Genomic DNA, 144,179 nt, shown 5'->3' with positions numbered 1-144,179 from the left:
GTAGGTGTAGACTTCTGAATTTGGAGAATATATATAGTGACAGATGAAATATCCATCTTTGCTGTAATTCTGTGACAAAGACATTATGTTCATTCAGCAGAATTCTAACAATTCTGTACCAGAATTCTAAATATCCTTATAGTATCCTTTAGTTACTACCAACATATTGATAGTATAGATTCATACTATCAGTATGTTGATAGTAACTAAAGGATACTATCAACTTCAGTTTTCATCATAGTGTTTGGTATTTTAATATACTTGAACATTTACACTGCAATGTCAGATATATGAGCAATGTGCTTTGATGGGGCTAAACAGCCTTGCTGACTCATCAAAGCACATGTGTCCTAGAATACCCAGACTAAACTATGAAGCTAATTTTTGTTTATGCCAAGATTGACTTGTGTAGAAACTCTGTTTGCAAGAGGCCAATTTCCAAACAATAATTTAGGAGTAAATGAAAGGAAGGCATCACACCTATCATTGTGAGCACTGTTCATCTAAAACCATATTTACCAAAAAAAAAAAAAAAAAACCCAACAAAAACCTGATTACTGACACATTCTGTCTGGGATTCAGAGACTGTTCAAGTTCAGAGGAATTAGGAAAGATCAAGCAGTTATCAGCAAGCAAAGGTGTAATCTCCGGGCGTCTTGTGTCAGGATGGTCAAATAACAAAATAGAGACATACAGTTTTGTCTTCAGCGCTGGAGAGCTTTTTGTGATGCAGGATTTTTCCCCATGGCAACAGTTCCCCAGAAGACTTACCTGTGAAGCATACTATATCAGAACAGATTATATGTATATATGTTTGATGTTAGAATAATTCCACTAATAGAAATTTGAAAGAATGTGTTTCTTAAAATAATCAGCATTGAAACAGCAAAGTCTATGCACCTAGGGCTATCTTGGCGGTGCCAACCTATCCCAGCCCCCCTTTTCCTGGAAAGAAAGGGAGCTGCTTCTGGAAGTCTCCATGAGTTAAGTAGCTGTCCCCTTACACCATTTAGCATTTTTTTTGCCATTTTTGGGAGAGAGAGTCCCCTGGAGAGTGCTCACAGCAGAAAAATTGGCCCCTCAGACCAGACAAAGTTGTCCATCCTCGCCCTAAACAAACCCACTACATTCGGATGAAATAAGATTCACGTGTAGTGTGTATTAAAAAGGAAGACTGAGTGTGGTGCATCTTATCCTAATGTTAGACAGTAAAACAACTTGAGCTAGCTCTGGTTCAGGTGAAGATGAGAGTTGCTGCAATAAAGAGTGGTAAGATAAGAGAAAGACCGGTCATGAAATGGACTGACTCAACGAATAAACCGATAGCCTTGAGCGTGCAAGACCTGAATCGGGCTGTTCTTGTTGAGATCTTTGGGAGATCATTAATTCTTGGGGTCACCGTAAGTCAGAAGCCACTTGACTTCTACTTACTACTTTTTACAGACTTATTCCCTATGAACTGAAGGCATCATCACCTCCAAAAGAATTAAGCATGCAAAATATAAAAACAAATGAAAAAATCTGAACATGAAAAAAAAACAGATGAAATAATCTGAATTTTTTAAAAGAAAGTCAAGGATTTTTAATATTTTATTTCATTTTCTTTTTGCAAAGAGGCAAACAGAAGATGTGAGACAGAACTCAGCAGATCTTTCTTTCCTAATGTGTTCAGAGCAGCGCTGCTTTTCAAGGAAAACCATCTCTACAAACAATAAGAATTGCGGCTGCGTTTGTTCATTGTATTATATATTTGGTTTGTCCTTGTTATTTGTGGGCTTTAAATTCTTCCTGGTCTTGTCCCATATCTCCAGAAAGCTTGCTCCGGATGAAGGAGATCTCTAGGCATCTCCAGAACATTGGGGGAGGGGGGATGAGGACCAAAAAGTTTTTAATTGCTCTGAAATGGCTGCAGCATGGCTGATGAAGTCAAGCAAGTTGTGCAGCGTAAGTTGTACAACAGGATTTCAGCTATGGAAAGCCTTAGCCTCCATAATGTTACTTAAACCTTCTTAAAGCCATCTAAGTTTACAGCTCTCACTACCTCCTGCAGTAGCAAATTCCAGAACTCTGCTGTTATTTACAGTATTACATTTATGCAGGTGTAACGAAGCAATAGGATTCTGGCCAATATTCTTTTTTCAGGACCAATGACCAGAACTGTACACAATATTTCAAGTGTGGTCACACCATATAGTTGCATAAGAAGCAGAGTACCAGAAGGGTCAGTCCTGGGCCTGGTGCTTTTCAACATTTTTATTAATTACTTGGATGAAAAGATGCAGAGAATGTTTATCAAATTTGTGGATGACACAAAATTAGGTGGAAGAGCTGATACCTTGAAAGACAGAAACAATTCAAAAAGATCTCGATAGACTCAAACGCTGGGCTAAAAAAAAAACAGAACGAAATTTAACAGGGACAAGTACAGAGATGTACACCTAGGAAAGAGGAAACAAATCCACAGTTACAGGATGGGGAAATACCCGGCCCATAATTAGAGATGGGCACGAACTGGAAAATCAGTGGTTCGTGATGGTTCGTGGTTCATGGCGACCTATGAAGTGTGAACCATCACAAACCTCCGATAATGAACCAGTTCATGGTTTGCTTTTTGGAGTTCGTGTCGGGGGTGCTGCCTGGTCCTGCCACCTCTACTTCTTCTTCCGCTACCACGGAGACAGTGGCAGTCCTGCAGAGAAGCCAGGTCTACTGTGCATGTGTCCGCCTATCAGCTGTGCAGCAGGCACATGCTTGGAAGGCACCCTAACTATGACACCATAGAGAATAACAAATTTATCATGGCATAAGTTTTCTTGGGAAAGAGTCCATATCATCAGACTTGAACACTGTCATACTCTAGCAAAAAAATGACTCCATAGTGAAACTGCTACAATTAAATTACATTCAGTTTGACCAGGGTCCAAATTTAATTCTTGATTCTTAAATCCAAATTGTCACTCTTACTACTGGTTATTCTGGGAAGTAAATAAATAGTTATACTCCTTTTTCCTCTATGGATAAACTGACTGGCCTTGAATTCTCTACATTGGAATTGTTCCTGTCCAATTTCAGACAAATAGGTGAAAAGCCATACGTATGCATTACACATCTTTATTTTTCTTCTCTTTCTCCCCTCCCCCCCCAAAGGAAGCTACTGGTTGTTGTTGGGGGTTTTTTTTGGTTTTTTTTAATTCTTGGCAGGAAATTTGCAGCAGTGGTTACCTCTTCTGAGTTGGCCAAAACCCACATTTTCAATGAATAGATAAAAAAGCTCTGTTGCAAGATCTGTTTTTACATTTTCCATGTTATATTCTTCTATCCATCTGTAGCACATCTGGAAGTTTCTGATGGCTAAAGATGGAAACCACAATAATCCTTAATTCTGGATGTTCCATTCTGCCTAGCCCTAAACCATGCCAACTCTGAAGAGAGTGCATTTATGGATGGCAATGTTCTCCCTAAAAATGATGTCCCTTTGAGGCATTCAAGGTAGCCTGAGAATGGTTCAAATATGAGGAATGGAAAAGCAGTACTTCCCATCCATACCAGCCTCCTGCACTGAGCAAAGGATAGGGGTGAATGACGCCGTCCCACCCCACCCAGTTTTATAATTCTGTGAAATGTAGAAGATCACTTTTCTCCTGAGCCACAATGAAGTTTACTCTTTGACTGCAAAGGGCATCATCCCAAGGGAATCCACCCGCAGTTTTTCTGCATGAATCAGTGATGGGTATGCATCTGCTCCTGGAACCTCAGCTAATCCCTCTCCCCTGAGGCACATTAGGGGTTCAAATTCCCTATCTCTGGCTCCACAGCCTGGTGCTCCAACCCACTGCGCTACACCAAACTCTGCATTCCCCGTAGAAGCTAAAGCAGAAAAGCAGAGATGAGTCTCGTGTGACAGGATCATTTTAAAACAGGCCATTTAAAAAGATGTGCCTTTTTCCAAAACAAAATGTCTAAGCATTTCAAATGATAGGTATGCTTCAGTGTTGGTTGTTGCCTCCTGATTTTTAATAGAGGGTGACCCATTAGGGTATATGGGACGTTGCCCTCCCACAGGCTCAGGGCGCAGCTTGCTAGCCAGCCTCCTTACCTCCAGACTGTATGTAAATGAATACTTCCTTGCTGTCTTCTTTGCTCACCTGCCTGCTTCTGTGTGTCTACCTGTGTGCTGGAGAGATAGAGAGGGGGTGGGAGGGAGACAGAAAATGAGAGAGAATGTGCCTCTCCATGGCCATGCTTTCCTGTACAGATACTCACTTTCACCCAAGCTCTGCCCACCACTGGCTACTCCACCCCAACAACCACGAAGGGCACCACTTAAAAGAAGCGCTGTATTTGGCTTTAACAGCACTGAATTGCAAGCCAAGGGTTCGGTTGTTCAAGTTTTGCCATGAGTACGGCTCCCACACACATGCGTTCCGTGGGGGGCAGAAGGGAGAGAGAAGACATCCTTGGGATTCCATCTTATCGAAAACCATCAGGTACGTTCAGGCATTCTCAAGTGCTGGCTTTGCCAGAAGGCAAATAGTTGTAATAGCTGATTTCCAGCCATTTGAGCAAGCACCTTTTTTAAAAATTTATTTTCACTCTATAGTGGTTCCTAAAAATAGTTTCAGAAACCCTTTTTTTAGCTTTATGTAGCATTGATACAGCATCCCAAGCTGCTATCACCTCAAGGTGACTTTATTATGAATTATGAAGGCTTCCTGAATGTCTTGCTACCTATCTTGTTTTTAAAGTAAAACCCCCTCCCTTGAATATCTAGAGAGGTATACAAGCATTTGGGCTTGGTAATAGTTCTGGAGAATTGACTGATTGCCATGTTACCTTGTGAGGGCACTTATCACCGTAAATCCACCCACAAAGGTTTTTCCTCAGGATAATGGTTGTTTTGGTGATTCATCATACAGACCCTGCCCTTCCTTATTTGCACAAAATATCCTACACCCTGCAATAATTTCTGGGTCAGGCTCCTGCCACACATGTGATTTCCTTTTGGACACCAGAGACAAGAAAAGATTAAGTTAAAGGTTAGGCCTCCCTAGGTCAACGGAGCTGACTTCAACTTCTAGGGCCATTTCAAGGACTACTAATAGGATGTTATCGGATCAGTGAATATTCCCCAGGGGTCTGACCGGCTGATTGTCTGCATGAGGCAAAGTTTACTGTTGTCTTACTGAGGGAGGAGAGGGGAAAATTCGTACTGCTGTTGTGCTGGAAAATTTCACTGTTTCTGGCTCTAGTGGAAAACAGTTATCACTAACACATCCTGGCATGTAATTTGCCTCATTTATTATTGTCTCACATTGGGTTAGAAATGCACAGTAAGCACTAAGGTACTTACAGAGGGCTGCAGTTCTGGAAGGAAACATTGCACAGAGATGCCAAGAACTTCCAATTCCTTCTACCCACCCCCCAGCTCCTCCATTACCCAAACGGAGGCACACCTTCGGAGACTACAAGCAGATATTACTCAAACATTAGGCTGACACAGAGAATGACTAAATCCAATAAAGAGAACAGTTTTTAAAAAAATAATTGGTAAACTTGGATTCTGTTCCCGTTTCAATCATGTATCAGTACAGAAAGGAGGAAGGGGAAGAAGAACAGCAGTTTTAAGGTTTTAACAATCTGAAACAATCAACAGAGTTGTATGCTTCACAGTCCAACCCTGTCTCAGTAAGTGCCATGGAATTTGCTCCCTAGTAGGCAGGTCTATATTGCATCCTTCCTTTACTGGTACAGATAATTAAAACTGTGGTTTCCATGTTACAATTCCTGCCCAATCAACTCTCAAAACTGAAAAACAGGATCAGTTCTAGGAATGGGACACTGCGAGCAATTGTCCTGGCAGGAAATACATGGAAAGGCCACATCAGCAAGAGAGTCAAGATGGATAGACAAGGGCTGCTGCACAGCTCCCAAGTCTCCCAACCCGTGAGTCCTGCTAATACACCTAATAAGAAAATGGAGCATCCACCGTGATGTAGTGGAGGGAGTCAGGAGACCCGAGTTTGACTCCCCGGCTCTATCATGGAAACTTACGGAGTGGGGAGAGAACTAACAAAACCACTCCTTAAACACCTTATTTACCTTGAAAACCCTATTAGGGTTGCTCTAAGTCCGTTCTGACTTGACGGCGCTTAATAACAACAACGAGAAAATACACAGAACAAACTCAGGGCCCTTCGAAACAAAGCATTGGTTGTACATTATGTGCATTGATGATACTAGTATTTTCCAACCATCCAGATGACTTGAACCAAGTTAACAATGGTGGTAAAGCACAACACATATTTTCCCCCATGCTCTCTTCCCAACAATCCAAAAAAGCTCCTCAACAATCCAGCAGAAGTTCATCTCTAGGGTTTCCTGCAGATTTTAAAAGCAGAGGTTTTGAAAGGCAGCTGATTCTCAAAGAGAGTGAGCAGCTGGCATACACTGCCATGACAATCATTCAATTTAGCATTAATGTTCTAAAAGAAAAGTAGGAAAACGATCCAGCAGACAACATCATATTAATGTTTTTAAGGAGTTTTGAAGAATTTTTGCAAGCTTTTTGAATGATATTTAAAATTATATTCCTTAAAGAAACACTGATTTTATATGACAGGAGAGAAGTGGGTTAGCGTCAATAGAAAATCCAGTTAATGTCTACACTTAAGTTGTTGCTGTTTTGACTTATATACTAACCCATAATCTGCCATTCTCAACTTTAAAAATGTTTTTGCCATGGCCATAAACACAATGCGAAGGAAATATAGGCCGGATCAGGATTCTGTAAGTTGTATAACATACCTTATAAGTTGGTTTGTGAAGAATTGTTTCCGGACTGTGCCCCCTTTTCAAATGTGCCAGCACACACACTCCATAGCCATATTGCCCCCCCCCCCAAGAATGGCTGTGCTAAACCACTGTCTGGGTGGATTACAACATAATTATGCAAATAACACTTTGCTTCCCCCTCCGCCTTCCGCCTGCCACAAGCTAGGTACCTACTGGCTCCGACTAGCACAAAGTTAGAAAGGAATGAATGCTCCATCTAGACAAGCACTCAGTTAAAGGAAGGTAATGCCATTTTGCTGGGAAATGATTCAGTTAAACACACTTCAGACTCACAAATCAAAGGTGTTGCTCATGGCATCATCGTTGGAACTTAATCAGAGCTTAGAAAAGTTCCTCTTTGGATTACAGCTCCCCAAAACCCCTAGATTGTGTGGCCACACTGGCTGAAGGGCTTTGAGAGCTTTCATCCAACATAGGTAGCTGGGTGAGAGAGGATACCTGGATGCAGAGTCACCTGCCTCTTGTCTTTCCACCATCAGGCGAAGACCTTCCTCTTCTAGCAAGCTTTTGAGCAGTAAGTTGTCTCAGGAATGCTGGCTTTTAACTTACAGATTTGTGAATTGTTTTAAATGGTTCTTAAACTAGATTTTTAAAAATCTAAATGTGTTTGTTTTTAAAATATGATATTTATATAGCATTTTTCAATCTATTGTGAGCCACCTTGGGTACCCTATGGGGACAAACGTGGCATATAGAACGAATGAATGAATTTATCTTTTAATAGTTAACTTATTGTGTTTTTAAATTGTGTGAATTTTAATGTTGTGAGCCACTTTGGGTCCCTTGCTGAGAGAGATGCGGCAAACAAACAAACGATGAGGTTTGATTCCTTGTTGTGCATCCCAAGAGAAAACCCAGCCTACGTGGCCTTAGGGAAACTGCACAGTCTCAGGGTACTCCCAAAGTAAACCCTGGAAAGGATTGTTATAGTAAGTCAGACAGGACTGCAGCTTTAAACTTTGTTTGTATTAGCTAATAAAACATGAAAGAAGATCCCAGTACAAACCTGGTTTAAATAAGGAGAGAGATCTAGGACTTTGAAGTTTCCAGTGTCCATCAGATGGCACCCAGTTTACTTGCTCACAGTCTTCCCTACTGAGGTGAGTTACCCAATAAATTTTGTTTACATTTATTTATTTTATTTAAAAAAAACTGTTTTACCTGTACATCTATAGACGTGAATTAGTATACTCAGGTTCCATGCACATCAGTGGCTTCTTTTGTCTTCTCCGTTGGTGATGTGTAAGTGGCAGTCTAATGGGGGAGCCACAAGTAAGAGGGTGCAATTGCACTCCCATTCTCCTTATTCATGGGTTTTTCATAGGCTGGCGATCATGAGAACAGAACACTGGATTAGACAAGCTTTTGCTCTGAATCAGCGTGGCTTTTCTTATGCTATGTCTTCCAACCTGCAGCTCAAGATACAGTATGAAGTTAGGACTGTGAGGTTATTTACCTGCCAGGAAGCTGGGTTTCTGGCTGAAGAGCCAGAGGTTGGGAGTTCGATTCTCTGCCTTGCCTCCCCTAAGAGCCAGCCTCTGTAGCCTTCCCACAAGAAGGAAATGCAAAACCACTTCTGGACACTCTCTATCTGGAAAAGCCTGAAAAGGGTTCCCATAAATCATAATTGACAACATACTCACACACAGGGAGAGAAAGAGCATCCAGCGTGCACAGTTCTTATCATCTAGCTCTGAAAGCTACTTAGGAAAAACTAGTAACTGCAGGCATCAAAGCAGCCAATTTAACACTGAAGAATCCCGTTTTTACACTAGCTAGCACACACTCACTCACACAAAGGAAAACTACAATTCGCACAACGCTCTGCTGTTCAGGAGCCGCCCATTGGCTTTCGCAAACGAGAGACCTTGGAAAGCGAAAATAGAAGAGACGCGAATGACTGCCAAGAATCCCGGCAATGGGGCGGCGCATCAAAGCGGAAAAGCAGAGAGGAGAGCCACCGAAGGCTGGGTGTTTATATAGAGGTGGTTCTGGCTCCTGTTTGCAATTTATAGTTTTTACCAGGGAAGAGAAGGGGAGTAGAGAGCGGGCAGCAAGAGGTTAAAGTCCAAAGAATTGACAGATCAAAGTGTCCATGCCTTTGCAGTGCCTTCTACTGCCCTAAATTGGAAGCAGATATATACGTTTTTCCATAAACCAATTCATTATATTTTGAAAACTGTTTAATGACGTGGGAAAGAAACATGCAAGGGTGCTTTGCTGTATTCTGTATTTTAATCATGTTTACTGTGTGTTTTGTTGTTGCTGTTGTAAGCAGCTCAGAGTGGCCCTGAGCAGTATGAAAAATAAATAAATAAGACAGATTTCAATGCGTTGGTCACTTTAGTCTGGTTCAACATGTAATAAGGTAGTTCAGTGGCTTAAGCATTTGGCTGCAGGGCCAGACATTGGGAGTTAAATTGCCCACAGTGCCTCCTTCACAGGGGCTGGACGAAATGATCCATTGGTCCCTTCTAGCTCTGCAGTTCTAAGATAAGAAAAGCAAACATATTTTAGCACCTTAAAGATCAAAAGATATATTTCAGTTTTTCAGAGATAGTTATGTTAGTCTGTGATAACTTATCAAACCAAAAAGAAAATGAAAAGAAAACAACTGATTTATTATGTTATTCATTTCTATACTGCACCATCTAGTGGCATGCTACTACTTTGGGCAGTTTCCAGCAAAATCATAAGCAGAAGCATAAAGAAAACAGCCACCCCCACTCCACAATAATATTTTTTAAAAATTACTTATGGAACACACAGGATGGCAGTTCCAGCCAGAAAGTAATAAATGTAGAAAATTGAATACAAAAATTAAAAATAACAATGGCAAAGGAAGAATGTCCTGTAATGCCTCTCTGAGCAGCACAGGATATTGCGCTTTCTAAATGTAAGGAGGGTAGGGAGCTGGTGCACCTCCGTAGGTAGCGCATTCCACAGAGAGGCGGCCACCACCAAGAAGTCTCAGTTCCCGGTCAAAGATTTACTGCCTGCAATGCCCTCAGCATAAGACTGATACCTGGACATACTCAGATGGGTGATAGATCTTAGGGATAGGTCCTCTGACACGTATCAAACTCCAAAACTCCCATTCAGGACTTTATATGTAAGCATTAGTACCTTGAATTTGGCACAGAAGCATAGAGGCAGCCAATGCAGGTGAGCCAGGACTGGGGATATAGTATCGTATCTCGAGGTTCCAAACATCAGCCTGGCCACTGCATTCAGCTGCAGCTTTCGTACTGCCTTCAGTAGTAAATCTTAGAGACTACCAATATGCGAATCAGTGTTAAGCGGGACTTCCTGTCTAATTAGGACTGCAAGTGTGCAATCCACCAAAGTTGGAAAACGATAGACCTGGCCACAGCCGAAATGTCTCTCCATTGAGAGGGCCAGGTCCAGAAGCACACGGATTATGAACATGGTCCTCAACGGGGAGTGTAACACCATCCAGAGCAGGAGAAAGCCCCTTAACTGATCAGGGGCCCCTTCTAACAACAAGCTCTCAGTCTTGCTGGGATTTAATTTCAGCCTCGTCCAGTCCATGACTGCGGCCAGGCAGCACTCTAACGTTGGCACAGCTTCCCCTAATGATGAAAAGGAGAGCTAAAATTGTGCGTCATCAGCATGTTGATGACATTGCACTCCAAATCTCCAGATCACCTCTCCCAGTAGCTTCATATAGATAGATGTTAAACAGCATTTGGGAGATGATCAACCCCTGTGGGACGACGCCACGCTGTAAGACCCATGGGTTCAAAACAGCATCTTCAAGCTCTATCATCTGGACATGGCCAAAAACAAACCAGGGCAAGAATAATGCTAGCCCCTGATCTCCAGATTTGCTAGGCAGTCCAGAAAGATGCCATGGCCAACAATATTAAAAGCTGCTAAGGGATTCAGGGCGACCAACAAGGTTACACTTCTTCGGTTGGCATCCCTTCAGAAGTCATCCAGCAGAGCGACTGGAATTGTCTTAGTCCCGTGGTGTGGCCTAAACCCTGACTGAAATGGATCTTGGTGTCCTCCAAGAGCGTCTGCAGCTGATCTGCCACCACCCCCTCAATCATTTTTCAAAGAACGGTATGTTGGCAACCAGACGAAAGTTGTTTGAATCGCCCTTTGCCAAGGTGCTCTTAAAGACTAACTGCTGGATTTTAATGTGAGTTGTTTCGGGCAAGGCCATTCCCTTGGATTCATTTCACTGGGAGCTTTGCTACGAGTGTTCCTGGTGGCAATTCCCACCTCTGAGAAATGACTGGAGAATTTCTCCTTCCCCTGAGAAATTCGGTGCAGTGGTGCCCACAATTCCCTACCCGCAGGCAGAGCGACTACAACTCCCATAATGCCCAGCCAGCAACGGCATGGGCTATTCCAGGAGCTGTGCAAGCTCCACTTGTAAAGCTGGACTACCCGTCCGCCCCCCCCCCCCCGCGCGCTTGACGCCCTTGCGTTGTTCCATACAAAGAATGAGGAAGCGCCGCAGCTTCTCCTCCGCCGAGCGCCCGGAGGGGAGACGCGCCACCGCCGAGGGAGGCGCCGCCCGCTGGCCTTCTGACGTCCCTTCGCCCCGCCTGTGCCGGAGTTTTCCGGCCCGCAGCTACGCCGTGTGGGCCGGCGAGGGAAGCGCAGGCCGGCGGTTCGGGTGCTGCGGAGTGCGGAGTGCGGGGACGGCCCTGCGAGGAGGAGGAGGAGGAGGATGAGCGCCGAATCCCTGACGGTGGACTGCATCATTCACATCTTCTCCTACCTGGAGGTGCCGGAGCTGCTCCTAGCGGCTCAAGTGAATAAGGTACCTACCTGGCCAGCCCCCGGCGCTACCGCTGACCCTTCCCCGCCCCTCACCCGCTTTTGTCCCTGGCGGGGGAAAGATCCGGGGTGCCTCGTCCCCTTCCCTGCCCGCCTGCTCCCTCCGCAAAGGCGGGAGCAGCGGCTCCCTATTTTCTAAAAAAAATAAAATAAAAGGCCCCGCACTTTCGCAACGTCGTTCGGGGATGGGGGGGAAATGAATAGGCTTTTCCGATCGGCTGCAGCTCCGTGGGCAGGGCCGTCCTTTCCCTTGTCCCTTCTTCTTCCTTCCTGTCGAGCTGGATCCCTTCCTTGGCATGTAAGAGTAGGGGCGACGGGAGAAGTCCGGGTCCCGAAAGAGTACGGACACAAGAGACGCGGCCAAAGGGTGCGTGGGTCGTGGGAGTGGAGCGGCGACCCCGCGCCCCTTTTTTTTTTCTCTCGCGGGCAGCCTCGCGCTAAAGCAGTTCTTGATAGGACTGCGTGCAGGATTGGGCACCCGGCGACGACGGAGCAACCAGGCGCGTTGATGGACCGGCGAGAGAGAAAAAGCGAAGGGGGTGGAAAGGCACCTCCCGCTTCCGGGGGCCGAGGAGGCTTTTGTTTGTCTGCCGGACCCACCTCGGTTGCCTTCGAGTTTGACTCAGGGCGGGGGGGGGCAGCTACAGGACCACCACCACCCCCCAGCGAAGACTAATGATTTTACTCGGTATGAGCTTTAGTGGATCAAAATCCACTTCCATACACTAAAGAAAACGGTTAGTCTTGAAAGTGCTATATTTCACCTTCACCTCCGCCTCCCTCCGCCCAAACATGACTACTGTACTTCTTTGGAAATTCCCTATCAGTGTAGCTATGTCTTTTGGAATCCTAAATTCATGGTTTTGTGAGAACTTTAGAATTTCCCCCTACAAACCCCTTCTGGCGTGGTACAAGGGAGAGCAACAGAGCTTGCTAAAAAGATACAGTAGTTCTGAGTACTGCACCAAACTCTATATGCCTAGATAGAGCCATGATAGTTAAAGTGGAATCAAACAGCTACAATTGTGTAGCATAGATGTTGTTGTTTAGTCCGTGTCCGACTCTTCATGACCCCATGGACCAGAGCACACCAGGCCCTCCTGTCCATCTCATCCTTTGGGATTGGCATGTAGACGGATCTTTTCCAATCCTCTGGCCACTGCTGAATTTTCCTATAAGAAGTTGATGATCTTAGCCACAAGCAACTCCAGGTCTTGTTTTTGCTGACTTTATAGTCTCTCCATCTTTGGCTGCAGAGAACATAATCAATCTGATTTCAGCATTGCCCATCTGGTGATGTCCACGTGTAGAGTCCCCTCTTGTGTGGTTGGAAAAGAGTGCTTGTGATGACCAGCTTGTTTTCTTGACAAAACTCGAATAGCCTATACCCTCTTTCGTTTTGAACTCTAAGACAAAACTTACCTGTTGTTCCTTTTATCTCTTGACTCCCTACTTTAGCACTCCAGGCTCCTATAATGAGAAGAACATCTTTCTTTGGTATCAGTTCTAGAAGGTGTTGTAAGTCTTCATAGAATTGGTCAATTTCAGCCTCTTCAGCATCAGTGGTTGGTGCATAAACTTGTATTATTGTGATGTTGAAAGATCTGCCTTGGATTTGTATTGAAATCATTCTATCATTTTTGAGATTGTATCCCAGTACAGCTTTTCCCATTCTTTTGTTGACTACGAGGGCTACTCCATTTCTTCTACAGGATTCTTGCCCACAATAATAGATATGATAATCGTCTGAATTAAATCCGCCCAATCCTGTCCATTTTAGTTTACTGACGCCCAGGATGTCAATGTTTATTCTTGCCATCTCCTGTTTGACCAATCCAGCTTACCAAGGTTCATAGATCTTACATTCCAGGTTCCTATGCAGTATTTGCAGCATCGGACTTTCCTTTCACTTCCAAGCGGGTTTGCAGCTGAGCATCCTTTCAGCTTTGGCCCAACCACTTCATTAGCTCTGGAGCTACTTGTGCTTGTCCTCCACTCTTCCTCGGTAGCATGTTGAATGCCTTCCGACCTGAGAGCTCATCTTCCAGCGTCATATCTTTTAGCCTTTTGTTTCTGCCCATGGAATTTTCTTGCCAAAGATTCTGGAGTGGCTTGCCAGTTCCTGCTCCTGGTGGATCGCGTTTAGTCAGAACTCTCCACTATGACCTGTCCATCTTGGGTGTCCCTGCATGGCATCACCCATAGCTTCTCTGAATTTCTCAGGCCCCTTTGCCACAACAAGGCAACAATCCATGAAGGGGTAGCATAGATACTATATTATTATTCAATATTATTATTATCATTCAATATTATTGTGATGACAGCAGAATTCAGCATTTTGTAAGCCAGCTCAAAAAATAGGGTGCCCCCCAAAAAAAACATTAATACTTGTTGAGAAACGGCCCTGACCATTGTTTTGTGTTTGGTTGAGAACTGGTTAAGTGATGAAATAAGCAGACAGCTTCTGGGATTTTCCCTTGTGTGGTGTCGCTTTGTGAACAGTAGTGAGCAGAAGAGAGTAGACCATCTTGACTGCTTTGTTGGTGTTGTCACCATTCAGACTACCGTTTACTATATAAAGCTTGGCATCCTTTTTCCTGCTGGCAATGCAGGCACAATATTGTGCAGCAACACTGGGACATTTCCTGGATTTTTGAATCATGGGTACAGAAACACAATATCCCATATTCATAAACCAGAGGTTTTTTTAAAAAAAGAATATATGTATTAGGAAAGGCTTCATCAGATGAATGGTTATACCAGCAATATTACCAGTAACATTATCAATGTGTCAGTGATTCATATCAGTGTTTAAGGCAGAAGTCTTAGAACGGTGAATGTGTGTGGGTGTTCATCTGTGGGTGAACTGTAATTTCCATGGTCCCTCTTCCCCAGATTATACAGGCTGGATCTAATAGCAGATGTAGTCTAGCAACAGAGGGACCACTCTGTACCCACCCAAGCATCTTTTTTTCTTGAAATATTCTGCAGTAGCAAAGTGTGCTTAAACTATCTCATGCACGCTTGTCTGGTAGTAAACGTGATTAAATACTCTCGGACTAATAGTTGTTTCTGACTCAACAGACAACTCTACTGTATGAATTAATGACCTGCACAAGGTCCTATTGTTAACAACCCTGCTCAGTTCTTTAAAAGTAAAGGCTGTAGTGTCCTTTACTGCAGTGGTCCTCAACCTTGGGCCTCCAGATGTTCTTGGACTTCGACTCCCAGAAATCTTGGCCAGGAGAGGTGTTGGTGAAGGCTTCTGGGAGTTGTAACCCAAAAACATCTAGAAGTCCTAGGTTGAGGATCACTGAGTCAATCCATCACAAGTTTGCTCTTCTTCTTTCTATCATTACCCCTTTCCCAACAGTATTGCCTTTTTCACCCAGTTGATTCTTCTTGTGATCTATTCAATTAAGGAGAATCTTGCCATTTTATTCTAAAGTAGCCCAGGAGCTTACTTATGTGTAAAAAGGCATATGACTGAACTGTATAGGTGCCAGGAATTCCTGCAGATTCGAGTCTTGAAGGCATCTATTCTGGGAGCCTTTTGAAACTGCTTCTAAAAGCCGTTGTTCTTTCCCCTTTCAGACATGGAACGAAGCAGCAGAGACCACATTTCTTTGGAGGTGAGTACTTCCCTCTCACCTTGCATTTAAGAAATATGAAAGCAAAGCATTTGAGGTTGTACACCTTCCTCTTCCCCATTCTTAACATCAGTTGCTGGGGAGCATGTGTAGAAGGTTACCACTGCCCTCACCTCCTGCTTTTGGGGTTCTTAGAGGCATCTTACTGGCCACAGTAGGAAACCGGATATTGGACTAGATGGAGCCTTTGAGAAGATCCAGCAGGGTCTTCAAGAAGCCTATAAACAATATGTTAGAATAAAAGCCCTATCTTGTTATTATTCCCCAGCTACTCAGAAACATGGGTATACATTGGAATCAAGGGAGGATGTTCCCTGCTGACTCCCTATTTATTTATTATTTTAATTTACACACACACACATTGTACTGTGCGTCTGAATCAGGCTAACTTGCTACTGTGCAGCTTTGCTTCTCCCTCACTGGAAAAAAAATCATGTGGAACTCTTAATCAAATATTATAGGAGGAACTAGAAAAAAATTAAAAGACAGTTGTGAAAAACAAAAACTGGTCTCTGCATGAATCAGAATTTTGACTGAGAGCATGGAAAGGAAAGGAAATACTGTATATCTATCAGTGTTGTAAATTGTATGAATTTAAATATATAAACAAATGTGTAAGTAATATTGTCTCTGTTAATGTTAATAGAAATATGTGTCTAAGACGATGGGCTTTTTGCAATATATCTGTGATCCCAGGAATGCAGACCTGGAAAAAGTACTACCTCCATCGCTCTAATCTTGAACACAAGATGGCATTGGGAAGGCCTTCAGTTGACTATACATGTAAAGCTCTGCGAGGACATAAAGGTATGTGAAGTGCAATAAAAAGTCTAGCATTTAAGTTGCTAGAACAGAATACACATACTGTCCTTCCTAGAAGTGCACACTATGACCTATTTTACATGTCACAATAAACCATGATTCCTCTTGTAAGCAATTGTGGTTAAACAAGCCATGTACCTTTTCTCCATGATTTATTTATTGTGATATCTGATCACTCTAGCTTGTTTCTCCTTGCAACAAGCAAAAATAAAAATGTACAGCAAACCATGGTTTACTTCTCTGTCTTGTTGAGGAAGATTAAACTATTATAGTAGATCTGGATGTCACGATAAACCATGGATGTTGTGGATAATTGGCAATTCCTTTTTGGTTAGCAGAGTACAGTATCAGGTGCAAATAACAACTGCACAGAGAAAGCATAAGAGAATAGCTCAAGTCTCAGAGCTCCCCCCCTTCACAGTAACAAACACTTTATATGTTCAAAATCACCCTGGAAGCATTTCAAGTAGAAAAAGGGGGAAAGTATCTTTACTTACAATTGCAATCAATAGTTACCAACAAAAGAATAAAAGGAAGGCTGCAGTCTCCACACATGTGAAAAACTGCCTCAATAACCGCATGGTCAAGATTGATCAGGAGCAGAGATGGCAAACAAAGCAAGCAAGACAAACAGGAAGAAGAGGGGCAGAACTACTGGACTTTTTATTATATGCTGGAGGTGGGAAACAAGAGTTCTGCTAATTGGTTAGTGGCAAAAAGAGACAGTCAGCTTGTAAGAGCTCCCTCCTATTAATACCCAGTGTTAATTGCATGAAAGATTGTTATTATTCCAACACTTCAAGGTTTGTTTGTTTTTTTATTTTATTTTATTTTATTTTATTTGTACCCTGCCTATCTGGTCATTGCGACCACTCTAGGTGGCTTCCAGACAAATAAAAATACAAAAAACAAATACATATAGCAAAATAAAAAATATATAAAGCAATAGACAATAAGCAATAAGCAATAAACATATACTTCAAGATGGCAAGATGACAAAGAATAAATGGAGAAAGAAGAATTAAGTATTATCTGGAGGGAAGGTTTGCTTAAACATCCAAGTTTTTAGTTGGGTCTTAAAAATACCCACACAAATCTCTGGAGGGAGGTTGTTCCATTTCCGTTATAAAATATTGGCAAACTAGTATTCTCATGAAGTTTTATTTAAAAAACATTTGAGAACAAAGACCTAAATCCAATTACTTAGTCCAAATCAGAGTCGATTGTTAAACTAGTCATTGAATCATAATAATGTAAATTCCATTAATTAAATTAATCTTTCTTAATAGGATTACTAATTGGATTCAGGCTCAATTGTACCTTGAGACTAGGGAATCCAAGGCAACATTATTTTCAGCATTTGTCATAGCCTGTCAAAACCTGTTTTAAACAACAGTTTGGTATGAGAGCAGCCAGTTAGCAAAGCCTATACAGTGGTGCATCACTTGACGATGATAATCCGTTCTGTTCAAATCGCAGTTAAGTGAAATTGTCGTCAAGCGAAATTAAAAAAACAATTGAAATGCATTGAAAACTGTTCAATGCGTTCCAATGGGCAAAATACCTCATTGTGCAGTGAAGATCCTCCATAGGGCGGCCATTTTCCGGTGCCTGTTAAGCGAGGAATCTGTCCTAAAAACAGCGGGGAGCCATTGTGCACAGTGGGCGGCCATTTTGCAACCCGCCAATCAGCTGTTTGGAAATCATCGTAATGTGAACAATTGGTTCCCAAAGCAGGGAACCGATTGTTGTGAGGTGAATTTTGCCTATAGGAACATCCTTTTGCGATCGCAATAGCGATCGCAAAAAACCATCGTAAGGCGGATTCGTCGTTTAACGAGGTAATCGTTAAGCGAGGCACCACTGTATACAGCATGGCAGTTGTCTCAGCCATTGTTTTCTAAAGTGGCCGACATCGTGAAGCATGCTCATTTGTAGGATCATTGAAAGTCAGAGATGACTTGACAACACACAAGAACAATATAAGTATGAATTATCATCAAGCAGTTCTTTGATTTATACTATACCTGTACTAATGACTGGACTCAAACTATAATCATTGGCCAAAATCCTGTACCATAACAATGGTACAGGATAGGACCAAAGGATAGTGTCTTAAATTGCAGCAGCTAATTAACATGTCCTCACTTGGCTTCCCCAGTGCTTACCAGTTGGGTTGCTGGGCTCATGAACAAGACTCCAAGTACAGTGGTGCCTCGCATAGCGAGGTTAATTGGTTCAAAAAAAAACATCGCTATGGGAAAACATCGTTAAGTGAAACGTGTTTTCCCATAGAGATGCATTGAAAACCGGATAATCCGTTCCAATAGGAACGGATTATCCGGTTTTCTCCCCCACTATCGGGCGCAGCCCTTTGGGAGAAGCCTCGGGGGAGGGGGGGAAGACGGCATCGGCTCCTGCCTTCTCCCCCACCACCTGGCTTCTCCCAAAGGGCTGCCCCGACTGTGCTTGCAGCAGCGGAAGAGGTGCCCGGTGGAGGAGAAGGCAGGAGCCGATCTGTCATTTCTCCTCCACTGGGCACCTCCTCCGCTGCTGCGAGCAACTTCGGGGCAGCCCTTTGGGAGGAGCCGGGCTGTGGAGAAGAAAGGGAGAAGCCCATCCAATCTCCCCTCCCAACCATCGGAGTCCGGCCATGCCTCCCACCCCCACCCCCACCTCCTGCGGCTTGAGAAGGGTGGGAGGCATGGCCGGACTCCTCGGCAGGCACCGCGGCTCCGATCCGATCGGAGCCGCGGTGCCTGCCAAGGAGTCCGGCCATGCCTCCCACCCCCACCCCCACCTCCTGCGGCTTGAGAAGGGTGGGAGGCATGGCCGGACTCCTCGGCAGGCACCGCGGCTCCGATCCGAGCCGCGGTGCCTGCCAAGGAGTCCGGCCATGCCTCCCACCCCCACCCCCACCTCCTGCGGCTTGAGAAGGGTGGGAGGCATGGCCGGACTCCTCGGCAGGCACCGCGGCTCAGATCAGATCGGAGCCGCGGTGCCTGCCAAGGAGTCCGGCCATGCCTCCCACCCCCACCCCCACCTCCTGCGGCTTGAGAAGGGTGGGAGGCATGGCCGGACTCCTCGGCAGGCACCGCGGCTCCGATCCGATCTGAGCCGCGGTGCCTGCCAAGGAGTCCAGCTATGCCTCCCACCCACCCCCCACCTCCTGCGGCTTGAGAAGGGTGGGAGGCATGGCCGGACTCCTCGCAGGCACCGCGGCTCGGATCGGATCGGAGCCGCGGTGCCTGCCGAGGAGTCCGGCCATGCCTCCCACCCTTCTCAAGCCGCTGGGGGTGGGGGTGGGAGGCATGGCCGGACTCTTCGGCAGCCGCCGCGGCTCAGATCCGAGCCGCGGTGGCTGCCAAAGAGTCCGGCCATGCCTCCCACCCTCCTCAGGCCGCGGGGGGACGGTGGTGGGATCCATCCGGATCCCCCTACCCTCTCCCCGCGGCTTGGATCCGACCCGCGGCAGGCTACCCCATGCATGGTCGGACTCCTGAGAGTCCGACCATGGCCGGGGAAGCCGGCCGTGGGGAAGGGGAATCCCAGCGGTGGCCTCGGAAGGACCCTTCGGAAGGGTCCTTCCGAGGCCACCGCAGGCATTTTCCCCCAGCTGAGCTGCGGGAGCACTCCTTCGGAGGCTCCCGCCGCTCAGCTGGGGGAAAATGGTGCCTATGGGGAAAACATCGCAAAGCGATTTTTCCCCATAGGCAACATCGTTATACGATCGCAAAAGCGATGGCAAAAATGCCATCGCTATGCGAATTCATCGTTAAACGGGGCACTCGTTGTACGAGGCACCACTGTACAAACTTGTTAATAAGCAGCAATTAGCTGTTATGTGTTATGCCCTTTTCCTTCCATTGATATAAATGTGGAAGAGAAATTTGACCATTCTACCTTAAAACTAAATCCAGTGAAATCTATTTCCATGTATATATGTTTAAGAAGAGCCATGAGGAAACATAGCCAGACTGTAGGTGTGAGGATAATGTGTTACATATATGACCAGTGCAAAACATAGATAAATCAAATATGTACTCTATGTGTAATACAAAGTGCAGAAACTACAGTACTGTCCCCCAGCACCATCATCTGGACCTGATCAACCAGGTAGGAGGGGAACCACAGTAAAATGGTGCCTCCCATCCAATTTGTCCAGAAGGACCCTATGGTTGATGGTGTCGAATGCTGCTGAAAGGTCCTGGAGAATCAATAGGGATGCATTGCCCCTTTCTCTCTCCCAGCAAAGGTCGTCAGAGCGACCAAGGCAGTTTCCATCCCATAACCTGGCCTGAAACCTTATTGAAATGGATCTAGATAATCCGTTTCATCCAGGAGAGCCTCGAGCTGCCCAGCCACCACACGTTCCAACACCTCGCCCAGAAAAGGGAGATTCGCCACTGGTCGATAGTTGATCACTAGACCTGGGTCAGATTAGGCATTTTAGGAGTGGGCGAATCACTGCCTCCTTTAATGGGTCAGGGACCACTTCCTCTCTTGAGGAGTTGATGACCTCCAGGATCCAGGTGCAACCCCCCCCCCGGCAGATTCCTTTGTTACCCATGATGGGCAAGGGTCGAGTTGCAAAACGCTTACCAATCATTGCAAAGTGATGTTTTCCCATTTAAAACATCGTTATGCAATCGCTTTTGTGATCGCAAAAACTCAATCGCTATGCAGATTTGTCGTTAAACAAATCGCTCGTTAAGCGAGGCACCGCTGTAGTGGCAGAGTGTCCAAACTTTACCAGGAAATGGTCCGACCATTGAGAGTTAATTTTTGATAAGTGGAGTAGATTCTCTCTTGTGTACTGTGTATATCTGAACTCCTTTGCAATTCAAGATGTAGGCATGTTTACCAATTTAGCACTATTCTAACACTATTGTGAATTACTCTGAACATTAGATAAAACCAGAAAGCAAGTATCCTCCAGATAGCTAGTTCAGTTTTCATGGTGAAATGGTGGTCATTCTTGTAGTGCAGCTGAAATGAACTTGATATTCAACTCCCAACATGTTTTTGATTTCTAGAAATTATGATCCAAACAAGGTAATTGTTTCTCTGAAATTTTGTTATAGGCGTGATAAATGCTATGGCTTACCTGTCAGAGAATGAGCACACATTTGCAACAGGAAAGGTCAAGTCCATTATGTGCACCACATCTTCTGATGGCACTGTCAGAGCGTGGAATGTCCAAGAGGTAGGATGAAAGGGTGTGTGTAAGACGAATGCCATGATCCTAAATGTAGCAACATTTCAGATGCATGCAAATAAATATATATATATATAATATATATATATATATAAAAATATATATAAATATAACCAGCTTGCACTAATGTTATTTGCTCAATTACTACATATATTTATAGAGTGCTGTTGTGTCAAAATATTAAATGCAGTTTATATTTTAGAAACTTGCTTTTAAGAGGCAGAATTCTAAATGTATGCGAGGGAGGAAGAAAGAAAGCCCATCCAGGTACCCTACATTTTATATTGTTACATAATGAATTTACATAAGACCAGGTGGAGTTGTCACTACAGCAAACAATTCTGGTAGAAGAGCAGCAAAATGGGCAGATGGTTCCAGATACACAAGTGGAAAGTTGTTCTGTCTCTGCCTAGTAGAATAGTTCCTAATGAAGACTGTTCTGCAAAATGGAAGGTATAGATGATTTTAGGTGGGTGGAATGGAGAAACAACCCAGAAATGACTAGGCTGAATAACCCTGAGTGGGCATCATCCAGATATGTGAGGCTGCTGCTGCCAACAAGCATGGCCAACAAGATACTGGGAACTTTGTTTAACACAGTGGGAGAGTGCTGGATTGCAGGAGATGGCTAGGCCAAGGAAAAGGATGTAGAGGATGTTTATGCAAAGAAGCAGAAGTGATCTTTGTCCAGCTGGCGTCTTCTGTGTAACAGTAGACACATAAACATGGCCTTAAAATTGCCAAGAGTTGAATAGTCTTCACCAGGAAATTCCTGTAGATGGAGCAGTACACAGCGAGGGTGTGATGTGCATTGGAATCAGTGTATTTCATGAATTGATGGATTTCATATTAAACATGTCAAAATGGAATGTTACTTAGGACAAGATGTGTGGGTGGTACAAATTATTTGCTGTTAATTCAGATACAAGCTATGTGAACAACTGCAGATGAAGAGCAAAACTGGTGCGGTAGATAACATTAAATGGAAGGGCAAAATAATAAAATTAAAACTCTAGTTGTGTATTTTTAAGGCTGTTAGTATGATAGGAGAAAGGTACTGTTTTCCAGCGGCTTTGCTACTTCATAGAAGCTCAGTTTCACAATATTGTGCTTGTTGTGCTGTTGAATGTCATGGCTGTTGACCTCTGGTGTTGCTTACCGTAGTTGCACTTCCACTATTCCACATATACACTTGTGGTGGGCAAAGTGTTGCACTCAAGATGTTGCCTGACTGCAACTCCTTGCATGCCTTACTGTTGGCTTTACTCACCAGGCCTGATGGGAGCTAAAGTCGAAACACCTAGACAGCTACACTTTACCCACACCTGATGATATGCTGGGAGGTTTTAATATTTTTGTAGTTTGGTGCCTCCAGAATGCCAACCTGGTCTCTCCATCCAAATCCAAGGAAAATGTTTTCTATTTCATCTCACTATCTGGTGTTGATAGGGTCAAGTGCACTCAGTTAGTTGAAAAGAAGATCGGACAGTACGGATTCAGTTTATGCTTCAAGGTGACTACATTCCCATTAATAGATTCAGGTTCACAATTTGGAACTGATTCATCCCTGAACTTGAATGATTAAGTTTCAGCAGTGCCCAGGTTATGGACAGTTGAGGCTTGACCACCATTCCCATTCTTGGACAATTTGTATCTAGTCAAAGTGACACATACCTGAATTCCATCCTGTGGGGACTGCTGGAGTATTGTATATGGGTTACCTTTCAAGAGTGTTGTGACCAGGAATGGCTAGAGGAAGCCTGTGAAACCTCTTAATAACAACTTAATGGGCTAACACACTTTGGTTGCCTGCCTGACCTTAGTCTCATCATCATGGAAAGAATAACCTGATGATGATGCAATAAAGTGTCTTTTTGTAGCCTCTCAGACAAATTCATTTTACTTTTAGGCAGACTTTTGCCATGTAAGCTAGTCTGTTGTTGAAAGGAAAACTCAGGTGCTGGCTTTACCTCTTATTTACTGGTGTGTTTTTCTTTTTACTTGACTAGTCTTTATATTATAATTAGGATTTTGTTTCTAATTTTCTATTCTGTTGTTTTTTTTTTAAATGGAAGGGCAGGACATAAATACAATAAATAAATGGTGACAGGTTCCAAAAAGGTAAGGAGGGATTAAGGAAATGATTGGGCAACTTCTTCTAAAGCAAAACATTGCTATTGCATTTCCCTTTTCAACAAAGGTGGCTAATAAGAATAGAAACTAGAACATACATTGTCATGGTAATGTTTAATATTTAAAAATGCACACCAAATCCAGACCATACACTAGAAGGAAGTTCACATTTTAGAAAAATACATATCAGCTAGCACAATTTTTAATTTGTTATTATTTTTGTCAGGGTACACAGATTTGGTCAAGTCTACAACAGGAAGCCCCACTCATAAATATTATCACATTTCCTTCATATAAGCGAGCAGCTACCATAGACTCTCAGGGGATGATCAAACTCTGGCATGGAGATACGGGGGTACAGCTTGCTACATTTTCGGTGTCATCCACAGAATGCTCTATGGTTGGCTACACGATTGACAGTAAACCATTCCTGACGGTGAGTACAGCATTAACTGAACTTCCCAACAGGTGCCCTGTGGTCAAATACCTACTGAAAACAATGCATTTCAAAGATGCAGAAACATAAGATTTGATCAGATCAGGGTCTCCTTGTACCACAGGTATTAGAGGACTTACATAAAATTGGCTGTTTACTGGTGGACAATTCTGCTTTTTGTCCAACTCCAAGGTTTTGTAAGGAGATTTAAGAAGCCTATAGTATCTCTGAAAATGCTGAATCATTAACCATATTTTTAAATGCCTCCCTTTGGTTTAGGTAGGCACTGGACAAGGTGTACTTTACACATTGGGAGCTGCTGATCTCAGCCAGATTTTACGCTCAAAAGTCTTTCAGACTGGTGGCATAGACTTGTCGCATTGTTCACCAGATGGGCAGTGGATTGTTATTTGCCCAACAGATCCTGCCTGTTCACTCAAGGTAAAGTTATGCTAATGTGTATTTGGTGAGTTTTAGTTTTCAGCCAACACCTTGATGAAGGGAAACCTTGCAATCTTGGTACACAGGAAAGACTAACTGCTGCTCAGTCAGCAGATTAACTACTAGTTCTTTTTACTGGGCTTTCAAAAGCCTAAGAAATTCCAACATCTCAAATACAATCATGTATTTCACATACTAATCCAGTCTGGGCCTGAGAACATTCAAACTATCAAGTCTGGAGCATGAACCTCACACTCAGTATTTGTCCTTCTGCTCCTTTTGTTTTCTTTTAAATCCAGTTGGTTAATTATGAAGTGCAGGTGCTCTTCATGGCAGTCCTCCTGGCTGTACCACAAGAATCCAAAATATGTAGCAAAGACAAGAATCTTGTGCAACCTGGAAAACTCAACTTTTCTTTGACAATATAAATATACACCAATTCCTCTAATTTAGTTTAAGCTATCCTTCTGGAAACTTCTTAAGGAAGAATTACTGCATACATATGTGCCAGATACCATTTCTCATTTTTCAGTTCTAGAAATGTGGTTCTTAACAGTGGCCTAGATGCAAAGAGCCATGCTACTAACTTCACCCCCAAGCTGGCACATCTAAAACACAAGCTTCCAGTGCCACTTAAGCAAATTACTTTCAAGTGACAGTCATAGGCCCTCTGAAACTAAATGTTGAAAATAGCTCAAAACATAGCTTAGTGGTAAAGATTCCAGGTTTCATTCTTGACATTTCCAGACATAGCTGGTGAAAACATTCACCTACTCTTAGATAATCGTGTATAGACAATACTGAGAAGGACCAATGGCAGTTTCCTATCAAGTTATGCTCAGATGAAATTGGAAATAAAAGTCCTACATGGGAATGTCCAAGTACACCTAAAATGGGTTTATGAATCCTTTTTTGTTTGTTTTTTGTATACCAGGTATTTTACACACATTGTGCAACCAATCCAGATGATGAATTGATGTTATCTAGTCCTTTACCAGTCACAGATCACCGACTTGTCACCTGCTGGTTACCAGCTGAACCAGCAAGAATAGCCATAATGCATGATGATGGGATGAATTTTCGTATTGTGAGCTTTGATATAGTCATTGAGAAGAAGTCAAAATATAAAAGAAATATTGTAGGTACTTATCTCCATATTATTGTAACAGCAAAAGTGAAGGCATTCTGCTTATCCTTTATGTAGTAGTAAAAGTAGGAGGCATTCTAAAGTGACATTTTTCCTCTAAGTCACTCATGCCAAGTATCCAATATTAACAGCTGTTTCCAATCCTTTGCTGATACTCCATAGGTAAAACCTGTTTCAATAGCTTCCCAATTTTAGAATAGTATACTGTAGTTTCTTAAGTTTCTGTACCTTTTAAAAGGTACATTAGTTTGACAAAATCTGGGTCTGGTCAGTGGTCTGTGTGTACAACTTGATGCCTTCCTCCCCCTAGTTCTCTCTCCCCTCCCCTCAAAAAAGTTTGCACCAATTTTGAAAGGCCTTTTTTTAGAGTATCTCATACAGGTCTTGCCCACGTTCTGTGTAGCACAATGTTATTTCACACTGTGCTGATTCTGTGAGGACTTGTTTGTCCCTGGATCCTCTGAGCTTTGGGGAAACAGGTCAGGGTAAAATTTTTCCCATAAGATGACGTAGCTGGTTGAATACCTCAGTGAATTAGGTATCTAGCTACGAAGACAATGGTTGGGAGTTCATTTCCCCCATTCTGCCTCCCAGGAGAAAATATCAGCCTATGGAGCCTTGGGCACACTGCACAGTCCCAGGGTATTCTTGTAAGAAAGTAGTAGTAAATCATTTCTGAGTAGTGTCTATCTAGGAAACCCTGGCAGGTGTTACCAAGTCAGAAATGACTTGGTAACACATACTTTAATAGGTTGGTTTACGGAAAAACTCCCTCTCTCCACACACACACATTCCACTTTGACTATAACTCTCAAAAGATGATAATGAATTAAATTATTAGTATTTAATGCCGCAATACCTGTTAGTTTTGCTTTTGCTATTCACGCTGACATATTAACACATTCAAAACTACCTATTAGAATAATGCCAGAACAGACAGACAACTGCCATTAGTAGTAAACAAAGCCCTATACCCAGTGAGCAATTAGTTCCAATACAGAAGCGGAGATAATGTATAGTGGTGTTGCTGCAGTACTAGTTTGGGGAAAGGTTACAGAAAGAAAGGTGTTCTAAATGTCCTTTTTCTTCAAAAGCTCAGCAGGTTGCAAACTTCACATTGCCAACACAAGCACCATGGATGACAGAGAAGATCATGAAAGGATTTGGCAAACAAACAATTCTTATTGCAGCTGGACTGGAGCTGAAATTATACTCCCTGACAGGGACTGAATTAATGGCTTTCAAGGATCATCATAAAATTATTACATCAATCTGGGTGGTATAGTCAAACGCTACTGTTATTATCAATACTTTTTGCACACTATTCTTTATCTAAAAACATTTACCTCCTATTCTTGGTTGCAGGATCCTTTTCATGTTGTCACATCATCAATGGATCTCTCACTCAGAGTATATTCATGGAAAAATACCAACAAATCCCCTTCATTGATTAGTCGTTATCATTTACTGGGAGGGTCACACCGATGGTCAAGGTAAGTTCCCATTAAAAATTAATTTCAAGTTCCCTGTTGTCTCCAATTCTGATCTTTTAAGGTGACTAAATTACTTAAATGTACATTTATTACATTATCTTTCACACAATACCATAATGCAGAGTACCCATTTATCTGTGGGTTCATGACACCTACAGGAACAGAATGGCATTATGCCCAATCTCTGTGAGCAAAGTTGCACCCTACCAACAACTGCTGGTAGCAGTATGAGGAATGGTTGTGGTTCTGGCAACAGTACAATTTAATTCTAGTTCTGTGCCATGAATGATAAGCATCATTACACCATAAAAATTGGTTACACTTCATACATCTCACAAAGCAGGCTTTTAAGGTACCACAAGTCTTTGTTGCTTCTAACATGTAAACTCCACATCAAAGAGTAATACCTATCATATCCACAGTACACATGAAGGGGTTTCAAAGATGACTGCATACTATGCTTCTAGATGCTAATTTGAATGTTTCTGATGTCCACTAATTTCTTAAAATTCAAAGTAGGGAAATATGTTAAATACTTAATATAAAATTATATCATAAAAGCAACACTAAAAGAATGATAGATGGAAGTTCTGATGTATAAAGAAACTGGATTTGTTTTTTCTTTAATTGAATCTACTCATACAAAACCTCACTTGAGTAAAAGTTCATGGTGCATATGTACTCTTCCACGCATGATCCTTTGCTTTTAAGTCTTGAGCCTGTAATCAAACATACAACCTTATACTGAAACTAGGCAGAGGACCCACTGCAAGCACTAGAATTTAGTGTATCACCCTACTTTACTTTGTTATCATATATATTAACTCATTAGTTTTAAAGTAGGGCAAAACTAAAAGCATGTTTATGCCAGCATATTATTAACAGTTCCTTAATATAGAGAACATGTAATTTAAAATGCAGTAATGAACAGCATGAATTGGTTCAACATACAAGATTGTTTTGCTGATTACACAAATCTTTTTTTCTCTACTAGTGGGTTTAGAAGTGTGGCTTGCGATGATGTGAGCATCGTTGGCATAGTAGCTGGAACTGATGGGACAGACATTTTAAGAGCATACTCCTTTAATTTGTAAGATTTAACATTTCTATTTTACATTTCATATATTGGTTTTGTTTGTGTCATTTATGTTAAATCAAATCCATCATAAACTGCATTTGCTGAAAATAAGAGCATGCACTGAATTCAAGCTTTGTGATTACTATGTTACTGATAATAAACTATTATATATGAGTGGTGGTCACATGCCTTTTTTCTGATCTTCAGATACAAATAATTTAAACAAGTTCAATCCCTATTATGGACCTAATAGAACCAGTCTCACTCCTTCACAAGTGTGTCATAGATAATAATATATATGCAGCATTTCCCAAATTCTAGTACCGGAACACACAGTGGATACCCAGGAACCCAGAAAATATTACAGAAACATATGTAGAGCTGTTTCTATTGTGGGGGGGGGCAGCAAAAAGAGGGTTATTGCCCAAGGGTGAGACTGCAGCTATTCAATTTTGTCACTGCATTTCACACCTGCATGACAATTGAAAGTTTCAAATATTAAGTACAAAATATTAAGAGATAGCAGACAATTGAAATGTTGAAATCTGCCCTCTCACAGCTCATCCTTGCCTAACAAAACAAACAGAATGATATTTGACAACATTCAGAAAGGAAGCCCACATGCAAATTCACCAGCAATTAGAATAACTGCTGTAGACACAGGGAAAGACATTTAAAAAAAACAGCAAATTACAAAGCAATTTTGGTATACCCAGTTTGAATTTATTCTGCACCTCTTAAATACACAAGAGCCGATATTACTATTGCCTTGTTTGAAACCATCCCTACCTTCTTTCCCACCCAAGATGAACATCTTTTAAATATAGTGATGCCTCGCAAGACAAATTAATTCATTCTGCGAGTCATGTCGTATTGCAAAATTTTCGTCTTGTGAAGCGCGATACTAATGGTTGTGCGATTTAAAATAAACCAAAAAAAATATTGTCTTGTGAAGCATGGCCATAGAAAAAATCATCTTGCAAGTAATCAAAAATATCGCAAAACACTTTCGTCTTGCAAGTTTTTCATTGTGTGAGGCATTCGTCTTGCGAGGCATCACTGTACTTTGTTATGACAGAATTCTCTTGGCAAGAGAGCAAAGGATACACGTTGTCCAGTATAAGAAACTTTTAACAGTTCACATGTTATCTGGCTTACTCAAGCCATGGACAAAACTTCATAAGTTCTACAAATTTTATATAACAGCCTAATGGAAGGAAGATTTATATTGAAACTGTGTGATCCTGTTGTAATATTAAAGCCCTAAGAAAGGCAGCAGGTTGTATAGTTAACTCCTTGGGGGCAAAACCACTGCCCTAAAACTATGCAACCTACTACCTCTTCCTAGGAACCCACTATGTCTTCTGCAGTTCTTCCAATAATAAGTATATGAATAATGTGTATAAAACAGCCATAATGAAAAATTCCTTTTCTAAGGACAATGAAAAGTTGAAATAGTTGCATCTTGATTGTAGCAAGCATACTACAGCCTTGAGTATCTAGGGTTAAAATGGCAATATCCATTAAACCTTTTTAAAAAAAACAGCAGTTACTCTATTCAAGCCACATGGCATTTACGTTTGAAATATAGATAAATTGAGAAAATCATGAAGTAATTCACTCATGTTCTCCCTGTCTGTTCCTTCAGTAGGAACAACTTGCATGAGCACAACGAGCCTTGTTCACTAATAATAATGTGATTGCATCCATGAAGCAGTTTTAGTTATACAGATGAGTTTTCTTCAATATACAAGTTTCAAAAGATGACTATAAACATCAACACTGAATAGTAGCCCTGTCTTTCAAGTATATTTTCCTATATAACAAAGATTCCTGGTCATTTACTAAGAAATACTGCAGAAATTTTACTCCTCAGGGAAGGCAATAGATTGTATAGTTATCTCCTTAAGAGGGCAAAATAACTGCCCTACAACTATACAATCTACTACCTCAACCTGATAAGAGAAATTTAAAATATAATTCTACCTACACTTAATTTGTACTGAGGGTCCGCTTTCCTTTGAGTTGGATCTTGAGAACTTGTTTAACAGAAGAGGAGCATCCTGTCATCTTCCCCATCTGTGCCCCATGAAAATCAGTCCAGAGACCGTCCTCAAGCGTATGGGGACACTGAGCCAGCAACAAGAGAACTGGCCAAAATTGAGCAAGTCACCTTGTGCAGGAAGATTTCATGGCAGTTCCCCACAAGTCCATACAATTCAGGAACATTTATGGCCTTCCTATTTAAAGACACCTCCTATTACAAAAGGATACTGATGCCGTCGATGATTGTCTGCTTCTTTAGGAAAGACAGTAGACTGTATAGTTATCTCCCAGTGGTGGGTATGACCCTAAAACTATACAACCTACTACCTCATCCCACAGTGCAGTATCTACATTTAAGATGAAGATGGCTTTTAAGGATCAGTGATTCTTTTAAGTTTGGCAATTCAAGGACTTCTTCTGAAAACTTTGGCACAATACTCTTCATCCTGCTCCATGCTCAAACCTGAAAGGAGGAAGAAAACTGAATGAAAACCCTTCTCCAGAAGTCCAAATATTATTTCAACAATAATAAAATCTTGTATTATAAGACTACTGTCATGTAAAGACCTAGAACCTTTTTTCTGAATTTGGAGTAGTTAACTCTAGTTCAACCAACATTACCCTCACATTTAAATTCCACATACAAGGATGAGTGCCCTCTCCCCTGCCATTCTTGTCAATCTCTGCAAATGAAAGGCAATTACTGCAAAGGGGAACATTAGCTACTCGTGGAAAATCTCCTTCAGTATTTAGACTCCTTGGGAGGAAGGGATTTTATTATTTCGTTATTTTCTGACATCTGTTAGCACTATATGCACAGAGAACTCTTGATAAAGGCTATAGATTAAAATGATATAGGACGAAAGGAAATGCTGGCAATGAAGAATCTTGCCAATGAACTGGACTCCTTAGTACTACCTGTATTTTGAAATGCAACAGCCTGAATACTGCCAAGCACAAATGGAGGATCAAGTCTTGTGAGAATAGCAATGTGAGATAACATATTTGCACAATCACTGCCAGCATGCAAGCAGAAATCTGTTATGAACTGTAAGTGCAAGTCTGCTTATACTTGCCCAAAGGTATCCTCAATACCTGCTTCTAGCAGTGGTAGAAACATCAAGCCATAGTTACTACATCCACCGCCTAAGTAGTTGGACTACAATATATAGAATGGATTAAGCATACTGTACTTGCCTTTCCCTTGATAGAGACCAGGAACCTGTATAATATACATAGGTTTTAATAACCAATATTGTTGCCAACATTTACAAGTCTCCATGAACTGTAAATCAAAGACGAAAGGATCTTCCCTGCTCAACAGTCAAGAATAATTTATCCCAAATTTTTAAACTGTTGATATTGTACCCAAGTGGAAACAAGTCAAATAAAGAGTGGTACAGCCTGGTACTTCACTGTCTACAGATGAGAAACGGGTTTGACTTCTTTGGCATTTTTTAATTCTTTAGAATTTGTGTTGTTGTCCCATTTGCCTCAACTTACAAGTAACTACATTAGAACATTAGTTCAAATCCATTTTTACATTTTGTAGCTAAAGCAATCAGATTTTCCTACAGAACCTTTTATTGAAGATCAACACATTCAATAAAGAAGAAGCCAACAATATATGCCTTATAGTAAAACAGAGACTACCTGTTTCTACTTCACTCTGTGCATCCCTCTCCCCAAGATCTGCTGGGTTGGAGAACCTTCCAAAGCAGATCAAAGGAGCAGCTCAAGAAACATGGGGGAAGCAGGGAAGAAGAAACTCACTGTTAACTCTTTTACTACATAAAAAGCTAAGTCTCAAACTTACAGATAATTATGCTCAATAGCTGAATTTCTTCAACATGGGAAAAAACCCACATTGAAATGGAAGAAGGAATCCTGCCTATTTGGTCTATACATTAACAAAAGATATATCTGAAGTAAAAATGTTTAAAGCACTGTTGAATTGTTTATATCTAAGTGTTTTCTGAGAAATTACCATTTCATGGCGCTGCCTGAGTTAATTTGCAAACCAGTCAGAAGTCATAAACCTTCTGATCAATACAATACTAAGTAGCTGCAGAGAACAGAATGTTGCCTACTGCCCCATCACCAGGTTTTTGTGACTGCAAGATATCTTCCCTTCTGGACTTTCAGCAAGGCACTAGTATAATCACATTCAGAGCACTCCAGAAAACGTAGCAGGCACTTGCAGCACCCCACCTTGCAAGGTAAAAACAGTGCTACTGAGAGAAAAGGTATGTCATTCCAATGCACAGGAGGCATTAGCACCCAGGACCTCATGACATGGACAAAATTTGACTTGACACATTCATTTACTACAATTAAAATTAAATCTAACCAACTGGGACCTAGCTTGCTAAAGCTTTGCCTCGCCTTAGCATTAACACAATGTCTGCTGAAATATGGATTAAATACTTATACTACTCTTTTGCAGTATGAAATACAGAAACTTAAGTACCTTTCATTCAAAAATTCAAGACCACTGTTGACCCTCCCATAGCACCTACAGCTCAGGTTCTTGTTACACCACAAAACTTTCGTACCCTTAGAGGTGGAAATGTACCAAATACCCTGTATATCATTTTCTTAAGATCTACTTCTGAAAATTGTCCTAAAACTTTAATGCATCACACTACAGTGTCAGGTATACAGAAAAAACAAAATAGATACATCTGCCATGCAGACTGGTTTTTTTAAATCTAAACATTTCTACTGCAATATAGCACTTCAGACTGCACTCTAACAATATAAAATATTTCCAACAGTTCTTCCTATAGCATTCAACTGGCTCTGCAGTCAATTTTTCTCATTTAACATTAATTAGGTCTGTTTTCTACTGATAACATGGCAAATTTCTGGTCCAATCAAGAAAATAGATGTAGCTTCCCAATATAATGTTGAAATCTAAATATTAAATCAGATTTTAAAGGTTCATGCTGTCGTTAGTGCGTGCATATTTTAGATTCATATCCCACAAAGCTAATTCCTGAAAGTTATTCTGTTTGGGCTTATTTTTCACTTATCTCCAGAATTACATTCCTTTCTACTTCCTATAACAAGATCTACCAAACACCCCAGTTTCCACCCCTCCCCACAAGACAGACTGAACAATTTGGCAAAGAGTTTCACAAAACTTGTCAAGGATGAACAAGGATTTTAAACCAAAAGCTTTCCCAAGCACTTTTTCTTATCCTCTTTAAACCCAGCACATCTGAGATGAAGATTTTCTCTTTCTGTTTTAAAGAAAGGGATATTATTTTTACAGTCTGATGAGATTTGTGTCATACAGTACTGTATAAGGTACATTTCACAAAGGTAAGGCCAAGAATTCATTTTTACCTCCAGAGTATAATCAGGCAGCACTAAAACAGGAAGAATTGTATGGATCAAAAACAAGTTCCTCTCAAATCATAATTTGAAAAACTTAAAGCTTCAGTCATAACATGGAAGCTTGAATCTGAAGATTAAGCAGTGTCAGAAGCTGCAATCCTTAAGAAAGGCAGCAGGTGAAAGAAATACTCCACACACCATTCTAACCTTTGCCCTTCCAGAAAGTCACAACCGACCCTTACTCAGGAATAAGGGTCTCTTAAGAAAAGTATGATATAAAATCAAGCAGACCACCACCTTTCAGGAGAACATGGAGGCAATTCAAAAGTTACACCGTTTTTTCCGAAGCATTCTGGTGATACTCGACAACTCCTACAAGTCTCAGAAGCAGCGCCAAATGCTTGCTTTTAAGGGGAGAACCTCTTAAAGACCCGCTTACTGGCCAATAAACCCCGGCTGCCTTTCTCCAAAGGATCTCGGGCCTCCGCCTGCCACAGCAGCCACCAGGGAGAGCGCGCGGGAAGGAAAGGCGCAGCGCCTCGTGGTGAGGGAGCCGCTTGCCAAGAAGGAGCCCACCCTCCTTTTCTTCCTTCCTTTCTTTCTCTCGCTCCCTCTGGCCCTCCCACTCACCCAAGCCGGTCTCCAGTAGGACTCGGCTCCCCTCCGGGCCCGAGGCCGCCCCCGCCACGGAGAGGGACCAGCCCGGCAGCAGGCCTTCCCTCAACCCCCCCCCCCTCAAGGGCCCTCCGGGCCGAAGCGTGAGAGCCAATGCGCGCGCTCGGCTCGAGGAGGAGCGCGAGGAGGAAACAGCGACGGTTCTCGGCCGGCAGCAGGCGGGAAAAGAGGGGTGCCTCGAGCGGCGGGGCGGGGCTTAACCCCATCTCGCCTGGGAGTCCCCGCCGCGGCATCCCTTCCCGCCCCACCCCCTTCCTTCCCTCCATCCCTCCCTCCTTCCCAGCCAAGGTCTCTCTCCCTCACCCGCCATCGCTACCTTGCTCCCGGAAGTGACGCGAACCCTACGGGCAGCCTTCTCAACCTACCCCAATGTGGAGCGGAGCCCGGCGCCCAATCAGGTTCCGCCAAGTGGGCGGTGTTTTTTTCGGACCTTCAGGTTTGTCAGGGAAGGCGCGGCGAAAACGGGGGGGGGGGGGGAAGGGAGGTCGAGAAAGCATGAAGAAAAGATCTAGATCCAAAAGATGAAAAACGGGGACAAGTCTATGCCTAAAGGAAGAAGAGAGGCAGACCGCGGCAGGGGTCAAGAAGAAGCCATTCAGGCCTCCACCCTGTATCCTTCCGAATCGCCTCAGTGATAACAGGAGGAGCCTCGGTGGATTTCCCGCGCACGTCAAACGAACCGCCTCTCTTCCTAGATAAGGGCTGGTTTCTCTAGGTTATTTTTAAAAAAGTTTTCCCGCCCGCCCATCACACACACACACCCCTCAGCGTCCCACGACCGTTACCTGTACCGGCGTCGCCAGCTTAACACAGCAGCCTCCAGAACCCGGATGGAGCCGTCGCCTTCGGTAGCGGCGATGCTCCTGCAGCAACCCTACCGCCTTTCGCCGCATTGGATCACGGGAGAAGGGGGGGGAGAAACACCCCAAATCACAGTCCCTCCTGCCTTCCCGAAAAGAGAAAATGGGAAAGCCCCGCCTTCCCGCGCCGGGTGACGCCTTAAAGGCTGGGAAGGAGCCGGCGCCTTCTCATTGGAAGAGAACGAACCGCTCGGCCCCAGCCTCTGGCCTCTGATTGGCGGCGCAACGAGGTGCTCCGAAATTCCCGCCTCTCTTCCCCCCGAAGCCCCGCCCCAGAGACGGTTGCCGCTGGGAGTCCCTGTTCCTTTCCTTGCCCGGCAAGCCGGCGGGGCTTTGGCTCCTTCCCTCCTCGTCTCTATGGGGAGGAAGGGACGGCAGGCAGGCAGGCGCGAAGAGCTGCGCCATATTCTGTGTAGAAGGTCTGGGGTGGGGAGGTTACTCCCAAGTAAGGCTACCTCAAGAGTCGCTGGGTAGACGTTGTTGGGCGTTGAATTCCTCGCTGTGCCTCCGGAGAGAAGAGCCAGCTGGTGTGGTGGCCTCGGGCAAGCGCCAGGATTCCCTTCAGAAACAGGGGATGGCAAAGCCTAATAATAATGATAGGCCTGGAAGGGACCGTAGGGGTTATGGAGTCCAGCCCCTGTCGAGGAGGCACAGTGGAATATTGAACTTGCCTGCTTAAACCACTGAATTATCCAGCAGCTCTTCTGAACGCTGGCTTCTTAGGAAACCTTGAGGAGCGTCGCCAGAAGTCAGAATTGACTTGATGGCACGTGATGATCATGTTAAGGATGCAAAGCCTGACCGAGGGAGTGCTGACTTCCTTTCAAAAGGCTCTGCTTTCCTGAAGAGCAAGACAACTGGTGCTAGCTTAAGTGTGAGTGTAAAATAAAGCTCTGGATTGCCTTGAATGATCTAGTGCTAAATTGAGCTTCTGTACTTCGGAAGAAGGTGGAAGTCAGACTGCAGGCATTTAACTGGCAGCAAACTTTGTGATGTTCAGTGCCAGGTTATTTTGTAATCTCTCTTCAGTGTTGCAAAAATTTCCTGTACCGTCTCACGGTGAGCCAGTGTAATGTAATAGATAAAGTGTGAAACTAGGATTTGGAAACTTCAGTTCAAGTCCCTGCTTGGCTGTGCAAACTACAGAGCATGGCAGTGGTAAACCACTCCTTGAACCTCGGAAACACTGTTAGAGTTGCCATCAGGAGTAACTTGATAGTATGTTGCAACAGTAAAGTCCAACAAAACAGTATAGTAAAATATCAAGTGTCTTTGCTCTTTTCCTTGGCTCCAAATGTAGTTACAGTGGCATATGCTTGGTTTTTTAAAATAGTCATTCCCCTTAGGCTTATACTGTAGTTTGAAAGACAAAACAGAAGAGTGGGGGAGTAAACCCAAGCATCAGTTCTTAAAGCTGCAGTTCTTGTAATTGGTGTGAAAACAGTTTAGCCTGAAGGAATAACTATAGTTAAGTGTCTGTGATGGACCCAAGTTGTTATTTGAAGAAATTGTAATGCTGGTAGCAGTAATAGTTTCCAGCATAATGGCACCATCAGTACTGATTGAATGACTATCTTTGAGGAGTAAAAAGATTCTGACAGCACAAGTATGTTTAGCAGAAAGTCCCACTGAATTTGGTGTTTCTTTCTGCAAGGCAGTATGAGTAGGATTGTTGACTCTGTTGTAACATATACTTTGGGTCCAAGCAATTTAAAAATCCGTATCTCCCCATATGAGCTTTCCGGGCCCTTAAGATCTTGCAGGGCCGTGGTGGCGCTGTGGGCTAAACAGCAGAAGCCTGTGCTGCAGGATCAGAAGACCAGCAGTCATAAGATTGAATCCACGTGACAGAGTGAGCTCCCATCGCTTGTCCCAGCTCCCACCAACCTAGCGGTTCGAAAGCATGCAAATGCAAGTAGATCAATAAGGACCACCTGGGTGGGAAGGTAACAGCATTCCGTGTCTAAGTCACACTGGCCATGTGACCATGGAAGATTGTCTTCGGACAAAACGCTGGCTCTGTGGCTTGGAAACGGGGATGACCCCTAGAGTCGAGCACGACTGGACAAAAATTGTCAAGGGGAACCTTTACCTAAGATCTACAAAGGAGGCCCTTCTCTTGATCCCATTGCAATTACAAGTACATTTGATGGGGACATAAGAGAAGCCCTTCTCTGTGGCTGCTTCCAGTTTGTGGAATGCTCTCCCTTGAAAGGCTAAGTTATCCAGTTGAAGACTTACCTCCTGAGGCAGGCTTTTAATTAATATCTAAGTCCTGGATGCTGGTCCTTCAATTTTTTAGTTTGTTTTTTATGGTCTTAAATGTTTTTAAATTAGTTAATGGGTTTTTAATTAGTAGTGTGGTTTTTTTTTAATCAGAAATGTATTCTGTTTTTAGTTTAACCTGATGTTGTGAACCACCTTGGGTCTTTCACTAGGAGAAAGACAGTCTACACATGATACAAATAAACAGACAGTAATGTGGCTACCCCTCTGACATTTTGAAAAGTAATCTGAGTTTGAGATTGAAGATTTGTAAATCTTGGGTGCACTCCTTTTGGATATGCCTGGCACTGTACTTCTGCAAGGAAACTGTCAATTTTTGTTCCGAATGGGAGTGTTCATAGCATATTTGGAAAATATAAGATAGTTGTGGTGTTCACCCCTTGTTATGCAAAATAAGTCATGCATTATTCATGTTCTATGCTGATTTGGTTGAGAGGTGGGGCCACCAGAGAGGTAAAAAAGGCGGAGCCTGAAGGAGAAGGGAGAATAGAGTCAGAATTAGAGTTAGAGAGTGATAGTTGGGGAATCTGAGGAGTGATTAGTCTGATGAGTGAATAGGAACCTGTAAGATAATATAGAAGATTGTTATTGACGCTTTATGAACCTGAAGAAAATACTTATGAATTATTATAGAAACATCTGTAATCAATAAACCTGTTTTATTCAAAAGACATTGATGAATGGCCCTTCGTCTTTCCTAAGTACGTTGATAAAGAAATCAACTGGTGGCAGTGTGTGAAAAGGTGTTGTTTTTGTTTCTTTGCCTTCGTTAGCTCTCTGTGTTTGGAAGAGAAACGGGCCATGAGGGGCAAACGTCACAATAGTGAAAGAATGCGTAGTGGTGCAGGGATGTGTGTGAAACACTGTATGAAGAATAAGGCAGGGGAAGATTCTGAAAGGATTAAAGTCTTGTTTGTTTAACATATGAGGGGGGAAGCATTTCACATGATGCTTTGTTGCTTTTGCACTAGGTCTGGATTTTCCTACAGGTAGACCTTTACCAATTACACCTGTGCTGAGGGAATAGTAGTTCTATGGCAAAGGAGATTTTATCCTTTAGTGGGATCTGTGTTTTGAGGACAATTTAAAACATACTTACGTTTTGGCATGCCTGTCTGCAGAGAAAGCAGCCATGAGTTCAAATCCCTATTCTGTCTCATGGGAGAGGTGCCTGCTGAGATCCCTAGGTATGTGTACATGCCATGCCCCTATGTAATCTTGGACAAGCCGCACAGTCCCAAAGAATCACCAGATAAAGAGATTGGGAATACACTGAGTAGTTCATATCTAGAAAATCTTGGGAGAATTGCCATAAACTGGGATCAACTTGACACATGGTTACTCTTTGCACTAGATCTTCAAAATCTAGACAGTGCCATTAACAATGCAAAGCATGTAATGTCTGCATGGCAGGTTCATGGAGTGTCTGCCTTAATTGTAGGTTACTGTTAACAGCATTAAAATAGCTGCTTTTTCATCCCTCATAACATATTATTTCCAGATGAAGTGCTTTGCATCAACACTTTATTTCATATTTCTGTTTAACAGTGGCGGACAGAAATTAACACTCTTTTTGACTGTAAAGAGTTCACAAGTTCAAAGCATGTGTTTTTACTCTATATCTATTACATTTTTCATGCATGCATTAAGCAATCAATAGTAAAATAGAAGTTTGTATGAGGAAATGTAAGCTGCATAGTAGAGGTGAAAAACTGATCTTGCAGATGTTTGTGGCCTATAACTTCTATCGGTCCTAGTCAGCATAAGCTAGTGATGTATTAAAGGAGTTGCAGTCCAAAACATCTGGAAGATCACAGCTGCACACCTTTGTATTATACCATTGTTTCTTTGTTTCTAACTCCTTTTTAAGGGGTACTGTTTAACCTCACAGCAATTTTTATATTTCTCCATCTTCACACCGTTTCCATGTCCTTTAGTGAATATATAATTCTAATAAGCATTATAATTATAGTTTTGCTCTTTGTCTATTGAGGCTGTGTCTTTAACTGTGGCTGATAATTATCACAGTACAAAACTTTTATGGCATTTGGCAACTACTGTTTATGAACTAATGCAGAAGCAGACAGAACCATGTCAGGAAGATATGACATCAGGAGCAGAAAATAGACTTTGGAATGAGGCCAGAATTTGGCATTGGTCCAGGACAGGATTTGACTCAAGACATGAGACTTTGACTGGATAATGGAAAGATTAATTATGTCAACACTTTAAGGACTTCAGGAAGATTTACTATGAGAGTATTTCCTAAAAATATACCAAAGGAAGGAATCTGAACTCCCAAGGGTAACTGCATAGGAATATGAGAAACTGCTTTATAAGAAGTCACCTTTAGGTCCATCTACCCTAATACTGTCAACTCTGATGAACTGTAGCTTTCCACAGTTTTTAGGGACCATCTTTTCTTGCTCTACCTGGAGATCCCTCGTATTCCCTGTTGGTCTCCTGTCCAAGTCCTAGCCATGTCATGTTATGATCCCAAAACATAACTGCAAAGCATAAACAGTGGATTAACACGTGTCTATGCACACATCTTCCCCAACCTGCAACAGACTCCCAGCCACCATGTGGAGCTGCCATGCCAGGAGAGGAGACTGGCTGAGCTGCTGCAAACAACAACAACACGTCTTGTTAAGTCCAAGAACCACCTTTCTTAGGCCACTTCCTGGAGATGAATAGCAGCACAGTAATTATTGAATATATTTATATATGCTGTACATATACTGTATAAAAATCTGTGTATAAAACTGTATAAAACCAAGCAGCACCAAAACCGTGCTGCTTGTACCTGTGCAATTAAAGGAAAAGTGTGTAATTTCAAACATTACGTACTATTGAAGAAGTTAAGGCAATAGAAAAACAAAATGTGTGTAGACTTCTTCATGCTATACCAATACCAGTGAAAGTATTCAGGTTTGTCCAGATTCTCATTAATCTTTCACCCCATTGACCTCTCTTCACTTCCCTATCTCCAGCTCAGTTTCTTTTCTCTTTTTAATGGACCTTTCTCTTGCCCTATCCTCTTACTTACTCAGCCTTTTCCTCTCCTGAACCTCCCATCCTGACCAGACACCAAGAGTTTTCTCCCACAGGGCTGCCATATTTTAGTTTCCTAAATCAAGTCATCCATATTGACGTATAAATTTGTTTTATATGTGCCCTCCTTTCCTCCCAAAAACTGGGGTCCAACATGGCTGATAATATAATTGAAACAAGTGCAGCTATAAAGTACTTTACAAATACAGTGGAGCGTTGCTTTACGATTGCCCCGCATTACGATGAAACTGCATTACAATGATCTTTTTGTGATCGCAAAACAATGGTCTGAATGGGGTTTTTTCGCTTTGCAATGATTGGTTCCCTGCTTCGGGAACCGATTCTTCACAAAACGACGATTTTCCTCCAGCTGATTAGCGGTTTCAAAATGGCCACCAGGTAAATAAAATGACTCGCCGCTGTTTTCTGGGACGGATTCCTCGCTGCACAGGCACCGAAAATGGCCGTCCTATGGAGGATCTTTGCTGCACGGTGAGTTTCCAGCCCATTGGAACGCATCGAAGGGGTCGTAATGCGAGGTACCACTGTATTGAAAAATAATTAAACCAGTTAGCAGTTCTAAACAGACTGCCATTTAAAACCATTTTATAAATCTGAAATAAATACAATAACATAAAAATACTGCATATCTTTTAAAGCCTAGTCCTTGCTAGTCAGTTGCTGATGGTCGGCATAAATATAAATGTTTTTTGAGTCATTAGGAGAACATGAGGAAGATGGCCAACCTAGTTGGCCAACCTAGTTTCTCTTAGCAGGTAGTTCCATAATCTGAGAATAGCCACCAAAAAACCCTTTCATATCCTCACCAAACACGTCTCTAGCAGTAACAGGACATGGAGAAAATCCTGTAGATCTCAAAGCCTTCAAAGGCTTAAATGGGAGATCTTCTTAACAGAGAAATTCACTGCCTCAGAAGTTGGTGGAATCTCTTCCACTGGAGATTTTTAAACAGATTTTGGAAGGCCGTCTGGGATGCATTGATTGTGGTGTTTCTGCTTCTACAGGAGGGTTATCTTGATGACCCTGAGGTCCACTGCAGCCTGACAATTATGTGATTCTCACACAAAAAGAACACCCATTTTCATAGTGTCTAGAGAACTTCAGCAGTTACAGCCTTTGTAGCTGGAGTAAGACTGATCCCCACACAGGTAGAAATCAACTAGAGCAATGGTCCCCAACCTTGGGCCTCCAGATGTTATTGGACTACAACTCCCAGAAGCCTTCACCACCACCTCTGTTGGCCAGGATTTCTGGGAGTTGAAGTCCAAGAACATCTGGAGGTCCAAAAAACATATGGAGGCCCAAGGTTGGGGACCACTGAACTAGAGGACAAGGGTATACGTCTTCTATAGTCCCCCTGTCCATTGCACACTTTTTTTTCTCTGCTTGCTCTTTTCCCTTCCTACTTAATGTATTTTCAAAAACTTTTTTTTCTCTCTGGTAGTTCCCTTCATTTACCCTAGTGCTTTTACTTCTGTTCATCCTCTACTTCCTTCTATCCTACCAGAGAACAGGTAAAATTGATCCAAAGACAGGATCCAACCACTTCAGAGTTTAAACCGCCGGAATCCAACCAGACAGTAAGTAAGTTGGGCAAGGATAACTCAGAAATAGGGTCAAAAGTAATCTAAATTCAGGCACAAATGAGGCCAAAGGTGTCTAAGGAAAGGGCTGCTAATGGCAAGAGCCAGTAATTAACAACATTCCCTATAGTATTCTTTCTCACAAAGCTGAAAATGCAGAGTCCAACCCTGGGAGAGCTGCAGGCATTTTGCAGAGCCTTCCGCACGAAGAGGGTCTTGTTCATGAGAAGGCTGTCACTCCTAGGGAATATTTCCTTGCAGATGAGCATGCTCTTCAGCTTGTCTTTCTTAGGAAAGATCAGGGCTTGCTCACTCACTTCACCCTCCTCATTCACTCTTTTTCTTGGTTATCTTTTCTCTCCATTCAACAATTCATTCTGCCTTTCCACCTGCTCACTCGCCCCTCCCTCTACCAGGAAGCAGCTCTCTCTCTCTCTCTTTAACTGCTTGAAGAAATTCAGCACATTGAGCAGCTTAGATGCTTCATTGTAGGGGGAGGTCTAGCACCAAGTGGTTCAAGATTCTCCCTGGGTGTATCTGTAGGGAATCTAGTTCCTTCACAATGGAGAGGGAGCTGTTCTTGGCAGTTTAGCCTGTCTCTTAAAAAGACAGGTCCTCCATATCACATGGCGTTACACATAAAATAATCCCCCATAGGGTGCTCGTGTGGTGCTCAATGTTCTTTAATCCTGGAAACATTCCAGGATTAAAAGTATATTGCCAAAAGATAATGGGAGGAGGTGGAGGGGGGAAACATAAGTCATCCCATAGGTGCCATTATATACTGTCCATTTGGATGAAGGGCCACAGAAGAAACTTCAAGCTGTCAGACGGTAGCATGGATTGAAAAGTCGATGTGCAGAACCAATGGATAGTAGCCATAATAGAAGGATTGCGTAAAGGAAAAGCAGCACTGCAGCTACTATTCTTTTCAGTGAGGAAGTTGACATGGAAACCTGCCATCAAGTATATATTATACCATGACTAACAGTTTCTATCTAAACATAGAAGCACCCAGCTTCACCAGGGTTAGAAACTCCTTAACACTTCATGTCAGTGTTCTTTCCCTCTGATCTTTCTCTTCTGTCTACTCCCACCTGATCTTTCTTGCTGATCCTTCTCTCTATCCATGTTGATGATGGTGGTACTTAATTAAGGCTTTCCACTCTGCTCTGCCTCTGCTCCTGTTGGCAGGCAGCCTCCAATGAAGAGTAGCAATTTATTATTATTCTTTTCATCCCACATTGTTACTTCTACATCCCACTTTTCCTCTAGATTACCCAAAACAATATATATGACTGTCCACCCTCCTCACTTCCTTCCAACAAGAAGCATGAGGTAGGTCAAGCTGAAAAATTGTTATTCTCAGTCTGCCAAGGTTTGGAGGGACACTGAAATCTGCATTGTCTGGGGTGAAACCGGCAATATGCAACCCAAACTGATTCTGCAGTGCTGCTGCCTTAATTTTTGTTTTAAACAAAGTGGGATCTAAACAAAAATATCATCTAGCCAAAATATTTTAGGGGACTTTTCTATTTATTTGGCAACCCACCAGTTCTGTACCACTCAGCCTGACAAAGTCCTTTGGGACTCAAATGCTAACACCTGTTTCTGGATTTAAATACAGTAGTAACACCGCCCATGGATACTGAAAACCATGGGAGATAGATAGGTAGATAGGTAGATAGGTAGATAGATAGATAGAGAGAGAGAGAGAGAGAGAGAGAGAGATAACATGTTAAAAGGGAAAAAACTTTTCACATGCATTACCAGAACTGGCCACTATTATTCTCTAACAAGTACTGTATTCATAGCACCATGTCTGTCTCCCTCTAGTGGCTGGGTGTGGGACTACATGTGGAAATATTTTTTCTGTTTTTTTAAAAAAATATTTTTAATATTTCTAGACCATGAATAAGTGAATTAGTGCATAATGATTCTTTGGATGAGAGGGTCCTACTGTTGTCTAATATTGCCCATCCTTCTTTTTGGTGCACAAAGTTAAGCAGATTTAATCCTCAATCCCTCTCTTTCCAGTACCTCACTGAACTACAAAACCCAGGATTCCTTAGGAGGGAGCTGTGCCAAAGTAGTATAAAACTTGTCTTCTGATACAGGACAGATATACCGTTATTCAATTTTTAACACATTGAGAATCCAGCTTTCCCTTATTATTATGGATGGGTGGGACAGTGCAAAATACCTGCAGGTCCAATGGTTAAAATCACTGTATCTGGCAGATAGAGCCATTCATTCATACCTACATTCACCATCTTTCTCCCAATAAGGCAGTTCAAGCCAGTTCGTGAAATATTTCAAAGGCAAAATGTTGACACTAAAAATACAGTAAATTACAGCACTAGCAAACAACTAAACATATTGCATATTAAAATTATTGAATATTAACTGTTTAAAACAAATGGGAAACACATTTTAAAAGGTTTAGATATAATACCTACCATTAAAAATCTTTATTTCACAGACAGTTACTTAGTAAGAGCTTGCTGGCTGAAAGATGGCAGGGAGGGCCCAGCTTTGTCTCCCAGGAAAGGAGTTCTGCAGCCATGGAGAAAGCCATCTTTTTTTCCCTTCAAGCATGCCTGTCAAGACAGGCAGAGCCAAGAAAAAGGCCTCGTTTGAAGATCTTAAAATGGGACAGACTCATGTGGGGAAATGTCGTCCTTCAGATAGCCAATATCAAGCTTTATAAGTGAAACTCATGCTTTGCATTGTGCGTGGAAATGGATCAATACCCAGTGAAGCTGTTTTAACAAGGAATTTTTGTTTTAAGTCTAACCAGTTCTGGTCATCAGTTTATCTGCAGCTTTATGGACATTTTGCAGTTTCTGAACACTTTCCACAGGTCGTCCCATGCAGAACACATGGCAGTAATCCAAGTGGAATGTAAGGCATGCATCACCATGGCCAGATCAGTCATATCAAAGAGTAGGTGTAACTGGCACACTACTGTTAATTGTGCAAACACATTTTTGGCTGCTGCTAAGGTGTGGACATCCAGATTCAGGGATGAATCCAAGAACACACCAATGCTGCAAACCTGAGTTTCCAAAGGGAGTGTAATCCCAACTAGAAAGAGTTAGACCCCTGTTCTCTGTTTTGCCTTCAACCAGGAGCACCTCTGCTTTGTCAGGATTGGGCTTCAGTTTATTTGCCCTCATCCAGTCCATTGCTGATACCAGGCACTGGTTTAGAGCCAAAAATTCTTCGTGGAGTTGGATGTTATCTGCATACTGGTGGAATAAGTTAAAAAACTTATGACAGTCTCTCCCAGTGGTTTTGTGTATAGATGATGATGATGGTGGTGGTGGTGTGTGTGTGTACATACACACCGCCCACTCTGGGTGGTTTACAACAGATAAAATAACAGAGTAACAAAATAACACATATAAAAATAATAATAATACAATTGGGGCATAAATCAAATATCATAAAGTGCAGTAAAACAAGTACAGTAAAATAAATTACAGTTAAAAGCATAACATATTAAAGACAAGCATGGTGGGGTGATGGATGACATTTTTGCAAATACTATTGTATCTGTCATACAGCTGTTTGTTCAGAGATGGCCTGCTTAAATAGTCAGGTTTTTAGTAGCTTTTTGAATGTGCCCAGTGAAGGGTCCAGGCGGACCTTACGTAGATTGCGTAGCATAGCAGACAGAACAGAGTACACTGTGGGGAGTACTCTAGTTTCTAGCACCACTTTCTGCTTGCTCCCTTCAGGGAGGACTCGTAAACCTACTTCAGAGCAGTGCCTCCAGGTCCCATCCAGAAGGATGCTACAGTCAGCAGTGTGTAAGGTGGAGAGTCATCTCAACAGTGTTCAGAAGGGTGTACCATCCGTCTCTCAGGTCATGAAAGAAGCAGAAGAGACAGGAGTCATTGAAAGGGGATTGCAAGAAGTGGAAATAAAAGAAAGAAGAGGGCACTAATCAGGCGGGAAAGGGGGAGAATAAAAAGGGGGAAGAGGAAAAGAGGGAGGCAGAAGCATGTTGGGGAAGAGAGGAAAGAGAGGAGAGAGAAGAGCTAGTGGAATTTATTTAGGAGGATCCCTGGACGGGAGAGTGGGTGGAATTTCAAGTTCCCCGTGAGTACACATAGAGAGAATGGAAAAGACAGGTCTACAGAAAGCCACCTTATTGGGGCAAGACTGAGGAGAGAAAACAGAAGAAGGAATATAGAGCTTGGGTAAAAAGAGAGGAACAAAGAAGGGAACAATAGAGACATATAGTGAACCCTGGGAGAACTCATGGGCCCAGCTCTTTCACATCCTGGAGGAGACAGAACCTGGGCTTGCCAAGGAAGGAGCCTCAAGAGGGCTCAGCTTACCCTCCTCAGAGTTGAAGCCAACGGACAACACACCAAAAATGTTGAACGCCAAACCGAAGTGAGCCCAAGAAGTTACTAGTTCTTCACTGTTGTCTTATCATAGAGAGTTGCCCGGTTTTAACAAAGTTAAGACTTATGATTTAATGTTGTTTTCAAGACAGATAAGCCAAATACAAATGACATTGATAGCATGTTGGATTATAAACTAGTTTTCTTTGAAGACTTTGGTCTGTCGGCGACTTCTTTGAACAAATACACAGGAAGAGAGGCAAGAGACAAACAACAAGATCAAATCGTGTCAAAAACCACAGAGTGCTAGGCAGAACAAAGAACATACCCCACCTATTTATTTCCTTTAAAAAATTATTTTATTAACAGAACATCAAACATAGACAATATAATATAAACCTACCACCACAATAATATACAATTACATAATACACCAGTGCCACCTTTACCCTCAGGGCTAATATAATTACCCTCAGTATTAATAATATTTTCAAATTTTGTTCAATCCATTTTCTCTCCAAAAATTTATCCCTTACCTCTCCGAAATACATATTCCAGAAATACATTCCATGTTTTCTTAAAATCATTATTTTTTGATAAACCTCTTCTTATTTTCATATCATATGGCAGTTTATCATTGATTGCTATATCTCATAATTCTCTATTCCATTCCTCTAAATTACTTTGGTTATCATTTTTCCAATTTCTTGCAAATATTAACCTTGCTGCCATAACCATTGTTACAATTAAATCCTTATTTTCTTTCAGCAATTGATCCTCCTTGACCATCTTCTTTAAGGCCATTAACAGGGACATTTGAATATTTAATCCAGTTATTTCCCTTATTTCTTTAAAGATTTGCTTCTATTGTTTATTACTTCACATAACAATCACATATGTAAATATGTCCCTTTCTCTTTTTTACACCTCCAACATATTGATGATAATTTTTATTTATTGTATTCAGTTTTACCGTTGTTGAATACCACCTTCATATAACCTTATAGCAATTTTCCTTTATTCTTACAGACATATTCTTCATAATTCTTTTATCCCACATTTTATCCCACTCTTATCCTATTGCTTCTTTATCCAAATCATATTGCCACTGTGCTTTTAATCCTTGTGTATCCTGTTCGGCCTAAATTAATAATTTATATGGTTGTTGTGGGTTTTTCGGGCTCTCTGGCCGTGTTCTGAAGGTTGTTCTTCCTAACGTTTCGCCAGTCTCTGTGGCCGGCATCTTCAGAGGTTTGTGAGAGGAACTACACCAGAGCACAGAGTGCTCTCCTCTGAAGATGCCGGCCACAGAAACTGGCGAAATGTTAGGAAGAACAACCTTCAGAACACAGCCAAAGAGCCCGAAAAACCCACAACAACCATTAGATCCCGGCCGTGAAAGCCTTCGCGAATATAATAATTTATATATTTGACTTACAGTTCCCTTTCTTTCTGTCCTTTAGTTTCAGTCTTTTTTCAAGGATCTCTTCAAATTTTGCCATTTTTCTACTATTCCCTTCCTTACTTTTCCATTCCCTTGTCCACATTTCTATCTGAAGCATGTTAAGCCAAGAAATATCTCCTCCCAAAATCTCTTTTACGAAACCACCTGTTCATTTCCCAATAAAGCTCCTCCCCTAATGCAACCATACTCCTCTCTGTCTCATGGCCAGGTCTGAAGACAGAATGAAGTGGATCTAGATAATCTGTTTCACCCAGGAACCATTGGAGCTGGGAAGCCACAGCACACTTAACTACCTTGGTCTTATATGGGATACTGGCTGGCTTGGCTGGTTACAGTAGGACTCAAGTAAAAGGATTTTTTTTAGCATCACTCTACCCACTGCCTCCTTTAGGCATTCCAGAACTTTGCTCTGCTGGAAGGAGGCATTCATCAATCCCTCTACTTTCTCAGTCAATCTCTCAGGCTGCTTTTATGAGGCTGGAAGGGCAAAGATCTGACACATAGGTGATAGTCCTAACCTCCCCATAACCATAAAACAAAACAAGCCATAACAGAAATACTGTATCAGAGTCCTGCTCAGGCTCCTGGTAGGAGGCACATGGGAGAGCTCCAAATGAACACTTCAACCCTACAAAAATCAGCTGCTGGCCTCTCCTTTCCCCAGACCATTGCTCCTTCCAGGTTCCCCCCCTTCCCAAAAAGGGCTCCGTTTGGAAAAGCTAGATGTACAGAGTACTGGGTGGAATATTCCACCTAGCCCTTCTTTTTTTAGTCACCTACGAAGTCTTTCCCCTTCACAGATTGCTGCCTTGTCATGGCAAAGGGGCTTGAGTAACTCAGAAGCTATAGGCTATGCCGTGCAGGGACACCCAAGACGGACAGGTCATAGTGGAGAGTTCTGATTAAACGCGATCCACCTAGAGCAGGACCTGGCAAGCCACTCCAGTATCTTTGCTATGAAAACTCCATGGACAGAAACAAAAGGCTAAAAGATGTGACGCTGGAAGATGGGCCCCTCACGTCGGAAGGCGTCCAACATGCTACTAAGGAGGAGTGGAGGAAAAGTCCAAGTAGCTCCAGAGCTAATGAAGTTTTTGGGCCAAAGCCAAAAGGACACTCAGCTGCGGACGCGCCTGGAAGTGAAAGGAAAGTCTGATGCTGCAAAGAAAAATACTGCATAGGAACCTGGAATGTAAGATCTATGAACCTTGGTCAGCTGGATGTGGTCAAACAGGAGATGGCAAGAATAAACATTGACATCCTTAGTGTCAGTGAACTAAAATGAATGGGAATTGGCGTATTCAATTCAGACAATTACCATATCTACTATTGTGGGCAAGAATCCCATAGAAGAAATGGAGCAACCCTCATAGTCAACAAAAGAGTGGGAAAAGCTGTACTGTGATACAATCTCAAAAATGATAGAATGATTTCAATACAAATCCAAGGCAGACCTTTCAACATCACAGTACTGTAATCCAAGTTTATGCACCAACCACTGATGCTGAAGAGGCTAAAATGGACCAATTCTATGAAGACTTACAACACCTTTTAGAAGTGACAATAAAGAAAGATATTTTTCTCACTATAGGGGATTGGAATGCTAAAGTTTTGTCTTGGAGTTCAAAACGAAAGAGGGTATAGGCTATTCGAGTTTTGTCAAGAAAACAAGCTGGTCATCACAAGCACTCTTTTCCAACAACACAAGAGGTGACTTTACGCATGGACATCACCAGATGGGCAATACCAAAATCAGATTGATTTTGTTCTCTGTAGCCAAAGATGGAGAAGCTCTGTACAGTCAGCAAAAAGAAAACCTGGAGCTGATTGTGGCTGTTTTCATCAGCTTCTTATAGCAAAGCTCAAGCTTAAACTGAAGAAAGTAGGAAAAACCACTAGGCTAGTCAGGTGTAATCTAAACCAAATCCCTTATGAATACACGTAGAAGTGAAGAACAGATTTAAGTAACTAGATTTGGTGGACAGAGTGCCTGAAGAACTATGGATAGAGGCTTGTAACATTGTGTCAGAATATAGAAATTTTGTAGGCCTGAACATGTATAAGTGTTTCATTAACGAGCTGCCATTGTGCACAGATGTGAGAATGCTGAATCACTCTGGAGATGATGCAATGACTTGAAACCAAAAGAAGACCAGGTGCAAAGGATGAAGTCATCTGTCTTCTCATTGGACTAAAAATGCCATGTACATGTATAGAAGTGGACTGTGTCTTTGTGTCTTTCTCTTCCTCCTCTACCACTTGCTGCCATGCATTATGCCTGATTGTATAAAGAGTTCCTGCCATGCTGTTGAGATGCCTGCCTGTAAATATCTGTAAATACTTGTAAATACAACCGTCTTGCAACAAAAGAAGAACTTGTAAGTGTCTTCAATGACTCCGCGTATTTCTACTGTTGCCAAATTCCTGACACATTGTACATGAGGCAGCAACAAAAGCTATCCCAAAGAAAAGGAAATGTAAGAAAGCAAAGTGGTTGTCCAACGAGGCTTTACAAATGGCAGAGAAGAGAAGGGAAACAAAATACAGGGGAGATAAGGAAAGTTACAGAAAATGGAATGCAGACTTCCAAAGAATAGCAAGGAGAGACAAGAGGGCCTTCTTAAATGAACAGTGCAAAGAAATAGAGGAAAATAATAGAAAGGGAAAAACCAGAGATCTGTTTAAGGAAATTGGTGATATTAAAGGAACCTTTTGTGCAAAGATGGACATGATAAAGGACAAAAATGGCAGGAACCTCACAGAAGCAGAAGACATCAAGAAGAAGTGACAAGAATACACAGAGGAATTATACCAGAAAGATCTGGATGTCCCGGATAACCCAGGTAGTGTGGCTGCTGACCTTGAGCCAGACATCCTGGAGAGCGAAGTCAAGTGGGCCATAGAAAACATGGCTAACAATAAGGCCAATGGAGGTGATGGCATTCCAGTTGAACTATTTAAAATCTTAAAATATGATGCTGTTAAGGTGCTACATTCAATATGCCAGCAAGTCTGGAAAACTCAACAGTGGCCAGAGGATTGAAAAAGATCAGTCTACATCCCCATCCCAAAGAAGGGCAGTCCAAACAATGCTCCAACTACCGTACAATTGCACTCATTTCACACACTAACAAGGTTATGCTCAAAATCCTACAAGGTAGGCTTCAGCAGTACGTGGACTGAGAACTCCCAGAAGTACAAGCTGGATTTCGAAAGGGCAGAGGAACTAGAGACCAAATTGCTAACATGCGCTGGATGATCGAGAAAGCCAGAGAGTTCCAGAAAAACATCTACTTCTGCTTCATTGACTACACAGAAGCCTTTGACTGTGTGGACCACAACAAAGTATGGCAAGTTCTCAAAGAAATGGGAGTGCCTAACCACCTTCTCTATCTCCTGAGAAATCTATATGTGGGACAGGAAGCAACAGTTAGAACTGGATATGGAACAACGGATTGGTTCAAAATTGGGAAAGGAGTAGGACAAGGCTGTATATTGTCTCCCTGCTTATTGAGCTTCTATGCAGAATATATCATGCGAAAGGCTGGACTGGATGAATTGCAAGCCAGAATTAAGATTGACAGAAGAAATATCAACAACCTCAGATATGCAGATGATACCACTCTGATGGCAGAAAGTGAGGAAGAATGAAAGAACCCCTTAATGAGGGTGAAAGAGGAGAGTGCAAAAAATGGTCTGAAGCTCAACATCAAAAAAAAACTAAGATCATGGCCACTGGTCCCTTCACCTCCTGGCAAATAGAAGAGGAAGATATGGAGGCAGTGACAGTTTTTACTTTCTTGGGCTCCATGATCACTGCAGATGGTGACAGCAGCCACAAAATTAAATGATACCTGCTTCTTGGGAGGAAAGCGAAGACAAACCTAGACAGCATCTTAAAAAGCAGAGACATCACCTTGCCAACAAAGGTCCGCATAGTCAAAGCTATGGTTTTTCCAGTAGCAATGTATGGAAGTGAGAACTGGACCATGAAGAAGGCTGACCGCTGAAGAATTGATGCTGAATTGTGGTGCTGGAGGAGACTCTTGAGAGTCCCCTGGACTGCAAGGAGAACAAACCTATCCATTCTAAAGGAAATCAACTATGACTGCTCGCTAGAAGGACAGCTCTTGAAGCTGAGGCTTCAAGATCTTGGCCATCTCATGAGAAGAGAAGACTCCCTGGAAAAGACCCTGATGCTGGGAAAGAGTGAAGGCAAGAGGAGAAGGGGATGACAGAGGACAAGATGGTTGGACATTGAAGCTACCAACACGAATTTGACCCAACTCCAGAAGGCAGTGGAAGACTGGAGGGCCTGGCGTGCTCTGGTCCATGACGTCATGAAGAGTCAAACACCACTTAACAAGTAAACAACAGGAAGTCTTTCCCCTTAAGAAACAGGTCCCACATACTACAAAATCTTACTCAAAAATTTATCCTGCATCAGGGGTGTTTGTGTGCTGCTGAAAGCTTCACTTGATAAAAGCATACTAGAATCAGAGAAGTTTCTCCAATTGCTGGTTATACCTGTGAGTTGGGGGAGTAGATAACCAAAATGGTACTCTAATGCTCTCTACGTGGGGCTACCTTTGAAGGAGATATGGAAGCTGCAACAGGTGTGGCGACCAGGCTGGTTTCAGATACCTTGAGATACAAACATATCTCCCCCTCCATCTTGGCTCACTTGCATTAACTGCCTGTATGCCTCTGTGCCAAATTCAAGGTATTAATGCTGACGCGTGAAGCCCTTAGTGGTCTGGGGTTTACTTATTCGTCAGAATGCCTCTCTCTGAGATTGTCCGCCCATGCCACCTGCTCTTCTCAGCCACTGATATTGCAGGTGGTCACCCTGAGTGAAGCCCAGAAATCTATGACCAGGAACTAGGCCTTCTCGGTGGTGGCCACCACTTTGTGGAATACCCTTCAGGTGCAGGTGCATCAAGCCCCTTCATTCCTAGTATTCTAGAAGCTAGTAAAAACATTGCCGTTTAGAGAAGCCTTTTGGGATATGCTCTCCTCATGATAGTGTTTATGCCTGTATCATATCTTTGATCTTGTTTCAGGATGCTGGTACTACCGGGAGGTTTTTTTGGAACTGTTTTTCAGAATATCCGCCAATGGGTGGGTGGGCTGCATATTTTATTTTTATGTTGGAAACTGCCAAGAGTAGCGGCATGCTGCTAAATGGGCTACAGACAGACAGACAGACAGACAGACAGACAATAAGTAAGTAAGTAAGTAAGTAAGTCAGTCAGTCAGTCAGTCAGTCAGTCAGTATTTCTCATTGTACATTTTTTGCTTAGGGGATAGTGGCCACAAATAGAGAACTTCTGCTTCCAACCACTTGACAACACTTTTAATTTGGCTGCAGTTGCCTTACCTAGTAAGTAAGCTGTATTTTATCCAAACTTCTCTGATATGGAAGTTATCATGTTTCTGTGTGCCTCTGTCAAGGAACCATGTGTTTTAATATATAGTTGTGGGAGGTGAGATACTTAGCGACTGGCAGCTGCTTGTCTAGCATGTTTGGGGCATTCTAATTCACACTGCCATGGGTGAAATTTGAAACCTACCACTTCTGAGCACATCTTGCAGCCCCCATATTGGAATTTAAACAAGGGACCTGGCCTGCATTCTGGAACATTTTATGTCTTTTCTGCACCACCCCAGACTCTTTAATGCCTAGCATGATGAAGGCTCGTGTACAGTTGAAAGCTAGTTTCTCTTTTAATTTTAATAAATAAAATAAAGGCATCACCCACCCTTGTCTTTAGAATGCTTACGAGGAACACACAGCATTCTCTTTTTTTCTTTGTTAATAAAAACACTGCCATTTCAGTTCAGCTATCTGTCACAAGAGGGAGCATGAATCACACACTGTAAAGATGCATACATAGATGTTGCAGAGGGCTTATGCATATAGAACTTTGGACCACATGGGTAGATATAGTGAGTCTCTGGTCTATTCCACTCATGTTCTGTTGATTATAGATGACTGTCCACTTTGAATAAGAGCCTTGGCTTAGAAGAACAACTCTTCTAAACATCTATAAGCAGAATATGATCATTTCCAGTTTATTTTGGATGTATGAGTCACTTTCAATGTGGTCTCATTGCAGGAAAGGCTTCTTGCCAGAATGAGAGGACATTATGCATGATGCTTGGCATTGTCATTATATCGTCCATTATCCTGGGAAGATTATTTACATTTTAATTCTAGATATAATTACTCAGATGTAAGTCCCCATGTATTCTGTCATAATTAACCACAGGTAAAGTATTTATAGGCTTGTAGTATTATTTCTTCAATGTGTAGCTGGATAATGGTTTCTGCTGTTATATTGCATGATAAAGGAAAGATAAGAAATTAAATATTCATAAAAGAAAATTCTACACATAACAAATATATTTTTCAAATGAACATTTTTATTCACTGACTGCATTAGTTTGAGGTTGTCAGTTTGATTGATGGAAGCTGACTCAATGAGGAGTGACAATTAGTCACTATCCATTAATAGGAATCCTATTTGTTTTTGATCTATTCTTGTTCTGTACCTAATCTAGTCAAAAAATAAGTGACATAGAAATGAGCCCATCTAAAAAAAGAAAATTGTCACTGTTCTAATCAGTACTAAGTCATACTGAAGAAAACCATGCAACAATCATAAGAAAACTTCTGCCCTAAAGTTGAGCACCTGGAATGTTTGGACAATGACCCCTGGTTTTTCTGACGACCTGCAGGAAATAGACAGTGTGCACAAGACAGATGTCATTGACATGGAACTGAGTAGGCTGCAGATGGACATTGTTGCCATGCAAGATACAAGATTGCCAGACTCAAGATCTGTCAAAGAAAAAATTTCTCATTCTTCTGGCAGGGAAAACGATTGAATGAGACCAGGGAATATGGTGTTGGCTTTGCAGTCAGAAATATTCTGCTGAGATCCATTATTTCACCTACTGCCGGGAGTGAAAGAATCCTGTCTCTGCAGCTCTATTCATCAACAGGACTGGTCATCCGTATTAGTGCATATGCACCAACACTGTTGTCTACAGCAGACGTCAAATACAAATTCTATGATGATCTGGCAGCTACTATAAAAAAAAATCCCTGAGAGCCGCTGTTTATTCTCGGAGACTTTAATGCTAGGATTGGTGCTGATCACAATTCTTGGCCCCCTTGTCTAGGTTGTTTTGGCATTGGGAAGATGAATGAAAATGGTCAACACTTGCTGGAGTTTTGCTATTATTATGGTCTTTGTATCAAGAACACGTTGTTTAATATGAAGCTTCGACACAGAGTTTCCTGGAGACATCCAAGATCGAAGCATTGGCATCAGCTCGATTTGATCCTCACTAGACACTCTAGCCTTTCTAGTATTACAATCACACTCAGTTATCAGGGTGCTCATTGCAATACTGATCACTCCCTGGTATGTAGCAGAGTAAAACTGTGAATAAAGAGATTTTATCACACGAAAAAGGAAGTAAGACCACGTATTGACATCAGCAAGACTCACGGTCAGAGAAAAGTGGAGGAATTTGCCCAAGCGCTTGAGGAAACCCTTTCAGGCCCAGCTGTTGCAAATGCACCTGAACGATAGGAACACTTCAAGAACGCTGTTGATAACACCGCCTTGTCCACATTTGGCAAGAAGACCAAAAAGACAGCAGACTGATTCAAAACCCATTTGAAGGAGTTGATGCCAGCCATTGAGTAATGAGGAGAGCTCTAGCAGCATACAAAGCCTGTCCTAGTGAGTACAACTTGCAGGTTCTTTAGGTTGCTCATAGCAAAGCCCAACATACTGTCAGGAGATGTTCTAATGATTATCAGCTTCAGCTCTGCTCTCAGAAACAGATAGCAGTGGCCACAGGTAACATCAAGGGAATGTATGACAGTATCAAGCAGGCTTTAGGTCCAATACAGAAGAAATCTGCTCCTTTGAGGACCTCTACAGGCATAATCATCCAGGATCGAGCACAGCAGATGGAACGCTGGGTGCAGCACTACTCTGAGCTATATTCCAGAGAGAATGTAGTAACTGAAGAGGCATTAAAAACATTGAGTGCCTGTCTGTCTTGGAAGTGTTGGACAGCAAACCAACTTTAGCAGAAATAAAAGTGCCTTTGGATTCCCTCACCTCTGGTAAGGCAGCTGGGAAGGATAACATCCCTGCTGAAGTGCTGTAAAAAAACCAATACCACTGAGATGTATGAAATATTTTGTCATTCCAAAAGGAATGGTCCTTTTGGAGAAGCATCTCCATTTTTAATGACCAGTGCAGATAATTACTGGTGTTTAACCTTGCAATAGGGAAACCTCCCCTGGTCATGGATCTGCCAGCCTGCATTCTGGCTAATTAATGTCCATTTCTATCCCCTACTGGGCTTACACACGGGATGCTCACTTCTATGGACCTCTAGACCTCTGGCAAGACTTCAGGCACTTCTGGATTGGCTCCTCTCACACCCACAGAAACTCACTGACATTTACACAGCTTATTTGGCACAGCTGGGACACTCTGGGCCCATAACCCCTTGTCAAGAATTTTGGGGTGTGGAGATGAGTCCGAGACAATGCAGTCTTCCAGGTCAACAGTAAAAAGACTCATAGAGATTCCTTTCCAGCAGTGTATTTACAAAATATGTACAGCAGAGTTATGTACGGCAGACTAAACAATACACTTATCTGTAAAATAAACAGACAGCACTTTCTGCAGCAACTCTCCATACAAAGCTCCATATTCCACTCTAGTGTGCAGCACTTAGTGTGAACAACCAATCACTGGCACACACACCTGATGTCTTCTCCTAGACATTATATCATGCCCAGTACACATTATGAGTATTGGTACATGTGCTGACCTTGAATGCCCTTGAAATATTCCACTTTTGATGCTAACTTCCCCAATTTCATCACCATGGGCCATTAAGGCAGTTTTCCATATTTTTCTTGAGGAACTACTGAATATTTTCACTAATCCCAAAAATGTTTGGGCAGGTATTAATCCAGCTGTGTGGCAACAATGTTCAAGCTCCTCACAGGACTACTTGCAAGATATATATAAAAATACTTAACTGAAAACTCCCTATACCCAACTGAACAGAAAGGGAACTTTTAAAACTCAAGAGACACAAAATATCAGCTGCTTATTGATAAAATGATTCTGAAGAATGTAAAAAGGTGAAAATCAAACCTTAACATGGCATGAATAGACTATAAAAAAGCATTTGGCTCATCATTGCCACACAGCTGGATTAACTCTGTAAATGTACTTTTCATACAAGATAATAAAAATATAGAAAATCCCTTCTTTAAAAATATGCTTTCAATCTGGAACAGATATGGAAAAATATTTATTCCACCAGTTTCTCTATTATATCCAGTGACAGAGTTGGAGAAATTCCCAGAGAACTTGACAGAATGGATTGAGGATTGAGAAAGAGAGAAGTTATTAGAATAAAAGATTGCTTAGAAAATATGGGGAATAAAGAGCAGATGAAAGAAGTGATAGGAAGGGTTACAATATCTTGGTATATAATATTATTCTGTTAGAGCAATTGACATCAGAATGTTTATCAGAAACATGATAAATTGAAAAAAGTTTATCTTAGATAAAATCATTTTGCATACATCAGTTCTGCTAAACCATAGCAGTCCAATTTTCCTTACATCATCAAACTTCTTTTTTATGTTGTGCTTTAATACAGTATTTTAAAATTTTCATGGCTCCCATAAGGACCTTGTTAGATGGCAAAATGGGATTGTAGGAGCCAGTGTTGGTTTTTGCTTGGAAATAATGTAGCTCTTGTCCTTGCACTGTCTCTAATTTAGGTGTTCAAACTGAAAAGAGGAACATCCAATCTCATTGCAGCTGTATTGAATCTGGTCATGATATGGCCCTCATGACATTAACAACATGTACCTAAGGGTTCTCCATTTCTTTTCCCTTTCCCTTTTCTGTTTTATCCGTTTAATTTATATGCCAAGAACTGACTTGCTGCGTTTTCATTGATATGCAATTTGCTGTGAGAGTCTTCCACCTGTAGAGCACGCTTGTCACTCTAGAACTGAATAATACACACATTTTCCCAACCCAGTTTTATAAAACCCTGCAGAAACCTTCTCTTTAACTCAGATAGTGACTGTCCCTGTGTTGGTCTCTCTTGTGCCCTTTTCTTTATTCCTCCCTTTCAAATAATTTTCTAGCCTGTTAGGTGTTAATTAACTAACAAAGCCTGGCACGGTATGTGTCAAATGCCGTACCATATCGTTGTGCTTTTAAATATTTTATTGGATAGTAGTCAACATCTGTCACAAGGACATTCATTTTGCTTTCGGTTTTTAATTACTTGGTATTCAGCTGTAAGTTCAAAACACAAGTTTGCAAAGATTAAATTACACGGTGGCTTGCCTGGGTATTGATTCTGCTTCCAGTGAGAGGTCCAGCCTACTAGCAGCATCGTTGGCATCATTGTTGGAAACATTTTGAGTTGGATCTTGGGTCACTTTGTTTGATTTCTGAAAAAAGTCCAGTACTTTTTGGCAGAAACATATATTCGGAATTCCACCAGAAAAAGAAAATGCAGGACATTCTGGCCTGAATGGGTCAGGGGGATCATTTGAACTTGCAAGTATTTCATCAGCATTAGAAGAGATATAATTGCTGATATGGATCCCATTGATCAAGTCTTTAAAATATTCCTCAATTGAAATATGATAATCTTTTATGCATTGGTGTAAGGAACTGTCATGTAGAAGTTTCTCCATCTTGGTTCTGAGTATTTTGTCCTCTCGAAGAAAATGCACTGAATTTGAATGCTGTTCCAAAAGTGTTTTCATTTGGTGATAAAGGTGCTTTGGAAATTGAAGTTCTTTTGCTGCTAACTGCAGCTCTTCTACTTTTGTAGAGTAGTCATTGCATAATTTTGCTTTTAATTCAGCTATTCTCCATTGGATTCCTTTCAATAAGCTAGCGCCCACAGCTTCAATCATAACCTTGACATCAGCAATGGTATACGTAAGTTCATTAATAGTCTCTTCAATTTCCTGTGGAAGTGTGACACAGAATTTCTTAGTAATAGCTGGAACACGATTGAGAGCAATTTAAATATTTTAAAGGAAATTGTGAGTACTTGTCCTAGCCTTCTGGCTTGCTGCTCAAAGCAATTATTGGTAAATAACGTTGTTCACCAGCTATGTGACAAAGATAGCTCTGATTTTCAAGATGTGATATCAGAGACTTTTCTGACACCTCTAAAGGGCTCATGCTGTTCTACTACTGAAAGAGCTGCATGCTGTTCCTTAATGGAAATTTCACAAGTTACCTCAGAAAGAGATGGAATTAATATCTGTAATCAACCATTTTTAATTGTGGCTATCATCATCTTAGAACTATAAAGCTGGAAGGGACCCTACAGGCCATTGAGTCTAGCCCATCAAGGAGGAATGACATCTGAGGCCGGGTAAAATCCCAAATATAAAAACTAGGCAAGACATGTACGGGATGGGGATGGTCTGTCGTGCAAGCTGCCATTACTTGTTTAAAAGAATCAGGTTGCTTGCCTGTAACATTTGCTCTTCAAGTTGCCATCTGTATATTCATACATATGGGTAGGCCCTGTAACAGAGCCATTGTTCAGAACCTTCTATATAGAGGGAGTTTAGGCAGTAAGCGTCGCTCCCCCCCGTCTACACAGTGTGCATAGACACAGTATCCCTCATTTCAAACATTCGGACAACACAGCATCAGACTGCTCCTCAACTGCAAACGCTGAAGATGGGAGAAAGGGGGGAGTTGCGACTGCATAAATGGCCACTCAGAGAACAAACATGATGGACAAGCACCTGTTTTTCACCATTGTGGTCTCCGTGTATGCACACATTGTTGTGGAGAATTGGTAGTTCCCTTTTGGTTAGCGGAGTTTAACGTACAAACAATAACTGTACAGAGAAAGGATAAGAGAATAGCACAAACCTCAGAGTGACTCCTGCCCTTCATAGTAGCTAACACTTTATATCTTAAAAATCACTTAAAATCACTTTCAAGGAGAAAAAGAAATAGAAAATAAAAGTATCTTTACTTAACAGTTGCAATCAGTAATTACGAACAGAAGAATAAAAGGAAGGTTGCAATTTCCACACACAGGAGAAACTGCCTGCATGGTCAAAAGAGATAGAAAAAGAGACAGCAAACAAACCATACAGATAAACGGGGGGGGGGGGGGGGAGGGGAAGCAAGGGGCTTGGCCTCAAATGCCAGAGGTGCAAAAAAGAACTCTGAACAGAAAATTGTTTCCTGGATCTGCCAAAGTTGCTGATCTCTGCTGTAAAGGATAAAAATGGTTGCCTTCCTTGGTTCCGGTGAAGTAAAATTTGTCTTTTTTATTTGGCTTCGGTGAGGCACTGAAAGTTCTTATGGAACACATATCAATCTGCTAAAGCCCAAAAATCTCCATAAGGACCCTTCTCTGTAGTGCACAATGCTTGAGCTTGGGTTAAAAGATGTAGCTATGCTGAAATTAAATTGCCAGTGTGCTGTTCAAGATGGAGAACAACTCAGAAGCATCAAACGTATGACGTTTTTTGGGGAAAAAAAAACAAGTAGCATAATAACTGATCTTAACCAGTGCTCAAGGGTATGCTATGGAGATTATTGATTTTGTAGTCTTGTTTCGGATTGTGTACAGAATAATTACTGAACACTGAAACACAATTTTGTTAATACATTCTAGATAAATAAATCAAAATTTTTGTCCGTACCTTTCTTGCTTGTTCAGCACATTCTGATTGTTTGCACACCCAATCCAAGTCTTTGACAAATCTTTCTTTCCGCTCTGCATAAACTTCGGATAGTTTAGCTACCGTGTGAGGCTCATGGTCTCCAAAAAGTTTGCAAATGGCACAAATGGGTTTGTCATCTGTTAGACACACCTGAGTAAGAATACAAGATATGTCACCGCATAGTGTGGGGACAGCAGTAGTTTGAATATTAGTCCCTCAGTGGTGATGTCATTGCCTTGAGAGTGATGAGCTGTTTCAGCAAAGAATGATCAAAGGAAGGGGGGACCTCTTTACGTGAAGAGCCCCAGATGTATTGAAAGAGGAAATTTGAAGCCACAACCAATGGTTTCCAACTTCAGACCCAAAAGGAGTAGAGTTGGCAGGATTGCATCATTCTCATGTCACCCCATCATTTGCCTCTTGCACTTGTGTGCATATGTACACATACACACACACACACACACACACACAAACACACACACAGAGAGAGAGAGAGAGAGATTCCCAGATGTGTGGTCCAGAAAGTAACATGTCAGTCAAGTGGTCCAGGCAGCAAATTCTGCTGAGAGCTGCACAAAAGTGGTCAAATGGTTGCACATCATTCGACCTAGTTTTAAGGCAATTAACTATCATTCTTCTCTCCCCACCACCAGCACTATACTTGCACAAATACCAATCTGGCACTCACAGTGATATCCCATTTCAACTAGCACAGGTATCTTATTGCTGGAAATTAATTGTTGATAATTTTTCAGTGATCTAGTAGATATTTTGTGGCTTGAGAGGAGAACACTCAAGCTCGAAAAAAATAATGTATATTTTTCAGTGAAAGATTATGAAACAATGAGAATTGATGCAAGAGAGGTAAAGGATTTGCTATTTTTTTAAAAAAGGCTGAGTGGAGATGTTAGGCTAGGATGCTGTAAGGCATATTTTCCCTCTAAAGTAATCAGATCTGTGTAAGGAGCCATAACATTGTACATGGGTTTAGCAAGGACTACTTCTGTTAGTCATCATGAGTGACATAAGTAGTATCCAAGCTGAGTGCCATGAGACTCAAGTTAGTTCTAGACACATGTAACTGTTCTAGCTGCTGACATGTGACAGACGCAACAGGAGCACCTCCTTGAAGAATGGTAAACGGGGACTGCTGAAAGTAGAACGCTCTTTTCATCTCAGTGCCTTTTGCGTTATGTTTTAAGCAGCTTAGATAATCATGTGAATTTTAAATATATTAACCATAACAATTGGAGTTTGTGGAGGAGCCTTAAGATGTCAGACATGTACTGTACTGTATATTAATCATAATAATGCTATTATTTTACTAACTAGTCAGAAAAATGAATGGAGCTTTACCAAATTCATACTTTCCCCATGTTCTTCACATATTTGGGACAACTGGTCTTGTTCTTTGGTCTGTAAATTTCCAAGCTCGTACTTAAATTTTTCCAGAATGTTCTCCACCAGAATATTTCTCGGCAGCCCAATAATTCCTCTCCCTCTCAAGTGTATGATCTGAAAGTCAAATAAAATCATGATGTATGTATGTTTTGACACCCACCATTTTTTATTGTTCCAACTGTGTGCTGTCTTCCATTGTAATGTCTCTGGATATTTTTAAAGTAAAGTCAGATGTCAGGTAGCACGGCTCATATAAGGAAAATGAGTGGAACGAGAGTTAACCAGGCAAGAAATGGGTTTGGTACTGAATTTAGGCTAACCTGATTTGACAGTGGTCTTCCCTTTAATTGGAAAAAGAAAGCAATTATAGAGGATTTTATTTAGGCTTAGGTTCTGTGAAGCATGTGTTTGGATGCAGCAGAAAACAAGGGTATCAGTTTTATATCTTGGGACAGATCTCACCCCTGCCTATATACAGTAGGACCCCTTTATCCACGGGATCAATATCTGCTGATTCTCTTATCCATGGTCTGAAAATATAAAAAAAAATATTAAAAGCAAAATCCATATATTTTTTTTAAATATATTGGGTTGTAACTAAAAAGGCTTCTCCCTTCAAGCTTCCCTCTTCCGTCCAATTTTCTCCTCCCACAGCAGTCTTTCCCAGTGCCCTGGCATATCAAGAGAGTACAACAAAGGATTCCTCTTGTGTGAGAATTGCATTAGATGCAACTAAACCAACTATATCTGTACCCGTTTTCTTTTAAATCAGAAAGGATACACATTGAAATGATTGTGTGCCTCAGGTACGATTGTACATGTATAGATCCAACTGCTTTTTATCAAAGGCAGTGTTGATGTTTTTAATGGTATTATTGTATGAATGTTTTCATGCTGCACATGCAACAGGTAGGTTTTGCTTTTACAAATTTGCAAACTGAAACTGTAAAATTTTTATCAGTGCATATGTCCTGTGAAAGTAATATAATCACACAGACCTTTACAATGATTGTATATCAATTGGGCCTGTGTTTTTAATCCTCTGAGTGGTCATGTCTGAATAGTCATAACATTTTAAAAACTAATTATTATAGTAAGAATATCAGCAAACCTGAATTTATTCCGTGTATGATCTGTTTCTCAGAGTTAAATCTTTCCACATAAAATTGCTTTACTTAATTGCTTGTTTCATTATATAAAAATTGATTTGTGGAGTTTATCTGGTCCATCGGTCCAGATAGGCGGGGTATACATCAAATAATAAATAATAAAAAATAATTTATTCACAAAGTAAATTTTGAGTAGAACTTTAGGCACAATAAACACAAACGCAAAGAACATTTTAAGCACTTACTTTCCTGCACATAGGGCAGGAGAACTGCCCATTGACATGACTGCAGTTCTGGCGAATAAGGATCTTTTCCAGACATTTCCTGCAGAAATTATGAGAACAGGACAAGACCAGCACTGGGGGTGTGAAAAACTCTAAACACACGGGACATGAAAGCACTTGTGCCAAAGCTTCCATGATGTTGTTGCATTCGAAAGAATGAAGAGTCACTCTGTCTCCCTCGTCTTGCTGCATTCACGTTTGAGTTCTAGAATGGCACTGAAGGCCCTCGGAGTTGTTGCGTCACAGTAGCTCCATAGCAACAGAAACCAAGTTTCACTGCAAACATATAGAAATATCAAGTGGCAAATTCTGAACCAACAGCAGCTACTTCCATGTTCTGGCAACAGAATTCAATGATGAACATGTATTTTATAGATTCAGACTCTGACATGTTAGCAGGTTACCAATGTGGGTAAGGAGTTGGATTCAGGTTTAGCCATCTTACATGTAGATGGCTCTACTCTTGCTCTATTCAGTAGGTTATTTTGAAGTCCACTTAATTTAAATCTTAAGTCAAGTTAACTTAAGTCTAGATCCAACTCTCTGTATTCTCATTTTGGAAGGATCTGTTCCCTCTCATTGGGAGTAACAGTAAAGAGTACAATGAGCAGATGAGTACTGCACAGTCAACTGCTATCAGAGATGTATATTTGACAGGCTCCAAGCAAAACCTAATATAAACAGAGTGTAAAGAAAAAGGAATTGCTAATGGTGTGTCCTTTCATTGTAAAATAGTGGCTGAAATCTTGTTGTTCAACATTAGTAAATTACAAATAGAGTAAACCTATTTCACCAATGGAACTTATGGAGTTGACTTATCAAATCTCCACTGATTCAGTGGGTCTACTCTAGTTGCATTTCACATCAAGCAAAAGGATTTTAGCCACAGTGTATATTTTATGTGATTCCTGAACAACATACCCAAAGGGGGAACTAGGCTTTTATGTGTGCATATAAATAGTATGGCCATCTGCCTAATATTCTAGGTAACTTTTAAATCAATCAGGAAGGTGTCCCAAATTAATTGGCCAGAGTCCTGCCCTCCTATTAGGCCGCATTAAATAGTAGCTTCACGTGGAAGTACTTTTCCTAAGGTTTGGGTGCCCTTCTGGGACATCATGGCTTGGAATACTTTCTTGGGAAGGATCTTCCAAAATTGGATTGTCTTTCCTCATAGGAACATAACCACTTTCATATAATATGAGAATACCTGGAGATACTGCTCCTTTTAATACAATGGCTAATTAAAAAAGATAGTATTACCATACTTATCTCACACACATCAGAATACCTTTTCTAGATGATGTTGACTTTGACACATGTATTATCTAGAACCCAAATATGGTCCTTGCTTTGGAAATAATTTTCTCCTTTTAAGTATCCACCGCATTGGATAAAACCAATGTGCTGGATCTGTTCCAGTCAGGCTTCAGGCCACACCATGGCACAGAAACGGCACTGGTCGCACTGATGGATGACCTATTGAGGGAGGCTGACCAGGGCAAAATGTCATTGTTGTCATCCTCAATACACAGTCGACCATGGTATCCTCCTGGAGAGGCTCTCCGAGCTGGGAATAGGTGGCCTGGCACTCGCCTGGTTCTGATCCTTCTTGGAGGACCATCCCCAGAGAGTACAGCTTGGGTAGAATGTTTTGGCCCCGTGGAGTCTCAATTGTGGGGTTCTGCAGGGGTCGATCATCTCCCCAATGCTGTTTAACATCTATATGAGGCTGCTGGGTGGGGTAATCAGGGGGTGTGGGGCTTCGTGCCATCAGTACGCTGATGACACACAGCTTTACATCTCCTTTTCACCTACCTCAGTGGATGCCATTCTGTTCCTTCAGCGCTGTCTGGAGGCTGTGCTGTAATGGATGCAGCTGAATGGGTTGAGGTTGAACCCGGACAAGATGGAGGTCTTGAGGGTGGGCGGCCCCTCCAGTGGTGGTTCGGGAAACTCCCTCTCTTTTGGGGAGGGGTGACACCGCAAAGAGTGTGGTGCACAGCTTGGGGATACATCTGGACCCGGCGCTTACCATGGAAATCCAGGTGGCATCCGCTCCGCCTATTTCCATCTGTGGTGGATTACCCAGCTGCGATCCTATCTTGATGGCAGGTCTCTCACTACTCTCGTCCATGCACTTGTAATCTCGAGATTAGACCACTGTAATGCGCTCTACGTCGGCCTACATTTGAGACTGATGAGGAAGCTTCAAATGGTGCAGAATGCAGCAGACAGACTCCTTAGAAAATACCAGCATATCTCGCCCACTGGCCGCCTTGCATTGGCTGCCCATTTGCTTTAACATTGACTTCAAAGCGTTGATGATGACGTATAAACCCCTAAACGGTTTAGGACCTCGATACCTGGCAGATCGCCTTCTCCCAACTAGATCTACCTGAATCATAGCCAGGAGCGATGGTTGAGGGGCCTAATGCCGAGAGAGGCCTGGAAAGAAAGAACAAGAAACCAGGCCTTCCTGGCAATGGCCCCTCAGCTCTGGAATAACCTCCCATCAGTGATTCGCCTGGCTCCCTCGCTGGGTGTTTTTTAACAGCCAATTAAAAACTTGACTCTTTAGGCAGGCCTTCCCTCCTGTCAATACTTGACTTTATTTTAATTTTAATTTTCCGTTTTCCCATCTTGAGCGTTACTAAGCATTAAGCATTACTAATCACTATTGTTTTGAATTGTTTTTAACCATTTTAATTTACAATGTTTAACGGAATCCGCCCGGAGTAGACTTTTTCTAAAAGAGTGGGATAGAAATCTAATAAATAAATAAAACTAAGTATTTATGCACATTTAATAGATTCCTTTTTAAAAAAGTAATTCTACAAGAAATAACATGAGCTGTTTACAGGTATATCCTGCTCTCTTCAGGTCTTGTAGCTCCTGTAGCCACTAAACCCAGCCTCTCCTTTGTTCTGACTTACATGACAGTGATGTGAAATGGTTTTGGTTGCCAAGAGGCTTCTCCAGAGGATTATATACTGTTGCTGCTCCCAGTTCTATCCATATAGCTGCTCAATCCCCAGCCCATTACAGTATAGTTTTAGGTAAGGCCCACAAGTGAGACCAAGACAGAGGCTTGCAAGAGGTCTCTAGTTCCAGCAACTTCTCCAGGCTGGACATCAAGCCTCTCTTCTTCATTTTATTCTCACAACAATCTTGTGTACAGAATGGCTGGCTCACCTCCCAGTGAGTTGTGTGTGTGTGTGTGTGTGTGTGTGTGTGGACATTCCCTTTCCTTATAGTGTTAAAATGTTTACCAAATTCCTTTATAGTTTTGAAAGTCCTCCTGTTGACCAAATCATCAAAGGTATGAGTCAAAACGTTCCTGGGATATCTTCATACCAAGTCACTGGCAGAGGTCCCAGTCTTGGTCCTGCTTGTGGGAAGTGTTTCTCTTAGGGACAGGCAAAACATCTACCACAATTGTTTTCTTTAAAAATATTATAATAAAGACAGCAGATCTCTACCACTTTTGATAATCATGCGAGCCAATATGTGTATCCAGGGCTTGTGCAACTCCTGTTTGTGCATTTCGCACATTTTCCATGCGCAAACAAGCCATATTGTGCCTCCTTGTACAAACGGCTCCTAACACCATGAGGCTATAGTTGATACTCTGGTTGGCTGCCTCAGCATAGGTTCCTCCTCCCTGCATGAGTCACCACCAGATGCCAGCATCACTCACTGCACTAGTCAGAAGCCTTTCTCTCTGCCTGTGATAGGTTCTGCAGAATTATATTGGCAAGGCTTTTGGATCAGCCAGCATTGAACTGGATCTCAGCCCCAACTCTTATCTTCAATACATTTCTTGCCATACTTTCTGTACACATTCGTTTCAACAGCAACATTAATGGCAGTTTTGAAAATGAATTCAATTACCTGGGACAATTATCTGAGACACGCTCAAGCTAGGTTTGGCTGAAATACAATGTAGAAAAACAGCAATCTATTATTATAGTGTTGTAAGACCAACTTATCCATGTGTGTGTGTTTTGCGTCATCAAGTTGGAATCAACTTATAGAGACCTTAACAGGGCTTTTAAAGAAAGTGAGAAATTGGTTGTTCTGGGTTTTTCGGGCTCTTTGGCCGTGTTCTGAAGGTTGTTCTTCCTGACGTTTCGCCAGTCTCTGTGGCCAGCATCTTCAGAGGACAGCAAGTGAGAAATTATTTTAAGGAGTGGTTTTATCGGTTCCACTCCACTGTGAGCTTCCATAGTCAATCAGGGATTCAAACCCTGTTCTCCAGAGACCTAGCCCATCATTCTGTCCAATACACAACATTGGGAATAGAGCATACTAAATTGTTCTAACATTTGAAATATTCCTACCCTGTCTAAGCTGTTCCAATTAAAGAACAGCCAGGTCACTGGAATAGCTCCTTTTGGTCAAGAGTTTTGTAGGTGGGCCTGGCTCAGGCCAAAGGCATACTGGCATTCCAGGGGAGATATGTATAGCTTGAAAAAACATACTGAATATGAAACATATTTGTTTGAAAAACTGTGGAGATTATTATGCCTATTGTCTAGGTACAACTTATTGCATCATCTTATCATGCCTAGCAGCACATCTATTTTTTGAATTTACAGTTTGATTTGCTTTCAATCACAGTATTTCAAAGTTCAAGCAAAGCTTCTGGAGGAGGCTGATTTGAGAGTGAAATGATGTTTTTATGTTTATTAAAATGGGGCATGGGTTAAAACAGGATGAGAAACAATGCTTTAAAACATTAAATGTTTTTTATTTTTATCTCAGATACAAATCTTACATCAGATTTTTTGCAATAAATTTTAATTTTACATTTTTAATATCAAAACTGAATTACCCAACAAGGTGACTCCCCATGTCTGTGTTATAAGTTGTGCTTCCCCTACAACTTTGGACAGTGCAACAAGTCCTTTTATTATTCCCAAGAAAGAGACAAACACCAATGTTTATTTGTCACAAAAGATGTACTATAGATGTTATCATCATAACATATAGTAAGAGTGTTAAAATAAAGACATTCAACTGTATGAACCATTGCATTAACATGGCACTGTATTTATGGCAATAAATATGGAAAACAGGTTGGATCCAGCACTATTCTGCCAGCAGGTCAACCTGCAGTTATTTTAAAAACATAAACAGAAGTGGTAGTTAACACAAACCAAGGGATACAAAGTAACTAATAAACAAATAATAGCTTTAAAGGGCTGCAGAAAAGTACAGATTCGCAGTGTAAATATCATAAGAGCTTTTCCTTTCCTTCTTTCAATGATTGTCTTTGGTGTTCCAGTATCCCTTTGAAAACATTCTTTAGAGTGCTGTAAACATACTGTCCATCTTTAGCATCACAGCTTACCTGTTAAAAGGAATCTGAAAGTTATATATATATATCCCAGATATATGTATTATCAAAATAAAATATTGTGCAATACAAAATGCAGAATTCCATAGTCAAATGCATGGATCTGACATTATGAAAGCTGCGGACGGGCTAATTTTACCCATTATTCATATAATTTGTATAGTTTATCACTTTGTAGTGCAATGGCTATTACAGAAAGCTTAAAAAAGAGAGCAACACTGCTTTTCTGAATCACCTGTTGAAAGCTGTTGTGACCTAGAAGTCATATTTCCTTCTCTTCAGTTATTTCAACTATTCTATGGTGTATGACAATATGTTATAAGGAAAATAATTTGCTTTTTTCTTCTCACAGCCAGATAAAAAGGACAGACACATTGGAACAGCTATTTTATACGAGTTAACTTACACTACATGTATATGTAAGCAAAAGGGAGAATTAAAAATGCTGTCTTGTGCCATCTTTGGTAAGCTGACAAACAATAAACTATAACTGGAGCACATGTTCAGAAAGAATCAAACAAATATTTCCAATGGAATGACGTCCTTGACATACCTTTGCTTGATGGCAGAGGCATGCCTTCCCAAACATAGGCTGCCCCAGAGCTTGGAAAATTATTTTTAAAAGTACATCATTTCCTTTGCTTACTGAATTGTTGTTTAAAGTAAATTCATTAGTGAAGTACTTGTTCATATTGATGCAAACACCACTAATGAATTATTTTAAAAAAAAACTCAGGTAATTAAGAGAAATTATTTTGTTCCACAATTTCATGAGGTGTTGTATAAATACTAGTGGTTAACCTGTATATGGATACTGACTGAAACAACAGTTGTTCCACAGATGGGAACCCAAATATTTAATGGCTCATGTGCAAGAAATATCAATTTTGAATTATTATCAGGACAAGTATGAAGAGGCTGCTGGCCTAATCTTCATAAGCTGATTCACTCAGAACAAAGAACAATACCACATGCTACTTGCCTTTGTGAATGCTTCAACAGCACGATTAAGAACCAGCTCTTCTATATCTGTTGGTATGGCTCGCAGATTCACCACACAGTTTAAAATGCATAATATAGTATGATATTTTCCCTGGTGAAGGACAAAACAGTATTATGCAGGGAATGGTTTTAAGAAAGTTGTACAGTGGACCCTTGACTTACAGATGGCTTGACTTACAGACTTTTTGAGTTACAGACTTCTCTGGCCACAAAATTTAGGTTTGACTTGCAGCCTGAGAATTGACTTATAGACCAGAAAAAAACCAAAATGGAACAAAAACGGCCTGTTACGGGATTAATCAGTTTTCAATGCACTGTAAGTCAATGGAGACTTGACCTACAGACTTTTTGACCTGCAGCCACCGTTCCAATACAGATTAATTCCTTAAGTCAAGGGTCCACTGTATTAAAGGCATATATGCCCCAATCCAAAACCAAATTCTCTCAAATCAGTGGGCTGGATCTCAATTTTCAATCAGTAGAAGTCCTGTATTGCTAAAAGGCAAAACATTCAGTAGAATTTCCTTAAATTCCTACTGAATGTAGGTTCCAGTACTATTTCCCCCACTCTTCTGAGAAATCCCATAAGATCACCACCAGAGATTGCTCTGAGGACACTGAAGAAAGTGACCTCCCCACCCATTTCCCCCAGGATTTCAGTTCCTTCTGCAAATGGAAAGATCCCTTTTTCTTACAGAAGGATAAGATTGATTTCAAGCCTGATTCCAGCTCAATGAATTTAGGTACATAGTGTTGTGCTGTAGATTTTCTCTATCTGTAGAAAGCATATGTATGCTTCTCAATGTATCAGTTAAACAATGTATCAGTACTTAGTAAAAAGAAAGATTTCACTTCAAAAAATCACAACATCCTACAAGAAACTGGCAACAGTTAAGTTGTTCATACATTTAAATATTCCAAATAAGTTTAGATAACCCAATCAATCACCTACAATCTGAAAATATACATGCCATATTTTCAGATTGTATATATCAGGAATGGAAGGAATGGAAATAGCAATTGGGGGGAATTCTTTTCAATGTGGCCCCACAAGCATTCATCAATGACTGAATAGCCCCTAGGTGTGTAAAAGTGAGAATTTAGATCAACGTAAATAATATCCTATGAAATACAGTGTGCATCATTGTGCTCTCCCACACAAATCACTATATAGTACCAAGAAACAAAAGGTAACAAAAGCAAACAGATTTGTCTGTGAGTAAAAAAAATACACCAGAAGAATAATCCATCCCTCTTACAAAATGAAGACTTATACTGCTTTAGATATACAGGAAAATCACTTGACGATGAGTTTTTTTGCAATCGCTATAGCGATCGCAAAACAATGGTTCCTATGGGGTTTTTTCGCATTACATCGATTAGGTGCCTGCTTTGCGAACCGTTTGTTCGCAAAACGATGTTTTTTCCAGCTCCGCAAAATGGCTTCCCTTCGCAAAATGGCTTCCCTCCCTTCGCAAAATGGCTTTTTTCCGGACGGAAGCTTTGGAAGATAGTGATTTGAAACAGCTGATAGGCGGTTCTCTATGGGCAATTTTCGCTGGACGATGAGATATTTCCCCATTGGAACACATTAACCGGTTTTCAATGCATTCAATGGGTTTTTTTTCACTTAACGATGATTTTGCTTAACAGCGACTTTCTTGGAACAGATTATTGTTGTCAAGCGGGGCACCACTGTATATAGAAGCAACAGGGACAAGGTGATAGTTCAATACGTACCTTTTCTAATAATTTAAGAGCTTCTTGGGAATTTGTGTTATTTTTTGCTAATATATCAATATCAGTTTTGCTTAAGAGAGGCTCTTTAAGTTGCTCTATCCAGGACCACATCAAGCTACTAAGGATAAATGGATCTCTCTCAGTACATATCTTATCCCAGGCTCCATTCTGAGAATTCAGTTCTTTCTAACAAAAGAAAAAAAAATCTAAGTCAGTTCTACATGAGTGATTTTTTGCTTTGGTAATGGTAAGGCAGAACACCCTGATATTTATTAAACAGATTCCTCTTAAAAGTTTTGCCCTTTAGAAGAACGTAATGCTGTGAAGGAAAAAACTGTAGCCATGTCTGCCAGCCCCCACCTGTGATGTCTCCAGCCCTCCAATCCGCACACTGGAGATGTCTCAGGAGGGAACCCTGTTTTGCAAACACAAATTTCCTTAGATTTAGAACTAGTTCTGAGTTTTAAATGACAGAGAAGCCTCTTCAAACATTCTTACCAACATATAGACATGGAGGGGGAATACTTTTCTGTCCACTTGATTATGATCATTCATTATCAAGACTGTGTATGTTACGAGCAGCGGAATAATGGGAAGGAAACATTTGTTGACAGGAATAAATGAGCATGGAACCCTTTCTTCATCTACGGATTCCACTAAGAAAATCCCTCTTCAGTAAGGCATACTGTATTTCCATTTTCTGAGCCCAACTGGGGATGAAATAGTTGAAACATAATAGCAGAACTTTTGCATGCCACTCAACTATTTAACACACACACCGTGAGTAGAGGCATCAGCTTCTCATCATGGAAGTCTGTGAAGCAAGTGATTAATTTTTTCTTATTGAGTACATTCTTCTCCCTACTATGTGTCCATCTAATTTATAATGGCACTAATTGTCTCAAACTCAGCAGAGGGAATTGTTTCTTTGCTATTACAATAGTAGCCTACTTATCACGGAATATGTGAGGTACAGTGAAGCAAGCACATTACAGCATTTTTTTTTACTTCCTGAAGGCTCTGTCCTAGATGATGCACATAGACAAGTCATATAAGAAAAATGACAATACCTGCCATATTTCCACTTTCTGCTTCACTTCTTCAGCTTCCAGAAATTCATTTAGATCTGCAAGGGCTTTCGCTGCCAAGATTCGCCGTGCCTCCAGAGTTAATTCTGACTGCACCACAATATGGGGGATTTCTGAGATGTCTCTAATATCATGAAAATCATGCTCAGCTCTAGAGGAGTCTGAGTCATCAGAAGACCACATTCTTTTACCAAAAAGACTACTTTTTCCACTGCAATTATAATTCAGTGCTTTTAGTTCCTCCTCGTCTTCCTCCTCTTCTTTTTCTTCCTTCCGATCATATGCAAGGCCTGAAGAAAAGGTTTGACTACGCTTTACTTCTTTGGGAAATCTGCTTTTATACCCAGTTGAGTCTTTTATATCCGACTTAAGTTTATCCCGACCTATGAAATTAAAAGTGCTACGAATTAACACTTCTTGGTTTAACTCAGGTAGTGTGTGAAGATGAGAATTGTCCACATTACTTGGTATGTTTGCTTTGGGGCAGAGTGGCACTTGCACAGCCATCGACCATGGTGTCTCTCCTTGCTCAGAGACAAATACAGCTCTTCTTAGATCTGAGTCGCTATAGCTTAGGCGTCTTTTTGAACGACTGAGTGGCTGAAGATAATCAACATTTTCCCTATGCCAAAGAGGGTCACATTCATGTTCACTGGCATGAAGAGGGTTTGACCTCAAAAATGGTTCCGAACTACTGCTGTCTTGCCTTGTTAACTCTTTATCAAGCCGTGCAGAAGCCAACTGAGAAACAGTCTCCTCAATTTCAGTTGAGAGGTCTGGTATATCTACTACTTCCTGCTCTATCACCTGCCGGTTTTCAGCCAAATCTAAGAGCAGTTTGCAAACTAGATGAATAAGCTTTGGCACATGCTTGAGATGTCTGCTTTCATAACCATGGAGTAAATGCCGCTGCCGAATCAAGTATTGAGAAAGAGTCACTGTGTGTGCTTTGGGCTCACAAGATGCAAAAACATTCCTTAATGGAATTAAGAACTGAGAGAACTCCCTTACACATAACAACTGCCCTCTAGTTTGAATAGAATTAGGTCTTTTTGCTCTGACAAAAAGGATTGCTTGATCTGCAGTCATTCGTGTTGCAAAAACCAAATAACAAGCTATTAAAACACCTGAAATATAAAGAACAAAAACACAAAACAATGAGATTGTTAGGTAAAAACTAAAATATGACAATAAAAGTACCCAAGGGAATGCAGGTGCAAATTCATGGCCTTCACATCTTAGCAAGCTTTCATGTCTCTTTTTCAAAGTTACAGCATATATTTCCACCATGCATTATAAAGGACTCATTTCAATTCATTTCTCCGCATATGCTGTACCATATTCATTAATTCTATCGAGATCTATGTATTTATGTTGTAATAACTTCCACAATACAGATTGTTTAAAATACAACAACACTGAAACAATTACGTTGAACAAGCAAGGTGAAAAGGATTCTAAAAATTCATCATCAACAAAAAGTGATAAAAAAATTGGGAGATCACTTTCAAACAAATAGATCTTTAATAGCTGAGAAAATAAGATTAGTTCAGGCACATGGTGATTTTTATTAATGCTACTAAACTGTAATTATGAAGGCAAACAATTTGCCACACTGGAAGATACTGATGTCTATGTACAGTAGACTTGCTTTGTGTCTATCATTTTTGACAAGAAAGACAGATGCCTTAAGTGATACTTTGGGAACATATCATATGCTATAACTGATGGTTTGGGAAATAAACAAGCCTCTACTTTAGTTCTGGTTTTCTTTCAATCATAAACACTTACTATTTGAAAGCTTAAAAAGAAAAAAGAAAAGAACTTCAGCTCCTTTGGTGTGAAACTTTCACAAAACTCTTGTGCCAAGTTCTCAACTTGTTCCTAGTACTCAAAGAACAGTTTGTGAGTTTCATGGGCCATCTTCTGAGAACCTCATTACAAAAACTGCAAGTTTATTTTTTTAAAATAGTGTTTGTGCTTGATTAGAATATGATTTACATATACGTACAGAGTTCATTAGAATAATTCATACATTAATAAAATTAATGTGGTGTCAGCATTTTGCATTTTTTAAAAGTGCACCCTTGTAGTTCAAATTTTTTTACCTGTTCTGCCAAGTCCTGCGTGACAATGAATAGCTACTCTCCCTTCCTGTAAGGCAAAAGTCATGACTTTTACCATATCGAGGATAGTAGTGAGAGAAGCCACACCATAATCCTTCCATCCAAAGTTATAAAAATAAACTAGAAAAAACATTTTAGAACATTAATGTTATTATCATCAGAAAACCAAACACAAAGCAATGTATTTTATTACAACAAAATATTGTTGAAGTATTTTAGAATACCTGATCACATTTACTTGCAATAATTTCTTGTCTTGCATTCCAGAATCTTTTCTGTAAACATTACAAGTGCCACACATGAATTAAGCATGATTTTTTTTACAGAATGTGGAACATGAAACAGAGTGAGTAAGAGGGTTAGCCATGGTTGTCTCTTGCACACACAAAAAAGCAAGGAGTCTTCTGCCACATTGAAAACTCAAACAAGTTTTCTTTGGCACAAGCTTTCATGAATTATACCCTATTACTGAAAATGCATAGCTGAAAAAGTGTGTGTGTGTGTGTGTGTGTGTGTGTGAAAGAGAGAGAGAGAGAGATTCTTACAGTGAAAAATTCTGCTTAGAGAATAAAATCTTCTCTACTTCAATGGCTTTTTTATTAACCATGCACCAGTCTAATAAAAATAATTAAACATGGGAATTCTATAGATCTAGATGAAAATCTATTATCTTGTCAAGGCAGTGGACACAGATGAACATTTCACATGAATATTGCTATCACAGTTTCAGAGTTACAGAAATTATTAATCACTGTTACCCACTTCCACCTGCTAGTTCTATGAATCTTTGACATTTAGTGCCATGTTTTCGTGTTCCACTTGTGCATTTTTAAAACTCTCATTAGTTGCAAGTTGTTTCTCCAGCAAACATTCTTCAACTACCTCTTTTTTATGCAAGAAGTAGGTGGCAGAAACAGCCTGCAGCACAGCACTTTATAATTAACAAGGAACAACAGTAGGAGCAAACTTACTTCCCGCCTCCATGAAAGCCTCAGGAAGGTAGGTGAAACCACTCTCTTGTTCCAGTGGATTCCCGCAGCTAGCATGTTCCCCAGGCCGCTGAAGGTTAATTACTGTTTTTATGCCACATCTTAGGCAAAGAAAAAGATGAGGCATTATTGAACTATGCATGATTTCACCCTCGCTGCCTCCAATGTTCTTATTCTTAGTTCAGAATAAGTTGTACAAGTGATGTAGACCAACAAAGAAAAGAAATAACAGATTAACTTCACTAACATAAGAGCTACAGTAAATTATTATCAATATATTCATTTTACCTTTGAAACTGCTCAATAATATTATACTTTTCAATAACTTCTGTTGAGGGTCGAGACATGGCTAATATGTTATCTGTAATCCTGAGAGGGTAGGAGAAGAAGTGAAAAGTTAGGGACTGAAGTTGGCTTTCTGGGGTAATTTTCTAGCTAATGAACCATACTGCTTTAAATAACTACGTGCTTTCAAACCATTCAATATCTTTTATCCCTATGTGACTGAAAAGCTTTACATAACAAAATGCTATTAGTGTGCTAAGAGCTTGTGATAATAAAAATGTAGATAACATAAAATACATGTATCTTGCTATATTCTTCCCCTTCAAGATAATTACCCATTTCTCTAAAGCATTCTTGTAACTGCTTCATAAAATGCCTCTTTCCAAAGTAAATTTCAATAAAACCTTGATAATGTTTTCATTACATGCTACTCCTATTATTCTACCTTGCCATTTCAGTCCACTTAAAATATGAATATAGCTCACATTTAGTTATATTTAAAGTTCAGGGTATAAAATATGACTATAGCTCACATTTAGTCAAATTTAAGTTCAATAAAGTTAAAATCAAACCTGGGTATTGAACTACAGCCAGTGGGATGAATCTAGCTAGCTAGTTGAAGTTAGGTTCCACTGGAATCAATGGGATAGGTTAGTTCTAACTTAAATCCTTTCGAAATAAACAGTACTAGCTCTGAAATAACTTCTTTAATGTTTTGTCCTGGAGGATTCAAAAGCTTTAAATGCAACATGTACATGGTTCGTGGATACTCTTCAGTATTACTGGCATTACATCTAAGCTAGCTCATATGTCATACCTAAATCTATAGGAATGTGCCATATGACTGACTTTAACCTTATTTATCAAAAAGTAAGGGCAATGTCAATTACTCCACAGTGCATAGGAGTTCAGCCTTTGTCATTTAAAAGCAACCAGTGTTTTTAGAAATCTAATAGAAGCAAATATCATATATTACCAGGAAGAGTAAAGCCCTTTAATTGCCTGTTCTTGGTCACTCCACCGAGCTGGATTTTCATATTTGCAAGCACGGCCTCCACATGCCATGGAACATTGCATGGGACCAGGAATGACATGGCGAAGGCGTTCTCCAACTTTTGTATACTTTGCAGTTGGGCGCCTAGACCTTCCTGCAATACACAATGTAAAGTAAAGCAAAGTCTTTCCACAAACTGTAGCTCCCGTGCATTTGGGACTCATACTCAGAAAATAAATGGATGCAATGTGAATAGCAATATTTTAAAAAGAGCTCATGAAAACAAAAACAAGAAATTGTTGCCATGTTCCTTTCCTGTTCTTGTTACCTTCCTAATAAAGTAAATACTATAGTACTTATCTATAAGTACTGAAGGCTTTTGATTTCGTATTATGAACAAAGTTATAAACACAATCAATAAAAAATGCTACAAAATATTAAACTAATCCTTTATTATATAAAGTTATAAGTTCCACATTATCATCTCTATTTAGTTGTAAAAATAAAACCACAGAGACATTAATACGCAACCATTAAGAATAACTATGATTCATATAAAGAAATACATTACTTTTTCTCTCATAGAAAGCAGTATTTAGATCCTCAGGGCTTACAGAGGAAATGGCCACCATAACCCTGTGTGTGGAAGTTGAGAGGACCTCTACAACTGAGCTCCGTCGCCTCTGAAGTATGCGGAGAAGAGGATCAGAAGAAGAATGTCTCCGACCCTGAAAAAAGTTGCTAAAAATATTCACTGCCAAGCGCCTCCGGGGTGAACCTTGCATGATCACTCACTATTTGCAGCAGTTTAGATACGCTGTAGAAAGTCAAAGCGAATGAGACTTCTGACTTGCTCAGTACTGAACTTACAAAGAGACATGCATCTTTCTGTATGATCTAATGGCTGTTCGGGATAGGCTGCTCTGTCTCCATAGAAACCAACAATGAACTCACTGGTGGAAGCTACCCCCCCCCCAACTAAATTCCATATACATTGATTGTGTGGGACAAACTGTTCCACATAGGGTCAGAATCACTTGAAGCAGATAATTCCAAATAGATCATGTCATTTACTACAAAAAGTCAAGATTTATAGAATATGAATCACTGGCATTAATATTTCAGGCAAAAAGGCAGATCCTTTAGAGTATTCACAGAAAAAAATATTTTAGGAAACCTCAAATAAAGGATCAAGAAAAAGAACAAAATCCTATTGTGATACATATTGACTGCTCCCTCCTCGTCGTTTTGAACCTCAGAAGAAAGATGAGAAGCATCTTGTTCTTTTAACACAACAGGTTTTATTAAAGGAACAGATACAAATACAAATCAGTCTTGCGTTCAGTATTAATAGTAGAACTTGGCATCGTCTGTGACTCAGTTGGTAATGGCAACATTTTGTCCCATAACCTCTCCAAAGTCATCATGGGGTCCAGGTTCAGGGCAACATCTTTAGACTACTGTGGCTCTATTAATAGTGGGAATGTCTCCCTCCAGCTCCCCACACCTCCTTTCCATGGGTAGGTTATAAGTAGCAAACCCCACTGAAACCGGGGTGTTCCAAGGTCTCCACTTCATCCTCGCCTGTCAGCCTCTGGCCCTAACCCCAGGTTAGTCTCTCTCTCTCTCTCTCTCTCTCTCTCTCTCTCTCTCTCTCTTCTCTTAGCCTCCTCCTTATCCCTTTGAGCCCTCCATCTTTATGTCTTTTAACATGCTTCCTTCAGCTGCTCCTTCCACTCTCACCCAATATGAAGGCTTTCTTGGCAATTTCCTCTTAGCTTGTTCTTTAGACATATTAAGATGGACTCACTTGCCTGTCCAGGGGTCTCTCTTCATCATCCAGATCCACTCTTCCACTACTTGCGCCTCTGCTTCTTCTGTCTTAATCATATAGCTATCTTCCTCTTCTACTCTCTGCTCCTCCACCTTCCTCTGCCCTCCCCACCCCCGCCCCAGTTGCCTTTATCACTTCCCTTGCTTTAAATGTCCTCTTGTCTGTTGCTGCTTCCTGGGCTTTTCCTACCTCCCAGTCTATCTTTCCCAGGCTTTCTAAGAAGGTATTTGGTGCCCCTGCCCCACCTCTGTCTATAGGGGAGCTGGCTGTTTCAATCACCTTCTTCCTGTTCTTTTCCTCACACCTATAGAAAGACTGTAAGGATAAAATCAAAACTATACTGAAAATCTGAATAGAACAAAAAAGAGAACAATTCTGTTTCTGGGAAAATAATGCTACATGTTCATTTTCCAATGAATATGATTATCATGTATTGAATTTCCAGTACTATAAAATTTCAAAGATCAATGGCCTGAGTGGCCAGAGAAAATCAAGCAGCAGATAAAAGAAACTGAACATGTTTACACTGGCATACAGTTGTGATATATGGAACCCTGATGGCACTCTTTGGCATGCAAAAAAAGTCCTCATTCACTTGTGTTTCTACTTAGAATCATCCATCTTTCCCCTTTAACAGCTGTCACACACCAAACTAGCACAAAGTTAGAGCCTGCAATCTCTTTGGCATGATTCATTGAGATGCAAAATAGCTCTTTGTTTTGCCTTCCTTGACAGGGACTTTCACCAAAATGACACTGGAGGTGGTGTTTACTGAGAAAACAGCACTGTGATGTATTAGGTGGGTTGTGGCACTGAAAGAGAGGGTTGGAAAAACCCTCTACTCTATTTTCATTTCCTTTTATTTTTAATATTTCCCTAACTAATACAGTGAAATTTTGCTGCTGTGATTTATGCAGTTGCTCTTACACTGTTGGAACCATGTTTTCATTTAAGGTTCCAAATGCTTTGAACAAAGTAATTTGCACTGCTGCTAGCTGCCAAACTGTGTCCATTGTCACCCGGTAAATGTAAAAGCCTACTAAGGGATTAATATATCCACGTTAATTTATAACCTCACAGCATGGCTCACAACAACTGTGAACACTTGGAAAAATGCTGTAAAAACAAATCACTACAATACTCACTTCCACAGCTTCACTGCACTATCACAGTGGTCAGGAAACAGGGGTAAATTATCCCAAATGAGGTAAAAATGAAAATCCTGCGGGTAATGAGGGTGGTTGCAACAGGCATATTAACCCCAGGCATTTTATTTCTGACGATGCTGTGTGTAGGCGGGCATTCCATCGTGGGGACAGAGAGCCCTGGTGAGAAACTGCACAAGGCACCCGCCTGCGCTCCTCACCTTCAAAGGGGGGGGGAGAGAGCGGCATACAGGCCAGCTGAACTCTTTGCCTGGCAAAGTCCTGGCCGGGGCTCTCCTTCCTGCCCGCGTCCACCTACCCGGTGCGCTGGCGAGGAGGCCCCCTTCCCATCCCGCCTCACCTGAGCTCATGGCCAGTGGACCTGCTGGACCTGCGGCGCCCACCTCCCCTCGCCAAGGATGCACTTTTCCAGTGGTGTGGCAGCTCCAGATTGGCTACCCGGATGGTGGCCACAGGTCCCAGGCAAGTGCAGAGACGGGGCAGGAGTCAGCCGCGGATGGCAAGAGCCAAAGGGGTGGGGGAATGTCAATGTATATAATTTGGGGGGGGGAGGGTAAAAGGTAAAAAAGTCCCCTGACCCCTGCACTATCAGTACAAAAGTAGCAATGGTTTATTTCAGATTGCTGTAGTATAGCAAAAACAGGCAAAAATTAAAATTTATTATGCTAACAAAATAATTCTAAAATCTTACAGAATTAAAAAATTAAAAACTGTTCAGACTTCAATGTGGTCAAGATACATGCTAGTGCTTGAAAATTACTGTATACAGTTTCTTCAAATCATCAAGATGTTGTAATAGCAGCTTTGATTTCTTTTAGTTTTCTAAACCCTGACTGGTATAATTTTCAAACTGTCATATAATAAAAGAAGCATTAAAAAGCAATTACCTGAACTCATGGTTGCAAGATATGCACTGCTTGTTACCAGAGAACAATATGGTAATTCATTTTGTAGCAGGACTCCTGCAGCCATTGCAGTACCTGTGGAAACAGAACATCAGTAGTAATATATTTGTTTCATCTATTTTGTCCATCTGATTTGCAGAAATAACCACAATACGGAAGGGAAGGTAGACCAAGTACAAGCTCATGAAAAAGGAAGGCACAGCTGATTCATTCAGATTTTTGTTATTTTAATTTTAAACCTTACCATGTTATAGCCCCCCCCCCCCCCAAGTACTGAATTGATCAAACCAGGCACTTACACCTCAAGGAAAGAGGAAATAATAGGTAAAGAGAAGTAAATGATTGAGCAGTATCCTGATATTTACAATTAAAAAAACAACACTGAACAACAATATGCATTTTGTCAATGAACTTATTCATTTGTTATCTATGATCAAAACTCCTTTATTAAGTTAATGTTGCCAGAACTAGGCAATCTATCCTACATTTGCTGTTATCAGCAATGATTGCAGGTTGAGACTTGTCTATTGATCTACTCACAACCATTATGATTAATAGTCAGCAACAGATTTCTCCTCTATTAAGTCTGTTTAAACACTATTAAACCCATCTTATCTTGAAGGAGCAGACTCCATACATTAATTGCATGTTGAGTGAAGAAGTACTTTATTTTGTGTCAAGTTTACTGTTGTTTAATTTCATTCACTGGATAATCTGAAATTCTAGGTGAAAAGAGAAATGTTTTCTCTTTTTATTCTTCTCACATGATGGATGCATTTATAAAAATCTGCCATAATTGCCTTAAATTGACAGGACTTGTAAAGAAAGACCAATGTGCTAGCTCAGAAAATGTTACAATTCAGCTGATTCCAGATTAAGTACATTCAGCCATGAGCAATTTTATCAACTAAAATAAGTAAGCCTTTCAAAATTTTACACCTCTGTTTTAAACACATCTTGAGAAGTCCTCCCAGTTAACATATTAGAATCCCCAGACAGCTTATACATTTACCGTTGCTGTTATAATAGAGACTGCTTTTCTCACATTTTATTGCAGTATGTTAAGGCTTATTCTGTCACATACAGATGTCAAAATTAAAAACCAGAACCTGAAAACCCCTTCAGAGGAAAAATAAAACCTGTGTTCTACAAGTATACCATGGCATTGGGAGTTCCCCCTGTTACATACAGCACTGATGTTACCTGTCTGTCATGGGTTTGGAGGGAAAGTTCCATCCTATGGGGAGTGGAAGGCGGGACATCAGGAGGTGGGGCTGTACTGTATATATATGTGGAGCTTGTGTGGAGAAGAAGCCTGTAAGACGCTGGAGAAGAGCTGAGAGAAGAAGCTGGTGTGGGAGTCTGTGTGTCAGACAGGGTACTACTGTGTGTCAGTCAGTACCAACCTGATAGGTTCAGGTGTCTGTATGGTTAGCCAGAACTGATAGGTTCAGGGTCTGTGCATCAAGTTGAGTGTTCTGTGTGAACCAAACTGTGTGTATGTATGATAGAGACTAAGCCACGTTACTGTATCTTATTCACCTGATCATTTTATTTTCCCTGTGTGTTGTTTAAATAAACCTTGTTCTTTTGTTGGTTAAAAATCCATCCCTGGTCTGTGTCACTTCTTATAGGGAATGGTTGGTGGCATCTTAGTGAAACTGTGGCATATCCCAGTAGGTCTGGGTTTGTCACATTGATTGGTGTCCAGCGTGTGGGATACGACTGGTCCAGTTGTCCAGTGGTCCAGCAAAGCCTTGGCAAGTGTGCCCAGAGCAAGGGGGGTCTAGTCAGGGACAATCTGAGGGCGCGTAGGTAATCTTCTAGGCGTACCTCACGGGGAGGTGCGCTAGTGGAAGAACGTGCCAACTGGGGACTAGATTAGGGAGCTCTGAGGCAACCTGTTTTGGCGGGAAAAAAGCTGAGGCAAAACTGTGTGAAATAGCAGTGATCTAGCTTGTCTGCTGAGAGGCCTAGCAGAGGGGGGTGGACTCTGGCTGGCTACAGTTGCAAGTTAGTGCTGAAGAACAGCAGCAATCTATAGAAAGCTGGTTCTGAGGCAAAAGAGAGAGAGGGAAAAAAAAGTGGTCGCTTTATTTTGAGGCTTGACTTTTGAAAGCAGCCTGTTCTGGGGGGGGATTATGCCCTTGACTCGAAGCCAAATGGCAGAAATGGGTGAAGTGAAAGACCCCCAGGTTGACCAAGGTTCTGAGGATGAATTTGGCTCAGTGCAGGGTGACAGCACGGGAGAACAGAACCCAGAACTCAGGAAAATGCTCATAGCCCAACAGCATGAACTGAGGATGAGGCAATTGGAAAAAGAAGAAAGATTAGAGAGAGAGAAAATTGCTCTGGAAAAGGAAAGGATGGCGTTTGAGTTAAGAAGATTGGAACTGATGAATCAGAACAATAATAACAATAGGGATTCTGAGGGAGGCCAATTGTCTAAAGCTGACCTGAAGAAATTCCCTGTGTACCACAAGGGAGATTGCCCTGAGGTGTTCTTTTCCTTAGTGGAAAGAGCATTTGTGGACTTCTCAGTAAGGGAAACTGAGAAGATGACCATCATGCGATCTTTAATCAGTGGCAGCCTGGCAGAAGTCTATGCAGAGATGCCAGAGGAGCTGTTAAAAGATTTTGCAGAGTTTAAAAAAATGGTGTTTGCCAGACATGGGATAAATGCGGAACAGCTGAGGCAGAGATTCAGGTCACTCACCAAGAAACCAGAGCAGACTTTTACCCAAGTGGGGGCCCAATTGGTGAGGCTGCTAGAGAAATGGCTATCTCAGGAGGGAACAGAGACCTTCCAGCAGCTCAAAGACTTGATAGCGCTGGAACAGTTCTATTCAGTCCTGCATGGGGAACTGAAGTTCCAGGTGAGGGAAAGGAAACCGAAATCTGTGGCAGAAGCGGCCGAAATCGCAGATTTTATTTCCCAAATAAGAAAGCCCTTAGGTGCTGAGGGGAAATCGATAGGTAAACCCAAGGAAACCTACAGCAAGTACTCTCAGGGACCAGGGAAAAACCAGCAAGGGGGAGGGGCCCATGGTGAAGGGAAGCCCTCAGACATGAAACCAAGACCTCAGATTTTGGAGGGAAAACCAAAACAAGATGAGAAAGACTCAAAATATAGCAGAAAATGTTATTTCTGTCAGGGAAAGGGCCATCTAATCTCAGAGTGTGAGAAATTAAAGCAGCTAAAAGGAAATGTGCCTCATGATTCGAGTGGAACCAAGCCAAAAGCTGTGTTCTGTGTCCAGAAAGAGCAAAGCTCCTTGCCACAGAGGGAGCCTGTTGCCATGGCGACTCAATCTGGAACAGTGACATCTGCTGATCAGGCTGAGGAAAATGGTCCTCTTGTGGAGGTCAGGCGCTGCTTACTTGTGAGAACAGATTCTCAGTTGTTTGAAACAGCAGGGGTGGACGTAGGAATACTTGACCATCGGTATCGGGGGTTAAGGGATACTTGTTCCCAGGTGACCCTGTGCCATCCAGATATTATTCCTAGGGAGTATATAATCCCGAATGAGAGCATAAAGGTGGCAGGGATTGAGGGACAGGTGATCTCACTGCCAGTAGCTGAGGTACCTATGAACTTTCAAGGCTGGAGGGGAGTTTGGCGGCTAGCGATTTCATCGACACTGCCAGCAGCCGTGCTCGTGGGAAATGACCTGGCTGAACATGTGAAACGGGTGCTAGTGATTACACGCTCACAAGCTACCACGGGGACAGTTCAGGGGGGTACTGAAGAGCCCGAGACGGAAGCAGGTGGGGGGAGTTCAGAAGCTGAGGTGGAAACCTTGACCACAGACAGCTGATTTGGCCAAGAGCAAAAGGCAGACGCCACTCTCCAAAAATGTTTTGAACAGGTGACAGACGCCCAGCTAACACCTGAAACCCCAGTGAGATTTCATGAGAAAAAGGGAATTTTATATAGAGAGACCCTGAGGAATATTTCAAAAGGGGGAGATGGGATCAGAAGTCAGCTAGTGGTACCTGAAAAGTATCGCCCCATGATCTTACAAAGGGGGCACTCTGACATGTTTGCTGCGCACTTAGGGGTGAACAAAACACAGCAGAGAATCACACAGAATTTTTACTGGCCTGAAATAGGGAAGCAGATCAAAGAGTTCTGTAAACAATGTGATGTGTGTCAAAGGCAGGGGAATAGCCGCGACAGGACCAAAGCAAAGTTGTGCCCTTTGCCTGTGATTGACACTCCGTTCAAATGCATAGGGGTGGATATTGTGGGACCTTTGCCCAAGGCCACAAAGAGGGGGAACAGGTTCATTCTCACCATTGTGGACCATGCCACGAGGTACCCTGAAGCCATACCCTTGACTAACATTGAAACTAACACAGTGGCAGATGCCTTGGTGGGGTATATGTCCAGGATGGGATTTGCCTCAGAAATAATCACAGATTTGGGCGCATCGTTCACATCGAAGCTCATGAAACGCTTATGGCAAATCTGTGGAATTAAGCACAAGGAAACCACTGCCTATCACCCTGAAAGTAATGGGTTAACGGAGAAGTTCAATGGGACTCTAATGCGCATGATTAGGGCTTACTTGGCGGAGAATCCAAACAATTGGGACCCGCAGCTGCAATCCCTTTTGTTTGCTTATCGATCAGTGCCACAAGCCAGTACCGGGTTCAGTCCGTTTGAACTCTTGTTTGGGAGAAGGGTGAAAGGGCCCCTTGATTTAATCAAACAAAATTGGGAGCAGATCACCCAGGATGACCCACAAGACGTTGTGACATATATAGACACCTTGATGAATGACCTAAAGAGAAACCTAGAGCTGGCAGCAGAGACCCTGCAAGCTCAAAAGGTCAGAAAGAAAGCTTGGTATGACCACAAAGCCAGGGAGAGGCACTTTGACCCAGGGGAGGAAGTGCTTTGGCCTAGGCCCTGCAAAGAGAACAAACTGCAGCTGGGTAGCCCAGAAATAAAATATTTGGGTCACATAGTAGGGGGAGGAGTGATCAAACCCCTAGAGGCCAAGATAGAAGCCGTTCGTGATTGGCCTAGACCCAACACCAAGAAAAAAGTCAAATCATTTCTTGGGTTGGTGGGCTACTACAGAAAGTTCATCCCGAGGTTTAGCGAGATTGCGGCTCCGCTGACCGATCTGACGAGGAAGAAGACTGATGACCGCATCCCATGGACCAGCGACTGTGAGGAGGCGTTCCAGAGGTTGAAGGAGGCCCTCATCAACTATCCAGTGCTGCGTGCTCCAGACTTCGACCGGGAGTTCATCATCTACACCGATGCGTCTAACAGCGGGGTAGGAGCAGTTCTTTGCCAGGAGGATGAGAATGGTGACCAGCATCCAGTGTCCTACCTGAGTAGGAAACTCCAGAAAGGTGAGAGACATTTGGCAACCGTGGAAAAGGAGTGCCTGGCCATAGTCTACGCGATCCAGAAGGCCAAGCCTTACATCTGGGGAAGACATTTTATTCTGTGCACTGACCATTCACCACTGCAATGGTTAAAGACAATGAAAACCCACAATAGTAAACTTATGAGGTGGGCGTTAAACCTGCAAGACTATGACTTTGAAGTGAAGGTGGTCAGAGGGTCAGTGAACTGTGTTGCTGACGCCTTGTCAAGAAGACCCGAAGAATGAAGACGGCGAAAGAAACATGGACTATGTATATATTTTGGTGACCAAAGGTTAAATGTACTTGTTTATTAAACATGTTGGTTTGTATGAATAAAGGTAACTTAATGTATTGTAAATATAAATGTTTAAATGCCTAATTGAGATGTGGAACCTAGAGTGTAAGTATAAGTAAGTATGATATTGTATGTATAACTGTTTTTGTGTGTTTTAACCAGGTTGTTTTTTGGTGAAAGGCACCTTAGCTTTCCCCCTACAAAACAACTTATAAAGAGGGGAGGTGTTACATACAGCACTGATGTTACCTGTCTGTCATGGGTTTGGAGGGAAAGTTCCATCCTATGGGGAGTGGAAGGCGGGACATCAGGAGGTGGGGCTGTACTGTATATATATGTGGAGCTTGTGTGGAGAAGAAGCCTGTAAGACGCTGGAGAAGAGCTGAGAGAAGAAGCTGGTGTGGGAGTCTGTGTGTCAGACAGGGTACTACTGTGTGTCAGTCAGTACCAACCTGATAGGTTCAGGTGTCTGTATGGTTAGCCAGAACTGATAGGTTCAGGGTCTGTGCATCAAGTTGAGTGTTCTGTGTGAACCAAACTGTGTGTATGTATGATAGAGACTAAGCCACGTTACTGTATCTTATTCACCTGATCATTTTATTTTCCCTGTGTGTTGTTTAAATAAACCTTATTCCTTTATTTGTTAAAAATCCATCCCTGGTCTGTGTGACTTCTTATAGGGAATGGTTGGTGGCAGCTTAGTGAAACTGTGGCATATCCCAGTAGGTCTGGGTTTGTCACACCCCCTAGAAAGCTAATGGTAGAACTGTGAGCTAAATACGTTGCGGCATTAGCAATGCTTAAGGCCATTTATTTAGATGGCCTTAAGCGTGCCTCACTCTCCACTGGAATTAGGCCAGAGTACATTGGGAATTTAATGCCGTGTACTTCCTCCTGTGCTTAAGTAGCATAGTTCACTGCTTGTCATTGAAAGGATTGCAAACTGTGGCTTAAAGAAAACAAGGAATTGTATTGGCTTGCCTTTCATTTTGTTATTTAGAATGTTGTATATGTGCTTTTTTCATGTTTCAAGTTGTGTTAATTCCCGAGTTCAAGCCCAGTGCCAAATCTGGCTCACCAATTTTTAAACACAGAACATATTTATGGTCAAAATGTCTAACCATTATAAGCTGAGAAACCACAAAACATACAGTGAACAAGCTTTATTGGTTTTAAAACGCAAAACATATATGGAACCGACAACACATATTTACACATAAATATAAAGTGAGATTGCTTCCCTCCTTCTTTGAGACCTTTGATGCTTGGCATGTATCTTTTTTTGCTGCCAAAGCAAATTTTGCTACTAGGTAGATAGATAGTGATTACATCCCTGCCCAGAAGCAGCATACAAAGCTGAGCCAAGGGGGTCTATCACACAAAGGTCTAAAAATGCCAACAAGAAATTGACATCTGGGGTGCTCATATAAAGGGCAACTTCATAAATAATGGAAAATATCTTTGACCTCTCCTGATCCACACATACAGAATCTTTGATGAAATGGGATGTTATCATATCCTCCACAATGGCTGATGGCATACACTGAAAGTACCAAAGCTATGAATGCTTTCCTTAAAGGCGCTGCAGTTAGACTGACAAAATAATTTTTAAAACCAAATATTTTGTATAGTGGATAACAACAAGAGGACATTTGTAAAATGTTACACACATCCAGCCACTTAAAGAGAGATTTTTGTTTTGTTCAACCAGCTGCTTAGATCTGGGCAAGGACTCTGTATAAACCCCAAAGCTCTGAAAAAAGGGTACAACTGAGTTTACCCAGGACTCTCAGGATGGACTCTGTTATTTAAAGCACTTTTTGGAAGGTGAGAATTATCCATAAAAGCCAATTTCAGTCAGTATAAGGCAAGTGCAATATGTGAATGTGTTTCAACTGAGATTAATCTCACTTCTGCCCTTAGGTGTGCAACTGGTCTACCATGAGGGACAGTTAGGACAGATCGTATAAAACAATTTTGGACCAATTCTTTAGCGAATGCCTTTATATATCTCTGTATCTCTGCCCCATATGTTATATGGGAGACTATTTTCTTGGCAAATGTCTCAATTCAACCAAACGAACACACACACAAACACACCCATGGATTCTGGCAAACTGCAAATGAGACTTCGCAGAATGAGATGCTTTCAGGTTAATTGTATTCAGATGATGTCTCCATGAAAGCTAGGACATTAAAGCAAGGCCCAAGATATCTAAAGTTTCATAACTGCTCAATCAGCTTATCATCAAGCTTCCATATATGGATTTTTCTCTTCTTCCCAAAGACTGCCACTATGTTTTGATGTAATTGATAACTGCTCGATAGCTTAGTGGTTTAGGTACCCAATTGCAGAGTCAGAGGTTAGGACTTGGATTCTTCACTGTGCCTCCTTGACAAGGGCTAGACTCAATGATCCATAGGGTTTCTTCCAGCTCTGCAGTTCAAAAATTATAATTGTTGTTACATAGAATTTGCTATTCAGCCAAATGTCTTCACATGCCATGTAATGTAATGGGGACCATTGCAATATCAGGGGCATATAAAAAGACAGAAAGGCTGACAGCCCAGATTGAAGTTGGGGAAAACTCAAGGCCACTCAACTCATGCACGTTATTAATACAGAAATTGAAAAGAAAGGGAGCCAGACTCCTCTATCTCTCCCCATTTGCCCCAATCTTTATCTATCAAACCTCTACTTTACAAAATAAAGAAGAATCCACCATCTCCTGAGTAGTCTATTCCATTGTTGAACAGCTCTCATTACATGGTTGTTGTGGGTTTTTTGGGCTCTTTGGCCGTGTTCTGAAGGTTGTTCTTCCTAATGTTTCACCAGTCTGTTAGGAAGAATAACCTTCAGAACACGGCCAAACAGTCCGAAAAACCCACAAGAACCATTAGATCCCGGCCGTGAAAGCCTTCACGAATGCAGCTCTCATTACAGTTGCTTGCAATCTTTAGTTGAAATCACCCCTCTTGTAACTTGAGCTATTCCTTTGAGTCCTACTCTGTGGAGTGGGGCAAAACAAGTTTGTTCTTTCTTCGATGTTACAGCTCTTCAAATAGTTAAAAACAATGACCATGTAATGTCTCAGTCTTCTCTTCTCCAGGCTAAACATACCCAGTTCTCTCCACCATTCTTCATAGGCCTTGGTTTCCAGACTTTGTATCATCTTGGTTGCCCTCTCGTGGATACAATCCAGCTTCTCAATATCTTTCTCTGGGGTGCCCAGAGCTGGACACAATATTCCCATTGAGATTTGACTAAATAAGGGCCACAATAGCTGATATATAAACTTTTAAGGTTGAGTGTGAAAGTCCTAAATCAAAGAGGTGTAGAATAAGGTAAATATTGTTTTGAGGGATACCGGTACTGCAATCAGGTTTCGGGATTCAGTAAATGAAATGAAAGATTTCCATTTGTTTTGATAGAGCTTCTGTGTAGATGGTTATCTAGTTCGTTCTAAGATGGTTCAAAATGCGGGAGTATCCTCCAAGCTGTCAGATTTAGAGACTGGATGTTGGGATGGATGATCGCTCTGTTGTTCTGAAACAGGAGGTTGGGTATCAATGGTAGGTGGGATATATCCATCAACATCAATCTTAGGTGGGTGAACCACTGTTGTCATGGCCACCATGAAGCGATGAGTATGACATTGGCTTGGAATTGATGAATTCGAATGATTGCTCTCTGAATCAAGGGGATCTGAGGGAACAGGTATAACAGCTCTCCAGTCCAGTCTATCATGAAAGCATCGCCCAGTGATTTGGGGTCGATGCCGGCTTGAGCGCAGTACCTCTGACATTTGGTGTTGTGCCTTGATGCAAAGAGATTGATGGATGGGTGTCCCCATCAATGACAAATGGTATCAATGACAGCGCCTATTCGTGTGTTCATGTGCGAAGTTGACTCAGGTGATCTGCAATGTAGTTATTCTCTGCTGAAATATGGACAGTCACTGGCAATATGTGGTGGAGGTAGCACCATTCCCACAATTCTATGGTGAGGTAAAGGAGTGAAAGAGAGTGGGTACCTCCCTATTTGTCCACATAGTACATTGCAGTAGTGTTGTCTACTGTTGCACTGCTTGTCCTGCGATGAGTGGTAAAAATGCGTGGAAAGCTTTTATGATTGCTAACATTTCTAGGTGGTTGATATGTAATAACTATTCTTTCTTTGTCCACAGGCCGTGTATTTTGTGATGTCGACAGTGAGCTCCCCATCCCAATGGACTGGCATCGGTCGTGACCTGTATGGATGATTGTAGAAGCTGGAAAGGTCTGCCAACTGTCAGATGCAGGAGGAATGTCCACCAGGTGAGCTGGTTCGCAAGTTCTGGTGTCACTGTAAGATGTTTTGATTGATGATCTATCATGGGATCGAATAGTGAGAGGAACCATGCTTGTAAGGATCTCATTTTCACTTATGTGTGTTGAATAACAGCTGTAGTGGATGCCACGAGCCTGAGAAGATGTTGGGCTTGATATGCCGATACTGACATTAGAGGATGGAATGGTCAAATAGTTTTTTTTAAAATTTGCTGATACTCTTTTGAGGTAGGAATGCCCTGGCTTGCAGAGAATCAAAGTAGGCGCCGATGTAGATGGCGATCTGCGCGAGTTCGAGGTGAGATTTGGTAGTGTTCACCTTGAGGCCGAGGTCATGCAAGGTGTCAAGGGTTAGGTGTGTAGCTCTGATTGCATCTTGATATGAAGGGGCGACTATCAACCAGTTGTCAATATACGGGAAGATGGTGACTCCCTGAAGTCGTAGATAGGCTGCAACTGGTGCCATCCATTTGGTGAATGTTCTCAGTGCCCTGGAGAGTCTAAAGGGAAGGGAACAGAATTGGCATGACATTTTGTCGAATCTGAATCGAAGAAATTTTTGATTAAGTGAATGGAAAGAAATATAGAATTAGGCATCTTGTAGGTCGATAACAATGAACCAATATCCCTGTGAAAGGAGGGGAATAATAGTGTAGAGAGTTAACATTTGAAATTGTCGAGGTCGGATAAATTTGTTAAGGTTTCTGAGATCGAGGATGGGATGAAGTCCTCCATCCTTCTCAGGTACCATAAGATACTGGGAGTAGAATCCTTCATTAGATGAAGATGAAGGGACTATGAGTATGGCTTGTTTTTGTCGGAGTGAAGATATTTCTTCACATAAAGCCAATGAGTAGAGGGTAGTTCGAATGATGCCTGAAGGTATGGTGCGGAAGAATTCAATAAAATAGCCATTTTGGGTTATAGATAAGACCCAATTGTCCTTAGTGATTTTTTCCATGTCGAAATGGGGAAAGTCGTGTTCGGAATGTAGATGGTAGAGAATTATTGGTACTGCTTACCCTTTCTCTGCTGCTTTTGAAAGGGTTGTCATCGACCCTGAGATTGTTGTGGTTGAAAGGACTGAGGTGTCGATGTTGATGCTGATGGGCAAGGTCTTTCGTGAGGTTGTTGACGAAAAGACCTGTATGACTGCTGAAATGATAAATATTGCTGCTGATAATAGGGTTGCTTACAGTACTGTGTTCTCTGGTATCGATAGGGCTGTTGTGGCTGGCATCGAATGGAAGTCCTCTATTCTTGTTTTAGTGTCATGTAGGATGTTAGATGAATGTAACCACACATGTCTTCTAAGTGCAATGGATGTAGCCATTGCCTCGGATGCTGCATCAGCTGTGTGTCGTGCAGCTATCCTTTGTTGTTTTGCCAGCATTGATGCTTCTGTGTAAGTAGTGATTATTTCTGTTCTGGTGGATTCCAGTGCTGTCTGAAGAATGGACAAGACTTTGTCCCATAATTGTCGTTGATAGGCCCCCATGGCCGCCTAATAATTAGCAACCCTCATTAGAAAAGAGGTAAGTGAATAAAGTCTTCGGCCTAAGACGTCAATTTTGCATCCCTCCCTGTTGGTTGGTGCTACAGATGACTTGTCCAGGGCTCTGTATTGAGTTGACTTGACAATAATTGAGTTTGGTGTCGGATGTTTCAGAAGAAATGCCTTGACAGGTCCATGAGTTTTATAATGATTTTCCACCCTGCGTGGAATTTGAAGTGATGATGGAGGTTTCTCCCGTGAATCCTTTATCAGTTCAAACATGGCTGGGATAAAACTTAAACTCAGCGGAGCGGTTTTATCTTGATTTAAATCATCAAAAACTAAGTCCGTTTCCTGGATGGGTGGTTCTTGAATGTCCAACTGTAATGATTTAGCCATCCTAAGGATTAATTGTGAATATGAAGTAAAATCTTCTGAGGGTGAGGGAGAGTGGTTTTCTTTAACATCAGATGTAGGCATAGGGACGTTAGGAAGTGGTTCTTTGGATACGATGGAGCCGGAATCGACGGATGATGAGGAAGAAGTGGAAGGTGAACGACATGGCCTGGAAGTTGCTGATATTGGCATTGGTTCTCGGGATGAATGGATCGGTACTGGTTGTATTTCAGTATCAGTATGTAAAGAAGGACCTGCATAGGTCGTGGATACATGTAGAGTATCTTGTTTTGTTCCTTTGGTTGGTATTGGTGCTTCTGGCACTGAGGTAGGTCATTTAAGGACAGATCTCGATGGTGGATGAGTCAGTGGTTGGTACGTATGAGCTGAATATTGTCACCGCCTTGAAGGAGATGGTGATCTCGATGCCGAGTGCCATGATAGGGAGACATACCGGACTCTCCTAGGCTCATTGTAATACATAGTTAGCATACATTCCTGGGTAATATGGGTCCTAATAATGCTGCCTGTAATGATATTCAGGTCTATAAAAGTATTTGTGTTGTTCAGAGTAATAGTATCTCTCTCCGTGTCGATGGATATATTGGGGCGGAGAAATGTGCCATCTCTTTTCTTTGTGTTTCCGTGGGGAGTGTTGGGAGCACTCTGATTCTGATTCTTGTACAAGTATTGCCCACCCTGATAAACGAGGCTGGAGTGGGCTGAGGCCGGGCTGGAGTGGATCTTAGCCTGTGAATGGCCTGTGCTGGGCGAAAGGGTAGCTACTGATGGTGCAGCCTGCGCCGAAGTCAGAGTATGGTCGTCCCTGTCTGATATAGCGATAGGAGCCTCTCTTGATGATTCCTCTAGGACAGTGGTTCTTAACCTGGGCGATAATGCCCCCCAGGGGGCGATTTCATTTTTCAGGGGGGCGGTAGAACGAAAAGGGGTGGTGTGGGGGCGCTGGAGCAGAAGGGGGCGGTAGGGGGCGCTGGAGCAAGCCAAACCTGTGAAGATGGCTGCAGCCTTTTTACAATGTGCATGAATATATATTTTCCTCCTATCTTAATTTAGTTTCAGAGTTTTCGTCTTGAAATTTTTAGTTCCTGCATTTTATGCCCTTTTTATATTTCTTTTTGAGTCTTAAAATTCGCTTGCAACTAAATCATTAAATGTTACTTTTTGGGGGCATTTCATTTTCTTGGAATTGAATTTTGTTTTCAGGAGTCATTGGATTTAAGTGTCTTAAACAAACAAACAAACAAACAAATAAGATATAATAAGAAATAAGAGGGGGCGATGATAACTTTCTCAATGGCTCAAGGGGGCGTTTCTTTCAAAAAGGTTAAGAACCACTGCTCTAGGATTCGGGATGGAGGCACAGCTTGTGGCAGCTCAATATGTGTCGATTTTGATCATTTCTTAGATTATGATGATTTATTTTTGCTCTTTTTCTTTTTAGTGGATTCATCAGAGTGATGGAGCCTTAGAGAATTATTTTTGATTTGTCGCTGTTTTTCACTCTAGGTGTTCCTATACGTCCTACCAACACGGCGTAAAAAAGAAATGAGGGGATGTTCGGAGGGTGGAGCATGTGCTCCACGGGGATGTCTCATTGTCAAATGTTTTTTAAGCTCTAGAAACTTCTGAAATATCCTGCGCAGGCGCAGAACAACCCACTTGTGTGCATTCACAGAGGCCACATAGAAGACCCATTGTTAAACCTGCACAGGCCACGATCTCCAAACCCAAAGGTTCTACAAAACAAGTATGTTTTGGCTTGGTGCTTAAATGTCAGAACCAATCAAGCCTCCAAAGGTAGGGCATTCCAGCCGCGGTGGTATGGCAAAGAGAGCCATTCCTGACTCCACATATTGAACTACCCTCAATGATGGGATATGGAAGAGGGCCTCCCCAGCAGATCTTAATAGTTAGGCAGATGTATATAAAGAGACACCTTCAAATGGTATCATGTGGATTCAGAAAGATGTTCCTGTTGGCAATCTAAATGCTGCATACTGCACTTGCTTCAGTATCCAAGTTATCTTCAAGGGTAGACCCAAATAGAGTGCATTACCATAATAAAACAAGGAGGTTACAGGGCATGAACTATTGTGGCCAGGTTATCCATCCAGAAATAGTTATAGTTAGCAGACTAGTTAAAGCTGGCCTCACGTATGCTGAGCCACCAAGCTCATGTGAGCCTCTAATGACAATGATGAATCCAGGAGTACCCCCAATCTATGCACCTGTTCCTTCAGGGGGAGAGCAACTCCATCCCGAACAGATCTCTTACCCAATTCCCAGGCCTGGGAACTATTGTTTTTTGCTGATTAAAACTCATTTTGTTTCTTTTGGTCCACTTCATAGGCATCCTTCAGTCTCGAGAGACTATGGTAGTGTGCTCTGTATGGAGAATTTGGAACAGCGTCTAGTGTGGCTGAGAAGGCCAATTCGAGAGTGACAGTCCCTTCCACACTGAAGACAAATCCAATCTGTCCCCTGTCTGGCTCCCTGCTTTTGCTGCTTTTGTGACTTCCTCTTTGCCTCGGCCTGCTGGGCAAGGGTCTCTTCGAATTGGGAGAGGCCGTGATGCAGTGCCTGCCTCCAGGCTGAACGCTCAGATGTCAGGTTTTCCCATCTGTTGAGGTCTATTCCTAAGGCCTTCAGATCTCGCTTGCAGATGTCCTTGTATCGCAGTTGTGGTCTCCCTCTGGGGCGCTTTCCCTGCACTAATTCTCCATACAGGAGATCCTTTGGAATCCGACCATCAGTCATTCTCACGACGTGCCCCAGCCAACGTAGACGTCGCTGCTTCAGTAATGTATTCATGCTGAAAATTCCAGCTCGTTCTAGGACTACACTGTTTGGAACTTTGTCCTGCCAGGTGATACCAAGAATCCGTCGGAGGCAACGCATATGGAAGGTGTTCAGCTTCCTCTCCTGACGTGCACAAAGGGTCCAGGACTCACTGCAGTACAGGAGTGTGCTTAGGACACATGCTCTATAGACCTGGATCTTCGTATGTGTCGTCAGCTTCTTATTGAGCCATACTCTCTTTGTGAGTCTAGAGAACATGGTGGCTGCTTTGCCAATGCGTTTATCCAACTCGACATCTAGAGAGAGGGTGTCAGAGATGGTTGAGCCGAGGTACACAAAGTCATGAACAACTTTCAATTCTTTTGTGGAGATGGTAATAGAAGGAGGTGAGTCCACCCCCTGGCCCATGACTTGTGTTTTCTTCAGGCTGATTGTTAGTCCAAAGTCTTGGCAGGCCTTGCTGAAACGATTCATGAGTTGTTGGAGGTCTTCGGTAGAGTGGGCAACAATGGCTGCATCATCTGCGAAGAGGAAGTCCCGCATGCATTTCAGTTGTACTTTGGTCTTTGCTGTCAATCTAGAAAGATTAAAGAGCTTTCCGTCTGATCTAGTCCGGAGATAGACGCCCTCGGTTGCAGTTCCAAAGGCATGCTTCAGCATGACAGCAAAAAATATCCCAAAAAGTGTTGGTGCGAGGACACAGCCCTGTTTCACTCCGCTTCGAATGTCAAAGGGGTCTGATGTTGAGCCGTCAAAAACTACAGTGCCTTTCATTCCCTCATGGAAAGATCTGATGATGTTGAGGAGACGAGGTGGACAACCAATCTTGGGAAGTATTTTAAAAAGGCCGTCCCTGCTAACCAGATCAAATGCTTTTGTAAGGTCTATGAAGGCCACAAGGAGTGGCTGTTGTTGTTCCCTGCATTACTCCTGCAGCTGTCGGAGGGAGAATACCATGTCAGTGGTGGATCTATTGGCTCGAAATCCACACTGTGATTCTGGATAGACTCTGTCTGCAAGCACCTGGAGCCTCTTCAGCACAACGCGGGCAAGCAGCTTCCCTACCACGCTAAGAAGAGAGATGCCACGGTAGTTATTGCAGTCACCCCTGTCTCCTTTGTTCTTGTACAATGTGACAATGTTTGCATCCTTCATGTCCTGTGGTACTCCACCTTCCCTCCAGCAGAGACGAAAGACTTCATACAGTTCGGTGGTGATGATCTCCTTACAGCATTTCAGCACTTCAACAGGGATGTTGTCCCTTCCAGGTGCCTTGCCGGAGGCGAGGGAATCCAAGGCCGCATTTATTTCTGCTAGGGTTGGTTCGCTGTCTAGCTCTTCCAAGACAGGCAGGCACTCAATGTTATTTAATGCTTCTTCGGTTACTACATTCTCTCTGGAATATAGCTCGGAGTAGTGCTGTACCCAGCGTTCCATCTGCTGTACTCGGTCCTGGATGAGCACACCTGTAGCAGACTTCAAGGGAGCAGATTTCTTCTGTATTGGACCTAAGGCTTGCTTGATACCGTCATACATTCCTTTGATGTTACCTGTGTCCGCTGCTAACTGTATCTGAGAGCAGAGCTGGAGCCAATAATCGTTGGAGCATCTCCTGGCTGCCTGTTGCACTTGGCCGCGAGCAGCTCGAAGAGCTTGCAGGTTGTACTTGCTAGGACAGGCTTTGTATGCTGCTAGAGCTCTTCTCTTATCCTCGATGGCTGGCATTAACTCCTCTGAATGGGCTTCGAACCAGTCAGCCATCTTTTTGGTCTTCTTGCCAAAGGTGGATAAGGCGGTGTTATAGACAGTGTTCTTGAAGTGTTCCCATCGTTCAGGTGCATTTGCATTAGCCGGACCTGGAAGGGCTTCCTCAAGTGCTTGGGCAAAATCCTTCACTTTTCTTTGATCGCAAGTCTTGCTGATGTCAATACGTGGTCTTCCTTCCTTTTTCGTGTGATATACTCTCTTTGTTCGCAGTTTTACTCTACTACCTACCAGGGAATGATCAGTATCACAATCAGCACTCTGGTAACTGCGTGTGATCGTAATACTAGGAAGGCTGGAACGTCTAGTGAGGATTAGATCGAGCTGATGCCAATGCTTTGATCTTGGATGTCTCCAGGAAACTCTGTGTTGCAGCTTCGTGTTAAAGAATGTGTTGCTAACACAAAGACCATAATAGCAGCAAAACTCCAGCAAGCGCTGGCCATTTTCATTCATCTTTCCGATGCCAAAACGGCCTAGACAAGTGGGCCAGGAGTTGTGATCAGCCCCAACTCTAGCGTTAAAGTCTCCAAGAATGAACAGTGCCTCTCTTTCAGGGACTTTTTTGATGGTAGCTGCCAGATCATCATAGAATTTGTCTTTCACTTCTGGAGTGGATGACAGTGTTGGTGCATATGCACTAATGAGGGTTACTGGTCCTGCTGATGAGTGGAGCTGCAGAGACAGGATTCTTTCACTCCCCACAGTAGGTGGAACAATGTATCTCAGAAGAGTATTTCTGACTGCAAAGCCAACACCATATTCCCTGGTCTCGTTCGATGGTTTTCCCTGCCAGAAGAATGAGAAGTCTTTTTCTTTGACAGATCCCGAGTCTGGCAGTCTTGTCTCTTGGAGGGCAACAATGTCCATCTGCAGTCTACTCAGTTCCATGTCAATGACAGCTGTCTTGCGCACATCGTCTATTTCTTGCAGGTCGTTAGGAAAGCCGTAGTCATGGAAGCCAGGGGTCATTGTCCGTACATTCCAGGTGCCCAGCTTTAGGGCAGAAGTTTTCTTACGATTGTTGCATGGTGCACGGTTATCGATCTGCTTGTCGGGTTTGACCCTAAACCCCACGCACCCCGTGAAGTTAACAGACCGTGGCGAGGTAGCACCTTACTGGCTGGGGGCTGCCCAGCTTAAGGCGGGCGGTATCTACCTAGTGAGGTGCAATGACCTCTCCCACCGTCAGAAGTAGCCCCTGGCGTCCTGCTCTACGCCAATTGAGCAAAGACTTATAACCGGTAACTGCTACTTCCCGTGTTGTTTCGACGCTGTATGCGAAGCTGGAGTGTCCTCTCCAGAGCACGAAGCCTGGGTAAAATAATATGGAGGATAGGCTGTTACCCAAGCAGAAAATCCCCCCTCTCCACGTCGCTGAAATGGTCCAGTGGAAAGGCAAGAGCCAATACAACTGGCTCCAGCAACGTCGCAGGAGTTGGCAGAATGACACAAAGTGCCTCCGGGACTCCGGCTCCGGATTTTTCCTCGAGGTTATCTCCTGAAGCCCTTTCCATAAGTGGATATAGCCACAAGGCAGTGGAGGTTTAAAGTCGGAGTTTTCCTTCTCCTAGATGGGCTGCCTTCCATGGCTGACGAGCCCCACCTACCCGGCCTGCTCTCTAATAGTGTGGAAGTATGCAATGTTGATTGGCTCTCTAATTTCTCAAGTTAGGGTAAGAAATAGGATTAGAGAGTTTCATGCGCCATTAAACATGCTCTCTTGCTCATACACCATTAAAGGTAAGAACTCTGCCCTCCCTCAGGCCACTCATATTTACCATATTAGGATTTGAGAATTTCGCGCGCCGTTAGGTCCACTTATTATTTATTTATTTATTTATTTGTTTGTTTGTTTGTTCGATTTGTATCCCGCCCATCTGGTATATTCTACCACTCTGGGCGGCTTACAGAATATCAAAAACAATTAAAAAACATAAAAACATTAGCATATAGCAATAGCAAATGGTGCAGGAATAAATAAATAATAAATAGCAAAGCAAAGCAATTAGTAGTTGACAGGAGGGAAGGCCTGGATGTACATCCATGTTTTCAGTTGGCATTTGAAAGTACCCAGCGTTGGGGCCTCGCAAATTTCCGGAAGGTTGTTCCAAAGGCAAGGAGCCACCGCCGAGAAAGCCGGGCTTCATGTCTTTTCCCTCTGGGCCTCCCTCTGCGTCAGGCTCCTCAGCCTCACCTCCTGACTCATGAGGGTGATCCGAGTAGATCTTGGTGGGAGCAGGCACTCCGCCAAGTATCGAGGTCCTAAACCGTTTAGGGCCTTACAGGTGAGCATTAGAACTTTGAAGTCAATGTGGAAATGGATGGGCAGCCAGTGCAGTTTGGCCAGAACAGGAGAAATATGTTGGTGTTTTCTCACTCCAGTAAGGAGTCTGGCCGCTGCATTCTGCACCACCTGAAGTTTCCGCATCAGCCTCAAAGGTAGCCCCACATAGAGCGCGTTACAGTGGTCTAATCTTGAGATTACGAGCGCATGTACCAAGGTAGTGAGCGCTCCCATGTCAAGGTAGGGTCGCAGCCAGGCAATCCGCCAAAGGTGGAAAAAGGCGGTGCGAACTACCGATGCTACTTGGGTTTCCATGGTGAGCGTTGGGTCCAGGTGTACCCCCAGGCTGCGAACCCCATTCTTAGCAGCCAGGGTCACCCCCTCAAATGTGAGCCACCCAGGCCACCAACCCCAAGGGTGCCCACCCTCAGAACCTCCCTCTTGTCCGGGTTCAGCCTCAGCCCATTTTCCTGCATCCACTGCAGTACGGCCCCCAGGCAGCGCTGGAGGGACAGGACGGCATCACCTGCAGTTGGTGAAAAGGAGATGTAAAGCTGGGTGTCATCAGCATACTGATGACATGAGGCTCCACACCCCCTGATGACCCCACCCAGCGGCCTCATATAGATGTTAAACAGCATTGGGGAGATAATCGATCCCTGTGGGACCCCACAATTGAGATTCCACAGGGCCGAGACACTCTCCCCAAGCTGTACTCTCAGGGGTCGGTCCTCTAGGAAGGTACGGAGCCAGGCTAACGCCAAGCTACCAATTCCCAACTCAGAGAGCCTCCCCAGGAGGATACCGTGGTCAACGGTATCAAAGGCCACCGAGATGTCGAGAAGGACCAACAGAGACACTTTGCCCCCGTCAGCCTCCCTCAACAGTTCATCATACAGGGTGAGCAATGCCGTTTCTGTACCGTGGTGTGGCCTGAAGCCCGACTGGAATGCATCCAGGGCATCTGTCTCATCCAAGTGGGCCTGAAGCTGATCAGCAACCACCCTCTCGACCACTTTGCTCATGAAAGGAACATTGGCGACGGGCCTATAATTGCCAATCTCGTCCGCCGCCATATTAAGTTTCTTTCTAATGGGCCTAATGAGTGTCTCCTTGAGGGCAGATGGAAACCTGCCCTCAAGGAAAGACTCATTTATTATTGCTGTGGCCCATTCTGTTGTTTTTGGCCTGGCTGCTTTGATTAGCCAGGCCGGGCAAGGGTCAAGGGAGGAGGTGGTGGCTCGACAGCGGTCAAGCACCTTGGCCACAGAATCAGGCGTGACAGACTGAAAGGTGTCGAAAGTTACCAGGCAAGACGGAGCGCTGGACATCTCTGCTCGACTCACTGTATTGAAATAAGGAGAGAGGTCCCGGCGGATGGCCTCCACTTTAGATTTTAAAAAGGCTGCAAACTGGTCAGGTGAGAAACTAGAGGGAGGCCTATCACCCAAACCAGTTCTGGATAGGTCACAAACTATATGGAATAATTCCGCCTGCTGATTTGACGCTTCGCTTATCTGGTTAGCAAAGAAAGATCGACATGCAGCCTTTACCTTATTCAGGTAAAGGTTAGTTGCGACCTTAACAGCTATCAAGTTATAATCCGTCGGGTTCTTCCTCCACCTACGCTCTAGCTTCTCCTCATACGCTTCAGCGCTTGGAAGTCCTGGTTAAACCAGGGCGCTGGCCGAACTCTACAACGGAAAGGGTGTTTAGGCACGATCATGTCTATGGCCTTGGTGGCAGCAGTGGACCAGCTGTCAACCAGAGCCTCGACAGGAGTGCTAGCCAGGTCAGCCGTAACACCTCTCATGGCATCCTGGAATCCAACAGGATCCAGTAGCCTTCGAGGGTGGACCATAACAATAAGTCCCTGCTTCCTGCAAAAAAAACAAAACAGAACGAAACAAAAAACTCATTTTGTTTCTTTTGGTCCTTATCCAAACTGTCAAGGTTCTCTTGAATTCAGATTCTATCTTCTGAATAAGCTACCTCTCCAAAGTTGGTGTCACCTACAGACTTGATGAGTATCCTGTCTACATATAATTTGTCCCCTTCTCATTTCTTCTATGTTGCCCTTTTAAAACAGCTCATCCGAAAGATCATTATACAGTGGTGCCTCCACTTAACAACCATAATCCATTCCAGAAAATGGTCGTAAGTCGAAGCACCATTACCCACAGGAATGCACTGAAACTCCATTAATCCATTCTGGCCATCAAGCATGCAAGACCCATTGCAAATGCACAGAAAACAAATGGAGCAGATTGGAAATGCACAAGAGAACAGAGGGACAAGGTCTGAAATGCAAAGAAAAAAAAGGAAAAAGCAAGGGAAGCATACAGGACCCATTGCAATTGCACAGAAAACAAACAGAGCAGATTGGAAATTCACAAGAGAACAGAGGGACAAGGTCTGAAATGCAAAGAAAAAAAGGAAAAAGCAAGGGAAGCATGCAGGACCCATCAGAAATGGTGAAAACCCCCAAAAAGCAACCAAACCCCCAAGACCCATGAGAAATGGGGGGAACCCAAAAAACAAACAAACCCCCAAGATGCATCACAGCACAGAAACATAACCCCCCAGCCTAAAACCACACCGCAACACCCAGAACAGTTTTTTAAATAGCAGAAAACAGCACCTTACCTTACCTAACAGGCAGTCCCAAGCCTCCCTGCAAACACACACACGCTCACTGAGAGGCACAAACTAGGCAGTCCCCCCTCGATCACACTCTAACCGTCGGGGCGAAAGAGCTACAAAGAAGCAGCCTCTTTCGCCACCTAGTTAGCAATTTGAATTTCCCGCCTTTTTCTATTCATAAGTGGACGCTCCAGTCACAAGTAGAAGCAAAATTTTGTGACCGGAGCTGTTCATAAGCCTAATTGGTCGTAAGTATGGACGGTTGTAAGTCGAGGCACCACTATACAGCATTCCAACTTCTTCCAATTTATCCTGCTTTTCTGTCTCACAGGTACTGTATTGTATGGGATTGTGACTTCAGTATCTTTCTTACAAAATTCCTATCCACTGTGAACTTCCTTCTCTCTGAGTATTTCTGACTATGGGATACCACATAGCTTAAGCTTGTTGAAATCAGCTTTCCTAAATGTCAGAGTGCATATCATACTACTCTCAGCTTTCTCTTTTCTCAGAGCAAATGCCGAGGACATGTACACTTCTACTCAAAGTTCCCACTATTTCCACTTCACTGACCAGTACTTCCATATTATTCAGGACCAGATCCTGCATAACAGATCTTTTTTGCTTCTGTTACATTTTGGAAAAATGAATTGTGAACAAAACCAGTGCGGAATTTGGTGGACCTGGTAGTCTTGGTGAAGCTGGGCATCTAACAGATGGTGAAGTTGGGCATCCAACAGATGTCAGGGTAGTTGAAGTCTCCCATTATTACATATCTCTTTCATAATCTGATCTACTGTATGAGGGCATCATCTAGTCTCAATCTGGTTAGGAGGTCTGTAACAGACCCCCTACAGTGATGTCACCGTTCTATCTTTCTCCTTTGATTCTTCCCTGAATGGTCTTGATTAGCATTCCATGCTTCAATTCATGGCTGTTTTCACAATGGTACACAATGGGAGATAGGGAAAGATATGGTTTCTTTGTTTATTGAGACGTACTTCATGCCAACAAAAGAATATTTCATTGTACCTTTTTTTGGAGACCTACATGTGAATCTCTAGTAATATAAAGAGAAATAATAGAAAAAGTATTCCTTTCAGCTTTAATACTTTGTATTATTCTTGGCTGTTATGCAGGCTTCCAGTTCTAATGAAGTTTATCCTGTAAATATTTCTCAATATAAATATGAGTTGAATCCCAGATTTTGTTCCCTTTATATGACACCTACTGAAAGCAACAGGACTCAAATTTATTCATAAGAAATATGATTGAATCTGGATCTGAAACTATATTTGAGAGGCAAGACAGCTTTCAAAAAAGGTTGTAACCCCAATAAATTACCTGGCTAGAAGTGAATGGATTTATAATTTTCAACCTATATATTTTAAACCAATGCAAATCTTAAGAAAGTCTAGCAAGACTCCAGAGAGCTCATCCAAAGGAAATGAATCCAAAGCATTTGAATCCCCGGAACCACACAGTTCAGAAAATGGGAGCATACATTAATATACAGCACTCCAAACTAGGTTTACTCTACACAGTTTCCCACATAATTAACAGTATGAAAAAAAAGCACTGTAGAAAATGAGTCATAAAATCATGAATTTGGAAGGGGCCTATAAGGTCATTGAGTCCAAACCCCTTGCTCAGAGCAGGAATAAAAATCAAAGGATATCTGCCAGACAATAAAGAGAATTTAAAATATTTAGCGAATTTGTTCTTTAATATTTGGAAAAGGTCATTAAATATTTTATTATGCACCATCATTAAATATTTTACTGTGTATTTAAGGTTTTATTTCCCTTATAGATTTTACATAGAAAAGCAGATTAGAAATCTAATAAATACTCATATAGAAATAAGAATACTGCCCAGAGTAGTCGAACGACTAGATGGGTGGGATATAAATAAATAAATAAATAAATAAATAAATAAATAAATAAATAAATAAATAAATAAATAAATAAATTTTCTCTCACCTCTATATATTTAATTTCATTCATTATTTACATCAAAAATTTGTTTACATCTAATAATTATGTGCTGTCAAATTAACTCTGTTCTATGGCCACCTTTTCCAAGGTTTTCTAGGTATACAGTACTTGGTAGTGATTTATCATTCCCTTCTTTTGGAGACCTACAAATTTCTGTAAAAAAAAACCTAGATGAATGTACTGAGTCACCTGTTGAGAATTCCACTGTGAGTAATAATCAGCCTCTGCATTTATTTTAGAAAAGTAAGCAGGATGACTAACCTCAGAGAACAAGATCTCTTTAAAACATGAACTGCATATCCACATTTTAAAAATGCAAGAAATAATTTTCCCCAATTCAGCATTACAAAGTTATCTATATACAAATATCTTAACTTCACTCACTAACAAAGTTCACAAAACTTTTAAGGTTCTTTGGCAGCCAGAGTTGAAAAATTACACTGATCAACCACAACATTAAAACCAGTGACAAATAAATTGAATAGCATTGATTATATCGTTACAATAGCACCTATAAAGGGGTGGGACATATTAGGCAGAAAGTGAAGTCACTTCTTGAATTTCATGTGTTAGAAGCAGGAAACAGTCAAGTGTAACGATCCAAATAACTTTGACAAGAGCCAAATACCAATAGCTTGATGAATGGGGCAGAACTCCCAAACGACAAGGTGTAAGGTGTTTCTAGTATGCAGTCGTTCATATCTACCAAAAGTGGTACAACGAAGGACAATTTGTGAACCAGCATCAGCATCACAGGTGCTCAAGGCTCACTGATGCACATGGGGAGCAAAGGCTAGCCTGTCTGGCGTGAGCACACAGAAGAGCTAATGCAGTTCAGATTGCTAAAAAAAAACCTTAATGCTGGCCATGATAGAACACACAGTGCATCACAGATTACTGTGTAAGGGACTGCACAGCTGCATATCACAGTGCTCATGACTCCTGTCCACCACCAAAAGGGCCTATAATAGGGATGTGAGCATCAGAACTGGAGCAATGGAAGAAGGCTGAATCACATTTTCTTCTAGATTAAGTGGTTGGTTGGGTCCATGTACATTGTTTACCTGGGGAAGAGATGGCAGCAGGATGAACTGTGGGACGAAGGCCAGCCAGGTGCTCTGGGCAATGTTCTGCTGGGCAACCTTGAGTCCTGGCATTCATGTGAATGTTACTTTGACACTTACCACCTACCTAGAGACGGTTGCAGACCATGTACCTCCCTTCAGGGCAGTGGTGTTCCCTGATGGCAATGGTCTCTTTCAGCAAGAGAATGCAACCTGTCACACTGTAAAAATTGTTCAGGAATTGTTCAGAATTGAAAAACACTGCAAAGAGTTCAAGGTGTTGCCTTGGACTCCAATTTCCCCAGATCTACTGGAGCATCCATGGGATGTGCTGGAACACCAAATCCAATCCATAGAAGACCTACCTTGCAACTTGCAGGACTTGAAAGGATCTACTGCAAATGTCTTGGTGCCAGATACTACAGTATATGTTCAGAAGTCTTGTGAAGTCCATGCCTCAACACATCAGAACTGTTTTGACAGCATGAGGGGGACCTACACAATATTAGCCAGGTGGTTTTAATGTTGTGGCTGAATACATATTATCAATGCATTTTGATGGACAGAGAAGTCTGAGTCTATCTTAAGGCTCTTAACTTTGGTTCATCACGTCACTGAGGGGGGTAGGTAGCACAAGTACCATTGGGAGTCTGAATGGTGCAGTGACTTTTTAATTACTGGGGCTAAATGACACGGGGTGGGATCATCTGGGTTCTACATCAGTTAGAAAAATATGTTAGGCTGGCACAGTGAAGCCTGTCTTAACAGCAGGGAAGTAAAGAAGCTATTGCTCAATGGCAAGGAGATGCTTTACTTAGGTAGAGACCAGGTTCAGCCTATGCACATACAATTAAGAGTGGTTTTTTAGACCAGATGGGCAGGGTATAAATCAAATAAATAAATAAATAAATTAAATGGACTAGCAGTGAGTAACTGTAACAAATGTTACAGACCTTTGAGATGTAATGTCACTCAGGGTACATAATATTAGGACTGAAAGACCAACAGTAGACTGTGAATATCAAAGCCTCATATGCTCGTTAGAGTAATGGAATCTGAAACTGTGCTATATTAGTTTACAAATGTAGAATTGAATTTCTATTAGCAATCTAGAAGATACCTGTGCTTGCAGGTAGAGAGAGGAAGCTCTATTTATTAATTAACAGAAAAATAAATCATTAAAATCCACCGATTATTTTATTTTCCATTTACTAAAAATGGACTACAGTATTTTCTTCTGAACAAATACAGAATTTAAGTAACTGTGAATGATACATAGTAGGGAAAAGGTCACATTAGCAATTTATTGCTTATAATTTTTTACACAGGTATTTGTGTAAATATTCAGTAGTCAGGCAACAAATGTATGTTATTTCAGGCCATGTTCTTAATTCTCCTGCAGAGCTAATAAACCCACATGTCTCTGAATAGGCCAGGCCTAATCAGATCAGCTACATTTATCCATGTAACATGCACCTGAATTGCCATGACAGCTATGAAATAGATGCATAATCTCAAAAGCATAGTTAAATGGAAATGTATCATGGGCAACATTGTATCTCCCCAAAATAGACTTCACTCCAAAATTCTTAATTTTACATATACTGTATAATAGAAATAAAGCAGAGGAGTACAAATATGTATCACACATTACACTTCCTCCTTCAACAATGCTGCATTTGAGGCACTGGACCACCATGTAGTTCAAAATCTCTGTATAACTCTTATGCTCCCACAAACACAACTACAGAGCATAAACAGTTGATTAACACATACACACATGAGCAGGGGGGAGATGAGGTGGGGCAGGAGGAATGAGTTCCATCTACTGGAGTTCTCTTTCATAGTGCTGACAATCCTTTCCATACAGTACCATATGTAATGACTCTTAAAGGACCTTACAGTGGTGCCTCGATTTACGAACGCCCCTACTTACAACCATTTCGAGTTACGACCAGCTCCGGTTGCAAAATTTTTACGAACAGAAAAAGGCAGGGGAAAAAGGCGGGAAATTCAAATTTCTAACTGTACGTAGGTGGCAACGAGGCTGCTTCTTTGTAGCTCATTTGCCCCAGCAGTTAGAGAGTGTGCGTCATCATCAGAGGCTTCTGACTGCCTCCTTCTGCTTCTGTGTGTGTGTATGTGTTTGCAGGGAGGCTTCAGGATGCCTTGTAAGGTAAGGTGCTGTTTTCTGCTTTTTAAAAACTGTTCTGGGTGATTTTGCAGCGTGGTTTTGAGCTGGGGGGGGTTATGTTTCGGGGGGTTCTTTGCTTTTTGGATTTCCCACTCATTTCCAATGGGTCTTGGGGAGTTTGTGTGCTTTTTAGTGTCCCCCCCCCATTTCTGATCTTGCACGATCTGCTTGACTGCTTTTTGCTTTCTCTTGTTTGCATTTGCAATGGGTCTTGCACAGTTGGTTTTTGGTTTGTTTGTTTTTTTTGCATTAAGTCTTCCACGCTAGATTGCTTTTTGCCTTCACTTGTTTGCATTTGCAATGGGTCTTGCACGGTTGATTGCTTTTCTCTCCCCTTCCCCTTTGGCTGGAAGGGATTAATCGCATTTCCGATCGGTCTTGCAGTGATTTTTTTAGTGATTTTTTCCCCTTTGGCTGGAATGGATTAATTGCATTTCAATGCATCCCTATGGGAAATAGTGCTTCGACTTACAACCATTTCAAGTTACGACCATCTTCTGGAACGGATTATGGTCATAAATTGAGGCACCACTGTATGACCTAGATGCTGAATTAGAAATGTTGAGTTTAGGGACAAGTAGACCACTTCAACACCTTTTGTGTTGAACTCATGCCCCTAGTTCTGGGTGGCTAGAGACCTGGTTTATTGAATATTTATTGAAACATTTAGATATTTAGTTATTTATTGAAAAAAATCTATAACTGTGCTGCTGAGACCCATGCAATTCAGTGAAGAAGCATATATCATAAAATACACCATCCACTGCCTAGGAGGACACTGGAAAGCATTAAACTGGAAAGATACATACTAGTATAAAAATGTTCTAGAAAATAACTGCATCACTTGTGCATAGCTAACATCAATAAATGTTTTATTTAAAAGCTTGGGAGTGTTCAACAAGATTTTTCCATGGATTGATTTTTCTCCAGTCATCCAAATATAATAAAGGATCACAGCACTTATGATGCTGTTATTAGTTCATCTCCCTGCTTAGCAACCTAGTCCTTCCACTAGTATCTTGACTGATTTCTGTTTAAACATTGAGCTTAAATGTTATCGCTCAACAAAGTAACTTTCCAGTTTAACATGGCATATTGGTCTAAGCATAAGATATCACATCCAGTTCAGTAGGTTACAGGTTAAATACCATCTTAGCCCCTGCTTTTCTGGGGAATGGTGCCAAGGTCATAGCCTCTAAAGCAGGGAAGCAAATCATCAAGAGTTTTAACCCAATTTCTTTGCTGACTGTACATCCTTCTTTAATCCCATCCCTTACTGACTTTATTCCTTTAAAAGAACAGTGGGATACAAACATAAAATACAAAACAGGACTGCTTAATTACAGCTCACCTTTTTCCAGCCTTCATAAATGAGATCAATCACTTAAACAAGCCTGAAATCTTGCTCTGTTCAAGTCAAGAGAATTTTTGCAACCACTGAAACAAGTTTGTACCCGAAGGCACTGATACCATTGTATCTGCATGGAGCAAAGTTAGCTCTAGTAGCTTTAGTCTCTAAATCTGGCTCCAAATTCCACTGATCAACTGTTTGACTGGGGTGTGTGAGAGTTCAGAACCTTCCCGCAATCCAGTTTGTGAAAAGAGAAATATATACAGCCTAGCTACTTGAACTAGACTAAGACATTGCTCATTCAAGATATTGCTCATTCAAGATTGGGGCACAACATTTAAAATAAAATAAGAAAATGTGTGTAATAGTTAGCAGAGGAGAAAAGCTGAAATCAGCAACACCTGGCAGAATTTATTTACCATTTGGAAAGTAGTGGATAAAAATTGCAGTGCATTTAAAAATTTCAAAATATCTCACTACAGTACTAAACAGTAATGAACTGAAATCTTATAAATTCATCAACACATAAAAAGTACTCAGGATATTTTAATTGCAGCATATGAATGCAGTCAAGGTTTTCCCAATCCAGGCACCTAACTGCTTATGTTCACAGATCTGTTATAGCCATTAGTTCATTTTCAGAGTCTTCACTGCCCTGGTGCAGTAACTTCAGAGAAAGCATGCTATCATTTGGAGGAAGTTTACTAGACTATGATTGGTCTGCTTATTTTTCTCCCCTTAAGGAAAACCCTATAAAAGACCATTATAGTGATTTGGGGTTGAGATCTAACTCTCACAGAAGTCTGTTTAGGGCTCTTCTTTCATTGTTCTGACAGAACAGAAACCACTATGCCATTTTCCCACATAGCTCAGCTAACAGGCAAAGTCCTGGATCTCTGTTGGCTCTCATTTTAGGTGGCTTCAATGGGCTTCCTCTTGGAACAGACCAACCTCCTCTTTGCTGATTCCACAACCTATTCACCTTTCCTTTCTTTCCAGATCCTTTCTACATGATGTCCTACTTTAGGGCATTCAGATAGCTACTGCTGGCAAGACCAGCAGCAGCAGCAGCTGTGTACCCACCTGGGTGCAGCAGAAACCTCTTTGATGGTGAAAGGAAACAAACATACCATATTGTGAAGGCAAGAATAACAGTGCGCCGTCCTCAGAGTCACAAAATACAGTGACTGAAAGCGGATGTGCAGAAGGAATACTGATAGAGATAGATCAGGAGGAAGTAATACCCCAGAAACCGGCAGAAGTGTGTTTGGTGGATGAAGGAGGGGAGGAGTTGGATTTAATATTGTGGGAGTATATAAAAGGGGAGGAAAACATGCCCGTATTCAGACTGACAACAGACGGGGAGCTGGGAGGAACCATAAGTCGCGGGGTGCAAATGGAACCTATGCGAGACTATGAAGAAGCGTCCGGAATTCTGAAGGACTTTCCTAACTTACAGTTAGGAGTATTATTACCAGATCCATCACTAGCCGGTACGAAGGGACGTGGGTTCGACCCGTTGGAATGGACGGTGGTCGTCTACGCCCGAAACCCTCCTGGGGGGGCGGAGGGTGATCCGGCCTAGTCCCTCTTTTCAACAGAAACCACCAGAGGGGGACTGGGCTCAACACCCATGTTGTGGGACGGTCTGCGCGGTGCGGAGTGCCCCTCTGAGACCTCTGACAGACAGGGAGCATTTTGGCCCAGCTCCCTTCTAGGAGAAACAAGACGACCCCCCCCCCCGATGTTAAAGAAATACAAGGTTTTACCGGAGTTATGTTTATTAGACCCGTTTGATTCCGTTGAACTTAATGCTGTTACAAATAAAGAAGTTAATGTTGAAAATTCAGAACAGCCTCCGGTCCTTTTTCCCACCGTCACCATGAGCGCACCCCCGGCTGAAGACGAACTTCATTACACATATCAACCACACTCTCCAGCCATCAATACTTTGCAGTTACTACTGTGATATTAGAGTTTTTACCACTACTAGAAACGCACTTCATTAATATAAAACAGTTTAAATGAATTTAGTTTATTCCTTTTCATGTAAGACCATTTTTTGTAAGCATCCAAAGACTATATGTTTAATAATGAGTCCGAATTGATTTGTACATAAACTTTGCAGGACTGTAAAAGTGCCTTCACAGATTGCTGCCTTGTCATGGTGAAGGGGCTTGAGTAATTCAGAGAAGCTATGGGCGATGCCATGCAGGGACACCCAAGACGGACAGGTCATAGTGGAGAGTTCTGATTAAACGCGATCCACCTGGAGCAGGAACTGGCAAGCCACTCCAGAATCTTTGCCAAGAAAACTCCATGGACAGAAACGAAAGGCTAAAAGATGTGACGCTGGAAGATGAGCCCCTCACGTCGGAAGGTGTCCAATTTGGTACTGAGCAAGAGCAGAGGAAAAGTGCAAGTAGCTCCAGAGCTAATGAAGTTTTTGGGCCAAAGCCAAAAGGACGCTCAGCTGCAAACGCACCTGGAAGTGAAAGGAAAGTCCGATGCCGCAAAGAAAAATACTGTACTGCCTAGGAACCTGAAATGTAAGATCTATGAACCTTGGTTGTGATGTGGTTAAACAGGAGATGGCAAGAATAAACATTGACAACCTGGGTGTCAGTGAACTAAAATGGACAGGAATGGGCAAATTTAATTCAGACAATTATCATATCTACTATTGTGGGCAAGAATCCTGTAGAAGAAATGGAGTAGCCCTCATAGTCAACAAAAGAGTGGGAAAAGCTGTGATACAATCTCAAAAATGATAGAATGATTTCATTATGAAACCAAGGCAGACCTTTCTACATCACAGTAATTCAAGCTCATCTTCCTCAGGGCTCGATACTGTCCCCCATGCTGTTTAACATCTACATGAAACCGCTGGGAGAGGTCATCAGGAGGTTTGGGCTGAGGAGTCAGCAATATGCTGATGACACTCAGCTCTACCTCTCGTTTTCCACCAATCCAGGTGAGGCGGTTTCTGTCCTGAACTCGTGTCTGGACCTGATAATGGACTGGATGAGGGTCAATAAATTGAAACTCAATCCAGACAAGACGGAAGTGCTGTTAGTGGGTGCTTCGCCAGACAGGCTGGAGGGCCATCTCCCTGCCCTGAATGGGGTTACACTCCCCCTAAGGGACAGGGTCCGCAGCTTGGGGGTGCTCCTGGACCCCAGTCTAACACTGGAAGCCCAGGTGGACTCGGTGGCCAGGGGCGCCTTCCTCCAGCTGCGGAAACTATACCAGCTACGGCCCTACCTGGACGAGCGGAGTCTCATGACAGTTACACATGCACTGGTAACATCCCGTATAGATTACTGCAATGCGCTTTACGTGGGGCTGCCTTTGAAGACGGTCCGGCGACTGCAACTGGTTCAGAATCGAGCGGCGCGGCTGGTGAGTGGTGTGGCCGCCATGGACCATATCAAGCCGATTCTGTACAAGTTACATTGGCTACCAGTTGCTGCCCGGGCCCAATTCAAAGTGCTTGTTTTGACATATAAAGCCCTAAACGGCTTGGGCCCTGGATACCTGAAGGACCGCCTCCTTCCATATGAGCCTACCCGGCAGTTAAGATCTAGCCAGGGGGCCCTTTTGAAAGAGCCATCCCTCAAGGAGGTAAGAGGGATGGCTTGCAGACAAAGGGCCTTTTCGGCAGCTGCCCCCAGACTATGGAATGCCCTCCCGACTGAGATTCCTCTGGCGCCGACACTGATGACATTTCGGCGCCAGGTCAAAACCTTCCTGTTCCAGAAGGCTTTTAACTGAAATAATATTAACTGTGGGTCTGATGGCAATTTTATATATATTTTAATTGTATTTTAATTGTACATATCTTTATTGTATTTTAAATGCTGTAAGCCGCCCAGAGACCTTTGGGTAGTGTGGGCGGCATATAAATTAAAAGAAAAAAAAAAGTTTATGCAACAACCACTGATGCTGAAGAGGCTGAAATTGAACAATTTTATGAAGACTTACAACACCTTCTAAAACTGAGATCAAAGAAAGATGTTCTTGTTATTATAGGGGACTGGAATGCTAAAGTAGGGAGTCAAGAGATAAAAGGAACAACAGATAGGGTTGGCCTTGGAGTTCCAAAAGAAGGAGGGCAAGGCTAACAGAGTCACAAACAAGAGGCGACTCTACACATGGACATCATCAGATGGGCAATGCTGAAATCAGATTGATTATGTTCTCTGCAGCCAAAGATGGAGAAGCTCTATACAGTCAGCAAAAACAAGACCTGGAGCTGATTGTGCTACTAATCATCAGCTTCTTATAGCAAAATCAATCTTAAAGGAAAACGCAGCAGTGGCCAGAGTATTGGAAAAGATCAGTCTACATCCCAATCCCAAAGAAAGGCAGTGCCAAAGAATGCTCCAGCTACCGTACAATTGCACTCATTTCACACGTTAGCAAGGTTATACTCAAAATCCTACAAGGTAGGCTTCAGCAGTATGTGGACTCTGACCATCAGCTTCTTGTAGCAAAACTCAAGCTTCAACTGAAGAAAGTAGGAAAAACCACTGGGCTAGTAAGGTATAATCTAAACCAAATCCCTTATTAGTACACGGTGGAAGTGAAGAACAGATTTAAGGAACAAGATTTGGTGGACAGAGTGCCTGAAGAACTATGGATGGAGGCTCGTAACACTGTACAGGAGGCAGCAAGAAAAACCATCCCAAAGAAAAGGAAATGCAAGAAAGCAAAGTGGCTGTCCAACGAGGCCTTACAAATAACAAAGAAGAGAAGGGAAACAAAATGCAAGAGAAAGAGGGAAAGTTACAGAAAATGGAATGCAGACTTCCAAAGAATAGCAAGGAGAGACAAGAGGGCCTTCTTAAATGAACAGGGCAAAGAAATAGAGAAAAATAATAGAAAGGGAAAAACCAGAGATCTGTTCAAGAAAATTGGAGACATTAAAGGAACATTTTGTTCAAAGATGGACATGATAAAGGACAAAAATGGTAGGGACCTTACAGAAGCAGAAGACATCAAGAAGAGATGCAAGAATACACAGAGGAATTATATCAGAAAGATCTGGATGTTCCAGATAACCCAGAGAGTATGGTTGATGACCTTGAGCCAGACATCCTGGACAGCGAAGTCAAGTGGATCCTAGAAAGCATGGCTAACAACAAGGCCAGTGGAGGTGATGACATTCCAGTTGAACTACTTAAAATCTTAAAAGATGATGCTGTTAAGGTGCTACACTCAATATGCCAGCAAGTTTGGAAAACTCAGCAGTGGCCAGAGGACTAGAAAAGATCTGTCTATATCCCAATCCTAAAGAACAGCAGTGCCAAAGAATGCTCCAACTACCGTACAATTTCACTCATTTCACACGCTAGCAAGGATATGCTTAAAATCCTCCAAGACAGGCTTCAGCCATACGTGGACTGAGAACTCCCAGAAGTACAAGCTGGATGTTGAAGGGGCAGAGGAACTAGAGACCAAATTGCAAACATGCGCTGGATTATGGAGAAAGCCAGAGAGTTCCAGAAAAACATCTACTTCTGCTTCATTGATTATGCAAAAGCCTTTGACTGTGTGGAACATAACAAACTACGGCAAGTTCTTAAAGAAATGGGAGTGCCTGATCACCTTACCTATCTCCTGAGAAATCTATATGTGGGACAGGAAGCAACAATTAGAACTGGATATGGACTAACTGATTGGTTTAAAAATAAAGGAGTACGACAAGGCTGTATATTGACTCCCTGCTTATTTAACGTCTATGCAGAATACATCACGTACAAGTTTGGAATGGATGAATCCCAAACTGGAATTAAGATTGCCGAAAGAAATACAGTATCAACAACCTCAGATATGCAGATTATACCACTCGGATCGCAGAAAGTGAGGAGGAATTAAAGAACTTCGTAATGACGTGAAAGAGGAGAGTGCAAAAAAAAATGGTCTGAAGCTCAACATAAAAACAAAAACAACATAAGATCATGGCCACTGGTCACCTCCTGGCAAATGGAAGGGGAAGATATGGCAGCAGTGACAGATTTACAGTGGTGCCTCGCATAGCGAGGTTAATCCGTTCCAGATTAACCTTCGCTATGCTGAAGCATCGTTGAACGGGGCAGGGATTTCAATTGGAACGCATTAAACATGGTTTAATGCGTTCCAAATGAGCCAAATACTCACCGTTCAACGAAGCTTTGTAATGGCCGGCAGCCATTTTCGCACCCTCGCCTCGCTTAACGAGGGCACGAAAACGCTGCGCGCGGCCATTTTGGGCCATTTCCAGGCTTCCGGCGGCCATTCTGGCCGCCGAACAGCTGATCGGCGGGGCTTCGTTTTGCGAAGATCGGTAAGCGAAACGCTTACCGGTCTTCGCAAAGCGAATTGTGCCCCATAAAAACTTTAAGCGATCGCATTAGCGATCCAAAAAAACGGATCGCTATGCGATTTCGTCGTTATGTGGTGCACTCGTTAAGCAAGGCACCACTGTACTTTCTTGGGCTCCATGATCACTGCAGATGGTGACAGCAGCCACTAAATTAAAAGACGCCTTGTTCTTGGGGGGAAAGCGATGACAAACCTCAACAGCATCTTAAACAGCAGAGACATCACCTTGCCGACAAAGGTCCGCATAGTCAAAGCTATGGTTTTTCCTGTAGCAGCATATGGAAGTGAGAGCTGGACCATAAAGAAGGCTGACTAACAAAGAATGGATGCTTTTGAATTGTGGTGCTGGAGCAGACTCTTGAGAGTCCCCTGGACCAGTGGTTCTTAACGTGGGCGATAATGCCCCCCAGGGGGCGATTTCATTTTTCAGGGGGGCGGTAGAACGAAAAGGGGCGGCGTGGGGGCCCTGGATCAGAAGGGGGCGGTAGGGGGGCGGTGGAGCAAGCCAAACCTGTGAAGATGGCTGCAACCTTTTTACAATGTGCATGAATATATATTTTCCTCCAATCTTAATTTAGTTTCAGAGTTTTCATCTTGAAATTTTTAGTTCCTGCATTGTGGTTTGTTTTTATGCCCTTTTTAATTTCTTTTTGCGTCTTAAAATTCGCTTGCAACTAAATCATTAAATGTTACTTTTTGGGGGCATTTCATTTTCTTGGAATTGAATTTTGTTTTCAGGGGTCATTGGATTTAAGTGTCTTAAATAAATAAATAAATAAATAAATAAATAAATAAATAAATAAATAAATAAATAAATAAATAAATAAAAAAATAAAAAAAATAAAAAAATAAATATTTATTTATTTATTTATTTATTTATTTATAATCGCCCCCCCCGGGGAGGGGGGTGATGATAACTTCCTCAATGGCTCAAGGGGGCGTTTGTTTCAAAAAGGTTAAGAACCACTGCCCTGGACTACAAGATCAAACCTATTTGTTCTGAAGGAAATCAACCCTGAATGCTCACTGGAAGGACAGATCCTGAAGCTGAGGCTCCAGTTCTTTGGCCATCTCATGAGAAGAGAAGACTCCCTGGAAAAGACCCTGATGTTGGGAAAATGTGAAGGCAAGAAGGGGACGACAGAGAACGAGATGGTTGGACAGTGTCATCGAAGCTACCAACGTGAATTTGACCCAACTCCAGGAGGCAGTGGAAGACAGGAGGGCCTGGCGTGCTCTGGTCCATGGGATCACGAAGAGTCGGACATGACTTAACGACTAAAAAACAACAAAAGTGCCAAGAACCATACCAATTAAATTACTAGTAGATACAACTCTGTTCTGGGCTTTGATCATTAATATTCTAAAGTTTTCAGCATAAATTAACTCCCTCTCACTTTTTCATTTGATGATCTTTTTGTTTAAATCATCACATGGTTGAGATACAGAGCTTGGGCTGCTGATGGTACTGGAATTTAAGAAGTTACAATCACAAGCAGAAAGAAAGAACGTGCACTAAAGGAAGTCACATTTAAAGGAAGTCTTCTCTCCTTCCACCTCTAGCACACCCTTAAAGCTCTTCATAATCTTTTCTCACCCTATATTTCTGCCCTCATTATATACATATACATAATGAGGGCATAAATATAGGGTAGGAAAAGATTATGAAGAGCTTTAAGGCTGTGCTAGATGTGGAAATGGATTTTAAAGACAGCCATTATGATGATCTTAACAAATAATGTGAATACTGGAGAAAAAGCTCTAGAAATAAGTGAAAGGTTTCAGGTTCAATAAAGGAGAGATCCAAGGCAGAAACATTACAAGAGGCAGTCCTTTTGCACTATAACTCTGAAGACAAGACTCTTGGTGGTTAAATATTTTGTGCAGCACCTAATGTCAAAGCATGCATTCTAACAGAAGAAACAGAAGTGTTTTTGTCTCTGCTTCACATTAATGAAACTGGAGTTAAACTCTGTCCAAAATTTGAATTAGAAGCTACTTAACGTTAAGAGAGTATGCAAGAAACATTAGCTCTGTATGAGGAACTGCCAGTATCACTGTTGTCAAACATCTTAAAACATTTTGATTTTAAACTGCCATAGAATTGTTAATTGGGAAATTCTCACAACCATCTGGTCTACTGAACATTAAAATCATATTAAAACCATAACATATTACTGCAGTGAACAAACAGATCTCATTCTACTTTCACCGAACAGACAAAAATATTAACTGATATAGGCCTTACTTATAAAGTTAATTTAACTTGAGGGTTTCACGACATAAAAAAATGAATTTCTGGTTTTATTTCTTGAACTCACTTCTCCGAAAACACAATGTGAAAGATCCCAAAAATATTGCATGCAATGGCAATTCAATTCACATAATTTTAAAACTGGTCCCTACTCTCTCTATACACACAGAGGAGGGAGAGAGAGATACAAAAATGAAAATTAATTTTGCTGCAGTTTGTTCCTAAATATATGGGGAAAAATAACAAACGGAGAAAAATAATGGCAGCACTTCAAAATATATAGTGTTCAGACTGCAGTCTAGTGCACACTCATCTACAAGTAAGACAGCTAGCACCAAGCTAGACTGACAAACGAGGTGGGGAAACACACTGCACAGAACACACTGCCAGAAGATAGTGGCACCCTTTGGAAATACTTCAAAAATAAGCAAGAATAGGAAGTGGGGCACTGCAGCTCTTGCTATATAAATGAGGAGAGGATGTGATCATATAAATCTCTTGTAGGATTTCTTGCTAAATATAGCATATGTGAGGTCTTATGAGGTACCCAATCTCATCTCAGGTCCTTCAAGTTGTGTATAAATAGTGACAATACTTAGGGTCAGAGTATCTAATCGCACAGGAAAGGGTCACTCTGCAGGGAAAGATCTCCCTTAAAGTGCCCTTTCTGTCTGCCAGGGAATTACTGTGGCCTGACCCCCAAAATTAGTAGTCTACAGCTGAATGAAAAAAGTCCAGCTTGGGAAGGATTAGGGTCAAGCTGGAGCCCAATTCCCCATATATCATATGATAATCAGAAACACATTGCACCAAAATGCAATCTATTTCCCCATGTGATCATACTCTTGAGAGTTTTTCCTTAACTCAACAACCAGTTTTTGCTTTCGGCAGAATTCCTTCTAGATGACCAGGAGAAAGACCAGGGCAAACAATTTTTTAAAAAATATCACTTCTGGAAAAGTGCATTACTGTATTTTTTTCAGAATACCACAATTGGTCTTGCCTGTTATCTTTTCAAAGTAACACATTTAAAATGAATTTTTAATTGCTTTTTATCATTATGTCACAAAATAAAATTTAAAAACAGAGAAAGGACCTCTAATCCCCCCCCCACAACCCCATAAAACAATGTTCAGAAGTTGGAAGTTAAGTAAATGTTATCTGCTACACTAAAAATTAACATACCAAAAACTTACAAAGCTGTTGGTGGTAGGTGGGAGTGTTCAGGTAACATAACTCTCTGCTGCCAGAGAGGTTTAACTGACAGGTTTAAGAAACAAAAAACACTACAATCATTTCTAGCTACCCTGCAGCTGTAGCTGATGTAAAGAACAGGTGACACATCTCAAAGACAAATGGAAAGGTCTATTTCTCAATGCTACCTGTCAAAAGACGTTATTTAGCTCGCTCAATACTTGCCAACTAGGGCAGTATATGTATTGGATTTGAACTTCTTGAGTCCTTTTCTTGGCTTGCTAACAATAATTGTGCTGCATATGTCACACAGAAATATTTGGAACTGAAATACCGATGCCAAAAACTGAAGTAAAGTAGTAAAATCACAACTCAGGACATGTAACATTTTATAACAGCACAGCATTTCAACATACTGTGTGTTTAATAGCAAGAACTTGAATACTAAACTACTGCAATTAATTAGCACTAAGTAACTCACAGTCAGAATTTCTTATCACAGGACCCAGCACAACAATTTCCTGATTTTTTGTATCCTCCAGCTAATAAAACTGAAATATAACAATGAAAATCTTCATTGGTTCATAAACAAAACACATAATATTCATCATTTTATTTTTTTTATTTCTGCCGTCTTAAAATTAATCTTTTTAATTTTGTATGGGTATCAAAATCGCTTGCTTCTAAATATCCTTGTTTTAAACACTGCAATCTCTAAATTGACCTGTTATACTAACATAATATAGTTATCTGGTTCTTGCGTATTTCAAATGTTGAAAATTATGATTAAACTCATTTTTAAAGGAGCTTAACAAGCAATTCACAGCAATTTCAGTTTATTTATGCTTACCTGTAACCCAGCAAAAAGAGCTGGTAATGGTTGATCCTTTCATTACTATTAATTCTACCAAATACATGAACCATACAAAAATACTTATGAAACTAGCTTCCAAACTGTGTGGCTGTCGTTTTTACTGTGCTTAATTGGATTTGTAAATAGTAATCTGGTAGGAGCCACTAGCAGCCTTTTCCCCTCCTCAGGCTAAGTGTGAAATCTTGAATGGGCTATGCAGATAGTTACCGCTGTTTCAACGCTGAGAGTTTTGTCAGCTCTGATGTTTACCTGCTCCATATATACTGCTCGGATGTTTTTATTTATGTCTCATCATTTTAAAAAATACTGTATATTACACCCTTTACAGAAAAACATCAACAAATATCTTAGATTCAATAGCTCTCACCCTAGATCACTTAAGTGTAATTTACCATACAGTCAGTTTTTAAGAAAAGAATCTGCACTACAAATGAGGAATTATTCAAGAATTAAGATTACTACAGAACTAGTTAAGAGATAAGGGCTATAAAGAACATGTTAGCCACTCATTCTGCATGAACATATCTCCTAAAAACATAACAGGAAACATGAAAATCAAGTCAGCTGCATTTTGACTTTTGGTCCATAACCAATTGGTTGCAAAGCAAAGCTAAATGCTAGCATATTTTGAAAGAGATAGATTCTTGTCAAGACTGATTTCTGATTTTCTTTAAAATGACACAAAATATTTAATTAATAAGTGAGCTTAAGAAACGGTAACAAAGTAACATTTTAGCATGAGAAACAGCCAACACAGTCACCATTCTTGTGGACACTACATTTGTTACCACATATTATATACATTTGTTACCACATATTATATACAGTGGTGCCTCGCTTAATGATTTTAATTGGTTCCAAAAAATTCGTCGCTAAGTGAAAACATGGCTAAGCGAAACACGTTTTCCCATTGAAATGCACTGAAAACCGGATAATCTGTTCCAATAGGAACGAATTGCCATCCTTAAGCGAAAATCGCCATAGGAAACATCGCTAAGCGAAATGCAGTTCCCCAATTGAAATGCATTGAAACCTATTCAATGCATCTCAATGCGGGGAAAAAATCAACAACAAATTAAAAAAGAGTCAGAACAAAGTCAAATTTGGTTAACAAAGAGTTTATTAAGTGCACTTTATGATTTGAAATATTTTAAACAATACACTTTAACTTTATAACATTGAAAAAACAGCAAACATGAAGCTGTTTAAACCATCATTAAGCGAAACAGGGGACCCAAACATTTAATCGTTATGCGAAGCATGGCCCCAATATCACTAAACGAAAATCGCCCATAGGGACCATCGTTAAACGGAGTGCAAAAACGCTCCAAAAGTCATCGCTAAGCGAATTCATCGCTAAACGAAGTGCTCATTAAATGAGGCACCACTGTATGTATAATAACTAAGCAGATGCCCCTGCAATAAGCTTAATAACCAAGCAGATGCCCCTGCAATAAGCTCTTTACAAAAAACATCTAGGGCCCTTAAAGTGTGCATAGGAGATCATCTTGGCAGTATCAGAAACAAAAGATCAGAAACCCCTTTGTTCAATCATTTTATGGAACACAATCATTTTATGGAACATAATTATTCTTTTAAAGATCTATGTTTTCTGGCTTTAGATGCTGCCCACACATATAATGATAAGGCTCTGCTGAAAAGAGAAACAGAATGGATATTGAAACTATCAGCCCCTAGAATTTGAATGAGGAATTAGAACTTGTTCCTCTTCTCTGGCAGTGTCACCATTTCCACACACCCCTTAGGACCTTCAGACAATTACTTTTGAATTGGTCATGACCCTGAAAAACAGCTGCAGTGAGGTATCATGTATAAACACTGGATCATGTCACCAGTAGTTTAGTGGAGTGAACCAGACTGAAAGAAATCTTCATTATACATTACTAAATTTGGATATGTATTAAATATGATGGTTTCATGTATTATTTAAATATGTTTAGCAACATGCCTTATAAATGCTCTCTGTAAATAATGAAAACAGCTTAAATTATTTAAATGTGTCTACCACAATTCAAAATGCTAGTTTTAACCTATAAAGTCCCGAACAGCTTGGGTCAAAGCTATCTTAAAAAACTGCATCTCCCTTTGAGCCTGCTGAGGTGTTATGATCATCAGGTTCCACCACCCTCACAGGTGCATTTAGAGGGGAGACTATAATGAAGGACTATCTTCTTCTTTATAAACCTGCCCAAATGTTGAGATCTGCAAAGACCATCTTCTCTAGCCCCTTCTTTTGTCCACATGTATATGTTTTTTTAGCCTTTTGTTTCTGTCCATGGAGTTTTCTTGGCAAAGATACTGGAGTGGCTTGCCAGGTCCTGCTCCAGGTGGATCAGGATTGGTCATATCTCCACTATGACCTGTATGTCTTGGGTGTCCCAGCACGGCATAGCTCATAGCTTCTCTGAATTGCTCAAGCCCCTTCACCACGACAAGGCAGCAATCCGTGAAAGAGATTATACTCTCTGCAGCCAAAGATGTGGAAGCTCTATGCAGTCAGCAAAAACAAGACCTGGAGCTGACTGCGGCTCTGATCATCAGCTTCTTATAGCAAAACTCAAGCTTCAAATGAAGAAAGTAGGAAAAACCACTGGGCTAGTCAGGTATAATCTAAACTAAATACCTTATGAATACACAGTGAAAGTGAAGAACAGATTTAAGGAACTAGATTTGGTGGACAGAGTGCCTGAAGAACTATGGATGGAGGCTCATAACATTGTGCAGGAGGCAGCAAATAAAACCATCCCAAAGAAAAGGAAATGCAAGAAGACAAAGTGGCTGTCCATTAAGGCCTTACAAATAACAGAGAAGAGAAGGGAAACAAAATGCATGGGAGATAGGGAAAGTTACAGAAAATGGAATGCAGATTTCCAAAGAATAGCAAGGAGAGACAAGAGGGCCTTCTTAAATGAACAGTGCAAAAAAATAGAGAAAAATAATAGAAAAGGAAAAACCAGAGATCTGTTCAAGAAAATTGGAGATATTAAAGGAACATTTTGTTCAAAGATGGACACGATAAAGGACAAAAATGTTAGCGACCTTACAGAAGCAGAAGACATCAAGAAGAGTTTGCAAGAATACACAGAGGAATTATATCAGAAAGATCTGGATGTCCCAGACAACCCAGACAGTATGGTTGATAACCTTGAGGCAGACATCCTGGACAGCGAAGTCAAGTGAGTCTTAGAAAGCATGGCTAACAAGGCCGGTGGAGGTGATGACATTCCAGTTGAACTATTTCAAATCTTAAAAGATGACGCTGTTAAAGTGCTACATTCAATATGCCAGCAAGTTTGGAAAACTCAGCAGTAGCCAGAGGATTGGAAAAGATCAGTCTACATCCCACTCCCAAAGAAGGGCAGTGCCAAAGAATACTCCAATTACCGTACAATTGCACTCATTTCACACGCTAGCAAGGTTATGCTCAAAATCATCCAAGGCAGACTTCAGCATTACATGGACTCCCAGAAGTACAAGCTGGATTTTGAAGTGGCAGAGGAACTAAAGACCAAATTGCTAACATGCACTGGATTATGGAGAAAGCCAGAGAGTTCCAGAAAAACATCTACTTCTGCTTCATTGATTATGCAAAAGCCTTTGAATGTGTGGACCATAGCAAACTATGGCAAGTTCTGAAAAGAAATGGGAGTGCCTGACCACCTTCTCTATCTCCTGAGAAATCTATATGTGGGACAGGAAGCAACAATTAGAACTGGATATGGAACAACTGATTGGGAAAGGAGTACGACAAGGCTGTATATTGTCTCCCTGCTTATTAACTTCTATGCGGAATACATCATGCAAAAGGCTGGACTAGATGAATCCCAAACTGGAATTAAGATTGCTGAAAGAAATATCAATAACCTCAGATATGCAGATGATACCACTCTGATGGCAGAAAGTGAGGAGTTAAAGAACCCTTTCAAGGTGAGGTACTAATAGAGTGATTTTACCAGTTCTACATTACACTGCCATAACTGAGTTTCCATGGCTGAGCAGGAATTTGAACTCACGACTCCTGAATCTTAGTCCATTACTCTACCCACTACACCAGTGTTTCCCAACGTTGGGTAACCCAGGTGTTCGGGGCTGCAATCCCCGGAAGACTTCACCACCAGCTGGCCTAGCTGACGTTTGTGGAGAGTTGCACCCCAAACATACCTGGGTTACGCAAGTTTGGGAACCACTGCACTACACCACACTAAGAATCTGGTGTCCTCAATCAGATTCAAGGTTTTGACTGACATATAAAATGGTTCATGGTTTGGGACCACTTGTCGGCGCATCCAATTCAATGTCATCACCAGCTCCAGAGGAGCTATGCCTGACTACTTTTTTGAATATTCAGAAGAAAACTTAAGACCTTTGTTTTTAGAGAGGCCTTTCATATCAACCCAGGTTGATATTTTGCTCATTCTCTCGTCCTGCTGCTTTTGTTAATTGTTGTGGTGCTGTTGGGTTTTTATATTGTGACTGTGTTTAGGTGCTTTGTTGTTTTAATATGCTTTTAACTTGCTGTTAAACTGTCCAGAATTTTAACACTAATGGGGCAGATAAATAAAATAATAAAAACATAAATTCAGCTTCAGAGCTGCCTGAACATTATGAGGCTGGAAATACAATACAAGAAAAGTTCACCTTTGATGCTCCACACATTTCTACCTTCCTGGTCTTTCCAACTATTTGAAACAGTACAAAAGCGTGCAAGACCCATTGGGTGCAAAATGCACGCACACGCACGCACAAAACAGCCCAGAAGCTTTTATTCCCCGTCTCCAGATCTTGCCTCCTGCGTGTGCGTGTAAATAAAGAGCTGGGGAAAGGGTTGCAACCCTCCACTTCTATTTCTTTGGAGAAGCATTCCTACAAAGCCTTGCCCGTGAGCCCATCAGGTTCCACACGAACCGCTCGGGTCCTTGGGTCCTAAAAAGGCGGGGAGGCAAAGATGTGCGAGTAAGAACCATGCAAACGGCCACCTTCAACACAGGCCACTTTCGCCTCCTGAGGGTAAAAGAGAGGGAGCCCTTTCAGGGGGGTCGCATGGAGGTGGGTGGGTGGGTGTGAGAAAGGGACTGGCTTTATGGAACCCGGGGTTTCGGGCCGGGCCTTGAGAACGGAGGCGGAGAATGGGAGAATGGAGCCGGGGGGGGGGGGGGGTATTTATGCACCCAAGAGTTGGAAGGAAGGGCGAAGAGAAGGGGATGCGGCCGCCGGGAGAGCGGCAAGGAGGCGACGGGAACAAACCCACCTCGTCACTGACGGCTCCTCCACAAAGCCATCCGCGGCTCCTGCGCCTCCTCTCGGAGCCGGGCCAGGCCGGCATTGGGGGAAGGCCCGGGGGAGAGGCGGAGCAGTCCCGCCTCCCGGGCGGCGACGAGAAGGGCCGCACGAACAGTGGTGGGCGGAGGGCGGAGGGGCAGAGCCAGCCGGAGGAATCAAAGCGCCGCGAGCGCGCCTGCGCGGAGGAAGGCGAGGCCTCCGTGGGTGCGTGTGGGGGGCGGGGGCGGGGGCGGGGGGGTCGTGTCCGCAGCTTCTGGGCGGGAAAGAAAAGAAAAGAGACGTTGGGCGGGGACGGTTGCTCGGCCGGTGGGCGCGTGACTTTGTGTTCAGTCTTGCCTTGGAGTGGAAGGGCTCGTCTTGGTTCAAATGCCGCCTTGGGGAGAAAAGGTCCCCGTAGGAGTGGGAGGCACTAAGGTTTAAATACAATCTCTACAGGCAAAATGGGGAAGGAGGAAAGAAGAGTTGATACCGTATCTGGGGTTTTTTCTCAGCCACGATGACCACATTGACTACCTAGGAGGGGTTGGCAAATGTTTCTGCTACAGCGATCTATGGGTTGATATGATTCCGCCGCCGCCCCCCACCCCCATTTAGAGGGTTTTAAAGGAGAATTAGACAAATTCAACACGGAAGTGGTGTGGGCAGCTGTTAAAACACTATAGCTGAGGGGAAAGGTATCTAGCCTGGTTATGGACAGGAGGATTCTTACCTCCTCACAAGGTTGAATGACATGGCCTGGCATAAAATGACTGGCCATTTTGTGCTAGATATTCTTGGATTGCAACTCCCATCGTCCTTAGCCAAATATAATCAAAGGGGAAGCAGCGTGCATTATACAGACTCACTTTAAGCCACACTTGTGAACTCTACAAAGCACCTGATTGGAAACTCGGGGCAGGGCAAGTGTGGCTTTTCCCAAGAGAGCCAAAATCTGGAGGTGAAGCTCCTGTGTTAGGAAAATACACAGCAGCACCTCCCAGTAGGAGTCACTTTCTTTTTTGAAAGCATAAACCTCTATCTTTTGGGGGAACACCATGTTTCATGGTTCCATGGGAGCTAGATCTGGATCTCCCTTATTTCTACTCTTCCTGAGGAGGCAGTTGTGCACCTGTCTTCTGCCCCAAATGTCAAAATTGCTTGTTATGGCTCTGACTGAAGGGAGCAATTTGCTGAACTACTTGAGTCTTCCTTGATCTGTATCAGCTCCATCTGCCTTTTGCCCTGGAGCTTCAGGACTGAAAGGAAGATTACTATGATCTCTGCACTGACCAAAAGAAGAAGATCTGTGTGGTCAGTGTTATTTTCTGTCCAAGTCAGTTTAGGCATCCTTCAGTCTCGAGAGATTAAGGTAACGTGCGCTGTAAACGGCGTCTAGTGTGACTGAGAAGACCAATTCGAGAGTGACAATCCCTTCCACACTGATGGTCTGTCCCCGTGTCCAGCTCCCTGACTTTGCTGCTTTCGGGACTGCCTCCTTTCCTCAGCCTGCTGGACAAGGGTCTCTTCAAATTGGGAGAGGCCGTGATGCACTGCCTGCCTCCAGGCTGAACACTCAGATGTCAAGGTTTCCCATCTGTTGAGGTCCAAGTCAAAGACCAAAAGAATACCAGACTTGCCTCACCTGGATCACAAATATCTATTTTCAGCTCCCTGCATCTTTTTTGGCATTGTCAGCCTGCTTTTTATTCTTCTGCCTCTTCCCCTCCATTCCCTTTCACTTATGTATCTTGCAGATGATAATTTTTTGTCTGAAATCCAGTAGTAAGTTACAACAAGAGTGGCTCTATTGAATCAATGGAACTTATGGAGGAGTTGACTGATTCACTGAGTTGAATGTAGTTGTGACTTACTGCTAGATCTCATCCATTGTATCTACTGATGAGTTCAAACTGGCATGTGTGGCTGCTGTCATCTCCACTTTATCCTGGCAACAGGACTATGAAAAGCTAAGACTGGCAGAGAATGACTGGCCCCATGTCATAGGTCACTGAATTTCATGGCTCAATGGGAACTAGATCTGGAACTCTCAGATTTTAGTTCAGAACTCTAACTATTAGACCATTCTTACCCTGGATTGATAGAAGTTGTTTTTGTATAGGATATTTGCCTGAGATGTAGGATGCAAAGATGCAGTATAATAACATACTGTATTAAGAGACAGTTATAACTCCCTGCTACCACAGTATTCTTGTTGAGAAACACTCCAAGTATGCAAAGAATTGAAAGATTTTGCTCCCCCTTCCTTTTTCAGCAGACTTTAGTTTTACAGTATCTACAAACCAGGAACTAATAGGTCAAAAGAGAGGAGTAGAATTGCATTGTGCTACACTGGGCTTTAAGGTCCCCTAAGGACAGAAAATCCAGAAATACTGTACTGAATTGTTGTATTGTGCCTCAGCGGTGCCACAAGAGGTAAAGAAAGAACAATAGTTTCTTTATGGCATCAGTTACAATCAGTGTCTCTATGCTGAATTTATTATCTGACAAAATAGTACATGGCAAAAGGGCCCAAGCATATAGAGGAGGTGGAGACTTACAATTTATCAGGGTCTGGGTATCTAAAACACACAGCACAAACTCTAGCTTCATTACCATGAAGGGGGAAGGGAAGTTGAGACATATTAATCATGCCCGAGCCTTTTAGTTGAAATTCATTTCCCTATATCTGTGTTCTCTTGTCCGGTTCTTATAAAATTTACTGGACCCAATCAGATAGTGTTAGGGAGGAAAAAAATATTCTGAACATTGTGCTGCTGACTTAGGCCCCTTGACAACTAAGGATTAAAAAATTCTTCAAAAAGCCGCTGGTTTATGAATGTGGGCTATTGTGCTTCTATATCCATCATTCAAAAAGCACAGAAATGGCCTGATATTGCTACACAATATTGTGCCCGTGTTACCAGCAGAAAAGAGGATGCCAAGTTTTACATAGCAAAGGGCAGCCTAAATATTGACAACACCAATGGCAGCACTCAAGATGGTCTATGGCAGCGATGGTGAACCTATGGCACATGTGCCACAGCTGGCATGCGGAGCCCCTTCTGCTGGCACGCAATCCAGAAATCGCCGTATCACTACACCCCCGCAACCAAACTTGAGCAGGGGGCTGCAACCGTGGTGCTGGTGCCCGGACAGGCTACAGCAGGGCAGGATCCAGAGTAGCTGGTGCTGGTGGCACATCCGGAGTGAAGTCTCAAGGCACTTCCGTGCCCGGGATTCTCCCTTCCCCCACCACTTACGGTTACACTGTGGCACACCGCCCCCTATTCCCCCAGTTTGGGCATGTGACCCAAAAAAAGTTTGCCACCACTGGTCTATGGCAATGGTCCCCAACCATTTCAAAACCGTGGACTGGTTGGGGGGGTGACATGCTCGCAGGAGGCATGTCATGATCACAGAGGGTGGACTGCACATGCACGAGGGGCACGTTTTGCACTCACAGGCGGCAGAGTGCACTTGCGTGCATGTGCAGGAAGCGCTCACAGGAGCATTCGCACGGGGGCAGGAGATCTGTGTCTGCGGCCCAGTCCTGCCTAGGCTTGGACTGCTGCCGGGTCGTGGACCAGGGTTTGAAGATTCCTGGTCTCTGGGATACCTTCTTCCACACACTACTATTCACAAAGTGACACCATGCAAGGGAAAATCCTAGAAGCTGAATCCAAAATGGAAATTGTACCCTTGCAGAATCAGCTTGAGATGTCAGGTTTCCCCTCAGGAATTTAGCTTTCATTGGCTGAAATCCTGTTACTTAGCGTAGAAAGTTGCGACTAAATTGGGTTCATTGAATCAATGGAATTTATAGATGGGTCACCAAATCCCCATTGATCCAGTTGGTCTACTCAAATTATGTCAATGCAGAACAACAGATTTCAGCCATTGTGTTTCTTCATTTCTGCTGACAAAGGCCTGCCCATATAATTTTCCCTCTTGCCTTATATTGTATCAAAGCATGTAGTTTTTGTTTAAGCAGAACAGAGATCCATTCCCGGCTCTGTAATACCCAGCCTGAAGAGTCCTGCGGGACTTGAAGGCAGTGGCTGACATCCTGTTGCTTGCATAGTAAGTTACACTAGAGTAGGCCCATTGAATCAGTGGGGATTTGATTAGTCAACTCCTCTGTATGTTCCATTGATTCAAAAGGGCCTATTCAACTTGTGATTTATTAGGCTAAGCCAGTGGTTCTTAACGTGGGCAATAATGCCCCCCAGGGGGCGATTTCATTTTTCAGGGGGGCGGTAGAATGAAAAGGGGCGGTGTGGGGGCAAAGGAACAAAAGGGGGGGCAGTAGAGGGGGCGTTGAAGCAAGCCAAACCTGTAAAGGCGGCTGCAGCCATGGTGCTGGCAGTGCATCCGGTGCCGCCGCCACCACCAGATGATCCAGCTTTTTCTGCCTGCCACGTCTCACCTTTCTCCCTTAGGGGAGCACTGAGTGTGGACTGGGTGAAAGAAAAGGGTCCCCATCCTCGCCCGGTGAAGTGCTGCCTCGCACCCTGTGGGGAGGGAGAGATGAGCCCCATTTGTCCGTCCTGCCTTCCCGCCCACCTTCCCGCCCATTGCAATGGAAACGTGGAGAAAAATGGGTAGGTTTGGGGTGGCGCAGCAGGATTTCTAGGGATGGGGCTGGCTTGGGTCATCCTGGGTGGGAATTTGGCATCTATATATATTTTGTCACTTTGATTTTTCTGTAAAAACTTTCTTTGTGTCTTTTTAACCCTCTTTATGTGTGCGTGAATATATATTTTCCTCAAATCTTAATTTAATTTCAGAATTTTCATCTTGAAATTTTATTTCTTGCATTGTGGTTTGTTTTTATGCCCTTTTAATTTTTTTTTTGCATCTTAAAATTCACTTGTAATTAAATAATTAAATGTTACTGGTTTTTTTCAGGCATTTCTTGCAATTGAATTTTATTTTCAGGGATCATTGGATTTAAGTGTCGTTCTTGAATGAATGAATGAATTAATGAATGAATAAATAAATAAATATCACTGTGGAGAGGGGGGCAATGGTAACTTCCTCAATGGCTCAAGGGGGCGTTTCTTTCAAAAAGGTAAAGAACCATTGGGCTAAGCAACAGGATTAATTAACCCGTTTAATGCGTTCCTATGGGCTTAAAACTTACCTTTTAAGCGAAAATCCTCCATACGGCGGCCATTTTAGCTGCCCGGTAAGCGAGGAATCCATCCCTGTTTTACCCGGTGGCCATTTTGGAACTGCCGATCAGCTGGGAAAAATCACTATGCGAAAATCGGTAAGCGAAACAGCTTACCAATCATTGCAAAGCAATTTTCCCCCATAGGAAACATAGTTATGCGATCGCAAAAGTGATTGCAAATTCTTCATCGCTATGCAAATTCGTCGTTAAACTGCGAGGCACCACTGTACATTTTAAACTATGTAATGGTTGAAAAGAAATATGGTGCCGATGCACAACTTGCAGATACAGAGAGCAACAAAGGATCAAACTGCAATGGTCAAAAATGTTCATTTATCCTGTTTTTGCTCTAACAGAGGTGAGTACCATGTCAGTCCACCAGCCTGAGGCTTCATCAGCTACATGTCATTTCTGTGCTGCGTTGCAAGGCAACACCGTCAACAGTTAATTATGTTATCACTCAGTATGCTTTATGGAGGTGGGCAGCTGCTGGAAGCCATTGTTTCTCTGCACGTTTGCTTAAATGTCATTCCAAGCAATTTTTAAATGAAGTCAATACAGAATAATGTTTACATTTCAAGCAAAGCAGAAATCTGACAAAGAAGAAAAAGCCGTGTAGTGCTTCTATTCAGTCAGGAGACAAGGGTGGGTGACATCTTTTGACTACGCATGAATCTTTATCAAGCTGGGCATCACAGAGCTGAGAGCAGTGAAGAAAAAACGAATGTTCCAAAATCATGGCCAGATGTGCAAATCAAGTTCCCCCATTTAAAACAAGTTCCAAAACTAGGGCTGCTGAGTTGCTTAGTGCTAGTGGTGGGAAGAAGAAGAAGAAGCCATCAAGTCAATTCTGACTTATGGTGACCCTTTCCTTTATCATCCCAGAGTATAGGACATGTAATATTGGGCTTAAGTTACAGGAAACCAGATTTAGGCTGAATATCAGGAAAAACTTCCTGTTAGAGCAGTACAACAATAGAACCAATTATTTCTGGAGGTGGTGAGTGCTCCAACACTAGAGCCATTTAAAATAAACTTGGACAACTATCTATCAGATCTGCTTAGATTTGGATTCCTGCATTGAGCAGTGGATTGGACTCAATGACCTTGCACTTTCAGGCCCCTTCCATTTATTGTATGATTCTGTGGTTTTCAGTGTTTTTCAGGTAGAGAATACTCAGAAGTTTCCTTCTGGAGGTCTCCGGGATTGTGCAGTTTGCCAAAGGCCATACAAACGTGCTGTATTTACAGGAGACACTGAGAAATCAAACTTCCAGCCTCTGGCTCCACAGCCAGGTATCTAAGCTATTGAGCTATCCAGCCAGGCTTAGAGGTGTAGGTTTCAGATTTCACTTCTGGTGGTGTGAATGGTAAAGTCCCATTTCTCCCATTTTCTTAACTGTGTTACCATCTCAAATGCTTACTAATGCAACTTGAATGAATATGTTTCTACATTATGACCCTTGTATCCATGGGGAATCGGTTTCAATCCCCCTGTGGTTAGTGAAAAGCATGGATTATAGCTATCAGTCTGTTGGACCGAGGACTCCACCCTGTACCTCTAATTTTTATCTCAGTGGGGCCTCAGTGAGTAAGAACTGAGCTGAAATCTCTCTTTCATCAAGGTGCTGAAGACTACAGTTTTTGTCTCACTCACTCACTCTCTCACTCACACTTTGACACACACACAATCTCAATGGCTCTGCAGGTTTCTCTTCGAAAACAATCAAGGATCTATTTCCTTGTTTGCCTAGGAGCACTGAGGAAAGGGCTAACTGGAAGGCAAGAAGCCTGGGAGATGGAAATGTCCCCCAGGAGGCATTTTGGTTTAAGGCAGTGGTTCTTAACCTTTTTGAAAGAAACGCCCCCTTGAGCCATTGAGGAAGTTATCATCGCCCCCCTCCCCGTGGTGATGATATCTTATTTATTTATTTATTTATTTATTTACTTATTTATGACACTTAAATCCAATGACCCCTGAAAACAAAATTCAATTCCAAGAAAATGAAATGCCCCCAAAAAGTAACATTTAATGATTTAGTTGCAAGCAAATTTTAAGACGCAAAAAGAAATATAAAAAGGGCATAAAAACAAACCACAATGCAGGAACTAAAAATTTCAAGACGAAAACTCTGAAACTATAATAAGATTGGAGGAAAATATATATTCATGCACACTGTAAAAAGGCTGCAGCCATCTTCACAGGTTTGGCTTGCTCCAGCACCCCCCTACCGCCCCCCTTCTGCTCCAGCGCCCCCACGCCGCCCCTTTTCGTTCTACCGCCCCCCTGAAAAATGAAATCGCCCCCTGGGGGGCATTATCGCCCACGTTAAGAACCACTGGTTTAAGGCTTGCACTCCTCCTCCAGCCTCACCAGCCAATCCAGCTCTGAGATTTACAATGATGATGATGATGATTTGGAGGGAAGCTGCCCGGAGACCAGGCAAAATGGCAATGGCCTTCCTCTAATGGCCAGTTTGGTAATTACACCTCATACATGTGGATTTCTAGATACAGTATTTTCGTTTAATATATTTATGTGGCATTCACCCTTGTTATGTTAAATAGTCATGCATTATTCATGTCTTATGCTGATGTTGTTGAGAGGTGGGGCAACTAGAGATGTCAAAAGGTGGAGCCAAAGAGCAGGAGGGGAGTTTTACAGGGGATCTGAGTTTGAAGAAAGAGAGGGGGGTTAGTTTGGGAATCTGATGAGTGATTAGTCTGAGGAGTGAATGGTAACCTGTAAGATAATATAGAAGATGGTTATTGATGCTTGACAAACCTGAAGAAGATACTTATGAATTATTAAAGAAACATCTGCAATCAATAAACCTGTTTTATTCAAAAGACAGTGATGAATGGACCTTTGTCTTTCCTAAGCAAAGCATGTTGATTTAGTGAATCAACTGGTGGCAGCATGTAAAATGTGCGTGTTTTTTTTTTTGTTTCCCTTCGTGAGCTCTCTGTGTTTGGAAGGGAAACAGGGGCCACAAAGGGGAAAATGTCACAATTGGTGTCCAGCGGCAGCATATGAAGCAATCCGGTAAAGCCTGAGTTTAAAGTGAATTTTTTTCTGAGTCAAGGGTACCTTTTAGACAGAGGTCTGTGGTGAAGAAGTAGGTTACCTGCTAGAGCTTTTGGGAAAAGCTTAGTGGCAGGGCTTCTGATCCCAGATCTGAGGGACTAAAATAGGGAACGACTCTGAAGAAAAAAAATTCCTGTTTTTAGCTCAGGATTTAAGACCTAGTGGTTAGCTTAAGCTCCAAGGCTCTGGGAGAAGGGAGCGCTGGTGGATAAAAGCAGAAGCCAGGGGTCAGAACAGATCTGAGGGAATAGAAGAAAAAGCAGAGGCTTGAAATAGAAATTATTTCAATGACTGGAATTAGAAGAAAGACAGGTCCTTTTTAAAATCAGTATAAACACACTCAAGACTAAGTAACTCAGAGAAATATGCCACCCAAAGGAACTAAACGTCCAGTAATGGAGGAAACTTATCCTCAAGAGGCACAAAGTTTACCTCAAGAAGTGGAGGGAAATGGAGACCCTCTAGACTCATGAGGGTGCCTCAGAGAGAGAAAGTGTTCAAAGCTCCCTAGATTTGGAGAAATGGAAACTAGAACGGGAGTATAGATTCAGAGAAAAAGAACTGGAAATTAGGAAAAAAGCCAGGGCTGAGGAAAAAGCTAAGGAGCTAGAGGTCAGGGAACAACAGCTCAAAGATGAGCAAGAGGCCAGACAAAAGGAAATAGATTTTGAAATGGAGAGAGAAAAAGCCAGAGCTGAAGAGGAGGTAGGGAATTAGAGCTCAAGGAGAGGGCTGAGGCTAAACAAATAGAATCGAGAGAGAAATTTGAGCAGAGAAAAAGACAACTAGAGAGGAGAGAAAAAGCTGAGCAAGAAAACAAACAAATGGAATTAAAACAAATGGAATTGAGCCAAAGAGAAATGGAGTTTCAATTATAGATGAAACAATTAGAATTAACTTCTCAAAATAACAATAACAATAACAGCACTAGTGAGGGAATCTCTCAAAGACTGATCTAAAGAAATTTCCCCAATATAGAAAAGGCAACTGCCCAGAATCTTTCCTCGTTTCCTTTGAATGTGCTTGCTGAGACTTTAATCTGAAGGATAATGGTTTTGAGATCCCAAATAAGTGGAGATTTAGCTGATTTGTATTCACAGATGCCTCTAGAGCAGGCCAGAGATTTTGAGACCTATAGAAAAGTGGTTTATTCTAGATATGGTGTCAGTGCAGAACACCTGAGGCAAAAATTTCATTCCCTGACCAAAAAGCCTGAGGAGTCTTATTCCCAGTTGGGGGCTAATTTTGTTCAATGTTTGGAGAAATGGATGGAACGTGAAAATGTCACTTCTCTAGAACAGATGAAAAGTGTGATTGGGTTAGAGCAATTTTACTCTATTTTGCCTGGGGAATTGCATTATTTAGTCAAGAACAAAAATCCCAAAAATCTATTAGAAGCAGGTGAAACAGCAGATTACCTTGGGGAGATTCAAAACCACAGGTTCTCTGAATTAAATTTTAACAAGCAAAACTGGGACAACAATAAGAAACCCTTTAATAAGGACTACCTCAGCGAAGCAACAGGAAAAGAAGGCCAGGGTAGTACTTCACCTAAATTGGCGCAGCCTAATTCTTAGACTCAAATGAACCCTGAGGAAAGTTAAAGTTGAACAGATCTCCTCAGAGTGAGCGAAGAAGACAGTGTTATAACTGTGGAGAGTTTGGTCATTTACAATTCAATTGTATGAAAACTAAATTTAGGATTGAGAAGGATGATAATCAGACCAAAAGTGTTTATTGTTTAAAACCAGCTGAAGCCACTGAGAAAAGCAGTAACCAAGATTCTGTCTCCATGGCAACTGGCACAACAGAAAATTCTGATCTGCCACTAGCCCAGGTTGTTCATTGTTTTCTAGTAAAGGCAGAAAATATTTTAGTTCATAACCCTGGTGAGAGGATTCTTATTAATGAAATGTCCTATGTTGGAGCGGTTGATACTTGTTCTAACATAACTCTGTATCATCCTGAAGTTATTCCTAAAGAACAAATTCTCCCAAACCATACTGTTACCATCAAAGGAATAAGTTCTACTCCAGTGATTTTACCCGTGGCTAAAGTGAAAATAAACTACAGTGGTGCCTCGCATAGCAATCGCTCCGTTTTATGATGAAATCGCTTTGTGATGGACTTTTTGCCATCGCAAGAGCGATCGCTTTGCGATGGCCCCTATGGGGAAAATTCGCTTTGCGATGATCACGGGGAAGCGCTTCCCCACGATCATCTCAAAGGCCGTGCCGATCAGCTGTGCTGCGAGGGGTGGAGAGAGAGAGAGCTGAAGCACAGCTGATCGGCAGGGGTTTGTGATGACTGTGGGTAAGCCATCATCGCAAACCCCCGCTGATCAGCTGTGCTTTGGCTCTCTCTCTCCCCTCACAGCTCCAGCCTTGGCAGGGAGACTGAGGTGGCGCCGCCACCCTGGCCGAGAAAGACCCTCGGCAGGCGCAGAAAGTCTTTCTTGACCACCGTCTCAGTCTCCCTGCTGATGCTGTCAGGCTCCCTGCCAAGGCTGGAGCTGCGAGGGGTGGAGAAAGAGAGCCGATGCACAGCTGATCGGCGGGGTTTGTGATGATGGCTTCCCCACGATCATCACAAACCCCTGCCAATCAGCTGTGCTTCCTCTCTCTCTCTCTCTCCACCCCTCGCAGCACATCTGATCGGCGGGGCCTTTGGGATGATGGCGGGGAAGCGCTTCCCCGCGATCATCCCAAAGGCCCCATTTTCGCACAGCTGATCGGTGGTTCCAAAATGGCCGCCCACTGTGTTGCCTCACTTTAGAGGCACCAAAAATGGCCGCCCCTATGGAGGATTTTTGCATAAGGTGAGTTTTTAAGCCCATAGGAATGCATTAAACATGTTTTAATGCGTTTCTATGGGCTTTTTAAAACCAATTAGAGATGAAATCGCTTAGCGACATTTTTCCTGCACGGATTAACGTCGCTAAGCGAGGCACCACTGTATAGAGATTAGATCAGAAATTGGGATGTGGCAATTTCTGCTCATATTCCTGCACCTTGTTTAATTGGGCTAGATCTCTCTGCATGTGCAGAGTGCTTTTGAAGTAACATGTTCTCTGAGAGAGCAGTTAACAATCCTTGAAGGAAAAATAGATTCCCTAACCTCTGAATCTATCCAGGGATGTCCCAAGTTAGAAAAGAACCATGAGGTAACCAAATGAATGATGAGGTTAGTTTGAAAATCCCTAATGATCCTTCCTGTAGTGAGGAACAGATGGAAGATATTACTTTGAATAATTGTACAGTACTACAAAAGTTAGAGAGAATCCCATTCCTCTGACCCCTGAACACCCAGAGAGGTCTATGACTGATTAAAAAACCTGACATATAGAGAGGGTTTATATTTGATAGAGCATGTTAAGAGTGCTTTTGCACTTACATGCTCACAAGGGGGCCAGGAATCACCCACTGCAGCAGAAATGGTTACCGTAGCAAAAGGAAGCCTGGAGGGAGAAAGTCTCTTAGAAACTGACCTCATGCTTTTGAAAACCCCAAATAAAACTTGCTTAGCTCAGGAGCAGAAGGAGGAAATTAGTTTGGGAGGTTGCGTTGAAGCAGCCACCAGTATACCCACTTCATTATCTCCTGAATGCCCTGAAAAGTCTTGCCTGGATAAGGAGCTTTTATATAGAAAAAAGTCCTTAGAAGTGGCAGAGCCAAGCTTGAGAAGTACTCCTGAAAAAGAAAAAGGCTTGTATGAGGCCCATGAAAGAGTATTCTGTCCTGAGGACCAAGTAGTAGAACTGAGAACGATAGAGGGGAGAAAATTGCTTTTGGCAGGGGCGGAACAAGCAGCCCCCTATCTAGCATATCACTGAATGAAGAAATAGATTCAGATAACAAATTCAGTGTAGCTAAAACAAACCAATCGTTGATTGCACTTAAGAGAAACTTGCATGAGAATATTAAAGTAACCCATGATCGCAGTGACCCATGATCGTGGTCCCCCACATAGGGAAAATCTTTCAATGAGAATACCTGTGAGTGAATGTGTGAGTGAGAAGGAAGATGTACGCCCTGACTTCTTAAAGAGGGACACATCCAAAGAAGTTCGGGAGGAGGAGAGGGAACTTTCCCTTTCCCCAGCTGAGAAACTGAAGCCCTGAGCCAGAAAGAAAGCAGGCTTCATTAAGAAACAGCCAGCAGAGAACGTCCAGTGGACATCAGAGGGCCTGATGACCTCCAGTTGATGGAAGAGAACATGGAAGAAGGAGCCAGTGATCATCAGAGGGAACCCTGAGTGCCAGCATACATGTGTCCAGCTGAAGGAGGCAGTAACAACTGGACCAGTCCATGGCGGCCCTTACTACAACGGGAAAGTGAAAGACTTGGACTTTGCAAACTTGGACTTTGCAAAAGAGACTCAGATCATGCCTTGAAAGCCAAATGACTGATGGGGGGGTAATAAACAAAATTAGTAATGTGTAATGAATGTTCTGTTGGTAAATAGTGATGAAAAATTGGATATTGATGGACAGAAACGTGAAGGATGCAAGGACTCTTAAAGCAAAGTGGAACGGACTATAGTTTTACTGGTTAATTGTCTATGTAAAAGTTTCTGATTGTAATATTTTTCTATTAGGTTTAAATATGTTAAATATAGTAAGTATAACTGATAAGGTAAAGTATATTATTGAATTGTATTGGAATCTTTAGACTAAAAGAAATTTTGATTGTTATAATAAATATTGTTATTGCTTGCAAAATGATGCCAGAGGGTAAGTAAAGTTTCATGCAATGATGCATGTTTGCTTGTGATGGAAAAGTGTTTCCCCTCCCAAACAAACATATTTAAACGGGGAGATATGTGGCGTTCACCCTTGTTATGTTAAATAGTCATGCATTATTCATGTTTTATGTTGATGTGGTTGAGAGGTGGGGCCACTAGAGATGTTAAAAGGTGGAGCCAGAGAACAGGAGGGGAGTTTTACAGGGGATCTGAGTTTGAAGAGAGAGGGTGGGGGTTAGTTGGGGAATCTGAGGAGTGATTAGTCTGAGGAGTGAACCTGAAGAAGATACTTATGAATTATTAAAGAAACATCTGTAATCAATAAACCTGTTTTATTCAAAAGACAGTGATGAATGGACCTTTGTCTTTCCTAAGCAAAGCATGTTGATTTAGTGAGTCAACTGGTGGCAGTGTGTAAAAAGGGTTTTTTTGGGGGGGGTTGTCTTCGTGAGCGCTCTGTGTTTGGAAGAAAAACAGGGGCCACAAAGGGGAAAATGTCACAATTCAGTACAGTATTTTCAGCCAAAAGATATGTGAATCAGTGGATATTGATCCTGAGGATATGGGGCCCCTACTGTAATCCATATGTCATTCTTAAACTTCAAAATTAGATTAATGTGCCTGTACATATAGGATCCCAAAAGGCACTTGTTGCCTACAAGATGTTATTGGATTTCAGCTCCTACTGCTATAACCAGCATAGCCAACAGTAAGAAATTATGATGGGAGTTACAATGCAAAAACATTGGGAGGGCCATAGTTGGTGACCTCTGTTTGGAATCCCTGAGAGGAAAGCACAGAATGGATATGAAAGGATTTTGGGGAAATGGGAAAACAAAAAGATGGGCTCAGTTAGCAGAGTATCTAGTTCTTTTCTCTGGACTGGTTGTTATTTAGGAAGGTGCTTAAACAGATGTAACTCTTGTGGCCCACTAGATGTTGTTGCATTCCCACGCCTGTAAACCTTGGCCACCAAATCCACACACCTTATTTGAAGAGCTGCTTGGTCAAAGTTAGGATCTGTTTGACAGTAGCTAATAGGGGTTGATGGTTCCAGATTTAGATACAGTGGGGCCTTGACTTAAGAACGGCTCGAGTTAAGAACATTTTGACTTAAGAACCACTCTCATAGGAAAATATTGACTTGACTTACATACTTAGATTTGAGTTAAGAACTGAAAAAAAACCATGTGGGAGGCAAGGAAAGTGCAAAATGTGAACTTTCAGTTAACTGTTGGCCAGTGAAAAGGGTGCCTGTCTGCTTCCTCACTCCTCCCAGCATTTAGAGAGTGGATTGGGAGACAGTCTTCGGACTGCCTGGTACTGGACTGCCTGGACTGTATTTTCCCTGCCTTCCCTGAACCTTTCTTGACCTAAGAAAAAAAGAAACAAAATATCCCCCTCTAGTGGTCGAAGGCAGAATAGCAGCTTCCCATTAGTTTCTATGGATGGAAAAGAGCAGATACGGATCAAATGGTTTTCAATGCATTCCTATGGGAAATGCAGATTTGACCTAAGAACTTTTTGACTTGAGAACCGCCTTCCAATACGGATTAAGTTCTCAAGTCAAGACCCCACTGTACTTACTAAGGATACCTGAATTTGAACCCCTGCTTCACCCCAGAACTCTCTAGGTGACCTGGGCCAGTCACTTACACACAGAGTTATTTTCATTATAAAAATAAGGTGTTTGTTGAGGAGAAAGGCAAAAGTTCAGTGGGAGAAGATCTGCTTTGATGGCAGAAAATCCCAAGTCCAATCTGCAGCATGCCCAGACAGGCAGAGAACAGGCTCCTGGAGAGCAGTGAGCATGAACAATATGAGCAGAGGTCTGATTCCAGAAAAGCAAACTTCTCATGTTCCAATATCTATTCCATGGGTTTCTCAAAGAAAGGGGGGTACAGTATAAAAGTACACATCTTCACCTGCAATAGCAAGAAGACAATGTTCCAAATAATGCAAAAACCTATAGGCTTTTTAGGAGATGTAAATGGATCAGTGTTGTTATTTGCAAAGCTTTGTGGTTCCACTGTGTTCTGTAGCCCTCTTCTGGCCACAGCTGTTACTTCTCTGATGCAGCTGTAAAAGCAGGTCCCTCTTGATGCCATAAATGGAAACAGCAAAACAATTAGGGTATGTCCTTTGGGGAGGGGGAAAGGGAACAGATAAAGTAGAGGAGGACATGAGTTGAGTAGTATGCAGAGATTTGTATGAGGATTGTCCCTTTGCCTCTCTGTGATTCCTGGTGTTTGGCAGAAAATCTTCTTCCACTAAAAATAAATCCCACCTCTTTTGCACTTCAGCATTAATCATGGGTATCAATCAGGCATGTTTTGTTCACTTAAATCAGATCTCACTGCAATTCTGTGTAAAGTATGAGATGTATATTTCATACTAACTATATTATTACAAAATAAAGTTTTGCAAAAGTGATCACTAAAACAGCCAAACAGCCAGAGGTCTCATTTGTTTCATTTCATGACTTTATTATGTAACTACAGGGTAAAGTTTAGGTCCATTGCTTTCCATAACTATTTATCATCTATTTACGTCTAGAAACAGCTTGCGGACCAAAGAGGAAAACAACTTAATCCTAAATTTCAGACAAGCTGCTCCCAGCTTCATCCATGAGCCACATACGTAGGTGTGTGTCTATTTGTCATTTGTCTATGCATCCTATTCTAATAAAATAATAATCCTATTGATGGATGGTCGATGTGAAGATGGAAGAACAGCTCTATCTAAAGGCCTGACAGTTTAATGCTAAAAGGAATGAGCAACAGTATTTTTTTTTGTCTCAACCATGTTTGGAGTTTTCACCCTCTGCTTTCTGTTTATTGCAGTCTTCCCATTAGCTGCAGCAGTAGAGAAATTATGTACAGCCCAGCACCACCACAATACCAGTGTGCCAACAGAATTGGAGGGATATTTTTTTTTGGCCTGGTCCAAACCATCAAATCTGCAGAATCCCCTCCATACTTAAACACCTAGAACTCTAATGCCTGAAAGGCACTGCTAAGGAGGTTTATATGGCAGCTGCAAGAAGGTTTGTAGATTCATGCCTAGCTTTCAAGCTCATCTTGTTATCTCCCCCCTCCCGCCACATTTTGTCTTTTTCTCTTTCTATGCTGTACTCAGTAGCTGGCTGGATAGCTCAGTGGTTTGGGTATCTGGCCAGAGGTTGGGTGTTTTATTCCCTACTGTATCTTCTGTGAGTAAAGCCAGCCTGCATGGCCTTGGGCAAGCTTCACAGTCTCAGGGCAGCCCCAGAAGAAGGGAATGGGAGACCACTTCTGAGTATTCTCTACCTGGAAAACCTTGAAAAGGGCACATGATGGTTATTTGTTATACTTCCTTGGCAGAGGAAATCTGAAATACTCTGAGATATTCTGTGGTGCTTATGAGGCTTTCCCTGAGACAATAGGATTGAACATATGGGCAGGGTAGTGAATTTATTGATGGAAGTACAATTTTATTTACCTACAGTATCCACAACCACTTAGTGTGTTTTTAGTAGCTAGTTACAGTCAAATGACCTTTCCCTTACTCCAATCTGGCCATTTAGCAGAAATGGAGAAAGTTAGTACTTTGGATTACAACTCCCAGAATCTCCAGGTTGGCGTGGCCTGCCTCTCTAGAAGTCTCTGTAGAAAAGTCAGACAATCTTGTCTCTGAGAACATTCTAGAACTGAAAGCATTGGCACCAAAAAGAAGCACATCAAAACAATGATAGGATGCAACACTAACAAAGGACTACAAATATTCAGCAGCAGTAAAAAGCAGTTAGTCTTTTTACCACAGGTTGCCAGACTGAGGTGTTCACCTTTAGGTCCCATTGAAATTTAAGGAACTAGATTCTCAATACTAGCAAGCTGTGGAAGTCACAGTTAGTGGCATGTATTTCTGTAGTGGAAATGCAGATGTTATTTGTAATATCAAGGAGATATTAAATGGTGTCCAGCAGTTGCTTCTTTGGAAACTAAATCTTCTGTGTAGGCCTTGATTCTAGACACGGGCACTCAGATTGGTCAACTGCCAATCACCCTGCCTCATATTTTACCAGAAAGAGCTGCTTGTTTGAGTTTGATTCTAGTTTTCCCTTAGACATCCTCTGGCAAAGTTCCAAGGCAAGCCTCTCAGAGTGCCTGGGATGGTCACATAGTTATCTAGACTGACTCCTTGCAAACTAAGCTTATAATCTGATCAGAACTGTCTCAGTCTTGACAAGGTCAGCCATTAAGCAACCGCGTTTAATCAGGCTAAGGGGAATAAATCAAAGCATTGGATGCACAAGTCCCAGAAACATTCCCAGCAAAGGAACTTCTGTTCTGACCAATGCCCAGGAAGGTACTGCATGCTGATCAACTTAAGAGTCCGTTGATAATGTTTGCTAAAAGTGGTTCCTGATAAAAGAAGTCATGTCAGTGCTAAAATCTTTGTAGCTTCCTTAATAAACATATTTAGGCTAAATTCCTCTTAACAAAACAAACAAATAAACCCATGTGCATAAGGGCACTGGTGCAGCTTTCCCCTCCTTCCAGCAGTCTTTTCCACGACTATGGTTGTGTGCCTAGTTTCATAATTAGAGCTGGACTTGTTATATGAAGGAAAGCCTGCCAGAGAAGAGGAACTGTTTGCATATTCACCATTCCACAATCATATGAGTAATCAGGATTCTAGTCAGCCTCCATATTGATGAGCTGGAGGTGCCTCCAAACCTTTCTTAGGGAAAACTTTTACTTCTTGGTAATGAAGAGATTGCATAGTTAGCAGGATGTGATGCCAATGCTCTTTTGAGGAAACAGAAGGGAAGTCAGCCCTTGGGTCAGAGGTGTTTTCCCTGAATGGACAGATCCAAGCTCTGGAACTGGAGGACCCCACTCATGTCATGGGACTATAAGACAGCTGAGGCTAAGGATCCTGCTCCTGGTGCTCTGCAGTCCACTGAACAGTTGATCAGTATTGGATATGAGGGACATGAGAGGGGGCAGAAAGGAGTGATTAGGTTGGGTCCTTCTCACTGGGCTCCACAATGTCTGATGTTGAGGGTTCTGCCTTCAAAGAACAGGAGGCACTTCTGTGGTCAGAGCTTGAAGATATGGTAGAACACCAAGACATAGCCATGACATTCAGGTTTGCTTAAATCAAACAGTGAAAACAAAATAGGGATGTGTGTCCAGTCACTGTGAAGTCAGGATAGCACTGTACCCTTCCAATGGGATCTGGGAATTTGGGATGGAAATAGGTAGGATTCCATAGATGATGAATGAACTGTGGGAGAAGAAAAAAGGAATGATGAGCTATTCCCAGTCATTCTGAGGTTGCACAACAGAACACACAATTTAAAATGTTTCTCTTTCCCAACCCTCAATAGCAAAAATGCTTAAAATCATTCTTCCTACATGTAACTCTCTGATATGAAGACCAGATTTTGGGTTCTTACATGAGTAATCATGATTATCACTTCTATTTCTGATGCATAAACTCAATGGAATTCTCTCTTCTTTGAAGCACCCTCTAACCATATATTTAAACTGTTTGGGATGTGTTTCCTCATGTTGTGTTCCCCTGCATGCACAAATAGCTCAACCACGTGAGTGAAACCTCGTACATGGGTATCCCCCCCTTTTGTGCACTAAATGTTTCCATATCTCCATAATTCACATAATGAGGACCAACCTGAGACATTTTAGTGACCTTGTCCAAGGCGAAGACCCTTTTTCTGCCTTTTTCATGAACGTGCAAAATCCAAAAGGACAGGCAATTTAGTCTTTTTCTTCAGCCCTGTTAATAGGACAGCAGCTTTCTTTGGCCTGATGATCAGCTTTATTGGTGCAGGACTAGCCACCAGGCAAAACTTCTCCTTTTGCACTTTGCTACCACCTCTCAGTATTTGACACCTGAGGCACCTCCCTCACTGTGCCTGGTGGAGGACCAGCCCTGCACTTAACTTAAACTCACTGCTAATTCATTCTGCCCATCCTACTTTACTGGGGGTAATTTCTATGTCTCTAGACCTTCATGAACCTTAACATGGCCAGCTCTTCCATCCAAGATTGGGAATTATTTTGTAAATAAGTAATGGAAGCCTGCAAGATATTGTAGTGCTACCACACTCATCAACTCTGACCAAAAGCCATGCCGCCTGAAGTTGCTGGAAGGTTGAATTCAGCAGCATTTGGAAAACCACAGGTTCTCCTTTCCAGACATAAAGATTCATCTAGCCCACTAGAAATGGCCTGCACAGATGCGACACAACTCTTGCGTTCTCCCTCCACAGTCCATATGAGACATAAGGCTGAGGCTTAACATACCTATGTGCTGCAGTGGTTTG

At 42.1% G+C, this 144,179-nt stretch overlaps 3 protein-coding genes across 13 annotated transcripts; 1 reads left to right on the top strand and 2 right to left on the bottom strand.

Annotated features, from left to right (window-relative positions):
- The first annotated feature begins 11,428 nt into the window (after nt 1–11,428).
- Nucleotides 11,429–28,259, top strand: FBXW12 (F-box and WD repeat domain containing 12). Of its 3 annotated transcripts, none has more exons than XM_020798466.3 (10): nt 11,429–11,650; nt 15,262–15,299; nt 15,964–16,124; nt 21,224–21,345; nt 23,717–23,926; nt 24,206–24,367; nt 25,302–25,509; nt 26,609–26,793; nt 26,880–27,007; nt 28,002–28,259. In XM_020798466.3, the coding sequence occupies exons 1-10, from the start codon at nt 11,558–11,560 to the stop codon at nt 28,099–28,101; spliced, it is 1,407 nt and encodes a 468-aa protein (XP_020654125.3). In that variant the 5' UTR covers nt 11,429–11,557; the 3' UTR covers nt 28,102–28,259. The 3 variants fall into 3 exon arrangements, with proteins under 3 accessions (XP_020654125.3, XP_020654126.3, XP_072845768.2); XM_020798467.3 differs by having other exon boundaries at nt 11,489–11,650; nt 16,014–16,124; XM_072989667.2 differs by lacking the exon at nt 21,224–21,345 and having other exon boundaries at nt 11,511–11,650; nt 16,014–16,124.
- A 22,882-nt stretch (nt 28,260–51,141) lies between these two features.
- LOC110081615 (tripartite motif-containing protein 54) lies at nt 51,142–63,690 on the bottom strand. Its single transcript, XM_072987058.2, has 4 exons — nt 63,318–63,690; nt 61,919–62,077; nt 60,542–60,712; nt 51,142–58,828 (listed from the first exon to the last, which is right to left on the bottom strand). The coding sequence occupies exons 1-4, from the start codon at nt 63,546–63,548 to the stop codon at nt 58,178–58,180; spliced, it is 1,212 nt and encodes a 403-aa protein (XP_072843159.2). The 5' UTR covers nt 63,549–63,690; the 3' UTR covers nt 51,142–58,177.
- Nucleotides 63,691–68,088: 4,398 nt separating this feature from the next.
- On the bottom strand, nt 68,089–124,963 carry PTPDC1 (protein tyrosine phosphatase domain containing 1). Of its 9 annotated transcripts, none has more exons than XM_020798493.3 (10): nt 124,828–124,963; nt 80,830–80,922; nt 76,925–77,096; nt 75,952–76,032; nt 75,646–75,764; nt 74,657–74,794; nt 72,531–73,675; nt 71,461–71,646; nt 69,701–69,811; nt 68,089–68,712 (listed from the first exon to the last, which is right to left on the bottom strand). In XM_020798493.3, exons 2-10 carry the CDS (start codon nt 80,912–80,914, stop codon nt 68,596–68,598), a joined length of 2,154 nt encoding a protein of 717 aa, XP_020654152.2. In that variant the 5' UTR covers nt 80,915–80,922; nt 124,828–124,963; the 3' UTR covers nt 68,089–68,595. The 9 variants fall into 9 exon arrangements, 8 of the variants coding, with proteins under 8 accessions (XP_020654152.2, XP_072845765.2, XP_078241482.1 ...); XM_072989664.2 differs by lacking the exon at nt 124,828–124,963 and adding an exon at nt 119,535–119,634; XR_013541700.1 differs by lacking the exons at nt 80,830–80,922; nt 124,828–124,963 and adding an exon at nt 77,514–78,100 and having other exon boundaries at nt 71,461–71,642.
- Nucleotides 124,964–144,179: the final 19,216 nt, after the last annotated feature.

Source organism: Pogona vitticeps, chromosome 2 (assembly GCF_051106095.1).
Source record: "Pogona vitticeps strain Pit_001003342236 chromosome 2, PviZW2.1, whole genome shotgun sequence".
Taxonomy (NCBI): Eukaryota; Metazoa; Chordata; class Lepidosauria; order Squamata; family Agamidae; genus Pogona; species Pogona vitticeps.
This window is presented reverse-complemented; position numbering and strand designations above follow the sequence as displayed.

Excerpts from the sequence above, each read along its gene's own strand:
- FBXW12 (XM_020798466.3), top strand. The coding sequence starts at position 11,558 with ATGAGCGCCGAATCCCTGACGGTGGACTGCATCATTCACATCTTCTCC. Across the intron at positions 23,927-24,205 it reads ACAGTAAACCATTCCTGACG|GTAGGCACTGGACAAGGTGT; the intron begins GTGAGTACAGCA and ends CCTTTGGTTTAG. Across the intron at positions 25,510-26,608 it reads ATATAAAAGAAATATTGTAG|CTCAGCAGGTTGCAAACTTC; the intron begins GTACTTATCTCC and ends TTTCTTCAAAAG.
- LOC110081615 (XM_072987058.2), bottom strand. The coding sequence starts at position 63,548 with ATGCAGCAAGACGAGGGAGACAGAGTGACTCTTCATTCTTTCGAATGC. Across the intron at positions 62,078-63,317 it reads CCTGCCCTATGTGCAGGAAA|ATCATACACTTGAGAGGGAG; the intron begins GTAAGTGCTTAA and ends TTTGACTTTCAG. Across the intron at positions 58,829-60,541 it reads GTGCTGAACAAGCAAGAAAG|GAAATTGAAGAGACTATTAA; the intron begins GTACGGACAAAA and ends ACACTTCCACAG.
- PTPDC1 (XM_020798492.3), bottom strand. The coding sequence starts at position 77,727 with ATGCAAGGTTCACCCCGGAGGCGCTTGGCAGTGAATATTTTTAGCAAC. Across the intron at positions 76,033-76,924 it reads AAAGGGCTTTACTCTTCCTG|GATTACAGATAACATATTAG; the intron begins GTAATATATGAT and ends CTACCCTCTCAG. Across the intron at positions 75,765-75,951 it reads ATTATTGAGCAGTTTCAAAG|ATGTGGCATAAAAACAGTAA; the intron begins GTAAAATGAATA and ends TCTTTGCCTAAG.